Source organism: Orbicella franksi, chromosome 15 (genome assembly GCF_964199315.1).
Source record: "Orbicella franksi chromosome 15, jaOrbFran1.1, whole genome shotgun sequence".
NCBI lineage: Eukaryota > Metazoa > Cnidaria > Anthozoa > Scleractinia > Merulinidae > Orbicella > Orbicella franksi.
This window is the reverse complement of record NC_138159.1, coordinates 16,001,376-16,126,779: the sequence shown is the minus strand read 5'-3', so window position 1 is coordinate 16,126,779 and position 125,404 is coordinate 16,001,376. Positions and strand designations below refer to the sequence as shown.

At 38.8% G+C, this 125,404-nt stretch overlaps 10 protein-coding genes and 1 pseudogene across 16 annotated transcripts; 3 read left to right on the top strand and 8 right to left on the bottom strand.

Annotated features, from left to right (window-relative positions):
- Positions 1 to 3,878: 3,878 nt before the first annotated feature.
- Positions 3,879 to 15,891, bottom strand: LOC145470661 (uncharacterized). The gene is made up of 4 exons (XM_081454485.1): positions 15,487 to 15,891; positions 11,039 to 11,391; positions 8,090 to 8,338; positions 3,879 to 4,863 (listed from the first exon to the last, which is right to left on the bottom strand). Exons 1-4 carry the CDS (start codon positions 15,825 to 15,827, stop codon positions 4,544 to 4,546), a joined length of 1,263 nt encoding a protein of 420 aa, XP_081310611.1. The 5' UTR covers positions 15,828 to 15,891; the 3' UTR covers positions 3,879 to 4,543.
- Positions 15,892 to 15,922: 31 nt separating this feature from the next.
- Positions 15,923 to 19,660, bottom strand: LOC145469254 (uncharacterized). The gene is made up of 4 exons (XM_081452941.1): positions 18,642 to 19,660; positions 17,800 to 18,048; positions 16,757 to 17,092; positions 15,923 to 16,059 (listed from the first exon to the last, which is right to left on the bottom strand). The coding sequence occupies exons 1-4, from the start codon at positions 18,844 to 18,846 to the stop codon at positions 15,923 to 15,925; spliced, it is 927 nt and encodes a 308-aa protein (XP_081309067.1). The 5' UTR covers positions 18,847 to 19,660.
- A 141-nt stretch (positions 19,661 to 19,801) lies between these two features.
- LOC145470653 (uncharacterized) lies at positions 19,802 to 30,702 on the bottom strand. 2 transcript variants are annotated; one of them, XM_081454470.1, is made up of 8 exons: positions 30,415 to 30,702; positions 26,311 to 26,665; positions 25,059 to 25,208; positions 24,178 to 24,306; positions 23,309 to 23,437; positions 22,492 to 22,743; positions 21,652 to 21,978; positions 19,802 to 20,436 (listed from the first exon to the last, which is right to left on the bottom strand). In XM_081454470.1, the coding sequence occupies exons 2-8, from the start codon at positions 26,636 to 26,638 to the stop codon at positions 20,180 to 20,182; spliced, it is 1,572 nt and encodes a 523-aa protein (XP_081310596.1). In that variant the 5' UTR covers positions 26,639 to 26,665; positions 30,415 to 30,702; the 3' UTR covers positions 19,802 to 20,179. The 2 variants fall into 2 exon arrangements, with proteins under 2 accessions (XP_081310596.1, XP_081310597.1); XM_081454471.1 differs by lacking the exon at positions 30,415 to 30,702 and having other exon boundaries at positions 26,311 to 26,673.
- A 5,281-nt stretch (positions 30,703 to 35,983) lies between these two features.
- Positions 35,984 to 37,516, bottom strand: LOC145469253 (uncharacterized; annotated as a pseudogene). The gene is made up of 3 exons (XR_014042291.1): positions 37,510 to 37,516; positions 36,893 to 37,180; positions 35,984 to 36,362 (listed from the first exon to the last, which is right to left on the bottom strand). The product of XR_014042291.1 is annotated as an uncharacterized LOC145469253 (transcript).
- LOC145470675 (uncharacterized) lies at positions 37,157 to 40,982 on the bottom strand. Its single transcript, XM_081454497.1, has 4 exons — positions 40,581 to 40,982; positions 39,472 to 39,621; positions 38,579 to 38,707; positions 37,157 to 37,838 (listed from the first exon to the last, which is right to left on the bottom strand). The coding sequence occupies exons 1-4, from the start codon at positions 40,906 to 40,908 to the stop codon at positions 37,666 to 37,668; spliced, it is 780 nt and encodes a 259-aa protein (XP_081310623.1). The 5' UTR covers positions 40,909 to 40,982; the 3' UTR covers positions 37,157 to 37,665.
- A 5,096-nt stretch (positions 40,983 to 46,078) lies between these two features.
- On the top strand, positions 46,079 to 53,941 carry LOC145469521 (dnaJ homolog subfamily B member 11-like). Of its 2 annotated transcripts, XM_081453265.1 has the most exons (9): positions 46,081 to 46,199; positions 46,278 to 46,434; positions 48,721 to 48,827; positions 49,777 to 49,906; positions 50,098 to 50,323; positions 50,717 to 50,774; positions 50,856 to 50,967; positions 51,721 to 51,880; positions 52,469 to 53,941. In XM_081453265.1, the coding sequence occupies exons 1-9, from the start codon at positions 46,132 to 46,134 to the stop codon at positions 52,522 to 52,524; spliced, it is 1,074 nt and encodes a 357-aa protein (XP_081309391.1). In that variant the 5' UTR covers positions 46,081 to 46,131; the 3' UTR covers positions 52,525 to 53,941. The 2 variants fall into 2 exon arrangements, with proteins under 2 accessions (XP_081309390.1, XP_081309391.1); XM_081453264.1 differs by lacking the exon at positions 52,469 to 53,941 and having other exon boundaries at positions 46,079 to 46,199; positions 51,721 to 52,269.
- Positions 53,942 to 53,968: 27 nt separating this feature from the next.
- LOC145469520 (solute carrier family 52, riboflavin transporter, member 3-B-like) lies at positions 53,969 to 58,388 on the bottom strand. The gene is made up of 3 exons (XM_081453263.1): positions 56,933 to 58,388; positions 55,592 to 55,779; positions 53,969 to 55,331 (listed from the first exon to the last, which is right to left on the bottom strand). The coding sequence occupies exons 1-3, from the start codon at positions 57,957 to 57,959 to the stop codon at positions 55,137 to 55,139; spliced, it is 1,410 nt and encodes a 469-aa protein (XP_081309389.1). The 5' UTR covers positions 57,960 to 58,388; the 3' UTR covers positions 53,969 to 55,136.
- A 1,989-nt stretch (positions 58,389 to 60,377) lies between these two features.
- LOC145470878 (CLK4-associating serine/arginine rich protein-like) lies at positions 60,378 to 72,661 on the bottom strand. 2 transcript variants are annotated; one of them, XM_081454758.1, is made up of 22 exons: positions 72,419 to 72,661; positions 70,575 to 70,672; positions 70,076 to 70,114; positions 69,795 to 69,854; positions 69,620 to 69,702; positions 68,655 to 68,739; positions 68,219 to 68,343; positions 68,013 to 68,050; positions 67,825 to 67,883; positions 67,282 to 67,360; positions 66,746 to 66,828; positions 66,358 to 66,399; positions 65,609 to 65,752; positions 64,125 to 64,511; positions 63,586 to 63,631; positions 63,452 to 63,506; positions 62,559 to 62,617; positions 62,310 to 62,356; positions 62,060 to 62,109; positions 61,722 to 61,758; positions 61,192 to 61,232; positions 60,378 to 60,851 (listed from the first exon to the last, which is right to left on the bottom strand). In XM_081454758.1, the coding sequence occupies exons 1-22, from the start codon at positions 72,515 to 72,517 to the stop codon at positions 60,772 to 60,774; spliced, it is 1,836 nt and encodes a 611-aa protein (XP_081310884.1). In that variant the 5' UTR covers positions 72,518 to 72,661; the 3' UTR covers positions 60,378 to 60,771. The 2 variants fall into 2 exon arrangements, with proteins under 2 accessions (XP_081310884.1, XP_081310885.1); XM_081454759.1 differs by lacking the exon at positions 72,419 to 72,661 and adding an exon at positions 70,362 to 70,448 and having other exon boundaries at positions 60,383 to 60,851; positions 70,575 to 70,627.
- Positions 72,662 to 72,793: 132 nt separating this feature from the next.
- On the top strand, positions 72,794 to 88,348 carry LOC145470880 (uncharacterized). Of its 2 annotated transcripts, none has more exons than XM_081454760.1 (7): positions 72,794 to 73,191; positions 74,186 to 74,306; positions 76,994 to 77,110; positions 79,049 to 79,195; positions 80,052 to 80,574; positions 81,457 to 81,702; positions 81,942 to 88,348. In XM_081454760.1, the coding sequence occupies exons 1-7, from the start codon at positions 73,109 to 73,111 to the stop codon at positions 82,358 to 82,360; spliced, it is 1,656 nt and encodes a 551-aa protein (XP_081310886.1). In that variant the 5' UTR covers positions 72,794 to 73,108; the 3' UTR covers positions 82,361 to 88,348. The 2 variants fall into 2 exon arrangements, with proteins under 2 accessions (XP_081310886.1, XP_081310887.1); XM_081454761.1 differs by lacking the exon at positions 72,794 to 73,191 and adding an exon at positions 73,860 to 74,004.
- Positions 88,349 to 90,190: 1,842 nt separating this feature from the next.
- On the top strand, positions 90,191 to 100,109 carry LOC145469646 (endonuclease 8-like 1). Of its 2 annotated transcripts, none has more exons than XM_081453404.1 (12): positions 90,191 to 91,229; positions 92,642 to 92,839; positions 93,510 to 93,588; positions 94,416 to 94,500; positions 95,512 to 95,639; positions 96,208 to 96,235; positions 96,661 to 96,752; positions 96,845 to 96,905; positions 97,249 to 97,337; positions 97,459 to 97,519; positions 98,167 to 98,225; positions 98,811 to 100,109. In XM_081453404.1, exons 1-12 carry the CDS (start codon positions 90,706 to 90,708, stop codon positions 98,862 to 98,864), a joined length of 1,458 nt encoding a protein of 485 aa, XP_081309530.1. In that variant the 5' UTR covers positions 90,191 to 90,705; the 3' UTR covers positions 98,865 to 100,109. The 2 variants fall into 2 exon arrangements, with proteins under 2 accessions (XP_081309530.1, XP_081309531.1); XM_081453405.1 differs by having other exon boundaries at positions 90,192 to 91,229; positions 98,814 to 100,109.
- A 22,013-nt stretch (positions 100,110 to 122,122) lies between these two features.
- LOC145470103 (suppressor of cytokine signaling 3-like) lies at positions 122,123 to 124,542 on the bottom strand. The gene has a single exon (XM_081453934.1). It carries the CDS (start codon positions 123,844 to 123,846, stop codon positions 123,274 to 123,276), a length of 573 nt encoding a protein of 190 aa, XP_081310060.1. The 5' UTR covers positions 123,847 to 124,542; the 3' UTR covers positions 122,123 to 123,273.
- Positions 124,543 to 125,404: the final 862 nt, after the last annotated feature.

The window sequence follows — 125,404 nt, the reverse complement described above, 5'->3', positions numbered from 1 at the left end:
AACGTTCTGTCTGCATTTACTGAACTATTAGACTTAGGAAGGGAGATGTAACGATTATACGAACACGAATTACAAGTCCAGTTCCCGCCTCGTGGACCACGTGACAGCGGGCTCATGTGGTCGGCCATGTTGTAGTTTTCGTCGTTGCTGCTTAGTGCATTAAATAAGTTGTTTTGCGGACACTGTTTGTCTATCCACTTGTCGTTACAATGCCCTTTACGCCTAAGTGGCATGTAGGGCCCTGTCGTCCCTTGCCATAAACTTGATGCCTTCCCAGGTCTTCCCCATCTCCTTGATTTCCTTCTTCACCGTCCGCCGCCATGTGATCTTAGGGCGGCCCCTCTTGCGTTTTCCTTCTGGCGTCCAATGCAAAGCAGTTTTCGCAATTGAGGCTTCTTGGCGAGCGACGTGGCCAATCCACCTCCAACGTCTCCTCATCAGGATGGTAGCCATTGGTTTAGTTCCACACCGTTCAAAGAGATCATTATTTGAGATGACATTAGGCCAAAAGATGCGTAGGATACGCCGAAGGCTCTTGGTGTGAAATGTAGAGAGTTTTGATAAATCCTTCTCCGTTAAGCGCCAACATTCTGAACCATACAGGAGAGTTGTGAGGACGCAGCTGTGATAGAGATTCAGCTTGGTACGAAAACTGTAAGTGGAGGAGCGCCATACCTTATTCATCATGTTGAGCGAGTTTCTGGCCTTCTTGAGACGGCTCTGAATATCCAGATCAGTTTCTCCATCTCTACTGATGATGCTGCCGAGATAGGTAAATCTGTCTGTCTAAGGAAGTTCTTCATTATCAATCTGGACTGGTCGTGTGTTGGTAGTATTCAGTGCCATAATTTCGGTCTTTTTGCTGCTGATGTTAAGGCCAACTTGCTTTGCAAAGCTGTTAAGGCGTTGCGTCTTCTCTTGAATGTGCTTGTGGGTGTGTGATAGTAAGGCAAGATCATCAGCATAATCCAGGTCTTCTAAGTAGGAAAAAGGTGTCCATCTAATGCCCCTGATCTGATCCTCAGTGGTACGCCGCATGATTCAGTCCACAACAAGGTTGAAAAGTAATGTGGACATGACACACCCCTGCCTGACACCAGTGTGGACTTCAAATAAGATGTCACCATCGCCAACACAGCAGGTAAAGTTGTCATAGAAACTTTTGATAATCTCAGCAAGGTGGGAGGGGATTCCATACGCTCGTAATATCTTCCAGAGGCTGTGTCGATGCACACTATCGAAGACTTTGGCAATATCTACAAAGTTCACATAGAGAGTTCGCTGCCATTCGGTACTCTGTTCAATAATATTTCTCAGCGTGAAAATATGATCGATACATCCCCTTCCTCTCCTGAAACCTGCCTGTTCCTTGCAGCGTTTAAGGTCCACAGCCAGTGATAGGCGCTTCATGATGACTTTCGCTAGGATCTTACTAGTAGTGGATAATAGTGTAATGCCACGCCAGCTGCTGCATTCAGAGAGAGCTCCTTTCTTTGGTATCTTGATGATGATACCCTCATTCCAGTCATCAGGGATTTTCCTTCTGTCCCATATGGTGTTGAAAAGTGGCTGCAAGATGTTTGCGGTGGTCACAGCGTCTGCCTTGAACAGCTCAGCATTGGGGCGGTCTTTGCCAGGTGCCTTGTGGTTTTTTAGAGAATTAATGGCTGCAATGATCTTTTCTTTCTTTGGTGGTCCGATGTCAACACTTAGGTCCTCCTCAGCTTCTGGTATATCAGGCTCCTCTTCTGGTGCTGGTCTGTTGAGGACTTCCTTGAAATGTTCTACCCAACGTGTTTCTTGGTCTTTCTCAGTGGTGAGGAGCTGTCCTTGTTTATCTCGTATGGGGGCATTTCTGCTGCCATTATATTTTCCACAGATCAATTTAGTGACTTTATAGACATTCCTCTGCTCTCCCTTTTTTGCCGCTTCCTCTGCTTCCTTTGCCAGCTCTTCCATATATGCCCTTTTGTCGGTTCGGATCTTCCTCTTGACATGCCTGTTGGTTTCTGTGTACGCCGCTATATACCTCTCTCGGAGTCTGGCTGATCTGCTGTCATTTATCTTCTTCTTCAGCTGGCGTCTTTCCTCAATAACCTTCCACGTGTCTGGTGTAATCCATTCTTTCTTTTTTTAGTCTTCTGCATCCCCAGACAGGTTTTTCTTGCTTCATCAAAGATGTTTCCCACTTGCTTCCACCGTTGATTTACAGCGTCTTCTTCTTCATTGTCTTGCTCGTCAATGTTACTCAGGGCTTGGAACCTGTTCCTCAGCTGTAGGACAAAGGCTTTCTTAGTCCTAGGGTCTTGTAGTCTGCTGATGTCATATCTAGGGGTAGTGTATTTGTTTGGTCCAGCTGCTCTGAGTTTCAGTCTCACCTTTGCAGTCACAAGATGGTGATCGCTGCTTACATCAGCCCCTCTTTTTACACTTACGTCAAGCAGGGCGCGGCGCCACATGCTGTTAACCATGAGATGGTCTATTTGGTTTTGATCCCTCCCATTTGGGGATGTCCAGGTGAGTTTGTGAATGTTGCGATGCGGGAATAAAGTTCCACCAATGATCATGTTATTGAATGCACACCATTCTACCAGCCTCTCTCCATTGTCATTCTGCAGTCCACATCCTTCTCTTCCCATTACCCTTTCAAAATTCATGTCGTCTGAGCCGACCTTAGCATTAAGGTCACCCATCACCAGCAGGAGGTCCCTACGATGGACGTTCTCAAGTGTCGCTTGCAGCTGCTCATAGAAGGCTTCTTTATCTCTGTCGTTGCTGTCATTAGTAGGTGCATAGCATTGTATGATGGACAAGTTAGTCTGCCTACCTTTTAATCGTGCTTAAATAATCCTGCTGTTAACTGGCTTCCACTCCATTAAATACTTTTCCATTCCTTTCTTCATGATGATTGCAACTCCCTCGTGATGTAGATCATCTTCCCTCCCAGAGTAGAGAACTGTCTCCCCGGTTGTTGTCTTCATTCTCCCAGATTTTGTCCATCTACTCTCACTTATGCCTAAGATATCAAGTTTGTAACGCTTCATTTCAGCAATGACCTGCGCCATCCTACCTAGCTCATACATTGTTCGCACATTCCAAAAGCCAATTAGTGTTGTTGTTTTAGCGCTGACGGCTCCCGTTGTCATGACAGTGGCTTCCTTTCGGCTTTGGCCATTGTCAGTCATTCGAATCCTATTACCTGCAGAGTTTCTGGTGTTTTCACTCTCGGCATTCACTGCTGCCCATGGCATGGATTCCGGAGGCTCGTGCTGCACAGATGATTCACGTAAGTTACGCGTTGCTGTTTCCGTAACAAAAGCTTTTTACATGACAGGGTTGTTAGCCCTGTGCAAAACCCCCAATCCTGGAGGACCAGTAGATTGCTCTTTGTCTGGCCCCTAACCTTTGACCTGTCTGGCATGGGTGGCCCTACCAGGACCTCGAGAGGTCCAGCCAGCATAGCTCTCAGGCTCACTGAAGCACGCAAGCCCCCCCCCCCCCCCGCCGCCGCCCTCCCCCCCACCACAACAAGGTGGCAACCTAATTCGGGGGAGTACTTTCAATACAATCTAAGCCAATTCAGGCCAAATTAAAAGTCTTAGCAATAGTGAAGAAAAAACACAATATAGGCTATTCCGTAGGATCAAGAGTCTTATTTATGTCCTATTTAGACGCATTCAATACGAAACTTACCGTATTTGCCTATAAACTGGTCATTTAAAGAAGCGACAATGCTGCATCATAGCTAATAGAAGGAAATAGTTAGGAAGGCCGGTAAACACCAAAAGAGGGTAGGGTCCTTGACCCTAGACATCTGGTTTTTTTTTATGTTCATTGACTATGCATAAATTATATAATCGCAATGCTTCTATTGGTTAATTGTATGAGCACACATATGCACGTTTTGTATTTTGGCAAGTTTTGTGCAGGGTCAACCACAAAGAACTTTGCCAGGTTTCCCAGCCATTTTCCCTCCATTAACTATGGCTGCATGTAAGATGAAAAAGGGAGATGATCAAATGCCCCAGGGTAATTGTGCGAGGCTGATGCCCGATCCCCGGGATTGACATTGTGGCAAAATGCCTCACTACTGCTCGGGGGGATGGCCACACATGGAATTGACTGATACATTATTTACTTGTCTACCGAGTCTTTACTATCATCTCTTCGATGTCAATGTCTTCAATGTCACTTTGACGCAATGAGGGCGCCTGTTGTAAGCCCTGGGGAGGGGAGGAGACTCCTTTATATGGGCTAGATAGGTATGTGCGGCCTGAAAGGGTAGGGTCTTCAGCCGTTTTGGTCATAAATAGGGTATGGCGTTTGCACTCTAGTCTTGAACTGGGTATTCTTTTTAGAAGAGGCTACTTTTTCAGGTCATAAATAGGGTAGGAAAAATCGCGGATTTTGGTCATAAATAGGGTAAAGTTTAGGGAAGCGCGCCACACACCCCCACCCAATTTTTCTCCTTCGGGGGTTGTAAGGTAAGGCTTATTGGAAACGAATCATTACCGCATTAAAAGAGAGTTAGCATGTTCTGTTTTTAATCACCTATTTCGTAGAACACTTCAATGTCAGAAGGAGTGAAATATAAGGCTCCAGTGAAAAACCCACAGTTACCAGTTGAATATCCTGAAGGAACGGAGTATGTATAGCCGCACTGTGTATAGGAATTTGAGTTGCTCAAAGCGTTGTCCGATATGTAGATGCCTCTGCCATAACCAAAAGTGGGTCCATAGTAGGAGCAGTGATACATTACGTGTTGTTGATTTTGATTCTGAGTCAGCTTGACAGGATTATATCCATCATTGTTGTAAAGCGAGAACAGGAAAGCTTTACTGGCTGTGGACCAACTGCAAGTACCTGAAATGAAAACAAAAGTTTAACAATTCTAAGCATTTCGGTTGAAAAGAAAAACAGAAATAATGCTATCATATATTGTAAAGTAATCTTTAGAAGAGAAGAAACAACAACAACAAAAACAGCAAAATAAATAGGCAGCGAGAGAATTGGATCTGTTGGCAAGGACATTAAGCTTGATATGCCTTGGTGACGACTGAATTTTCAAATCGGTGAAATGAGATCGCGACATTCCAGGTGGAAACTCTTTCTATAGCCGAGAAAGTGTTTTAGTTGGAGCAAGAAGACAAGCAAGGGAGAAGTCTGAAGACCGACAGAGAGAGAGATCGTCTTTCTGGAAGCTTTCGGTGGTTTACAACAGGACTTCTTATGGAAAATACACCTAACTCTGATTCACGACTCAGACTTAGTAGAATATGATGCAACTAAGTTTTGTTCTGTCAGCGTCATTAATAAACATGTCACGATTGGAAGATTGAAACAACAACGTGAAATGCTATACCTCCCAACCGGAATACATTTTCCGATTGGAGGAAAAGGTGCCACGTGCGGTGGGTCAAAACTCACTATCTCCCCTGGGGCGAACAGAATTTAGTAACTCCCCAGGGCGAGCAAAACTCACTGACTCCCTAGGGAAGCAACAGCTTTAACTTTCGACTCGCACATGATCAGGCTGTGCTCCTTGTAACCCCGGCAAATTTATGTGCCAGCCGACGTCAGGAAAACAATTTTTTCGTTGTTTCTTTTTTCTTTTTTTTGAGTTGGGAGGTATACAAAACACTTCATGACTGGCCCCGCGGGAAACAGTGAGTTCTGTTTCCCCTCGACCTCAATGTTCTCCTCGGCTTCGCCTCAGGGAACATTGAGTGTCTTGGGGATACAAAACTCACTGTTTCTCTTGGGGTCAGTCATTAAATGCTTAATGACCAAGTTCAGCGTGGTCTGGAAAACGAACCGCACAGCCACATGATTTTCAAACTTAACGCTGGCTAGCATAATTATTGACAGTACGAGACAAACATACATGAAACTGGATTAACCAGAAACTTCATTTTTCAATCGACGTTCGAGGCCGTACTGTTGTGGTTGCCAAACCAGAGTGGATATGCAATCGTAGTATAAGTCGTCAGCACTTTCATAACGTAAGTCCAAATAAATTTGGTTTCCCTTATTAGGAGAGTGTTCTCCGTATGCTTAATGCTTTCAGACACTTAAATAAAGTTTTTTCGTTCATTCGTTTGGTCTATTGCTCATTCGCTTAATTTGTGCACATGTTCGTACGTCCGTTCGCCCGTTCGTCCTTTCGTCTCTTCGTGTCTTCGTCCGTTCGTCCGTCTGTCTATCCGTTCGTCCATCCGTCTGTCCGTTTGTTCGTACGTTTATTCGCTCCCCCGTTCTTTCGTTCGTTCGTTCGTTCGTTCGTTCGTTCGTTCATTCATACGTTCCTATGTGCGTACAGTTCGTTCGCTCAGTCAGTCCTAGGGATGCGTACGACCAAAGTGGACTGGTAAGATAGTTCCTTATTTTCACTTCTTTTGTATCTCAATATCAAATGACTTTCCGCACTACAAGGAAGTCTGTTTGTCGGCAGTACATGAAGTGCATTGCTGCGAGCGATTTACTCATTCTGAATTGAGGGTGGCAAAAGGGGAGGGAGGGGGGATGGGGAGGTACCAATCACGCATCACGATGAATTTTTCTTTTAAATCACGCATCATGGAGATTTTTTTTCACCAATCACGCGTCACGTAAAAAGGTAAGTACATCGCCAATTTTGCGGTGTGGGATTTTTCCCTCTCCAGACAGGCGGTCTAACTCCACCCGCCTGTTTCATTCCTTCCTCTATAACACCATCGGGAGCCTGTCCTCAGAGAAAGAGACCTTGAATACGAATTGAGAAGACGTCTACGCCATCTTTGCCATGCTTTTGATATACAGGTGATATTTGTGTCAAAGCTTTACCCCTGTAAATCCTCTTCCGTACGGCAACGTTTTTGTCTATGGATGACATAACATGGCTTTTGAATTCAGTTAGGTCTTTATGGCGACCTTCATTAAGTGGTTCACAAACTTTTTCCTTGCATAGCCTCTCACTGTCTTCTCGAGCGGCATAAAATGACACCAAACTCTAACGTCTCTTATCTTTTCAGCCGTTTGGGATTCCCCGGGTTTGAGGAGACATTCTTTCAGACCTTTCATACGATGATTGATTGATTGATTGCTTGATTGATTGATTGAGTGAGTGATTGCTTGATTGATTGATTGATTGATTGATAGGCGGTTTCCGATATGGGCTGATGCACCGCCAAAAATGATCGGTCGAGAAAATGGACAAAAATAACTCTGAAGCTCATAGTCCTGGTGCAAAGTTTAACTGTTTTCAATTGACTTATTCCTATTCTGTCACAATTGTTTGGACCTATAGTACCATGAAGATCCACAAAGATCAAAGACATCAGAGGCCCACGATTTATTGATCTCTTTTAAGATTCTATTTACTGTTTACTTTGAATGAATGGTATCGGTTGTAGTTGAAAGAACGTTCACTTATCACGGAAATCTAGTTGGCAAATCACGCGTCACTTGCTTGTAAAATAGCAAATCACCCATCATGTTATGATGTGTTGTCCAGCGTCACGAGGCTAATTTGGTCCAATTTACGGGTCACGCTGATAATTTTTGGGCGATCATGCGTCACGCAAAAACCCTTTGCCACCCTCTGAATTGAGCCACTCTAGCTTGTGAACTCCTCGTCGCCTAATTGAAACCGATAAAGTTTAGGTTTTTTTGAAAAAAAAAGTTTGCTCAAGACGAAAGCTAGTCTGCTTTATGCGAGTCGGCGCCGCTAGATTAAGTTCTCGCAGTCCTACGCGGGTGTTTGGACAACCAGTCACAATACTTTTAGCTGCGAATAAGATCGGAGCGACTCTGCTCGCAGGGTAGCTTGGAAAGATCTTCAGAGAAATTGAGGATTTTTCTTATGAATTAAGCCAACGGATGCAATTTGAGGTCGATTATGCGAAACAGGAAGATCGCGTAACATCAAAAACCGTGTTAATATCGGTTCCAAACCTGAAATAAGTACTTGTATTTCTTAAACAAGAAAAGAGTAAGACCAATGGTTAAACAAAAGAACAAAAATTGAGTTTTTTTGTTCTTTTATTGAGATAACAAAGAAAGTTTTCATGAAGCTCTGCTCCTGGTGATAGTTTGGTCTTAAGATACTTACTGTGCCAAGACACGTCGGTGTATCCACCAAATATGTATTGGCCAACTCTAATGATGGTCACTGTGGGTCCCTTTCCATCACAGTTGCTGTGGAATGTGGACGCAGCTGAGCCGTCTGTCCTTGCATGCCAGCACCGCACAAAGTAACTCCGCGATACGCTCGGTAGAGCCGAGTCTAAGTAAGTTATCAGCTTCCCCAAGTATTTGTTGTGATCAAGGTTGCCAAGAATTGCAGATGTTGCGAGGCCGCCTGGGTACGAGAGACAAAAAGTCAAAGCAACTGCAGTCGTACTACTGGTTTTCATTGTCATGCCATCAACAATCAAGATTTTAACCATTGAATAAATTAAGTCAAGAATCTGAGATATGATAGGTTATTGATTTATATACAACCTCGCAAAGATTTAGGTCTCTCTGTTTCTTCATACCTGTGTTATTCGAGAAATGCTTCTCTCAAATTTGTAGGTAGAGCTTTGTATGGAGACGCCATGTTGGTGTCGCCAATAAAGTAACTATCAATTTTTATTTCTGAGTATGAAAACGTCACATAAAAATCGGCAATCTCTTCAACTGTGAATCGAGCTTATCTGTTAATCGTTTTCATGATAATTTCGATTTTACTAAAAATACATCATGGCAAACTATCACCCCAAACCACTAAATGATGTAAATTTTTCATCCATCTGACCAAGGAAAGTAATGGTCGGCAAAAAATTGATTCAAAACCGGTTAAAGCCAAGCCAATCGACCTTCACAGTCCTTGAGGAAGATAGCACCATCTTGCCCGCTCGAGTAACCAATCAGAGCGCAGGAATTTGTTCATCTTGCCCGCTCAAGGAGCTAGCCATATAATAAAAAGTATTAAAGTCGTGTTTTTTGGTTTGCTTGAAAACTCCTTTATATCCCGAGAGTGATCAAGATCTAATTTCTCACCAGAATGCCAGTACATTATCAAGCAAGCAGGTTATACGAAAAGAGAAAATCATCAGCCAATTGAAACTGCCCTGATCTACCTTCAAACTCTCAGAATTGGCATTAAAAAAACTGTGTGGCTCTCAGTAAGAAGAATTAACATTTTGAACTGAAAAGGTTAACAGCGATATGTTCTTTTTCATATCGTTCATGAATTAAACGATTGATTATTCGCATAACAGCAAAAATTTAACTATAAAAGACTTCGACAATATGGAAAAACTTAAAACCATTTTGGTTTAAAAACAACAACGACGTTTCGACGTTCGCTTAACGTCATTATCAAGTCAACTGAGTGAATAAAATGGGTACAAATGTAAATATAAACTATGAATTCCTAAGAGACACGAATGCAAACAAAACATGATAAAAAAATTCTAAAAAGTGCTAAAATATATATAATATAATCTCTTCTTCTACGAAGTAAATAATTCATGCTTCGATTTTAGTGACCCGGGCGCTTATTTCATAATTTTGGTAACTCAAGGGAGGGTGCTAATTGGAGAGCGGGCGCTTATTAGGGACGGCGCGCTTATTTCTTTCTTTTTCTCTTCAACATAAACATGGAAATGTGATAAGGCATTTCAATGGACAATAACAGTTATTTTTTCACTTGAGAATTGTAACAATAGAGGCTCGATAATCATAACACCATTTGCCTGTTTAGACCAAGTCGATGCGTTAAATCATACGCTCAAGAAAGAAATGCATTAGTCAATTCCAGATGTGCCCATGCTGCCCCCCTCCCCCGCCCCTCCAACGGGCCTACCCCTGGGAACTAGGTTATTTTGTAAACAACCTGGAAATGCCGTACGGCTGGAACAAACCAGTTGTTCAAATGCTCCGGGGTTATGGCTCAATTATTATTTTTTTCGTTTCTCATGTTACTTTCAATACAATCAAAGCCAATTCAGGCCAAATTAAAAGTCCTAGCAAGGTTTTTTTTTAAAAACTTTAATAGTGAAGAAAAACCACAATATAGGTTATTCCGTAGGATCAAGAGTCTCATTTATGTCCTATCTAGACGCATTCAATACGAAACTTACTGTATTTGCCGATAAACTGGTCATTGAAAGGAGCGACAATGCTGCATCACAGCCAATAGGAGGAAATGGTCATGAAGGCCGGTAAACATCGAAAAAGCGAAAAAAAAAAACCAAACAAACAAAACAAAACAAAACAACAGGCTAAGATTTATGTTTGAACGTCCTTGACCCAGGACATCTGTTGTTTCATGCTCATTGACTATGCTTGAATTATGTAATCGCAATGCTGCTATTGGTTAATTGTATGAGCACACATAACCACCTTTTGTATTTTGGCAGGTTTTGTGCTGGGTCAGCTCCCAAAGAACTTTGCCAGGTTTCCTAACCATTTTCCGTTCATCAACTATGGCTGCATGTAAAATGTAAAAGCGAGATGGTAAAATGCCCCAGGCTAATTGTGTAAGGCTGATACCCGACTCCCAGGATTGACATTGTGGAAAAATGCCCCACTATTGCGAGGGGATGGGCACACATGGAATTAACTGATACATTGTTTTCTTGTCTAATCAGTCTTTACTACCATCTCTTCGATGTCAAAGTCTTCACTGTCACTTTCGCAATGAGGGCACTTGTTGTACGCCCGCGGGATCTGGATGCGAGGAGACTCCCTTATATGGGGTATATAGGTATGCCCGGACCGAAAGGTAGCGTTTTCAGCCGTTTTGGTCATAAATAGGGTATGGTGTTTGCACTTGAACTGGGTATGCTTTTTAGAAGAAGCTACTTTTTCAGGTCATAAATAGGATGGGCAAATCGCGGATTTTGGTCATAAATAGGGTAAGGGTTTTGGGAAGCGGAGCGCGCACACCCCCATCCAATTTTTCTGGGAGTAACCCCCGGGGGCTGCAAGGCGGCGCTTATTGAAAGAGAGCGCTAAATCGAATCCTGATTACGGCATTAAAAGAGAGTTAGCATGTTCTGTTTTAAATCACCTATTTCGTAGAACACTTCAATGTCAGTAGGAGTGAAACGAAGAATGCCCCCAGTGAAAAAGCTACAATGTCCAGCTGAATATCCTGAAGGAACGGAGTATGTATAGCCGCAAGTGGTATACGATCCTGAGTTGTTTGTAGAGTTGTCCGATATGCGGATGTCGTGATACCCACCAGCACCAAAAGTGGGTCCGTGGTTGGAGCAGTGATACATTGCGTATTGTTGATTTTGATACTGAGTCAGTTTGACAGGATTATATCCATCATTGTTGTAAAGCGAGAACAGGAAAGCTTTACTGGCAGAAGTATAACCGCAACTAGAACCTGAATTGGAAACAAAAGTTTTACACTTTCTAAGCATTTCGGTTGAAAAGAAAAACAGAAATAAAGCTACCATATATTGTAAAGTAATCTTTAGAAGAAAAGAAACAACAACAAAAAAACAAAATAAATAGGCAACGAGAGGATCGGATCTGTTGGCAAGGGCGTTAAGCGTCATATGGCTTGGTAACGACTGAATTTTCAGATGGGTGAAATGAGATCGCGACGTTCTAGGTGGAAACTCTTTCTATAGTCGAAAAAGTGTTTTAGTTGGAGCAAGAAGATAAGCAAGGGAGAAGTCTGGAGACTGACACAGAGAGATCGTCTTTCTGGAAGCTTTCGGTGGTTTACAACAGGATTTCTTATGGAAAATACACCTAATTCAGATTCACGACTCATACTTAGTAGAATATGATGCAACTAAGTTTTGTTCTGTCAGCGTCATTGATAAGCATGTTATTGGAAGATTGAAACAACAACGTGAAATGCTATACCTCCCAACCGGAATACGTTTTCCGATTGGAGGAAAAGGTGTCACGTGCGGTGGGTCAAAACTCACTAACTCCCCGGGGCGAACAAAACTTACTAACTCCCAAGGGCGAGCAAAACTCACTAACTCCCTAGGGAAACAACAACTTAAACTTTCGACTCGCACATGATCAGGTTGTGCTCCTTTTAACCCCACCAAATTTATGTGCCAGCCGACGTCAGGCAAACATTTTTTTTGCCGTTTCTTTTTTCTTTTTTGAGTTGGGAGGTATACAAAACACTTCATGACTGGCCCAGCGGGAAATAGTGAGTTCTGTTTCCCCTCGACCTCAACGTTCTCCTCGACTTCGCCAACCTCGTTCCCAGGGTCTCTCATCTTACCACCCCCTAGAGCGAACGATTCGCTCCAGGGGGCGGTAAGATGACAGACCCTGGGAACGAGGTTGCGGCTTCGCCTGAGGGAACATTGAGGGTCTCAGGGATACAAAACTCACTGTTTCTCTTGGGGTCAGTCATTAAATGCTTAATGACCAAGTTCAGCGTATTCTGGAAAACGAACCGCACAGCCACATGATTTTCGAACTTAACGCTGGCTAGCATAATTATTGACAGTACGAGACAGACATACATGAAACTGGATTAACCAGAAACTTCATTTTTCAATCGACGTTCGAGGCCGTACTGTTGTGGTTGCCAAACCAGAATGGATATGCAATGGTAATATAAGTCGTCAGCACTTTCATAACGTAAGTCCAAATAAATTAGGTTTTCCTTGTTAGTAGAGCGTTCTCCATCTGCCAAATGCTTTCAGACACTTAAATAAAGTTTTTTCGTTCGTTCGTTTGTTCTATTGGTCATTCGTTTAATTTGTGCGCACGTTCGTACGTCCGTTCGCCCGTTCGTCCTTTCGTCTCTTCGTGCCTTCGTCCGTTCGTCCCTTTGTCCCTTCGTCCGTCTGTCCATCCGTTCGTCTATTCGTCTGTCCTTTTGTTCGTTCGTTCGTTCGTTCATACCTTCCTATGTTCGTACAGTTCGTTCGCTCAGTCAGTCCTCCGGATGCGTACGACCAAAGTGGACTGGTAAGATAGTTCCTTATTTTCACTTCTTTTGTATCTCATTCTCAAATGACCTTCCGCACTACAAGGAAGTCTCTTTGTCGGCAGTACATGAAGTGCATTGCTGCGAGCGATTTACTTATTCTGAAATGCGGGTGGCAAAGTGGGTGGGGGGGGGGGGGGGGTTACCAATCACGCATCACGATGAATTTTTCTATTAAATCACGCATCACGGAGTTTTTTTTTCACCAATCACGCGTCACGTAAAAAGAGTAAGTACATCGCCAATTTTGTGGTGTGGGATTTTCCCCTCTCCAGACAGGCGGTCTAACTCCGCCCGCCTGTTTCTTTCCTTCCTCTATGACACAATCGGGAGCCTGTTCACAGGCTAAGTTGACAGAGATCTTATACGAATTGAGAAGACGTCTACGCTACCTTTGCCAAGCTTTGATGTACAGGCAATATTTGTGTCAAAGCTTTACCCCTGTAAATCCTTTTCTGATGTGAAGTTTATATAAAATAATTCATATATGAACTGCGGTTGTAGATGAAAGTGAAGAATATAAACTTCACATCATTTCACTCCTCACGGGAAGATATGAACTCAATTAACTGGCCTCGCTCCCAATGTGTGGCTTCATAGCTCAGTTGGTAGAGCATCGCACCGGTATCGCGGAAGTCACGGGTTCGAATCCCGTTGAAGCCCTGATTTTTTCAGGCTTCTTCTTTCCAATTGTTTAAATTGGAAAATTAACTGCGATTATCATTCTGCACTTTCATCTACAACCGCAGTTCATATATGAATTATTTCATATAAACTTCACATCATTTCACTCCTCACGGGAAGATATGAACTCAAGTAACTGGCCTCGCTCCCAATGTGTGGCTTCATAGCTCAGTTGGTAGAGCATCGCACCGGTATCGCGGAGGTCACGGGTTCGAATCCCGTTGAAGCCCTGATTTTTTTCAGGCTTCTTCTTTCCAATTGCTTAAATTGGAAAATTAACTACGATGATCATTCTTCACTTAAATCCTCTTCTGTTCGGCAACGCTTTTATGTCTGTGGATGACATAACGTGGCTTTTGAATTCAGTTAGGTCTTTATGACGACCTTCATTAAGTGGTTCACAAACTTTTTCCTTGTGTAGCCTCTCTCTGTCTTCTGGAGCGGCATAAAATGACACTTAACTCTAACGTCTCTTATCTTTTCAGCCGTTTGGAACCCTCCGGTTTTGAGACGACATTCTTTCAGACCTTAAATACGATGATTGATTGATTGATTGAGTGAGTGATTGCTTGATTGATTGATTGATTGATTGATTGACTGACTGATTGATTGATAGCCGGTTTCGGATATGGTCTGATGCATTGCCAAAAATGATCGGTCGAGAAAATGGACAAAAATAACTCTGAAGCTCATAGTCCTGGTGCAAAGCTTGACTGTTTTCAATTGACTTATTCCTATTCTGTCACAATTGTTTGGACCTATAGTACCGTGAAGATCCACGAAGATCAAAGACATCAGAAGCCCACGATTTATTGATCTCTTTTAAGATTCTATTTACTGTTTACTTTGAATGAATGGTATCGGTTGTAGTTGAAAGAACGTTCACTTATCACGGAAATCTAATTGGCAAATCACGCATCACTTGCTTGTAAAATAACAAATCATGCATGACGTTATGATGTCTTGTCAAGCGTCACGAGGCTAATTTGGTCCAATTCACGCGTCACGCAAGAACCCTTTGCCACCCTCTGAATTGAGCCCTCTAGCTTGTGAACTCCTCGTAGCCTGATTGAAACCGATTAAGTTAAGTTTTTTTTTTAAAAAGTTTGCTCAAGACGAAAGCTAGTCTGCTTAATGCGAGTCGGCGCCGCTAGATTAAGTTCTCGCAGTCCTACGCGGGTGTTTGGACAACCAGTCACAATATTTTTAGCCTGCGAACGCAGACGTATTTCCGGCTGTCGCTTGGTTCCGCCGAAAAATAACGTCTTCGAACCCGAGCCAGGAAACGATTTCTGTGACGTAATGACTTTTGTTTCTTCTTGGCCAATCAGATTCCATGATAGAATGAAACTCGAGTGCTCCTCGCAGCGAATACCTCGCGCAGTGGTTCTGGGGTTATTTGAGCTAAATTGTGATTGGCTTAGAATTCCTACGTCACAGAAATCGTTTTCTGGCTCGGGTTCGCAGACGTTATTTTTCGGCGGAACCAAGTGACAGCCGGAAATACGTCTGTGTTCACAGGCTACAATACTTTGAGCTGCGAATGAGATCGAAGCGAATCTGCTCTCAGGGTAGCTACGAAAGATCTTTATAGAAATCGAGGATTTTTCTTATGAGTTAAGCCCGCCATCGAATGCGATTTGAGGTCGATTATGCGAAACTGCAAGGCCGCGCAACATCAAAAAGCGTGTTAATATCGGTTTTAAACCTGAAATAAGTACTTGTATTTCTTAAACAAGAAAAGAGTAAGACCAATGGTTAAACAAAAGAACAAAAATGGAGTTTTTTTGTTCTTTTACTGAGATAATTAAGCACGTTTTTATCAAGCTCGTGGTGATAGTTAGATCTTATGATACTTACTGCGCCAAGACACGTCAGTGTATCCACCAAATATGTATTGGCCAACTCTAATGATGGTCACTGTGGGTCCCTTTCCATCACAGTTGCTGTGGAATGTGGACGCAGCTGAGCCGTCCGTCCTTGCATGCCAGCACCGCACAAAGTAACTCTGCGATACGCTCGGGAGAGCTGGGTCTAAGTAAGTTATCAGCTTCCCCAAGTATTTGTTGTGATCGAGGTTGCCAAGAATTGCAGATGTTGCAAGGCCGCCTGGGTACGAGAGACAAAAGTTCAAAGCAACTGCAGTCGTACTGCTGGTTTTCACTGTCATGCCATCAACAATCAAGATTTTAATCATTCAATAAATTGAGTCAAGAATGTGAGATATAACAGATTATTGATTTATATACAACTTCGCAAAGATTTAGGGCTGCCTGTTTCTTCATACCTGTGTTATTCGAGAAATGCTTCTCTCAAATTTGTAGATAGAGCTTTGTATGGAGGCGCCGTGTTGGTGTCGCCAATAAAGTAACCATCAATTTTTATTTCTAAGTATGACAACGTCTCATAAAAATCGGCAATCTCTTCAACTGTCAATCGAGTTTATCTGTTAATCGTTTTCATGATAATATCGATTTTACTTAAAATACATCACGGCAAACTATCACCCTAAACCACTACATGATGTAAATTTTTCATCCATTTGACCAAGGAAAGTAATGGTCATAAAAAAAAAACTGATTCAAAGCACGTTTCAGCCTACGCCAAGCCAATCGAACTTCACAGTCGTTGAGGTCCAAGGCGGACTCTCATGTGGAAGGGTCTGGGATGCTCGTAATGTCTGAAACTGCTCTTTGTTCCGTTTCTGGATTTATTAAAAGCAGTCATTGTTTCAAGTTGTTTCACAACGAATGATTTCCATCACTTCTCATGAAAATTATTTCTCCATGAAACAATCGCAAACGTTGTTTTGTCATTTTAACGGACTCCGATTGAAAATTCAACAACAACTTTATTATTTATTATGACTCGCATATTTACAATTTTACAGAAATATATACACATTGAGTTAAAAAAAAAGCTTGACAATAGCAACAGCGCGAACCCGCAAGTAGCCTGGGCTCATCTAGGCAGGCCACATCTATATTTATATTAGACAATTCACCTTGCCTGTGATAAGAAACAAGGCTGAAACACCGAAAATAATTCAGAAATATTTACAGCAGTTACGGTTGAATGGGTTACTCGGTGATATTGACTAAAGAATGATGTCATATATTCAATTACCTATTTCGTAGAACACTTCAATGTCGGAGGGAGTGAAATATAAAGCTCCAGTGAAAAACCCACAGTCGCCAGCTAAATATCCGTGGGGTACAGAATATGTAGAGCCACACCTGGTATAAGAATTGGTAGGTTGGTTGATGGTAGGGTTGTTTGATATGTAGATATCATGTACATGTCCTGCACCATAACCAAAAGTGGGTCCATAAGAGGAACACCTGTAGATTGCTTCGGTCTTTTTTTGATACTGAGTCAGCTTGACAGGATTATATCCATCTTTGTTGTAGAGCGAGAACAGGAAAGCTTTACTGGCTGAGGAGTAACTGCAAGAACCTGAAACTGATGAAGAAAAGCGGATTGTGGCATTTAGAAATAAAAACGAAAAGAAGGTAATAAAATAAAAATGCTTCAGAACAGAGAAACAACTGCAACAACAAGGAAAAAGTGTTTGACCACTGAAGTGGCTGGCAAAGACGTTATGTGAAAACTTTATCCTGAGGTCCTTACTGACTACAGGGGTAAATCGACAAACCATGCGAAAACAACGCTCATTTAACACAACAACAACCACAAGGGAACGAACTAATATCGATCAAATTAAAAGCATAATGTTTCTCCACAGCAACACCAACAGAAGCAAGAATACTTATTCATAAGGCCCAGAGAAAATAATGAAAAATTATTGGACGAGATTGAGCAAAATATGGTGATTTGTCAGTGGCGAGAAGATCAATAATTGATCTTCGAGACACGAATCACGATATTTTGCGATATCGGAGATCAATAATTGCTTTTTTATTCGCTCACCAAGTTTGTTTTCATTTTTAAATCACTCTTCGTCTGATCGCTCAGGAAAGCGACCTGCCGTTTCCCACTTTAGAGTGTGGTTACAATTACACATGAGTAGAACTATTATTTGCATTTACACGGTATTACGCATGAGCAGACCATTATTTGCAGGCAGTTATTTGAAGGTCACTTGGTGGGCTCTCGGCCAATGAAAAGGAAGCAAATACATCGAATGATAATGATAAGTATATACGTACTTAGCCAAGACGTATCGGTATATCCACCAAATATGTATTGGCCAACTTTAATAATGGTCACAGTGGGTCCCTTTCCATCACAGTTGCTGTGGAATGTTGACGCATCCCAGCCGTCTGTCTTAGCATGCCAACATCGCTCAAAGTAAGTACGGGATGCACTCAGGAGAGCTGGGTCTAAGTAAGTTATCAGCTTCCCCAAGTATTTGTTGTGATCGAGATCGCCAAGAATAACAGATGCACCGAGGCCGCCTGGGTACGAGGAACAAGAGGTTAGCTGTGACATTGATTTTAGCCAAATTTAGGCGAACGAAAATGACCGCTGAATTGGGGGAAATATAAAACCTAACCACTGAAAACAGTGAGGGAATATTTCAGTAACACAACTTATACAAAACAAGGCACGGATGGACAGAAATTGAAGAAGATTTAAACGGATGGCGAAATGAGTTTTTGAAACATGTTATAGGCTGAACAGTTTTCAAAGTCTGTATCGTCTGCTTGCATTGTCATCTTTAATTATAACGCCTGGGAGAAGCATTTGTTTGTAATAAAGCTATGGCTTTGTTATTTAGATCCATAGAAGTAATGTCTTCGCTAACATTTAGTTTTATAGCGAGTATTTGACAAAACTAAATAAAATACACCAAACTCAGCTGGGCACAATCCTTGTAATACAGCCGTTTCGCAGTAGCAAAACAGTCAGATTTTGAGGTCTTCTGTTCATCCGTTGTAATAGCCACATGTAGCTTCACAAGACTGAATGCAAATGTCAAACTCCTATCTAAAACCAATAACTGTCGCAAGTATTACATCAACCCAACAAAGAAACACGAATTTATTACCTATTTCGTAAAACACTTCAATGTCAGTTGGCGTGAAATGACTGGTTCCAGTGAAAAATTCACAGCCAGCATTTGAATATCCGGAGGGGAAGGAGTAGGTTCCGCCACACTGGGTAGAAGAATTTTGGTGTGCCGTAGCGTTGTCCGATATGTAGATATCAGGCCCGTAACCGAAGCTGGGGCCGTAATTGGGCTCCTTGTACATTGCATACTGCTGATTTTGATACTGAGTCAGCTTCACAGGATTATATCCTTTGACATTGTAGAGCGAGAAGATGAAAGCTTTACTAGCTGAAGTATAACCGCCAGAATCTAAGATGAAAATAAGCGTCTAAACATTCTGACAATCAACTAGACTACGTGTAGTCTCTCTTTCGCTTAGTCCGTCGAGCGTGACCGTAAATAAACCTCGAGGAAAAAAAGGCCGCGCGAAATCCCACGGGCCATTTTTTACGCGGTGTTCTACCCGCATCCCCGGGGGTACTCCCAAATGATAAGGTCGTGGACGCTCGTTGTTTTGCTGAAGGATTCTGGTCTCACTCACGTCGTTTACGACGAAACGCCACTATTTTTAGCTGCCAAAGTATTTTTTTACTGTTAACTCGAAGAAACAATAATAAGAACAATAGTTTTTAGGGTCGATTTTCGCCGATCTCTCGAGTCAAGTCTACTAGCGCGGGCTCCTTGCCTGATCAGCGGCTGGTAATCGAGCCTATTCCGTTTTAAGTGGTATCTTTTAGGCATCCAATAAAAGCTCGAGCCACGCCCAAAGTGGTTTCCTGTTTTAAGATTCAATTTTTCGACGAACATCCCCGACCTTCTCAAATGGGAGTTTCACCGGGCTCGCTCACGCACGAAGGACTAACGATCAACTGAAACAAATAGCACAGTAAAAGAAATCTTGTTAATGGATATATTTTTATATAACAAAAATACCTTATTACATGAAATTTTCGCGACACGTTAATTTCGCGAATTTCGCGATTTAAAAGAATCGCGAGATTAAAGTGACGCGGACAATGAGTGTCGCGAAAATAAAGAGACTTACTTTTGAGATATAGGATCGCCGTTGCGTTTTTGTCAATTTTGACCTTTGATAAAGTCGGTTTTTTAAATTCAAGGACATGTTGAAGTAAAATTGCCAAGGAAATAAATTGTGTGTTACTCAAAACCGCGAAGTTAAAGTGATTCAAAATACAAAATTCTTGCAAAATCGCAAAATTTAAGTGTCGCGAAATGTGCGCACCTCAAACTCGCGAAATAAACGTGTCGCGAAAATTTCATGTAATAAGTAAGGTAGACCAGAAAAATGCAGTCATAGCGCAACAAAGGCGCAAGTCGAGAGGATTTCAAAGGTGTTTCGCATGATGCTTGAAAGAGTTATAAGATTATATTGGTGTTAAGCGATAACTTGTCGTTGCATGAATGACATCGACATGTTCTGGCTGAGGAAGAAAACTGATAACAATGACAAGGTTTCACATTTGTCCAGAAGGCCTAAGAAACGAAGACAGTTCAGACTGAAAACTTTCTCAAAATTACTCACTTTGCCAAGAAAGATCAGTATATCCACCAAATATGTAGCTGCCGGACTTAATGATCGTCACAGTCGGTCCCTTTCCGTCACAGTTGTTGTGGAATGTAGATGCAGCCGAGCCGTCAGTCTTTGCATGCCAGCACCGCACAAACTCACTGCGGAATGCATCCGGGACGACTGGGTCTAAATAAGAAATAAGCTTTCCCAAGTATTTGCCGAAATCGAGGCTTCCAAGAATGGCCGATGCACCAAGGCCCCCTGTAGAATAAAACAAAATTTGTGGTATTTTGAAGTGAGATAAAGGCAAATGAATTCGTAGTTCTTAGCTGTTTACCAAAAATGCCCGCTGGTAAGTTCCGTTCCGATTGACGATTTACCATTTACTCAAGAAAAACCAATTTACCAAAAGATGCCAGGACAAGTTCAACTTGATTATATTCCAAGATGGCGGTGAAAGATTGCCAATGGTAATAAGCACATTTTCCAGTCGGAAATTTCTGTTGAGAATTATGAAATTTCCCGTTCGGTTGAGCCAAAATTGTCTTACCATTTACATTCTGACCGAAATTTCCGGAATTTTTTAGTAAATGGTCGTTTAATGTCTTTTAATGAAATTTGACATACTGATTCGGCAAAATGAGTTTCAAATAAGATGTGTTTACGATATGATAAAAAACACTTTGCATCTTTCCTGGAAACATTCTCACGTCTTTTACAAACTACGGCAGACATGCTCATGTTCCGAAATGATAAAGACCTTGGGATAATATCTGAAAGTTTAGAAAGTCTCACGAAACTAGTCAAAAATCTTTGCAACATAGTCGAAAATCTACGGCTTCACTCTATAAGATAAGGTAAAGTCTGCATACGAGCCAAGTGGCCCATCAGGCCGGAGCTAATCCCAGTTTCTGTAGTATGAAACGACTAGGAGTATTTCTACTCCTCCCTGGATTGGATGCTAGTCCATAGCAGGGTTATCCCCAGCTTTAAGTTCGCCGGTACCCATTTGTACACCTGGGTGGAGAGGGGCACTGTGGGAGTAAAGTGTCTTGCCCAAGAATACAACACAACGTCCCCGGCCAGGGCTCAAACCCGAACCGCTCAATCCGGAGACGAACGCACTAACCATGAGGCCACCGCGCCTCCCACAGCTATGAAGTATACTGCAATTGATTGTACTGACAGAGGCAGGCATCTGAAAGAAATTGTAGCGTTTATGCTGAAAAACAGGTTACACGAGGAATTATCAAGTGAACCAATCAAACCAGAACCAAATACATGTAGCTGAGCGCGCAGAAGCAGAAGCAGAAGAGCGGGAAAAGGTGTGCGAGAGCTGTGTACGAGCGAGTTGCGATTGGTTCTGATCTTAGATTACTTCTGATTGGACGACAGCGTGGTGCGAGCATCGTCAGCCAGTCGCTTATTGTAGTGATTACTTTGGTTGAAGCCGCTTTATTTGCGAATATTTATTACCTATTTCGTAGAACACTTCAACGTCAGTAGGAGTGAAATATCGGCCTCCAGTGAAAAATCCACAGTAACCAGTTGAATATCCGGGGGGAACGGAGTACGTAGAGCCACATCGGGTGTAAGAATGTTGGTTGCTCAAAGCGTTGTCCGATATGAAGATGTCATGGCCATAACTAACTTGAACATGACCAAAAATGGGTCCGTAATTGGAACAACCATACATTGCTTTTTCCTGATTTTGATACTGGGTCAGCTTGACAGGATTATATCCTTTGCTGTTGTAAAGCGAGAAGATGAAAGCTTTACTGGCTGTAGAGTAGTCGCAAGGAGCTGAAATGAAGAGAAACGTTTGAAACATTCTAAATACCTCGGCTGTAAACAAACACTGATGAAAGGAAATTGTATTGCCCGGACGGGGAGGGGGGTTACTTCCTTATATGGGCTATACAGGTATGTGCGGCTCCACAGGGTATGGCTTTTTAGCAGTTTTTGTCGTAAATAGAGTATAGATTTTGGCCATTTAGGTCCCAAATAGGGTATGGTTTTTGAACTCTAGTCTTGGATCGGGTATGTCTTATAGAAAAAGCTATCCTTCCACTAAAAGCATATAAACATTACCTTTAACCTTGGTGTGAACTAGGGAACTAATTATAAGGCAGGTCTGAAACAAGGTATTGATTCAAGGGTCTGGTCTTAAATGAGGTATCGGACTTTTGGTCATGTCGTAAATAGGGTAGGGAAAATGGCAGATTTTGGTCATAAATAGGGTATGGGTTTTGTGAAGCGGGTCGCACACCCCCACCAAATTTAAAAAAAGAAAACAACTGTCTAATTGCTACTTACTGCTATGCCAGGACACGTCGGTATATGCACCAAATATGAAGTTGCCGGACTTAATGATGGTCAAGGTGGGTCCCTTTCCATCACAGTTGTCGTGGAATATCGATGCAGCCGAGCCGTCAGTCTTGGCATGCCAGCACCGCACAAACCCACTACGCTGTGAGCTCAGGAGGACTGGGTCCAAAAAGAAAATCAGCTTCTCGGTGTAATTTTTGCGATCGAGACCAGCAAGAATAACGGATGAACCGAGGCCGCCTGGGTAAGCGAGAATAGCAAAGTGAGGCTTAAGTACTTTGAGTCAAAAGAAAAAGCAGGAGCCCTCTTAAATAAATTAGCAAATTATGGTAAAAAGGTTAAGTGGGAATACGGGCCAATTGGCCCATCAGGCCAGAGCTTATCCTGGTTTTTGTGGCATGAAGCAACTAGTAGTATTTCTACTCCCCCCTGGATGGAATGCTGGTCCATCGCAGGGTTACCCCCAGCATTAAGTTCGCCGGTACCCATTTATACACCTGGGTGGAGTGAGGCACTGTGAGAGTAAAGTGTCTTGCCCAAGAACACAACACAATGTCCTCGGCTGGGACTTAAACCAAGACCGGTCGATCCGGAGTCGAGCGCACTAACCATGAGGCCCCCGCGAACATGGCCCACCCACAAAAGCCTAGTTTTTGTATGAGACAAAAATATATCTTGATGTTTTGCTCACCCCCACACGGTGCACGTAGCAAACAAAAGTTATCCCAAGATTACAAAGCTAGGACAGAAGTGTTCGTTTATTAATTTATACTATCATTGCAAATATGACAGACGAAAAACTCACGGAAGCTTGTACAGTATTTTCCGTTTCCGAAATATGTTGGTTTGCACGAGCATGTGTAGGATCCCGCTGTATTGTTACAGTCGGCATTGACGTCACAATCATGTGACCCGTCGGCGCATTCATCAACATCTGTAAAGCAAAGGAAAAGAAGCGCCAAAGGTGACTTGTGGACGAAGATTTTCCACGATGATCCGAAGGGATAAAACGAATCTTTACGATTGTCTTCCGAGGTTTGCCGAAGATTATCAGATATAACGACCGTTGATAACTTTAATTCCGCTCTTTTCAAGCACTCATTTTCTTATCGAAAGGATTAAACTCGTTTTCCTGTTCAACTTTGCTACAGCACTTTGCTATAGCCTTGCCTTAGTGCGAAACCTCTGACGCAGCCTGTAGTTAGTTTGCTTTGTACAACAGGTGCAAAGATCAATAAACGAGTGGTAATCGAGGGATTGTCAGCTAGCACTTAAGTGAGCTACGTCACGGTTTGCGCATCTTGAAAAGTTTAGCCTAAATTTTTCAAGTTCGTCGTTTGTAATCCGTGTCAATCTTCTCCATCCTTAACCATCCTTGCTCCTTTATGGTTGATTATTATCTCTATTGTGTTTTTCTATCTTAGTAAATTTATATTTCCAGGTTTCCTTCAATTTAGATTCAATTTTGTACGTGGCCAAAATGACTCAAAATAACGTAACTGAGCTCCTTTAAATTCGAGCGAAGTAAAAAACTATAACACAAGATATGAGATTCTGAGACTGCTGTTTAGAGTTTGCCAAAACCGTGGACAAGAATTCATACCTACACACCTACTTTATTTGAAAAGGTGGAGTTCAGGCAGCACTAGGCTGACCAAGTCATGTTATACTTACCAACGCAACCTTTTCCATCCTGATAAATAAACCCAGTCCTGTTACATAAGCAGCGATAAGAACCAATGGTATTCTGACACGTGGCACTCTCGTGACAAACAGGAATTGAGGAATTGCATTCGTCCAGGTCTGAGGGAAGGATAGCAAAATACACTCATCTTTTTTAAGGTTTTGAAATGGATAGAATTCGTTAACAACACCTCTGATTTTGGAGTCTCATAGAGGTCCATATTATCAAGTCAAGCTACCATTTTAAGGGTAAAGACTACAAATGTTCCTGGTTAAAGGACCTACTTCACGGTTTGCTCATATTGAAAAGTTTAGCCTATTTTTTTGAAGTTCTTCTTTTGTAAACCGCGTCAGTCTTCTCCATTCTAGACCATCCTTGTTTCTTTATGGTTTATTTAATATCTCTATGTTAGAAAACTGTTACTTTCGGGTTTCCTTCAATTTGAAGTTAATTTTGTAGTCTTTACCAGTAGTGAATGTGCATAATAAGAGGTCTGAAGTCTAAACATTGAAATTTGAAAGTAGCCCACCTTGGAATCAAATTAATGTATTTTGCCTAAAGTTTCCCAGAGAGGTTGTTGTAAATGGTAATTACTATTTTAAGTCTAAAAGAACCCCGACCTTGAATATCCTTGACTCTAGCGCTACAAATAGACGATTTCCTCTTGTTAAATACTGGAAAAAATCTAGATATCTGTATAAGAGGTCAGGGTTAGAAAAAGACCTTGTCATAATCAAAAATACATTTTTTACTGTTACGTGTAAAAACCATGTATAATGTTTCATAACTTTTTTCCTCATTTTGCTGCAAAAGCTGTGGGCAACTGGACACCTCAAAACAGCGACAAAAAAAGGAAACTGGGTAAAGTTACCTTCAGTTTTCATGTCACAGTATGCAAGTGCAACGTTGTCTGGTACAATAGAATAAAACCAGTATGTTCCACTGACGGCTTGTCCTCCTTCACTCGCCTTGATTTCATGGCACGATTCAGCAGGCAGTCCAGGAATGGAACCGAGGGGGACTGGAAAGCAAATATTATTCATTAGCTCTTATTAAAGAAAAGCACAAATTTTCTCCAAAACTTTCTTTTTCGCCATAAATCGGTCCAATTGACCATTCTTAGTCTTTAACGAGCAAAATTTGGCTCGATGAAGGAATTCATACATTTTTGTTTAACCGAGCTTAGTCGGTCTGTATGGGAGAATCTTGACCAAGGTCGTGAGTACAGACCTCACTGCGTTCGGTCTGTATGCAAGACCGAGATCAAGATTCTCCCATACAGACCGACTAAGCTCGGTTAATAAGATGTTTATTATATGGCACAAAATAAAAATTTGATTCTTTTAATGTAACTGGTTTGTACTAGCTGGCATTTTCCTTGCGAACCGCGATGAGCTGAACTTAAATCGGCCAAAGTTTGCTCGTCCTCTTTAATATTTTTTTTCTCATCAGGCGTTTTGGCACTTCCACTAATATTTTCTTAAGGAAATAGTCAACATTTTTGTATTTTAGTTTACAGCTTTTTCACCGCAAAATGTAACCGATTTAGGTGCCGGTCTAAATGGGAAAATCTAGACCGCGGTCAATATCGATTTTAGCCGATCAAATTCGTAAATTCGGTAGTTCCCAGTCCTTGTGAAACACATGTACAACCGTATAATAATCCGTGATATTAACCAGGTGTGTTACAGTTCCCGTGTGATTCTTGAATCATACTGAGGATGTTGTCTATGTATCGACATCATTTCATATACGTTTAAAGCGTAGAGAGCAGAATAATTAATGCATTTTGATTGGTTTATTCGAAGGATTCCCAGAGATTTTTTGACAAGCTACAAAGATTCCAAAGTTTAACCGAAGACCTACAAAATTTCCAAAGATGACCCGACGAATTCCGACGGTTTCCCAAGGTGATGTAAAGGTTCGTCAAGATGTAGCGAATTTCTAACATTCATCCGAAGTGTCCGACAATTTCAATCGTTATTGCATATATTTTTTCATCATGATAATTTTGCAATTCGTATTAACAACGTATGCATGATGTGCCTCTTTTCTTAAATTGAGAAACGAGAAATTCACTAAACCGGGTAAGAAAGGAACTTGATAAAACTATGATTAGTTACCTCTACCAAAGTCTCGTCTAAAGTAATATCTGTCAGGGTCTGGAACAAAATCTTCAGGTCTCGCTTCCTTGGTACGATTGTTCAATTCACACATCTCTTTGGAAATAACGTAGTTGAAACTTTGGCACCGTAAGTCAAGGCGACACTCCTTAAGACAAACATACGAAGGCGCCGTCATCCGTTTGAAGATATGTCTCTGTAACATCATGCCAAACTGGGAAGCTTCTTTTTGACTTTGTTTGCTACATTGCTGTGCCTCCACTTTAGAAAACAGTTGCGACATTCCAAGCACAGCTGCCAGGTAAAATACCTTCTTGACAAAAGCCATTACGCTCGACTCCTTGGCAAGACAATCCTTAAAATCAACACATTTAAAATAATTGTGAGTGTGTCTTGAACTCATTTGGCAATTTAGCGAATAACAATTTTTTAACTTAAATAATATTCTCTAACAATTTTATTTGTTGAAATTTTAATTTTACCCAACAAACCTAGTATGTGGAAACCTTGCCTACACCTTATCAACAAGACTAGGTTCAATAAGACTGAACGAAATGAGAAAAATTACATAAAAAACTTTCATGGTAGTGACTTTCGGAGAAAAAATTTTGCTCTGGGTTATATAACTTCAATGAAAACTGGTACTTAACTAGAAAAAAAAAACAAAATAAATTAATGGACCTGTTCAGTTAAATTGACGTCAAACTGAAACTTGGAAAGAAACATAACTTCAAATATATTTATCGAGGTTTTGGCGAAATTGTACCACTTTCAGTGGTCTTATTTAACTTTACTTACGTTTCGTATGTCTAAAATTAGTTATACTGAACAATACAGTTAATTATTTCAGTTGGAATACTTCCTCTACCCAACATGGTTTGACAATGGTAAAAGACTTAAAAGTTTAGTTTTCTTCTGACACAAAATGGATGAAGCAATTGACGAAACACAACAAAATCTGCTAATAAGACTCCTTAATTATAAATCCGCTCACGGTTTATCAGTGAAATGAAGCTATTTACAGTTATACATATTTATGGCTTTTTCCAGTTGTAAAACGTCGTTCTATGTTAATGTCCGTTAATGTTAATGTCCGTTAAGTTCGTTTTAATATTCGTATTCACTTTTTCACTCATAAAAGAACGCTGTTTTGTAAAACAAAGTTTAAAAAGCAGATTTATAAGCGCTCAGAATTTTCTCGATTAAAAATCAATTATTGAAAGCGCTTGGACTTAACCACCTTAGATTCGCCTTGACAACAGAAGATATGATGGAAAGTCATTCTTGACGAAGGAGAACACATTAAAAACGCAACAACTCGAAGGGATATGACTGGCCCCAATCAAAAACTCAACAATCAACGGTCATTTTTCCATTTTGGATTTGTATTTGAAAAAACTCAGTCAGGGAAATCACATGACTATCTTGACGCCATCGTTTTCGGAAAGCTCTGTTTTCAAAATGTTTTCCGTCCACACGAAAACGAAAAGCCGGCGTTTTCAAATTCCTCTGGCTTGAAGAACGCTTTCGAAAAGCTCCATTTTCGTGACGGATTAGTGTGCACTGTAGACCTAACCGTAGAAATAAAGCTGCGTTTTCAAATTTATCCGGCCTGAGAAATACGCATGTTGGACTCTTGTCCAGCTCTTATCATAATAATAGGAGTGAATAGATTAAACTAATAACTCAGCATTTTTTTCGGCAAATTCACCTATTCAACTTTTTTTCCCCATAGCTGACAAAATTCATTAGTACTAGTTTAGGTCCTTCAAGTGATATTTATAACAAAAAGAGGCATACTCGGGAAAAAAATTGAAAAAGAGGATAGAATCTTTTGCTGAGTCAACAAATGTTAATAATTTAACGGCACCTTTTCCGTTTATGGCTTTAGCGACGGTGGAAAAGCGAATATATACTGTTTCTAGTTAATTCGCGAACTAACCTTACGTTGCTAAAAATCATATTTAGTGAAGTTCAAAATTGTGACTTGCGGCCGTGTTTTTCATGCGATTGCCTTCGCTAAAGGTTTGCAGTAAGTTTTTCTTTTGAATTATCAAAAATGAAAAAAGAAAACTTTGTAGGTTGAGTAAAATTAAAATTCATCAGGGATGTGTCATTTTGTGGTTTTATCTAATTTATCTTACTTCTCCTTCTTCAACGGTTTGGAACTGTTTTTCAGTAAACTACAAAAACACTGTTTGTCGTTTTCCAGTTCCAATGACCTAAAAAGTTCAGTTTTCTTTTTCCTGTGACAAAATATTGATCGAATTTACGAATCCAAAGAACACGATCAAATGTTGTGTTTCAACATAACTGATGAATTAAAATATTTGTGGCTTTTTGGTTCCATTTGTGAAGTTTTGGGGATGTATATTGAATTCAATATATTCTTTACCCGCGTGAAAAGGTAAACAATATAATATTTTTACTATGTAGTGACCGTTGATTTTGTTTTGCATGGGAAATATTGTATAACATTGCTCTACCTTTTTTTTTTTTGCAAAACATAGTTAAAAAGGGAAGTGTATTCAATGTTTTCCTTTATCGAAAAGCACCTGACAAGAAAAGGAGTCAGTTATGTAACGTAGTCCTTATAAATAAGTATAAATAGGTTGAAGCAGGCCTGAAATTCTCCGCTATCTTCAAGGCAACGAAGAATTAAAATCGTAGATTTAACATCATTGATTTAGAAAGAAGAAGCTTGAACACGCGCAAACTTCCAAATCGCTTTAGTTTAATTGATTCGCAATTCTATTTCCGGGCTGTGGAGAAATGGGAACTCGTATGTTGTCCAGTGTCCGCATTTATAAATTTTAATTCTTTTTTCAACGAATAAATATAATCCGTTAACTTACAATAATGGAAAAGAGTACAATTCTGTCCGCAGCCCTGGGTTCAAACTGGAGGGGGAAAAATACACTTTTTTTCAACACCTTTGTGCAGTTTTGAAGAATTGCTTGTTTACCGTGTCTCGCAGGGCTCAGTAACGAAACTGAACTGTCCAGTTAACATCAAAGTGCTGTGTCAATCCTAACCGGTCCTGCTATGTCTTGCAATAACTCAGAGAGCTAAAGATGTTGTCACTGCCGCCTTTTTTAGCGTGTCACAAACTATGCCACAGACTCGTTTTCGAAATATTTAATGTATTGGCCAAAACGGGCGATAAATATGCTTAAAAACAGCTGCTCCAACGTGAATGTTTTCTGTCATAATTTGGTCAAGAGCAAAATAAAGTCTCGCTGTTTTCTTTTTAAACAGAAGCTCTATCCCGAAGAGGGGTGACTCTCATATAAACGTCGGGAATACCCGTCAAAAAAATTGAATTTAACTAAAGCAGACAAATATGGGTGTGTCTCGAGCTTTATTTGACCTCTAAAAGATGCTACTTAAAACGAAGAAGAGTTGATTATATCAAAGTGTAGAAACCAGGGATTTCATGGAAGTACTGGAAATTTTTTCATCTGCTGTTCGGGAAAGGACCCCGGGCCAGTAGACCGCACTCGACAGCTGGCTAGAGAGTGGCGCAAATCGAGCCTAAAAACGGAAACGAGAGCGGTTTTTTAATTGTTATCTCTTCGAGTGCACCCTAAAAGATACATTGACTGCTAAAACTAGTGGAATTTCGTCCTGAACACTCCAAGTGAGACCAAAATTCTTGATTTACACCCCAAAGCGAAACGACGAACATCCACAACCATTTCCTATGGGAGTGTCCCGTAGCTCTATGTGTGTCCTTGACGGAAAAACAGCTGGAAAGTTTATGCTGCCTGTTTTGTTACTGCAACCATAAAGTCTAAATGCACGAAAATTCCAGTTTAACACTTGTGAGACTTATGAAACCATATAAAGTTTGTTCTTTTTTTTTCACCAAAAGCTTGTGCTATGTTACAGACAGTGAACGTTGTGTATCTCCGAAAAAAATGAAATTTTGTTGTTTTTGCTTTCGTGTATAAATTTAGGACATTTTCCGTGAGTAGTTAACTCAGCCTGCTATAAACGAAAAGATAATGGTTTTTAGGACGAGTAACTGCAAATCACTAGCTACTAAATCCCTTTTGGTTAATGCTAGGAGAGGCATACTCAGTAAAAAGCTGTTTTGCCTACCTTCTCTTCAGTTGTTCCTTTTGGCCATGAGCTCTTGTCAAAAGTCAAACACAGCTAAACGGAGAGAAGCTTTTGAATTTTCAGTGGACAGGTCCATCTACTTAATGGCAGGTGACTGCAATATGATGCTCTTGTTTACCTACTTTACAGACACAATATTTGTGATGGATATTGAATTCCATTGTTGCATGCTGGATAGCACGATCATCTATTGAAATTTCAATAGCAATAGCTAATATACCATATACTTGTGAAGTGTCTGGATGTTAAATTTACAGGTTTAATTTCTTGCCGGCTTCGATCCCGGGAAAGTTTTTTTTTTTAAATCAACGGTTTTTACATAAAAGGTCTAAAAATTAATATTTTTCACCTATAAACGATTTCAGCAATGACAGAAAGCTTATTTTCGAGAGAGAGCATTTGGTAAATAAATGGAGTGAAACAACAGAATTTTAAAAATGTTTGTATTGTTTTACAAGCGAAATAATTATATTATTCGGTTTAATAGAAGTTTAATTTCACAATTCTATGTTGGCAAAACGTCTTACTGGAATTTCTTAGCATTCCGGAAAAAAAAAAACTTCAAAGGGTCTTCTAAGACTTCTCAGAATCAAGTTTAGCTGAGATATACCGCGCCTCTGCTTAATTTTTTAACCCGAATCTTCAACCAGGCTCAACGGGTTCCTGCTTCAAGTAAATAAACAAAAGAAAAATACAAGTTCAAAACAAAAAATAAATAAATAAATAAACCCTTTGAGAAACCCTGGCCCGGTACACTGTAACCCAACATACATTACCTGCAAATAATTCGGACGATTTTAAATTCGGGCAAAAAAGTGTTCAAAATAAAACCGTGCGAATTGTTTATAGTGCAGTATACTACTTTTAAATAGCTCTAAAGCCACCAGTTTCAGTTATGGAGCGAACTATAGTTGAAACACTGCATAAGATACGTAACGGATTGATAGCATAAGCCAAAACTATCATTTTAACAGATATTTTTTCAGTCTAAAACGTGTTTGTAGCCGTAAATTTACGTCAGCTATGTTTCAGCAGAGTCCGAAATTTGTTTGGAAGGTGTAGGTTCGCAAGTATTCTTGGGATATGAGAATGGTATAATTCCCAAAATCCCTCGGTGTTTCAAGAAGACTTTGCCAACAAAATGGCGGAGTTACAAGTGTATTTTATTTCAGCTCTGGTTTTGTCTTGCTGTTTACAAATTTTAGCGGGTTGTGCGAGTTGTTTAGTTGCCCGTTGTTTGTTTAATCAGGAGGGTCTTTTATACCATCTTGGGCGTCCCTCGAGCCGCGAGCGAGAATTAGTATTAGTATTAGAATTGCAAGGAGAATTTTAGAAGTTGGGAACCTGCCTTCAGCTTGTTAACTCTTCATTCCTAGAGTTAAACCTTGAGTCAGTTTTTTAACCTAGAGTCGATTAATGTGGTGACAAGTCTGTAGATGAAACTCTAGTGAGACCAATTATTGAGCAGTTCTTTCATGTGGTACTGTTTATTATTCTGTACATGCACATGGTGGTTTTAACTTTTAAGTCTGTGAATGAAACCCTTGTGTGTGACCATTAATGTGAGCTATGGAACAGTACCTCCATGCAGTGCTGTTTGATTTTCAAAAAAAACAACGATTAAAGATAGATTTTTTTGAAAAAAAAAAAAAAAGAACCTTGGACTGTATTATGGTTAATACCAGTGCCATTCGATTCTCATCAAAGTAACACCCCATGACCACAAAGGACTCCGCCACACCTCACGTTTAGCTTCCCTGTGTAGGTCTCTAATTCAGGCTTTGACTTTAAAATTGTTTTGGCGATGTCCACGGGACAATTAGTTACAATGTAATGGGACTGAAGAAGTAGAAAACAACCTGTAAAAAGAATGAAATTGACAGGACGAAACAGCTTAGGTGAGGCTGGAGTCTTTCTAAAATGGAAAAGTAAATTGTTCTTAAGCAACAGACGAACGGCTGCACAAAGAACCTTTTGTTAGCACAGGGGAAAAAAATATTTTATTGGGAATTTATTTTAAATATATGTAAAAGAGAAAATCGTTCCTGAAACAAATCAGTGTGCATTTAGTTTGGCCTTTTTATTTATTTCTCAGCAACACGACCGTGGCGCATAAAAAATCAGACCTTCTGTCAAAGCGCTAAGACTGTGCGTCTTAACTCTCCTTGGCCAGTGGGTAATTTTTAGTGCACATAAACCATATTGAGAAAACAAATACGATATTTGATATGAAGTGCCCGACCTTACGTGTTACTAAAATCAACTGAAGAGGTGTAACCGTTTAATATAGTTTTATTTACTTTTAAGTTTTACAGCTAATTTACATTGACCTTACAAAGCTAACGACACTTTAAACAATCTTGGCGATCCCATCTAACGGTCTCCGCACTATCAAGGCAACCTTTCTACAACACCATGCAACTCATTCTGTCCTCAGGGTGACCGTTGTAAGGCCCGGGCCAAAAGACAACAAGTGAGTGCAAAGTCTCGCCTGGCTTGAAAGTCATACCGCCCTTACCGTTAAACTAAACTTCCAGTAAACGCATATCACACATTTCGTTTCCGAGGTTGTTTTGAGCTGGATGAAGATATTTTGTACCCAGCAGTATGCCCTCGTCATCGGGACCTATGGGAGATAAGGTGGCGTAGCAACAAAAAGCACTGTTCCTGTCCAGAGCAATGGATACAACATGAGACGAACCAGGAGGGGGATCGTGGGATAAATCTGGTTCAGTCGAGAAGACTCCATCCTTAGACGCAAATTTTGTTGCCTGTAGGCTCTCATAATAAAGTGTATTGTCGTTTGTCTCACGATGTAGTCACTTGAGATGTAGATCGCGACGTTTCGACTGCTTACTGCTAGTCTTCTTCAGGCGATAAGGTCTACTGATTCCACGGTATCATTTATATCACAAAGGTCGGCTGTGATTGGTGCATTTCGATCCTCCTATTGTTCCATTGTTCCGACGAGTAGCTGTTCCCTCAGTGGTTCGCTATTGTACTGTTCTCCTGTTGTTGTGTTTCTTGATCGTGGGCATCCATGCTTCAGGAATTTCAATTCCACTATCCCTGTTGATGTTATTAGGGTGAAGTCTTATGGGAATAGCTTCCTTGACCCTACGTGTGTACCAGTGAGGATCTCGATCAATAAACTTGACCTCATTCCAGATAGGATAGTGGCCAGTCTCGTGGGTGTGTTCAGAAACGGCGGAGGTCTGGGTACGGGTGAGTCGTATACACCTGTCGTTTTCTTTGATCCTCTTCTGCATAGATTTCCCTGTTTTCCCGATGTACACTCTGCCGCACTCACAGGGAATCCTGTAGACAACACCATCTTGTTTAGCCGGGTTGACGGTGTCCTTTGGTCGCACTAAGTGTGACCGAAGTGTCGTGTCCGACGTGAAGACGGTGCGAATGCCTTGTTGTTCTAGGCAGCGGCGGAGAGACTCCGAAACTCCTTGGACATAGGTAAAACGGCGTTGGATTTAAATTCCGCGTTGGGCTCTCTTCTTGGGGTTGTTCGTGCCTTTGTGATCTTCTGTACAAACGAGGAGGGATATCCGTTAGAAACAAGTACAGATACCAGACCTCAGCCGTTTCTGAACACACCTCGAATATCTTTGCCACATTATCCAATTTTAACAAATTGAACATGTGCGGGATTAGAAACCCTCGGACCGCACATGACGCACATGCCACCGACGATTTGAGAATAACTGCAGGTGGCCAGTTTTCAGTTGTCATTGTCATGTGATACCACACTTGAGGATCACACGACCGCGGCATAAAAATAGTAGATCCAGGTTCTTCATTTCACCGTAATGAGAGTTTCAAAATTTTGTAGACTTATTTCACAAGAGTCTTTATCAAGTAGTCTCAAAGCATTATAATGTCAAAAGATATAATAAATATATTTTGATGAATTCGATTTGCGAAAAGCGATTTGTCAATTATCGTCACGCCATCTCACCGCTATCACACCAGGTGTAACGCTGCTGAGCAAATCAAGCCATGCATGTGGACGGTAAGTCAAAAACTATATGTTGTTTTAAAATCTGACAAGAAAACCTTCTACTTGGCAATACCATTTTGTTTTAATGAGAACACGAAACGCCTTGCAGCACACGAAATAGAACTTAGATGGAATAAATTTGATATCCACAAATTTCCGCTTCAGTAAACAAATACGCACGTACTCATAAACAAGTTAGAACCCCTTTTCAGCGTAAAAAAAGTATTACTTTCGATAAAATTGCCCACAGAAGATAAAAAATAACTACAAATCATTTAAATGGGGGAAAGGGTCGCATTCAGGCTAAGATTTCAACTGTTGTTTAGGTTACCTCTTGTATTCATGAGGACAACTGTAAGTTCAAAGGTCATAAACTTCAAGCGAGTACCGTAAATATTTTCGGTCGTCTAAATTTGCAGTTTAAGTTGCCCAAAAATTTTATTTCACAGAACGATAGAGGAAACCTTACTCTTTCTATAGAATATCATCTTTACAGCGGAATCCATGTACCAGGTAGGGAGTTTTGCCGTTGAAATTTGCCAAAATCGAGCTTTCTGATAATGCTGTTTAGGAGGGTAAATTTGAATTCTTAAGAAAAATTCAGGTTTGAATTTTTTCCAATTCTAATAACGGTACTTTGTAAAGGAAGGGTCTTTGAATTGTGTATCATCGAAATAGATTTGATATTTGTTTTAGTTTTCTTACACGAGTCGCAAATACGAAGCACATTTCTCAGTGGTTCGAGGGCTTCTCCAAGGGTGAAAATTAAAAAATCGCTTTACTTAAAAAATATAAATCCAAATGAGCTACAAGTTGTATTTTCTTAAATAGTTTTCAGAGGGCTTTCTTATGAAAAAGTTTGAGGTAATTCAATTTTTGCTTTTTGCACACCTATCCGTAGTATTTACAGGAAGTCACTCTTACGAAAGTGGTCAAAAATCTTTGCAACATAGTCGAAAATCTACTGCTTCACTCTATAAGATAAGGTAAAGTCTGCATACGAGCCAAGTGGCCCATCAGGCCGGAGCTAATGCCAGTTTCTGTAGTATGAAACGACTAGGAGTATTTCTACTCCCCCCTGGATTGGATGCTAGTCCATAGAAGGGTTACCCCCTGCTTTAAGTTCGCCGGTACCCATTTGTACACCTGGGTGAAGAGAGGCACTGTGGGAGTAAAGTGTCTTGCCCAAGAATACGACACAATACCCCCAGCCAGGAATCGAACCCGAACCGCTCAATCCGGAGACGAACGCACTAACCATGAAGCCACCGCGCCTCCCACAACTATAAAGTATACTGCAATTGATTGTACTGACAGAGGCAGGCATCTGAAAGAAATTGTAGCGTTTATGCTGAAAAACAGGTTACACGAGGAATTATCAAGTGAACCAATCAAACCAGAACCAAATACATGTAGCTGAGCAGAAGCACGGGAAAAGGTGTGCGAGAGCTGTGTACGAGCGAGTTGCGATTGGTTCTGATCTTAGACTACTTCTGATTGGACGACAGCGTGGTGCGAGCATCGTCAGCGAGTCGCTTATTGTAGTGATTACTTTGGTTGAAACCGCTTTATTTGCTAATGTTTATTACCTATTTCGTAGAACACTTCAATGTCAGTAGGAGTGAAATATCGGCCTCCAGTGAAAAATCCACAGTAACCAGCTCAATATCCGGGGGCGGGGGGACGGAGTACGTAGAGCCACATCGGGTATAAGAATGTTGGTTGCTCAAAGCGTTGTCCGATATGTAGATGTCGTGATCTCCGCTATTAGAACCAAAAGTGGGTCCGTAATTGGAACAACCATACATTGCTTTTTCCTGATTTTGATACTGGGTCAGCTTAACAGGGTTATATCCTTTGTTGTTGTAAAGCGAGAAGATGAAAGCTTTACTGACTGTAGAGTAGTCGCAAGGAGCTGAAATGAAGAGAAACGTTTGAAACATTCTAAATACCTCGGCTGTAAACAAACACTGATGAAAGGAAATTGTATTGCCCGGACGGGGAGGGGGTTACTTCCTTATATGGGCTATACAGGTATGTGCGGCTCCACAGGGTATGGCTTTTTAGCAGTTTTTGTCGTAAATAGAGTATAGATTTTGGCCATTTAGGTCCCACATAGGGTATGGTTTTTGAACTCTAGTCTTGGATCGGGTATGTCTTATAGAAAAAGCTATCCTTCCACTAAAAGCATATAAACATTACCTTTAACCTTGGTCTGAACTAGGAACTAATTATAAGGCAGGTCTGAAACAAGGTATTGATTCAAGGGTCTGGTCTTAAATAAGGTATTGGACTTTTGGTCATGTCATAAATAGGGTAGGGAAAATGGCAGATTTTGGTCATAAATAGGGTATGGGTTTTGTGAAGCGGGTCGCACACCCCCACCGAATTTTTCTGGGAGTACCACCCCCGGAGAAAGAAAACAACTGTCTAATTGATACTTACTGCTATGCCAGGACACGTCGGTATATGCACCAAATATGTAGTTGCCGGACTTAATGATGGTCAAGGTGGGTCCCTTTCCATCACAGTTGTCGTGGAATATCGATGCAGCCGAGCCGTCAGTCTTGGCATGCCAGCACCGCACAAACCCACTACGCTGTGAGCTCAGGAGGACTGGGTCCAAAAAGGAAATCAGCTTCTCGGTGTAATTTTTGCGATCGAGACCAGCAAGAATAACGAATGAACCGAGGCCGCCTGGGTAAGAGAGAATAGCAAAGTGAGGCTAGAGTACTTTGAGTCAAAAGAAAAAGCAGGAGCCATCTTAAATAAATTAGCAAATTATGGTAAAAAGGTTAAGTGGGAATACGGGCCAATTGGCCCATCAGGCCGGAGCTTATCCCGGTTTTTGTGGCATGAAGCAACTAGTAGTATTTCTACTCCCCCCTGGATGGAATGCTGGTCCATCGCAGGGTTACCCCCAGCATTAAGTTCGCCGGTACCCATTTATACACCTGGGTGGAGTGAGGCACTGTGAGAGTAAAGTGTCTTGCCCAAGAACACAACACAATGTCCTCGGCTAGGACTTGAACCAAGACCGGTCGATCCGGAGTCGAGCGCACTAGCCATGAGGCCCCCGCGAACATGGCCCACCCACAAAGGCCTAGTTTTTGTATGAGACAAAAACATATCTTGATCTTTGGCTCACCCCCGCACGGCGCACGTAGCAAACAAAAGTTATCCCAAGATTACAAAGCTAGGACAGAAGTGTTCGTTTATTAATTTATAATATCATTGCAAATATGACAGACGAAAAACTCACGGAAGCTTGTACAGTATTTTCCGTTTCCGAAATATGTTGGTTTGCACGAGCATGTGTAGGATCCCGCAGTATTGTTACAGTCGGCATTGACGTCACAATCATGTGACCCGTCGGCACATTCATCAACATCTGTAAAGCAAAGGAAAAGAAGCGCCAAAGGTGACTTGTGGACGAAGATTTTCCACGATGATCCGAAGGGATAAAACAAATCTTTACGATTGTCCTCCGAAGTTTGCCGAGGATTATCAGTTGTAACGACTGTTGATAACTTTAATTCCGCTCTTTTAAAGCACTCATTTTCTTATCGAAATGATTAAACTCGTTTTCCTGTTCAACTTTGCTATAGCACTTTGCTATAGCCTTGCCTTAGTGCGAAACCTCTGACGTAGCCTGTAGTTAGTTTGCTTTGTACAACAGATGCAAAGATCAATAAACGAGTGGTAATCGAGGGATTGTCAGCTAGCGCTTAAATGAGCTACGTCACGGTTTGTACATCTTGAAAAGTTTAGCCTAAATTTTTCAAGTTCGTCGTTTGTGATCCGTGTCAATCTTCTCCATCCTTAACCATCCTTGCTCCTTTATGGTTGATTATTATCTCTTTAGTGTTTTTCTATCCTAGTAAATTTATATTTTCAGGTTTCCTTCAATTTAGATTCAATTTTGTACGTGGCCAAAATGACTCAAAATAACGTAACTGAGCTCCTTTAAATTCGAGCGAAGTAAAAAACTATAACACAAGATATGAGATTCTGAGACTGCTGTTTAGAGTTTGCCAAAACCGTGGACAAGAATTCATACCTACACACCTACTTTATTTGAAAAGGTGGAGTTCAGGCAGCACTAGGCTGACCAAGTCATGTTATACTTACCAACGCAACCTTTTCTATCCTGATAAATAAACCCAGTCCTGTTACATAAGCAGCGATAAGAACCAATGGTATTCTGACACGTGGCACTCTCGTGACAAACAGGAATTGAGGAATTGCATTCGTCCAGGTCTGAGGGAAGGATAGCAAAATACACTCATCTTTTTTAAGGTTTTGAAATGGATAGAATTCGTTAACAACACCTCTGATTTTGGAGTCTCATAGAGGTCCACAGTATCAAGTCAAGCTACCATTTTAAGGGTAAAGACTACGAATGTTCCTAGTTAAAGGACCTACTTCACGGTTTGCTCATATTGAAAAGTTTAGCCTATTTTTTTCAAGTTCTTCTTTTGTAAACCGTGTCAGTCTTCTCCATTCTAGACCATCCTTGTTTCTTTATGGTTTATTAATATCTCTTTAGTGTTTCTCTATCTTAGAAAACTATTACTTTCGGGTTTCCTTCAATTTGAAGTTAATTTTGTAGTCTTTACCAGTAGTGAATGTGCATAATGAGAGGTCTGAAATCTAAATATTGAAATTTGAAAGTAGCCCACCTTAGAATCAAATCAATGTATTTTGCCCAAAGTTTCCCAGAGAGGTTGTTGTAAATGGTAATTACTATTTTAAGACTAAACGAACCCCGAGCTTGAATTTCCTTGACTCTAGCGCTACAAATAGATGATTTCCTCTCGTTAAATACTGCAAAAAATCTAGATATCTGTATAAGACGTCAGGGTTAAAAAAAACCCTTGTCATAATCAAAAATACACTTTTTCTTGTTACGTGTAAAAACCACGTATAATGTTTCGTAACTTTTTTCCTAGTTCTGCTGCAAAAGCTGTGGGCAACTGGACACCTCAAAACAGCGACACGGAAAGGAAACTGGGTAAAGTTACCTTCGGTTTTCATGTCACAGTATGCAAGTGCAGCCTTGTCTGGTACAATAGAATAAAACCAGTATGTTCCACTGACGGCTTGTCCTCCTTCACTCGCCTTGATTTCAAGGCACGATTCAGCAGGCAGTTCAGGAATGGAACCGAGGGGGACTGGAAAGCAAATATTATTCATTAGCTCTTATTAACCGAGCAGGAGGTCTGTATGGGAGAATCTTGACCAAGGTCGTGAGTACAGACCTCACTGCGTTCGGTCTGTATACACGACCGAGATCAAGATTCTCCAATACAGATCGACTAAGCTCGGTTAATAAGATGTTTATTATATGGCACGCAAGAAAAATTTAATTCTTTTAATGTAACTGGTTTGTACTAGCTGGCATTTTCCTTGCGAACGGCGATGAGTTGAACTTAAATCGGCCAAAGTTTGCTCGTCCTCTTTAATATTTTTTCTCTCATCAGGCGTTTTGGCACTTCCACTAATATTTTTAGAAGGAAATAGTCAACATTTTTGTATTTTAGTTTACAGCTTTTTCACCGCAAAATGTAACCGATTTAGGTGCCGGTCTAAATGGGAAAATCTAGACCGCGGTCAATATCGATTTTAGCCGCTCAAATTCGTGAATTCGGTAGTTCCCAGTCCTTGTGAAACACATGTACAGCCGTATAATAATCCGTGATATTAACCAGGTGTGTTACAGTTCCCGTGTGATTCTTGAATCATAGCGTGTTATCTATATATCGTTTAAAGCATAGAGAGCAGAATAATTAAGGCATTTTGATCGGTTTATTCGAAGAATTCCCAGAGATTTTTTGACAAGCTACAAAGATTCCAAAGTTTAACCGAAGACCTACAAAATTTCCGAAGATGACCCGACGAATTCCGACGATTTCCCAAGGTGATGTAAAGGCTCGTCAAGATGTAGAGAATTTCCAACATTCATCCGAAGTGTCCGACAATTTCAATCGTTATTGCATATATTTTTTCATCATGATAATTTTGCAATTCGTATTAACAACGTATGCATGATGTGCCTCTTTTCTTAAATCGAGAAACGAGAAATTCACTAAACCGGGTAAGAAAGGAACTTGATAAAACTATGATTAGTTACCTCTACCAAAGTCTCGTCTAAAGTAATATCTGTCAGGGTCTGGAACAAAATCTTCAGGTCTCGCTTCCTTGGTGCGATTGTTCAATTCACACATCTCTTTGGAAATAACGTAGTTGAAACTTTGGCACCGTAAGTCAAGGCGACACTCCTTAAGACAAACATACGAAGGCGCCGTCATCCGTTTGAAGATGTGTCTCTGTAACATCATGCCAAACTGGGAAGCTTCTTTTTGACTTTGTCTGCTACATTGCTGTGCCTCCACTTTACAAAACAGTTGCGATACTCCAAGCGCAGCAGCTAGGTAAAAAAGCTTTTTGACAAAAGCCATTTCGCTTGACTCCTTGGCAAGACAATCCTTAAAATCAACACATTGAAAATAATTGTGAGTTCGCCTTGATAGTTTGAACTCATTTGGCAATTTAGCGCGTGTTATTTCTTTTTTTTTTAACCTAAGCAATATCCTATAAGAAACTTAGTTTTCGAAATTTTAATTTGATCCAACAAACGCAGTACGTGGAGACGTTGCCTAGAGTCTTTCAACAAGATTAATCACCTTTGAGAACCAATTAATAATTTATGTATTTCTTTTTTACTAACGATCTACTCATGGCACGACAACTTAATAGATACTATTTGAAACATCTCACTTTAATTCATTTTTCTTAGTGGCCCCACAGGTAAATTCTCAAGCTTTTTCCAGAAAGTTTATGTCAAACGATCTTGTTATGTCATTATTGTATTCAAAATATTGCCGTGTTATGAGGTTGTTTTGGTAACGTTATTGATGGCCATTATTGCTCGAATTTTACGAGGAAATCATCTTAACTTCTTTACTTCTTGGATGAAATCTGGAGAATTTAAGGTTATTCCCCGGTATTGCATTGCGCATCCCTACTGCGCATAATTTCACGCCTGATTGGTGCGCGCGCATTAAAAAATGGCGGCTTTTTCTTTACAGCTGGACCTCGCCATAGAGGTAAATCGTCATTTTCTCGCAAACGAGTATGGCGACCTATCATTTTTTTTTCTGTTGTTTTGAGTTGAGTAATAAATTTCTCTGTGTAAAATAAATATGGACCAATTCTCAGTGCAGAACAAAAAGCAGTCATCGGAAACGTGAATTTAGCAAGCAATCGTGACTACAATCATGGTGCTGTTATAAGGATTTATATGGGTATAAACAAGGTGCTTTTGCTCCTAAAATTTTTATTTCAAAATTTAAGTTCCTATAATATAAACAATCAATAGGCAAAGTTTCACAAAAATCTCAGTGCAGGTTCTATTTCAGTGGAATGACCTTAAAAGAAAACTAACAGGGGAGTGATTCTCGTGGAAAACATTTCTCCCTGGATTACAATATAAAGCTGCAATAAACACTGATATTGAACTTGAAAAACAAGAGCAAATTGAACAAACGGATCTGTTCAGTTACATCAATGTGGAAAACTTGGAGAGAAACATAACCACAAATATTTCTCGACGTTTCTGCGAAATAGTGCTACCTCCAGGAAAACAGACTTAAAGTCCAAAAAAGTCGCCCATTTGGGGACTTATTTCATTTCACTCAGGTTTCGTTTATTTAAAATTACTTATAAATAGTATAATAAAAATACAGTTAGTTATTTCAGTTTCAATATTTCTTCTTCCCAACACGTTTCGATAATGTTATAAAGCTGGTGTAGTTTTTTTCTGAAACAAAATGGTTGAAGCAATTAACCAAACACAACAAAATCTACTAATAACACTGCTAAACCTGCTGTTTATCAATAAGATGAAGCTATTTAGAATAATACATATTTGAGGCTTCTTCCATTTGCCAAAGTTCGATCTATATTAAAAATTGAGTACACTATACACTGGTACTGAAAGGTTTTTAATTGGTTCGTTAAGTCATGCCCGTTAAGTTCGTTTCGCCTGTAAAATATTCGTACTCACTTTTTCACTCATAAAAGAGGGCTGGTTTGTAAAACAAAGTTTATAAAGTAGATTTATAAATGCTCAGAATTTTCTCGATTAAAAATCAATTATTGAAAGCGCTTAGCGCTTCCTCTGGTTTGAAGAGCGTTTTCGAAAAGCTCCGTTTTCGTGACGTATTAGTGTGGACGGTAGGCCTAACCGTAAAAATAAAACTGCGTTTTCAAATTTATGCGGCCTGAAAAGAGCGTATGTTGGACTCTTGTCCAGCCTTTATCATAATAATATGTGTGAATAGATTAAATTTATAACTCAACAAATTTTTTTTCGACAAATTCACATCGGGCTAATTAATTCTTCAACCAAACTTCAACCACCCTTCTGCATAGCTGGCAAAATTCATTAGTACTGGGTCAGGTCCTTCAAGTGATATTTTATAACAAAAAGAGGCATACTCGGGCACAAGATTGAAAAAGAGGAAAGAATCTTTTGCTGTGTCGGCAAATATTAATAAGTGAAGTTCTAAATTGTGACTCAGGCTGTGTTTTTCATGCAATTGCCTTGATCGCTAAAGGTTTGCGGAAAGTTTTCTTTTGAATTATTAAAAATATAAAAATGGAAAACTGTTAGCGTCGTTGACAAGTAAAAACAAAGCTGAGTACTTCGTGTGTTGAGGAAAACTGAAATTCACCCAGAGATGTGTCATTTTGTGGTTTTAACTCATTTAGCTTATATTTCTTTCGATTGGAACTATTTCTCAGTAAATTACAATAACACTTGCTGTTGTCGTCTGCTACTTTCAGAGATCTGAAAAGCTGATTTTTTTTTTCCCTGGAACAAAATATTGATCGAATTGACGAGTCCAAAGAGCCCGATCGCCTGTTGTTTTTCAACATAACTGATAAATTTAAACATATATTTGTGCCTTTCGGCTCCATTTGTGAAGTTTCGATGTGCAGTAAATGCAATGCATTATTTACCAGCGTTAAAAGATAGATAATTGTTTTATAATGTAGTGACCGTTGAATTTGCTCGGGTTATATTGGTATTTACTGGTTTATTCCTTCATCTGAGGTCTGATAAGATAGCACTGGCTTTCTTTGCAAAACGTAGTTAAAAAGGGAAGCGTCAAGATTCAATGTTCTTCTTTATGGAAATAACACTTAAGTGGTTTTAACTAACTCGACAACAGAAGGAGTGTTTATATAACGTAGTTTTTATTAAATAAGTAGAAATACATGGAAGCAAGCCTGAAATTCTCTGCTTAAAGTCATAGTTTTTGGCATCAGTGATTTAGAAAGAAGCTTGCTCTAGCGTTCAGCTTTATAACAGATCTTTGGACCGCAAGCTTCCAATTCAAAGCAATTCGCTTCAGTTTAGTTGATTCTATTGGCGAGCTGTGGAGAAACAGGAAGTCCTGCATGGTTCACTTTCTTCATTTATACTCATGAATTCGTTTTCGACGAATAAATCTAATCCGTTGACGTCACGTTTAACAAACATGAACAGATGGAAAAGACTTCAATTCTGTCTGTAGCCTTATGTTCAAACTGGAAAAACAAATACACCTTTCTGTAACATTGACTTTTGTGCAGTTTTAAAAAATTATGTCGTGTTTCGCAGGCCTCAGTAACAAAACTGAACTGTCCAGTTAAGATCGTTCTGCAGTGTTTATCCTGACCAATCCTGCTAGGTCTTGCAATAACTCAGAGAGCTAAAGATTTTGTCACTGCCGCCTTTTTTTTAGCGTGTCTCAAACTATGCTATAGACTAATTGATATCTTTATGGCAATTCGAAATATTTCAGTGTATTGCCCCAAAATGGGCGATAAACATGCTTAAAAACAGCTGCTCCAACGTGAATGTTTCCTGCCATAATTTGGTCAAGGGAAAAATCAAGTCTTGCTGTTTTCGTTTTAAACAGAGGCTGTATCCCTGAAGCGGAGGGAGGGAGACTTCCATATGAAAAGGTTGGGGATACTCGTCAAAACATTTGAAGTAAGCTCCTAAAGGAGACCAATTTGGACGTGTCTCGAGCGGCTTTATTTGACCTCTAAAAGATGTTACTCAAAACGAAGAAGGGTTGATTGTATCAAATTTTAGAAACCAGGGATTTCACGGCCAGTTTTGGAAATTTATTTATCTGCTGTTCGGGAAGGAGCACGGACTAGTAGACCGAACTCGAAAGCTAGCTAGAGAGCGGCGCAAATCGAGCCTAAAAACGGAAATGAGAGCGTTTTTTAATTGTTTTCTTTACGAGCGCAGCCTAAAAGACACATGACAGTTAAAACTAGTGGCATTTCGCCCTGAACACTCCAAGTGAGACCAAAATCCTTGATTTACACCCCAAAGTGAGACGACGAACATCCACGACCATTTGCCATAGGAGTGCCCTGTAGCTCTATGTGTATCCTTGATGGAAATACAGCTGGAAAGTTTATGCGGCCCGTTTTGCTACTGCAGCTATGTATTCAACTCTGCACTTTGTAATTGAAACTGAAGATGACAGAAGATTCTGTTGAAACATGTTTTAAAAAAACGTTGTGTTGTTTCTAAAAATTTTCACTATAAAGTCTAAATGCACGAAAATTCTAGTTTAACACTTATAAGACTTCTAAAACCGTATCAAGTTTGTTCTTTTTCTTTCCACCAAAAGCTTGTGCTATGTTATAGACAGTGAACATTGTGTTTCTGCGAAAAAACATGAAAATTTTGTTGTCAGTTTTTGTTTTCCTATATAAATTTAGAGCATTTTCCGTGAGTAGTTACATCAGCATGTTATACACGAAAAGCTACTGGTTTTTAGGACGAGTAAGTGCAAATCTCTAGCTACTAAATCCCTTTTGGTTAATACTAGGAGAGGCATACTCAGTAAAAACCTGTTTTGCCCACCTTCTCTTCAGTTGTTCCTTTTGGCCATGAGCTCTTGTCAAAAGTCAAACACAGCTAAACGGAGAGAAGCTTTTGAATTTTCAGTGGACCAGTCCGTCTACTTAGTGGCAGGTGGCTGCAATATGATGCTCTTGGTTACCTATTTTACAGACACAATATTTCTGATGGATAATGGATTGTTGGATAGCATGATCATCTATTGAAATTTCAATAACAATAGCTAATGGTAAAATGTCTTGATGGTAAATTAACAGGTTTCTTGCTGGCTTCGATCCCCTTACATGTAACCCAACATACATTATATAATTACTTGCAAATAATTCGGACTGTTTTAATTTCGGACAAAAAAGTGTCCAAAAGTAAAACCGTCCAAAATTTTTACAGAACAGTTTAACACTTTTAAGTAGCTCTAAGGCCATCAGCTTCTTTTATGGAGCGAGCTCTGATCTAGTTGAGACACTACCTAGGGGACCGAAGATACATAACGGACTGATAGAATTTTTCTTATTTTCCCGTCGGTATATCTGTTAAGCCAAAGCTATCATTTAAACAGATGTTGTTTCAGTCTAAAACGTGTTTTGTACCGTAAATTTACGGTAACTATGTTTCAGCAAAGACAGCGTCCGAAATTTTCATTTTTTCATAATTTTTTTTGTGTAGGTTCGCAAGTATTCTTGGGATATGACAATGGTATAATTCCCAGAGTCCTTTGGCGTTCTTCTGTCAAGAAGACTTTGCCGGCAAAATGGCGGAGTTACACGTGTATTTTATTTCAGCTCTGGTTTTGTCTTGCTGTTTACAAATTTTAGCGGGGTATGCGAGTCTCGCTTTTCTTTGGTTGCGATAATATTTAGTTCTTGCACCTGTAATATTTTTGTTTGTTTAATCCAGGAGGGATTTTTATACCATCTTGGGCGTCCCTCGAGACGCAAGCAAGAATCAGGTGAAGCGAGCGTACAGAAAGTTAGCGATGAAATGGCACCCGGATAAGAACAAGGACGATCCTAAAGCTCAAGAAAGATTTCAAGATTTGAGTGCTGCATACGAGGTGTGTTTATTCATAACAATTTCAAGGCAATACTGCGAGCAGACATGCTTTGAAATCCTTGAAATTATGAATAATTAAGCTAAACTTGAGGTTTCAAAACTTGCTTGTTCTGTGGCTGGTAGCTATAAGCTTAATTCAGCGTAAATTCGGTACTTAGAAAAATTAGGTGAACTTGCAGAAAATTTTCAAACTCCATTTTGTTGCTCTAAATTAGTCCTACGTCAAGCCCATTAATTTTTCTACATAAGCCATGTGCAGAATTAGAAAGTTTATGCACGCACGGAGTCAACTGAGCTAAGCTTACGTCTTCGACTTCAACTAAACTAATTACAGTCTCCCCTTGCAGAACTATTAACCCAGAACCGAGAGCTAAGGGCACTGTCTAATTTGACTACAGTTTTAAGACCGTCACATTTAATTGAGAACTTTCTTCCCATCGGAAAATTGTTTAGCACGGGATTTGTTCGATTCATCTTTCCTTTCGAACTTCACAATCTGTGTAACTTTTATTTCCGGACCAAATTAACAGTCATAAACTTTCTGTAGCGCGTTATTAATTTCGATTTGAAAGCAAATTTGTTTTAGTTGCGAGGCATTTGTCAGTTTTATGAGGACGTGTTTTTAAAACTAAGCTGAGTTTTGTGTATTATGTAAATCAGTCGTTGTGTCCGTTGGTGATTGGTTAGTTTCACTGCGTTATAAGTAAATACAGGCTTCAGAAACATATTTTCAAAACACGCACTATTTCTTCAAGTACCACATTGTGTTAAAAAGAGAAGTTCCAGATTTCAGATCAAATTTTCATTCTTGCTTCTCTTTTACACTGATGCAAGAACTGTAGAATTGCTAATTGAAGTGGATATCTTGTTTCTGGGTGCAACGAAAATGAAATTTAGATCTTACTTATCCCAAAGATGACTCTCATTAAAATTATATGAAGAAACTTTTTCCAAACATAAGCTTTGCTAGTGAAAAGCAGCAAGACCTGGGAACACAACGACATTAATAACTAAAAAAAATTGGCCAATTTTAATCTTGGACAGTGTTTGAAAAAAAGAACCATTTGCAATTTTTAAGCATCCAAAATTCTAAGAATTTGAAATATTTTCAGTACAGTAGAAAACGTTTAAGTAGCTGTAAAGTTCTTGGTTTCCTTTAACTCTAGTTGAAACACTTCTTGAGATACGCAATGGTTTGATAGAATTTGTGTTTTCTTCTCGTCGGTGTATCATAAAAACCTTGAGTGTGCCGTAAAAGTAAGATTTTCACAGATATCATTTCAGTCCAAAATTATTTGTGTTTTGCAGGTGAAATTTACATTAGAAATTTGTCTGAAATGAGATAAAACAAGTCTAAAAATTAAACGGTCGAAATAAAACCTCAGAAATTTTTTGCAAGTATTGTAGCCCTTGGCACAGACTGCAAATCTATTAAGAGTTCAAAACCAGCTGTCTACTCCAAACATAACACTACCTACTTTAAAACGTCTTGTCTGATGTTAATGGACTACCTGCCTGGGCTCTGCAAAAACATCGACCTCTGTACAGGGCTGTTATTGAGTCACCTGTTGTTACCTTGATCTTCACTCCCATCCTGTTGCTTTATGGGTGAATTGTATCAACAACATGCAAGTTCACCCATAATATCAAGGGCCTATGCAGCATAGTCGGCCTTAACAGGTTTAATGGGTTACAATCCTGTCCTTATGTGTTTTTTTTTTGTGTGTGACAGTACTGACAAAGTATTTTGAAGTATTGTGAAGTATTTTGCTCAGAGACCTTATTTACGCACAAAGCATGTGTTTATACGCATAACAAAAACTTCTGTAGGACATGCAAACATAGGGCCTGTTAACGTCGTTGGGATGTACAGAATTAAGTTTCAGTCTAACTCAAATGAAAAAAAAAATTAGTGGAAGAAAATATGAAAGAAAAGTTACCACATTGTATGAAAACAATCTTACCCTAAAGGGCATAACTTTAATCCAAGAAAAGGAAAGTCAGTGAGTAAAGATGCTGGATAGTAAAACTGAATAAACATATGAAGGATTCAACATGGTGGCCAAATTAGATCGCTACCAGACTACCTCTCTTTCTATTGTGCAAGGGTTACAATGTAAAAGCCTTTCAATGAATAATGGCACCAAAAAGGACTTATTTTCTCAAACAGTCAATTTATAAGGATGTTGTAAAAATTGTGTGGAATCCCTGCAATTTCGAAGCAGAGGGGCCCAGGACTTTTTTGCAAAACGTCCTATAAACACTGATTGTGCTTTTCCTCCTTAAGGTTTTAGCTGATGATGAGAAAAGAAAAGTATATGACAGACATGGTGAAGAAGGACTCAAGAACATGCACCAGGGTGGTGGTGGCGATCCTTTTGATCCATTTTCAAGGTACAATTTTTGTTATTATTTTAGTAGTTTGCTGTGTGAAAAATGAATCTGCATGATTCTGTGCCATTCTGCACTCAATTAACTGTTTGCCAGGTCCTGGGTTCAGGATGGAGAACAGCAGTCATGTAGTTATCTACATGTAGGATGACTGGAAATTCTCATGAGGAAAATATTATGAAAAACAGTCAGTGCTTTCAATATGATTTTATTCCCTACACCTGTCAGACAGCAATAACAACATGCCAATGTTTGAAAACTACTAACATCATAGTCGGCACCTCACAACTTACAGTGAACAGAACACTGCTATGACAGCTGACAATAATTTGTAACTAAAGATTCATTTCTGACAATACAATGCCCTTGTGTTCTCTTGACTTTTTTGTCACGATGTCAATTGTCACCACAGAAGCAAAAAAACAAACAAAAAAAAAGAATCTGTTTGAGTATTTTGCAAATTGAGAATTAGGAAATTCTGGAGGGCAAATTTAGGCCAGGCAAGATTATTATGGTATATGGTGACCTTGACCAGGAGACAAATTTAAATGAGAACAAAATAGATGTGAGTCTAGATCCCCTTTTGAATTAGAGTCCTGTTTGGAGAACTTGTAGTAGCTATATCAAATAGATTCCGTGTTGCCATGTCTGTTCAGTATTTGATTACAGATCCTGAATAGACCCATGGCAACATGGAACCTATCTGTTTTGTGTAATAAAAAAACTAAAAAACCAAATGCTAATCATGTCATCTATACATCTGCCCCCCAATTGATCATAAGTAAGAACCAGTCAAAATGTCAGTATAATTTGACTTGTTATATAATTACTGATTGACTAATATTGTTCTTGTGAATGATGATATTTATTTGCTCTGAAAACATGAACAGTGATATCAATACCAGTGATTAATAGCAAGTTGGTGATCTTCTCTTGTTTTTTTTTCTTTTAGTTTCTTTGGAGGGTTTGGATTTAATTTTGAATCAGGGCATTCACATCATAAAGAGGTTCCTCGTGGTAGTGATATTCAAATGGATCTAGAGGTCACATTAGAAGAACTTTATAATGGAAATTTCATAGAGGTGAGCTTGAATTACAAAAACAGCGTTGTTCCTTTAATTAGTTGGCAAACGGAGAGGTAAAGTGAACTGATAGTATTAGTGCCTTGGACTACAGATCAAGATTTCAAGATCAGTTGTTCATTGGTAATATTGACTAGAAAAGGATAACTCTATTTGTAGCTTGTGTGAAAATTTTTGGCTTGCATCCGCAGGTGCTACGCTTCAAACCAGTTGCTGAGACAGTTCCTGGCACAAGACAATGCAACTGTCGGCAAGAAATGAGAACAACACAGTTGGGTCCAGGCAGATTTCAGATGTCGCCTGTTGATGTCTGTGATGAGTGTCCTGCAGTCAATTATGTAACAAAGGAAAAACTTTTGGAGGTTGAAGTAGAACCTGGAATGAGAGACGGGCAAGAATATCCATTTATCGCGGAGGGTATGGAGATATTTTTATTTTTCATGAAAAAGTGTGCCTTAAGGAACTGTGTGAGAAATGCTGAATTGTTTGGTGAAAATTATTTTTACTCATCAGTTTTTAGATGTAATTTTGAGACCTACCTTTTCACGTCTATCTCATTTCCAATTACATGTACATCACATTTTCTGTTGAAAATATTTTCCTTCAATCTGCACAAAGTAATCGTTTTGTGAGGTAGTTTTGTACACATAAGCAAATTCATAAACGTTGGAGATCATGGGGTTGTTCTCAAGACATGCATCTGTCAAGATGAATTAAACCTTGTCAGGTATAGAACAGCGTTGTAAATTTATTCAATCTTTGTTTTCATTGTTATTTTGATCAGAATGGTTGTTGTTCCTTTTTTGATAGGTGAACCACACATTGACGGTGAACCTGGTGATTTGAAGTTCATTATCAAAGAATTGCGGTACTGTAGAGTCAACTTGAAAGTGACATTATTACCTCGGTAGTTTTAGCAACACTTATTATTGCTTCTTTGCTTCAACAGGCATGAGAGATTTCATAGAAGAGGAGATGACCTTTATACAAATGTGACTGTAGCTTTAGTTGATGCCTTGAATGGATTTGAAATGGATATAGATCACCTGGATGGGCACAAGGTTAGAAGTGGGGCTAGTTTTGCAGATGATGTGCTGGTAAAATGGTAATTGTGAATTACAGCTGTCTGAAAGAACTATTGGTTGACTGTCAGTCTCGGCTGACAGTACTGTTGTTGGTATTTAATGCTTACGAGTTTTTGCTGTCCATCTTTTGCCACACTGTACAACCAGGCCTGGCTTGCACAGTCAGTTCACCCATCATAAACGTGGCCATTTCCAAACTGTTTTTGAAGTATTATATCAATCACGAAAGACTGTGTTCAACCACATTTCTAACACCAAGAAGAGAGTTAAAAATTTCGAAGTGTTTTTGACAAACTTTGAAGTGTTTGATATATCTTCTCAAACAAAACTAAAACTAAAGAGAAAACAGAAAAAAGTATAAATGGGAGAAATCTATGCTAATTAAGACTGGATATCAAAACATCATCATGGTTATGGTTTCTTTGGTTCAAACTTGATGAATTATTAGAGTTTGAGACAGTGAACTCAAGACTGCTATGAATTATGGTCATCTAAATTCAAGGATTTCATCGATGTTTTCAGTAGAAGGGCAATTGGTTTTCACAGGTGGGCAAAACTTTTCAACTGGACATCTTTATAAGAAAAACTTTCCTCTAGATGGTCAAACCAGGCAGGTAAAATTGTCCTCACAGTTGGTCAATTTGCCTGCTGGTGCCTAGCCTTTTTTGAAACCCCCGCTAAATTACATTATGAAGTGGTTACACTAACAGAGCTGTTTTTCACCGTCAGGTTCATATAGTGCGGGAAAAAATCACTTGGCCAGGAGCCCGCATAAAAAAGAAAGAGGAGGGGATGCCAAATTATGACAACAATCATGTTAAAGGAGATCTTTATATTACATTTGATGTTGAATTTCCCCGAGGTGGCCTATCAGATAGTGAAAAAGATGGTAGGCTGTGGTTTGTTCTAAGAAACAAGCAAATGTTGTCTAATTCATTTACTCTATTAATGCGTATTAGAAAATAGTTCAAAGAAAATATGCACGCTGATTGGTTAAAAATTGTGTTTCTGTAACTCAATAGAAGCACAGAACTAGCACGAGTTGTTGACGTTTTGATGGCTTGCACAAAGAGAATATACATTTTGACAATCAAAGTAAACAAGTGGTTTCCTTTTTTCACTGCAGTATTTCTGTAAGAAATGGAAAACATGTTCTCAGTGTTTCTTTTGAGTTATTTCTCTCTCAGTGGTCCCATCAAGTTATAGAAACACTGACTCATGAAAGTTTGGGAGAACTTGAAAAAGCTGTGGAAACACTCGCCTGTCAGCTTGTTTTCCCACAGCATTTCTTGTTCAAACTTCCACTTGTGTTTTTATAACTCGATAGAAACATTGAGCATGTTTTCTGTTTTCTTAAATAATGCTTTTAATTTTTGTTTATTAATAAGTTGGATAATTAACTGAATGTAAATTCTAAATTTTGTGTGTACATTGGTAGATTTAGTACTAATAAATATTTTTTTCTCACCTTTTTCAGCTCTAAAAAATATCTTGAAGCAAGAGTCCCAACAGAAAGCTTACAATGGACTCTAGTTAATCATTTAAAGATATTTCAATTGTCTTTCAATTTAGGTAGTGTAATGTATTTTCCAGTTCTCTGATACCTTATAAAAAAGCTTTTAAATGTAAAAAAATATAAAATTTTCATTCCAATGTCACCTGGAATTTGACAGGATAGCAGTGATGCACAAGAAGGTGACAAGTTTGTTTGGCTCTTTTCTTTTTGTGGTTTTAGCTTCACTCATTTGTGATATCCTGCATACCTCATAAACTAACCTTCCCATGAACAGTTTCAGGGAAGAAAATTCTTCCATGTACTACAAGCAAACCACATAAAATTAATAATGTTTGAGGCACATGCGATGTCTGCATTTACAAGTAACTGGAGATGCTTGTTGTAGCTTGAGGTCTCCATATTTGGCTGATAGTTGTTGAGCTGACTATCAAAGTTGATAGAACGCTGGGGTGACTGTAGGGTTTTGCTATTCACCTGACTCTTTTGCAAAAGATGGCAAGATCAGCTACCTACACTAACAACAACAATGTCTACTGAGCACTTCAACACTCTGTGACAACCCCAAGTATTAAGGCAATATAAACTTGATGTGACCAAATTACTCACAAGCCAGTGGCTGGTTCATTAAAAGTAAACATTGAAGGCACACACACATACATTCAAAAACAAATCAAGGACACGATCTAGTCCTTCAGTCGATCAATGTCAAACATTTGCTGTGCCAATTACATTGAGATTACCGTTGGTCAGCAACTGGCTGATGTTAGGAGTGTTTAGTTTGTTGGACGTTTACAGAAGTTTATTGAAATGTTTTTATGGGACAAATTATTTGCAAAATTTGGACATACATGGGTGGGTACTGCTGCTGCGGCCCAAGAAAAGCACTGACAGCACCTGCCTTGTGATACCTGTAAATAAAGACAAATTTTAGAGGGAAAGCGTGTTTGAAAATAACTCATTTCTACTGTCAGTGCTGGTGTTCAGTTGTTAAAACAGTAATAAAAATATTTGCTGGCACTTTGCCCCCACTGTTGTGTTAAACAGTCTGCTTACAAGCCAAGTGGCACATTAAGCTGGCGCTTATTTCCAGTTTCTGTAGCATGAATCGACTAGGAGTATTTCTACTTCCCCTGGATGGGATGCTTGTCCGTCGCAGGGTTTCCTCCAGCATTAAATTTGCGGGTACCTATTTATACACCTGGGTGGAGAGTGGCGCTGTGAGACTAATGTGTCTTGCCCAAGGATACAACACAATGTCCCTGGCCAGGGCTCAAACCCAGACTGCTTGAATGATCCGGAGAAGAGTGCACTAACCATGAGGCCACTGCACCTCCATGCTGCTGTGTTAATTAAAAAATAAATAACCCTAAGCTGTGTATTACACTGTGATAAAACATGACAGGCATTTGAGAACACGAGGGAAATGTAGCAAACACGAGCCGCTGGGGGGGGGGGGGGGGAGGAGGGGTAATCAGCAGGATTGTGTACATTATACTTTTTTTCATTGACAGAGTACTTTATTGTATCAAATTTCAAAATTAAGCATTACAACAAGAATGTTTCTACAAAAGGGTACTTGATTATTACCTCTGAAATGACTACATTTATTTATCAAGAAATACAATTTGTTACCAACAAATCATGAGATATGTTACCGATAGACCATGCAGACGCCGATTATCTCTTGTATAAAACAAAATTAACTTACTAATGAAAAACTAAAAACAACTGAGCAGAGGCCATGCCATCCCCCAAAATAATTTACAAACATAATTTATAACTACCCAATGGTACATAATTTAACTTTGGGCTCCCAATTACTTTATCCAAATAATTTATCATGAATTATCCATAATTATTTGAAATAATTTTACAAGAACTTGTCTCTTCTATACAGAAAGCAAACTTTAACGCCTTTTAAAAGACAAGAACTTTTTTCCAGCAGAGCTCAGATCAGACTTCCAAACTATGTAGTATTCCCTATCATGTTTGCTCTTTTAATGATTAATAACATGATCACTTTGTCAAAAATTATCTTGAAATTTGATTTTGATCTTCACTACAAACTTCTGCTCTTCAAAGCATTACATGTGTATTATTTAAAGCAAATAGCTTTCTAAGACAGGTAACTGTTGATAATATCCATGAAATTTGCATGCTTTTGACTGCAAATGTCTTGCTAGATGGTGTGTTTTATTGTCAGTCTGTTTTCCACTTGCTTACAACAGAGGAACAACAGAGAAAAGGTGTTCTGGTGAAATAAGGAGGTTGAGAAGAGAAGATGGCAATTCCAATTTACTATCATTTACGTGATCAGAACAGCCACAAACCATAAAACCAATCATAGTTCTTAAAAACTGAGATTGTACTCTACCTTACAGATTGTTTTTGAAAACTAGAAGATTCAAACAAGAAATGCCACTCATTTTTAACCTGTGCAAAATGCTCCTTCCAAATTGTACTTCTCATTTCTAATTGTCTCTGCTATTAAAAAATAACTCTCCCTCTATAAAAATATTGCCTGAGAAAAGCCACCTTAAAAAACATTACTTAAACTGAAAGATCTGTTTTGTTTGTCCTTTTAAAACTTAACTGTGTTCGTTAACTGTTTATACTAATGAAATGTTCCTTAGCAGCTGTTTGGTTGACGGAACAGCTTTAGTATGTTTACAAGTGGAAACATGACCAAAGCCCCAATACATGATCCTGTCTGTATAAAGATTCCACACCAAAACAGGGCCTGTCTACCATGGTCACGCATTATGATTGAGATTATTAGTTTCGTGTAGTTCAGCAAAATGCTACTGACAACACTAACAGCAATCTGCAATCACAAAATAAAGAAACATCAATTTGGTTAATAAAAGTAGAAACAAGCTCCTCCATTCTTAAAGTCCTACAATTATAATACCACCCCTCCCCTTTTTAAAAGAGAGTGCCCCCTGGGACTTGAACTCCCTAGATCTAGTACAGAGAATGTCTCTCCTCAAAAAAAAGTCACTGTACCTAATATGAAATTATGATACTACGAGATTCCTTCTACTGCAAGGAAAAGAGAGATTCTTCTTACTAAGCTATACTTACTACTATGAAGCTTCCAAGTGCTGTACCATGTAGAGGTGGAGTAGGACTCATGGATGCGAGAGCAACGACATAACTGCTTAGAATTGTGAAAACACTGGTTAACACAATGACCACCTTGGTTGATGAGCATGGTAACCACAGTGCGACGAAACAGGTCAAAGCCCCTGCAATGTTGGATAGTGTGGCAACTGTGGATTAAATTTGATTGATAGGTGTCAGTACAAAAGTAAACTGCAGTGAACAACGTTTCCAAGGCATCAAAAATACAACACGAAACAGAGTGTTTTTGATAAATTTTAAGCAAATAGTTAATGGTAGACAATTTGCCCAGGGAAGTGCGTGGTTTAGTGGTCTGCATGCTGGGATATATATGGATCAAGTAGTCAAGGTTTGCACCCTGGTCTGCCATTGTGTTTTTGGCATAGATACTTTACTGTGCCATGGCCTCTCTCCACTCAGGTGTATAAATGGGTAATGACAAATTTGATGCTGGGGGGTGGGGGAACCCTATGACGGAACTGCATCCCATCCAGGGGGAAGTAGAAATACTAGTCTAGAGTCCCTTCATGTGATGGAACATTTATACCTTACACCATTTGTCCCCATAATTTGTGCTCCCCCACCCGTCCCCCCCCCAAAAAAGAGAAAATGTTGAGAAAATATGCCACTTGCTTTTAAGAAGCTTTGCCATTATCCCAGGATGCATCCTATGTACATCTTATACACACACACACTAAAGATACCTCAAAGTTTTCAAAATTTTTCTCCTCTGGACAAATTCCAAAAAGCAGCTTGTCACACATGCTGGACATTTCTTAAGCTGTGTAATTTTTTATTCCTTCACAAAAATACTCATTTTTCCCAGGGTATGCCAATTCTTCTGGATTATTCAGGAGAGTCTTAAATGGGAACTTTTTTGCAGCAATTTTTGATGTCTATAGAGTATATAATGTGTAGGTCCAGAAAATATCCACACCTCCCTCATGGAGGGGAATTTTTCTAAGTCCCCTCCACCCCTCTGGAAATTCCAATTGAGCTTCATACATTTCTTTAAATTTTTTGGTCTTACAGAACCCCGACCCCCCAGGAAATTCCAATCCCTTCTTTGAAGGGAGTTAGATATTTTCTGGAACTGAACAATCCAAAATTGCCACAACATATTATGCTGTAGGTCAATTTGGTCTTTAAGAGATTGGGCCTACAAGAACCCCTCTCCCTCCCTATTAGAATTTATAGTAACCCTCAGTAAGGCAACTGTGGGATATTCCTGAAGACACACATTTAAATTTTTTCCCCTTGGCATCAGGAAAACCCTCTAAAAGATTAAAAAGAGTCTTTTACCTAAATGATATGTCTTATCACCATAAGGCTCACTGGCATACGTTGCTATTGACGGCAGTACACCGTTGGACAAGCAGTTAATCCAACCTTGAATACACAACAGACATAAAATGTGAGCTTCACACCAGGAGAATTTCTGACTGCAATTTGGTGTATCCTTCATGTAAAAATCTTCAGGAGTACTGGTGCTTGTTGATGAAGAATATATGACGCTTCTTGAAGATTCATCCCAAAGTGGCCGAGTTACACTGTTACTTTCCTCCACAGTTGTACCGCTGCGCCTTTCTCTCACATGCTGTCTTCTAGCCAATGGTAAATAGTTCAATGCAAAAAAAGCCAACCCACAAGCAACCATCATTGCAAACAGAAAAAAGAAAAAATCCTCGGGGGAGAACCTTAATCCACTGTCATCATCCTTTGTGGTTTGATTGCCAGAAGAAGCGTCTGTCGCATTTGCGCTACAGTTAACACTTTTACTGTTAATTCCCTGACCCAAGGCTACAAAAGCTGGAAGCAATCCACTGCTTGTTTCACCCACAAACAAGGCACTCATGTAGAACGAAGGGAAGATAGACATGAAAGTAAGGAAAACAACAGACGATGTACAATCGACTATGGCCACGCAAAACGACAGTATAAAAAGAACTGTGCTGTGTTTCTCACCGCCAATGTTACTTGTTTCGTCCCAGAAAAATGCCAACAAGGCACAAGCCACGGCGCCTACAGTGACAACGAAAAAGATGGTACATTTTTCCTGGACTTTTTTAGGAGCAAAGTGGTTCCCCAGCGCGTAGATCACCGGGCCGATATTTGCCAGCTGGAATATAACGGTGAGGTAGGATGGGAGATTCCATTGTTCAGGCGCATATCTCACTATAACTGGCAATTCTACCCAAAGGCCATTGACAGCTATCCACGAACCCATACCAAACAAACAAATCAGCACGTAAGTTGGCCAGGAAATGTCGCTCGTTTGACAAAATGCCTTCCAGCGTGAGACTCGTGTAGAAGTTTCCGGAGTATCCATCTCGGAATCAAATCGAATTTTAACCTTAATTTGTCGGCCCAAAACGTTACATAATCAACAACCGAAGGACTTCACTCTCCATTGTTTTTTTTGTTTTTTTGATCGCACGAAAATACAGCGGTCTTACTGGTAAAGGATTATCCTGTTATGTTAGGTGCCCGAAATGACTCCCATGCATCATTGTACCCTGAAGGCGGACCACAGCAGTGCAAGTCCCATTTTTCTTCTCCCACATTCACTGTGAAAAAAAAAAAAAAAATACCTTTATTCAACGGACACCTCTATTAAGTGGATGCGGACACCTTAAACTTGACTTTTATGGTCATTTCTATTGTTAGAAATCTATTTCAAACGGACACTGCAAAAAGAGTGCATGACTTTTTTTGTCCACGTTTTAGTAGATCGGTCATTTAAGTTTGCCAACAAACTGAGCTGCCATAGAAATACAATATTTTGTTATTCCGTTTTGTTTTTACAGAACTTTTGTTCTTGTTTGATTTAGTAAGGGCCAAGTCGCACTGGAGGGCAATTTCAGATTTGTTCTGGACAAATCCGACTTGAAATCGGCCAGTGACAAAATATTTGTGCGGAAAGCTACAGTCGCACTTGAGAACAAAATCTGCGATCATTAAACATGTAAGGGCCTGGCAAAGGATAAATCCATCCTGGTGGATATTGTGGAAATTCGTAGGGGAAAAATTGGTCGCCAGCGCCGGGATTCATGCTGTTGCGAAATGAGAACGTGATTAATTTTACCGCGAAGTACATCGCATAGAGACTCTGCTACATATCACCTGTCAAATCATTTCCGAATCAAAACACCCTCGCTTTTGTTTTCTAAGATTTGTCTCAATTTGGCCTGCTCCAGAGGTAGTCGACGGCATCTTTGAAGTTTGTCCGTCTGCGACCAAATTTTGTCCTTTGGGGAACAAACCGGTCGCACTTGGTTTTTCATTGTGATGACGGATTTTTGACATAAGTAAACAGTTTTGTCCTCTTGTGCGACTTGGCCCTTAACCTTCACATGATTCGATCAATATTGATACTGTTACTGTATACTTAAATCCCTTCTTCGACCATCCACGAGAATGCTATTTGACCCTTTCAAGGTCTTGACAAATATTAATATGACCCTTTAAAGACGAATTCTGAGGGAACCTGTTTTCAACGGGCACCCTCTATTAACGGGACACTAGCACGGGTTCCGAGGGTGTCCGCCTAATACAGGTTTGGCGGTAAAACAAAAGACAAACAGCGGTGATAAACATCTTAAAAACATGCATTTTATGAACTTGACGTTTCGTGTGCTAGGCATGGGGACGAGAAGACATTACGTAACGTGCACTTTTGAGGAAAAATTCATCATTTTTTCGTCGAAAATCAAGATATCATTATACCTTGGTCTACCACCATTTTCTCAGACTAGTATTGAAAGAAATCAGGAGACTCGAACGAGTTAATGTTTAAGTCCTTAGAAACTACTCTTTCTGAAAGTAAGTCTAGGCTAGAATAGTAAACTACTAGCCTGTAAACAAGCTCTCACCCCATTGCCCCCTCGACCACTCCACTCTCAGCCAATTCCTTCTCGGCCCTTCCAGCCGCAGCCTGTTCAAAGGCTAATAGTGAACTTCTCTTAGATGCCGTGTACACCTGAATAACATTTGACTATCTTGACTGAGCGACGGCACAGTTCATCAAATCTTTTAACGAAACACTCATGCTGATCTTGTGTAAGAAACTAGTTGGGATGACGGTTAAACTGTGGCGAAGGTATTTCTTTTCCCAAAATGACCTCAAGCCAACCGAAAGAGACGGCGCCTCCCCTTATAGTTCGGTATCTAGATATTTATATTTCCCGTTGAGGAGAGCGGAAATTTCCGCCATTCCGTTCCAAACGGAAAAAGAGGAGTACCTTTGGAGAACAATTTTCCATTTGTCTTTAACCGAAGTTTCCATATTTTTGCCGTAATATAGTAAGCATACTTTATCTGAATTTCGTCTTTCTTTGCATCAAGTCTTTTCAAATCACAATAGATTTGTTTTACGACGACTGCCGTCAAAACAAAACCATAAGAAATTGTAATGACCAATCACAACAAACGCAAATTAAAGTCGGCTAATCGCATTTCAAAGAAAAACGAGTGCACGTTTGCACGTTGGCTTGCGCGGGAAAACATGTAACGCGTGCTAAGCGCGGGAAAAATGTAGCGCGTTGGAAAACATTAAACAGGAAAAAAAGAGCGAGCAAAAGCGCGAAAATGCAACAATCCACCGCGCGTTTGTTTTAACAGGCCATTTTACAATTGTGTGCTTAGTTACCTGGCCTATGACTGCAAGCGAGGCTGGAGGTGACCTTGCTTTGATACAGACCTCTCTGCTTTTCTCATGTAAATGCAAACTAGTTAGCATGAGAACAACTTGATTTACACAACAAAAACAGTAAGGTCTGAATCAAAACAAGGTCACGTCCAGCCTCGCTGCCATTCAAAGGCCAGGTCACTCAACTGACAAATGTAAAATGGTCTATTCGCTGAGCACAAAATAATTATTCAAAACTGATTAGAGTCAATCGAACAAAAAGAATACTCAATAAATTGACGGCTACTTCTGTTGTTTAATTTTCTTAGTACACATATAATTTTACACAGCCAGTCATCAAAATTCTTTAAAAACTAAACATAAATGCTTTCATCTCGCTATCTTCTGCTCTCTTTGTTTAGATTAAGGTGGAATCTCAGTTCTGTTCTGTTTTCGTACAGCCTCGTTTCCAAGGTCTACCTTCACGGAAACGAGGCTCTCTTTACTGGCGAAGTTACTTGTCATTTTTGACGGGATACACATACTCAACAACTTCCTCTCCCTTAGAATGCGCATCAATATCTACAATTGGAACTAAACAGGGAACAGTGAGTATTAAAATCTGCTAAACAACAGAGATTATAGTAGGAAAAAAAACTAACACTTGTGAAAGAAGATTCAAACTGCGAGGTGCAGCCAAATATAGACACCCCTAGCATGTTTATACGGGCACGGGGAATTACTGTTATATCTACGGAATTGCCCCCTCTCCCCGTAGAAGCGACCGGCCCTTAGGGGTCAAAGCCAGGCCGAAAACTCTTCAAAAAGCTAGATATGCCACTTCGGTCAGGAAGACAAGGCGATCCAAAATCAGATTCTCCCGAGGGGAATAGAGGAAAATGGTTTATCTTGAAGACTAACAAAGAAAACTTACTTTTCTGAGGCGATGTTGATCGGGACCTGCTTCTGTGCCGTCTGCATAATAAATGCAAGGAGTAGTTTGAATAAATTAGTCACAAAAATTAAATTAAAACGCAGCACACAATTCGACGGACGGGAATGGAAAGGAACCTTGAAAACGTGTCTGAACTATACAGGAAACTCAACAAAAGACAAACTTATAAACGCGAAACTCGCGTTTTCGAGTTTCGTTCGGACTTCGTTGAACGTTCGTCAAAAAATCTTGACGCCACAGGAATTCCTCAACAGAAATTGCTCCATTTAGATGGAGTACATTAAGCCTTAGTTCCAATAAATCGAGAACTATCTTGCGAAAAAGCCAGTCTATGAATACATCCTAGTATGTGACCATTCAAATAAAAGCAATTGAGTAGAAATTTCATGTGGCACTGTTTATTATGCTGCACAAGGTGGTTTTATCCTTTTTAACGCAACTTTTCAAACATTTCTTGAAGGCTTTGATTCCTGCGAAGGAGACTACAGGTCAGCACGAGAAATACTTACCGTCGCGGTGGGGATCGTGACACACTTCTACGTCTCCCTGTAAATAGAAAGAGTGTATATGTGAGGTCACACGACAATCAGACAGACCACAAGCTACCCATCTGTCTACTATGCTGTACAAGGTGGTTCTAATTTTGCCTCTGTGTACGAAACCCTAGTGTGTGACCATTCAAATGAAAGGTATTGCGCAGTAAATTCATGTGGTTCTGTTTATTACGCTGTACAAGGTGGTTCTAACGTTTGAGTTCGTGGATGAAACCCTACTGTGTGAGCATTCAAATGAAAGCTATTGAGCAGTACTTTAATCGTATTTGCCAACAGTTACTCTATTGATTTACCTCTCGGAGAAGACGAACGACTTCTGTCATATCTGTCTCTTTCCCTGTCCCTGAAAAAGACAAAAAAGAGTTTCTTGAGTTCAGTACTAGTCTGCCACCACTAGCGTGAAAGAAGCACTTCTTCTTCTGTGAGAATTCTCTTTCGAGAATTGACTGAGCCGGCGAGTTCAGATAAGAACTTTCGGATTAGAATGCTCGAGCTAAATAGCCCATAATGATCGGAACGCTTCGAAAAATCTTCGGCACTCACCTTTCACGCCATTTTCGCTGCATCTCCCGAAGATCGTCCTCTCGTTCCTTAAACATAAAGATAACTTGCGATAAAACGTTTCATTTTTGCAGCTCCACAGAAAAGTATAAAAACTGTTTGTACAGGCCTTAGCATGATTCAGTTTTCGTTTCACCACGGCTCATGTCAGACATTGAAAGTTCTCCCGGACATTCTTGTCCAAAAACACGACAACGACACAAAAATGGGCAATAAAATAATAAGTTGTACCCGTCTTTCTTGTTCTTTCATTTCTCGTTTTCTTCTGTCTTCCTTTCTGTCCGTCTTCACTGCGTTCAACAATGAAACAACAAACGCTGTTTCAAAATATAATTCTAGTTGTTTTATTGAGGTGAACAGTTTTTGTATTTTTTATTTAGTTAATTTAACTGACTACTTTTCCTATGCTGCTGTGTAACGCCCTGTCCACACCATGCCGGAGGAATTTGAAAACGGTGGTTTCACTCTGAAAACGCATCAAATGTTTACCGCCCACGCTACGCCGGAGGAATTTTAAAACGCAAAAATCAACGGTCATTTTGGATTTGTGTATGAGAAAAACTCGGTCAGGGAAATCACGTTTATCGTGATGCCAAAAAAGTTCCGTTTTCAAAATGTTTTATGTCCACACTAAAACGAAGAGCCGGCGTTTTCCTCCGGCTTGAAGAGCGTTTTCGAAAAGCTCGGTTTTCGTGACGGATTAGTGTGGACGGTAGGCCTAACCGTAGAAATAAAGCTGCGTTTTCAAATTTCTCCGCCGTAGTGTGGACCCCCCCCCCCCCCTTACTAACGAAGCGAAAGGAAAATTGGCAACAGGAAACTAAGAAAACCTAAAATATTCTGGTTATAGTCAAATGACGTCGTCGTGCATTGAAAACTTGTTGAACTTGTTTTCTTTCCCAGAGTCCGCGATCCTACTGATTAGCACCAAGACATTGAGACTTCTGGGAAAAATCGCAAGGTGAGCGAGCATAGCAGCGGTTACCCTCTCTACGCATGTTCAGAAACCGTCATTGAACTTGAACGCATGCACACAACATGTTTCCCGCGCTTGGCGCCTCGACTTTTAATCGGTTCCTTCCAATATTATTGTGATTGAATACACTACAGTCAACATGTCTTACGTTGTTTATTGAGCATCATCTGCATTCTCTTCTTCATCTTTTCTTGGGTAGACATCTGCGAAAACAAAATAATCAGGCAACTACGACAAGCAGAGAAGTTCACCTTCTTTTACAAACACAACAACAAAACCTACCTTATCTTTACCCCCTGACGAGGGTGTTGTTTTGTTTTTCAGCAGCCTAAGCGAGGGAAGGTAAAAAACACCAAATTACGTTCAAAACAAAACAATTTCTTTGAATCAGTTTTTTTTTTTAAAGAAAAATGACCACCAAAAACATTGCTTTATTCCACATCAGCTTGCAGCAAGAACTTAAGACTATTACAAGACTAATCTGCGGTCTAGAGAATGTAAGCAGGTTAACGACGAAGTAGTCTGTCCTTAGACCCTCTATTTTGTCTTCGCAAGCAAAAGTATTAACCGCAGGGGATTTGAAAAAACCCGAAGAAACGGGGTTGCTTTGCGACCGCTCTCGAAGAAAAATAAATCGTAGCAAAAGAAAAGCAAACGGCTCAGAAACATGTGATTCTGTTACATATCATCATTTACAACTCTTGTGTGCAACTAACAATTTCCGGACGTAGCATCCCCAAACATTTTAAAAACGCGCAACTCCTGCCGATATATAAGTTTGACAAAAAAGCCCCGACTATCGAAATTTGAAATAAACTTACCCCAGTCCCTTGGTAGGCATCCCCTTTCGCTCCTTTTTGTCGCCATCACGGTCAATGTCACGCTCTCGTCGGTCACGGTCACGGTCACGGTCGTGACTTCGGCTTCTGCTATGACTCCGGTGTCTGTGCCTGTCTCGTCCACGAGCATCGAGACGGTCTCTGTCACGTGATCTACTTCTTTCACGTGATCTACTTCTTTCACGTGATCGACTTCTCTCACGTGATCGACTTCTCTCGCGTGACCTACTTTTCTCGCGGGATCTTTCACGCGATCTGCCATGATAACGACGTCGCTCGCGATCGCGTGACCGTGAACGCGTTCTACTTCTGTGTTTCTTGTGTGACTGTGACCTGTCACGCTCCTTCGACTTCTTGCGTTCTGAAGGACTAGTGGTTTTAATTTATACAATATAACACAGTTACGCCACGAGACAGCGAGAGAAATACATTGTAAATTTCAAGTCAGTGCGACATTACGAGCAAAGGTTTTAACAACAGAGATAATTTTACATACCAAGGTTGGCGTCGGAAGAGAAACCGTTGAAGTGCACAGGAACCCCAGACAGCAAGCGGTTAAAGAAAAGAGAAAAGAACAAAATTAGCTTAAAGCAGACACAGTGACGGAAATCATTCCTTCCGTAATTTTTTTGTCTCAAATGTTCCAAGGAAAAGGAACTGAACATCTCTGATAAAACGGCAAAGCCACTCGCTATGATTTTTAGCCCGATCGCAGTGCAAGAACTTTTCCCAGTGTCCGTCGGTGGATGCGATCAGGGATATTGTTACTCTCCCTGGGGGTGGGATGTGAGTCAACCCCTGACCCCTCCCTAGCATTCTGTCAAGTTGCCTCTAACAGTTTGCCGGTAGCGATGTGTTCTTCTCAGTGGAGAGAGGCAGTGTAAGAGAATAAAATGTCTTTCAAAGAACACCATTCAATAACCCACGCTGCAAACAAACCGTTAACCGGCTGGCGTCAAATTTGTCAAGCTAAGCCCTAGATCAATCCCATTTATCTCAATTCAAAACTAAATTCTCACGGAAGAGTTATAAAACACATACCAGAAACAACAAGGAGAATTTTAAAGCTCATCATACGACAGAGAATTATCAAGTCAAATGCTCTTCTCATTGACAACATGCACACACATAAGAACGAAAACTGTTTTTTATCAAGTGAAACATAAGTCTCAATTTTTTTCATCCTTTCACTGTTACGTGAGCTACGGAGAAGTTTTTTTTTTCCAAATTGCTCAAAATTTTCATTCTAAAATTACTTTCAATTGCCTGCTTTCTAAAAAGCTATCAAAACCTTTTTACAATCAAGTTATCACAGTCGATAAACCGAAAGTGAAAGAAGTCGAAGTGGAAAAGACGGCGCAAACATTGACAACAGTATACCTAGCTAAGGACCACTTTGCATTCTTACAGTCAACTTAATGCTGGAAGCAACGGTTCTAGCAGATAACAAAGTAAAGCAAACCGACCGGGAGGAGGAGGAATGGGTATGAGAGTCACCGCCCGGTGTCTTGGTAGGCTGGTCAGCAGATGGATGGCTGAATTCAGTGATAAATTCCACTTTGCCGGCATTTTCTGGGGATTGTGAACGGGATGTTGAGCGGGACGAGGACCTGTAAGAAAGGAAAAGTGTATTTTTTTTAGTTAAAGACAGCAGATAAGACGGGTCCACAGCTGGAGACACTAATTAACCTTAAGTTATTGATTGAAAAGCACCATTTCTTAGTCCCCATCCACACTACATTGAAGGAATTTGAAAACGGAGGTTTCATTCTGAAAACGCATCAAATGTTTCTCGTCCACACTACGCCGGAGGAATTTGAAAACGGAGGTTTCACTCTGAAAACGCATCAAAAGTTTTCTGTCCACACTACGCCGGAGAAATGTGAAAACGTAACAATCACCGGTCATTTTGGATTTGTGTTTGAGGAAAACTCGGGCAGGAAAATCACTTGATTATCATAAGGTCATCGTTTTCGAAAAGCTCCCTTTTCAAAATGTTTTCCGCTCACACGAAAACGAAAAGCCTGCCAACCGAATTCCTTTGGTTTGAAGAGCGCTTTCAAAAAGCTCCATTTTCGTGACGGATTAGTGTGCACGGTAGGCCTAACCGTAGAAAATAAAGCTGCATTTTCAAATTTCTCCGTCGTAGTGTAGACTGATTTTATTTTTATACAAATGTATGTTACAGCTTTGGGGAATGTTTGTTTTAACTTACCTTCTGTAGGGTTCATAAGTAGGGCTTGCTTTTCTAGCATAGCTGTAGAAAGAAAGAGTGTAAACGAAAAGGAGCAGTGAGCTGTGTTACTTTGGGAGAGCTAGAACAGAAACAAAATTACAATAAAAACATAAAGAGCAACATCGTTCTAAAAGGAAGAATCAGATTTTAAAATTAAGTAACTAAAGCAAACGAAAGAACAGCATAGAGACAAAGAGTGGATCTATGGAAGGGTTCGTCATGCACTTTCTTCGGCTTCTTTGCTTTGAAGAGATGGGATGACGGAGAGAAGAAAGGAAGGGGGAAAGAAGCGGGGAGGAGTGAAGGGAGGGAGGGTGAGGGCAGAGGACGGAGGGGGAGGGAGGAAGGCAGGGAGGGAGGACGATACCTTGGTGGTGACTGTTCGGTGTCATGTAATTTCCTCCTCTGTTTTTCTCGCAGTGAGCGTCTCTCTCGTCTTGCACGCCGACCCTGAAAATTCAATCGTACATAAAATCATCATATTACTATTTGTGATTGCGAGGTTGTGTTTCTTCCATGCCAAACTCAACTAGTTTGTAGTTATATGATTATATTCTTATCAAACACGGTCTGTCTCCAGTCTAAAGTGTGTAACATGTGAAGATTACATAGTAGAAACCTACCACTTACAGCAGATGAAAATAAAGTATGATAAAATTAAAAATAAAGTATGTAGGTACACTGTAGATAAAATTAACTACATGACTACATCAAATGTTTTTCCTTGGCAATATCTCTTCTTGTCGTAAAAGCATTTTTGTATTGTACCGAAGATCTTTGGTGTGTGATCAACTTAAGCACTGTACTTCTTGTATGATGTCAGACAACCGGTCTTTTGCGTTTGACATACAATTTTGAAAACCTTTTTTTGTTGTTCAGAACACATTTTTTAAAGAAACTTACAGTAACAAGAGACCGTTCTTCCTCTTCTTGACGAAGTCTCCTTTGTTCTTCGATCTCTTCTTTATCTTCTTTCAACTTTCTGCATAAAAACACGAAAACCAAATTAAAGTTCAGCAAGTGTTTATGAGTGCTGGATCTTAGAAAAGCAGCCTTGAGAAGGTTCAAACGCTCATTGAAGCCTTTGGTTTCATCTACAGACTCAGGCTCAATAACTTTCATTTGAAAAGTCACACACTAGGGTTTCATCCACAGACTTGAAAGTTAGAAGCATCTTGTACAGCATAATAAACAGTACCACGTGAAAAAACTGCTCAACAGCTTTCATTTGAATGGTCACACACTAGGGTTTTGTCCACAAGCATTTTATCCACAAATGTTAGCACCACTATGTTGATAAAAAATAACATCATAATTATGAAGGTACTGTTAGAACTGACTGGTCAAACAGTGGGATTTCCTCAACACAAAGAATTTGATGAAAAGCTTTGTACCTGATAATAATATTATTAGTACTTCTAAAGTCATACAGACTTTTTAACAAACCTGCAAAACTGTGCTGGAGCCATACCGTAATGGAGTCCTTGAGTGTTCAACGTTTCTTGCTGTCAACAAAAGGGAAAGATATTTGTTAGAAGCCTTGAAATCAAAAACTCATAAATTAAAGAATTATTCTTTCATCACTCAATCAGCACTTCATCGTTAAACATCATTAACTGATTGAGGGGTTTTACCTGGTTTTTATCAATTTCGTCAACATCCACTGTGACATCTGTTGAATTAGAAGTTACATACTTTTCTTAGTCAGACTTCAATGTTTAGTTGCTAAATCAGACTGTCATTTCAAATAAGTTCTCAAAACTAAAGTAAATCTATTCCACAACATAAAATCTTTTGATATCTTTCAACTGTGATCAGCACGATGTGGGTGCCCACTTACCTATGTCACTAAGAATGCTGTCACTATCACTGTCGCTGCTGTCATCGTCATCATCATCCTTGTCTGAATCACCGACACTTTTGCTGTTGTCATATGTGAAACCTATGGTGGCCTTTGCTTGACTTCTGGAAGTCAATAACAGAATGAAATACTTTCTAGTGTGTGTGATATATCTCTGGCACATTTTACAGTCACTGAATATTTTTGTATTGTGCTATGATCCAATTTTTACCTCAGTGTCTACTTTAAATTTTTTCAATCCTTAACCATCCTTGTTCCTTTTTAATTATGGTTTATAAAGGTCCCTTTAGTGTTTATCTTTCTTAGTAATTTAAAGGTAATTTTGTACGTGGCCAAAATGACTCAAAATGCTGTGACTGAGCTCCTTTAAAACTTTGTGTCGTTTTTTGAACTGTTATTAACACAAAGTGCTTACTTTTCCTTGCTTTTCTTGTCATCATCTTTCTTTACTCCATACATTTCTTCTATTTCTAACTGCCGCAGGTAAGATTCCTCAGTTCCTAAAGAATTTTGTAACATAAAATGACAAACATTGTACATTCATGAAAACTATTCAGACAAGCTACCAAGCGTTGGCCCCATAAATCATATAATTTGTTAGTAAAAACTTGAGATAGCATTCCAACGTTTCCAGTAATCCCAGTTTAAGCAAAGACAAGCACTTCCCCTTCACCCTGGATAGGATGCTAGTCCGTTACAGGGTTATCCCCAGCATTAAATTCACCGGTACCCATTTATACACCTGGGTGGAAAGAGCCACTGTGAGAGTAAAGTGTCTTGCCCAGGGAAAAAAGTAATATAATGATGACCCCACCACAAGCTATTAGCCAGGATTTGAAGTAGGCATCTGAAATGTGCTATAGGGCCTGCTCAATTGAACAATTTATAACTAAAGGAATATGTACATGAAATGATTTTCTTTAATAAGTGGCCATTAACAGGACACCTGGATGCCCATCTGGCTTAAAGCTTGCCCCACCAGGGCTCAATCCTGGACCCCTTTGTCTTCCCAAAGGTAACCATACCTTCCTCAGTCAAAAAGACCACATAGTAGTTTTACTGTTATGTGCATTTTGACTCACCCCACGATATTGTAAATATATTCATAATGATAAATTTAACTTACTCTAAGTAATCGCAAAAACCCACTCAAATATTTGTTGCTTTATAGTCAACCATCAAGCCCAGATTTCTTGAAATATAAGTTGGACTTTTTCCAATGTAGGTGATGTTTGAACAAACAAACATTTCATACTCAGTTCACACTGAGTCCGCATGAAAACCAGATTTCAAGTTTTCTGACAGTTTGTCTCCTGGCTATTGTTTATTAAATGCCATTATGGCCTATTGATAAGGGCAATAGGTAACTTCTCGACTGACCTCCACTGTAGTCTATCATTACCAATGTTCTGTATCTCTCATAATTTAATCTGTGTTCCTCAGGATCAGTTTCCATTAAAGCTCTGGCAAGAGATGAACATGGTTATTGAAAATTCTTGCATCACTGGTAAGAGTAGTTTTCATTTGAGTGTTGAGTGTTTTTTGGAACACTTACCCTATTGTACTTGATGGAGATTTCTCTGGAATAATATCCAGATGGGCTCTGACATCAAACCTGAAATAAATATAAGATGTCATAATTTTTAACAAATGGGTTAACATTTGTTCATAGTTTAATCAATTAACTTGTTGGCCTTCATTATTTGCTATCTCTTTGGAGAAATGTTGAATTATCACATTTACTTACTAATTGTCAGGTCCATCAAACATATAATTTAATTATTATTTAGTCATTTGCTTAGCAATAAAGTAATTAAAAGAACAGAAACAATTTACCTGTCAATCATATTGTTTGAATCTCCCTGCCAGGGCATCCTAAAAACGTTGAAAAAAACCTAATGGTGAGTGTTCTGGACTCTACAAATAGCTTTTTTTGAGCAGCAACTTTTTCAAGGTTTTCCCGCTTTTCCCTTAGATTAGCCTGAATTTCAGCCATCTTTAGGGGAGAGATGGCTGAAACTCAGACTGCCCTCAGATCTTAGTGGATCTCTTCACCCTGGAGTATGATATAAATGATTGCTGGCAAACTGTTACTATCATCTGCCAAAATCCTGGAAACCACCTGTGATAGAGTAGCATTGAATCCAAGAGGGAAAGCAGTACTTCTAGTACTTTATGTAAGGATAAGCTTCAGCCAGTTCACTGCTCCCTGCAGTCAAGAATTTATTGAAAATCTGAATGTTTTGATCCATACCAGGGCTAGGGATTGGAGAACTCTGCACAAATCCAACCCAAAATTCCAGTAAGCCCTTAATCAGGCTGACATTGTACTCACATTACAGATTTTCCATCTCCTGCAGCTGAAAGCTGTGGATCGATGTGAATTTTACATTTCTGTCCATAAATTCTAAGGAATTGAGTAGGATCTAGTCTCTACAAAAAAAATACAAATTAGGGGAAAAGAAACTTGATATTAAATATTTGCAAGACTTAACACTACATATGATTTACAGTTAGGACACTCAAACTGTGAAAACCTGTTAATTTTTTTGTTCATTTTTTTAATGACCATAGAATGCGGGCTCTTCCTTTTAACAAGACTCAGTATTTAGTGTTTTTCACTTTAAAAAGGTTAATATTGCACATTACATGAAGGGCTTTTATTCTATAGTCATCAAATAAAATGTACAAAAAATGTCCAGTGTTCATGGTTAAGTGTCCTTTGTGTCACGACCAATGTAGAAAATTTATTATGAGTTTTGATCAGTGTTTTGTTTGCCACACAAAAGAAACGTCGTCACCATAATATTAACACCTGTTGAACATGACCTGTTGTATACTGACAACAGTTATGAGTAAAATGTCAAAATAATGACGCCTAAAGTTAATAAAGTGAACACCATTAAATCAAAAAAAACTACCAGTCATAACCTTCTGCCATAATATTTTAATCTGGTGAAAGTAAACTTATAAATTCGTTTTCTGAGACATGTACTAAGATTTACAAGAAAAGACTTGAGTGTACAATACAGCAACTAAGGCATTGTTTGAGTTTTACGCTTCAGAGTTTACAAATGACTGAAAACTGATTTTTCTTGCTACAATTGCTGCAAATACAGCTTTATTATATGTAGCTTTCCTTTATCTGAGTGTCAAACCAAGCCATTTTTCACATTAGACTGAGCTTGCATAAAGTTAATATCAGTTTTAAACTTACCTCTAATATTATCATTATTGATAATACTTTTATTATTAGAGGTTGGCATGACTAAGATGAAATAACTGACTTACATTTTAGATTACTTACTTACTCAATACTCCTACGTTCTAAAATACAGCATAATAATAAATGTTACTGTGCAACTCTGACATGTGCAAATACCGTTAACTGACTTTTACAAGTTAATTGTCCTGTGACCACTCAGATGTTAGGGAAAAATTAATGCTCGGATTTGGAATATTTGCTGACCAGTTTCCCCTTGCAAGACTGTTATAATCTAGTCACGTGCGTAGTCATGTGGTCAGTAATTGGATATCCTTGTTGTGTATTGTAAGATTGCAGTTTAGTTCTTCATGATTATTAAAAAGCATGCAAATTTTAACTTACATCACTTCAATTTATTACAAAGACAATATCATTTGCACAGATAATTTAGGTGTTCAAGCATTTGCGATTCACTATTTTAATAAGCAAATTATTTTTGTGGTACAATACTTTTTTGGAATCAAACTGTTTTAGATATAGGAACATTCCATTTTGTACCCCCATCATGTGCTGACATGTTACCCCCTACAAAAATAGGAAGATTCGTCTTCACCCACTCTTGGGCAAGCCACTTTTCCTCCAAACCACTTCACCAAACTTCAGAGGATCAAACAATGGTGACGGTGCAAATCGATCAGAAATGACTTTTACAGCCCCCTTAGAACATTTTTTGTCAAAGGGATGGAGGTAGGGGTGTGTGGATGTTAAATGGAATGGCCATATAATTTCAAAACATCTGAAAACATGAATCTGATTATAAATGAGCTTTTATGACTTCTACGATAGTGCAAAGAAACTGTTTTGATTTGATTTCAGGATCTGCATGGCTCCTTCACTAGGCTGCTTTGTTACCTTCCTTGCCTCAAAATCCTTGATCTATGATAAAAAATATAAAAATGAAAATGAAATCCAACCATCCTTTCGTAGAACGCCCTTCTCCGTTCCGCTCTCTTACGATAGTCAACCATCATCCCTCTCAACTTCTTCTCTTGCTTTCTCGCCTCGTGCCACATCTTCGATTCTCTTCGAACGTCACCCAGATAACTCTCAAAGCTATGCAGGGTCGTTCTGAAGAACTTTCGCCTTGAGATCTCTCATTTTGTTCCCAAAAAGTAGCTTAAAAAAATCAAATGAATTGCTCTTACAACTTGTTTGCGAAGTCTGCGAAGATACGAAGATTATTCTCGTCCCCAGGCCCAGAGCCTATCTCGTTTCTGGAGGCCGTGTCGAGGCCGCGATCCTTTTCCTTTGATCAGCGCAGCTTCTCCCAGGCGCATATTCATGGTGTGTTATGACAACTTGCATACCAGGGATGGGACCGTAAAGTGGTAGCAATGCTTTCAAAACTACCTGTCGCATTCTTTACCAAATTATTTGAAGGCTTAAAACCATTTTTACGAGCAGATTTTCTTTTCCAGAAATTAAAAAATAATGCTATTTACGTCATAAAATTTGGAGAAAACCGTGTATACAAAGTTACTTATTTGAGGGTACCCTGCTGATATGAGCGGCCACAGTGATCACGCATAGCGCGCGTGATCGATCTCGGAGATCACGCGGTCGTCCTTGTGTGATGGCGATTGAGTGCGGGACGACATTGTTTGATGGAAGCTTGGCGTTATAGTGCGTTAAATACGCACTTTCTAAACTTGCAGCAGAAGCTATTGTCAACGATGCAAACTTCAAAGTAAGTGCTCATTTCTAACTCGGAAAGTAGGCGAAAAAGCTGAAAAATGGACGCGTAATTTTCTTGGTAGTACTCTCGTTTCTCGGTTTCGCACGACCCCACGTAACGGCTTCTGTTTATTACACGCATAGACACGCTTAGTTGTTTCGGAAGGCACACATAACTTGTAGTTTAAGATGAGTGTATGCTATCTTGCGATTATGTATGTATGAAGATTTTTATTAGTTTCTTTACTTTTGAGACTTTCCGTTGTGGCTAGCCCGTTGCAGTTGCCGTATCGTTCCGCGCTTTTCTCGTTGTAAACACACGCTCAGCCATGTATCGCGAAACCGCGCGCGATTTAGCATGAGTTTTGGGGTCTTCTACCCTTAAACCGTCCCACCGGGTGCCGTGAATTATAGCATAGGCTAGTTTGATAGATGAAGGTTGAAACTATGTAGTGAAAGTGAAATTTGACACTCGCTATCAAAATAGGGGTACTGTAAGTTATATCCACCCTCCCAGCACCCCCGCCCACCCCCCACCCCCACCCCCGACACAGCTAAGCAAGGAATACCTGAGCAATTTGCTCTGTCGGCGTCATCTGATCTTCTGAATATTTCTAAGGCAGTTTGGAATGAATTTCACAATAGCACTTTGATCTTTCAGTTTGGTGGGGGGGGGGGGGGTGGGAGGGTAAAGTGGGGTGGATGTATTGGGATGGCACATCAATATTTAGGAAACAGAAAACATATTCCGTGTTGCTATCAAGTTATAGAGACACAAGTGGAAGTTTGGGAGAATGAGAAATGCCATGGGAACATGAGCTGATAGGTGAGTGTTTCCACAGTTTTTTCAAATTCTCCCAAACTTTCACAGCCTTTGGGCAAGCCAGATAGAAAATTTGTTTGGTTTTGAAACAAGATAAAATGGCTTTAAAGCGTGCAGAACAAGTGCATCATTTATAGCCATACATCATTCATGCTAATGAAATGTTTTTATCTCTATATCACAGAGCTAAAACTTCAGTTAGTATTGAACCAATGGATGATGATTTCTACAATAACAATATAACCAATACAAAGACTGGCGTTAAGCGAAGAGCAGCAGGTGATCTACAAAGTGGAATATCTGAGGTAAATGTTAAACTTATGATCAGCAGCAGCTGGTCATGTAATAGATAAGCTTAAATTTGAATTTGATGCTGAAGGATTTAGATCATCAAGCTAGTCTGCAAGTTGTGTTGTCAGGAGTTAGGGTCAAGGGATCTTGATTTTGACGATGTCTAATTAGCCAGCCCTCTTCTTAGGGTTCTCTTGAAAATCTGAAGTGGTTGGAGAAAAATTTCAAGTAGCTGGCAACAACAATCTCTTTCCTTGCTGAGCCAACCCCAAAAAATGTATCTGTATTTTCCCTGAGTAGCTGGTGTCCCCAGGTCAAGTAGACGGTGATTTTCGCCGGTCACCAGGGGTTCTGGAGAACCCTGTCTTCTGTATATTAATCCAGGCATGGAATGATAAATAAGCCATGGTTGTCTCAATTGCCCCTGTTCAACCCAACCACCCTCTTTCCCCCCTTCAGAAATCTTTAAAATATTTTAAGCTGTGGAAAGTTTGCATTTATTGTGCTTTCTACTCCAAGCACCAAACTCTGACATGGAAAAATTGAAATGAGTATTAAGCCTTTCCCCTATGCAGTGTCTTCCTCAATTATACAATCATGTAAACTTCATGTGCCCCCATGTGGCCAAAATTTACAAAGGTGGAGAAAAGGTGGCAAAATGCATGTCATCTTTAATATAAAGGGTTTTGTTCTGTAGGAAAATTACATTGTGTCCTCCGGCCAAGAATTAGAAGGAAAGGCTAAATAACTGTTTATTAATGAAGATATTCTTTAACCTCCTTTTCTAAGTTATTTTTGCTGGGGCCTTAACTTACATAAATTCTAAATAAATTAAAAATAAAATTTGTTAAACTATTTTGGACTATAAAAGGTGAAAAAGTGAACCAAGATATATCAAACACAAAAGACTGTGTTTAACCACATTTCTAAACACGGCAATAAGAGTTGCAAATATGACGTGTAGCAGAGTATTTTTTGACGAACTTTGAGGTGTTTGTAAATGTCGTGAAACACTGTCTTGTGTGCTTGATAATAATAATAATATCTTCTCAGCTGAAGCTTAAACTAAACTAAAACTTAACTATGAGCTTGTGTAGGTGAGGTAATAAATTCTGTTGTGATCTTTTCTTAAACCAACTTGTCCTAATACAAACCAATACTTTTTCTTTTTGCTGGCTGGCTTCTTGACAAGTTCTCGCTCTTACAAGATCTTGATTCCTTTTCTGAGATACTGAATATCTCAAGTGGCAGATTTTGTAGAACTTGGCATAACTGGTGGTTAGGCTGTCCACTTATTGAGCTAATAAAATCTTGTACAACTCTTAAAATTGCAGAAGAAACAAGCCATGACCATGATGAACTGAAGTAGATGTCACAGTTTGTATAGCAAACCATGAATCACGAACATTCGGAAACAAAGCATTTTTTAAACTGGACTTAATAACAAAAGCCAATTGTGATGATAAACATGAATTAGATTTGTAAAAACGTGTAAAAGTGTGATTAATGTAAACTTAAGTTAGACAGATCTTTAATATATAAAATGTGTTTATTCAACTGTAAAAAAAATTTAAACTTTTTTGGAAAATCATTATCCAAGATAACATTTTCCTACACAGTTAGTACAAAATGTTATGCATTTAAATTTTTGTACACATCAAAATTAATATTACTGAGTAATGATGATTGAAAACATGTTACAGTCAACCTTGAGTCACTTTGTTGCTCGAAACCCTAAGTTTATATATAGACAAGAAAAAGTCTTTATTTTGAAAAAGTGAGTTTCTTATAATGTACATGTATCTTGAACTTTAAGACGGTTTTTGTAAATTTTATTTTTGTGGACAAACTTGTCAGTGAGATAATATATTAAATTATTTTTCACCATTTGATATTCAAGAGATTTATGAAAGTGCACAAAAAGTTGTTGTATTACAGTGAAAGACTCTTTTATAAGTCAATGTAGTAGACACTTTTTTGTACCGATTCCCAAGTTCACTGAGAGTATTATTTTTGCACCTTGAAAAGGAAAAAGAGGACTTAAATTAAAAGGTTATGCCAAGAAAAAGTAGACAGTGTGTTTCTGTTAATTTGTCTTAAGTTTCGTTAACTGTAAACCTGGTGTTTTAAAATCAATGAAATGGAAATAAAAATTGAAGCAAAATGAAAACATGTAGTCTCGCAATACATGTGTAAATCAATCTTAAGATGTACCGACTACAGACTGATTAAAGCTCAGAGAAAATTCATAGACAATCAGTGAACAGTATTAATAGTGACCAGAGTTTGTTGCAACTTCCCCCTTTCTACTTATCTCTACAAGCATTGTTTTTGAGCTTGGACTGGGAAATACTTGAAATGTCTTCAGTGATCTTCAGAACATGCTTGGATTTGGGTCATCTGTGAAACATTCCTGGCACAAAACTACTAGCAACTGTGATCTGTAATCTGGTGATGTATAAAAAAAACTTGGTCCTTGTTTTATATTGTTGAGTTGTTCAAGCATTTGGAATTTTCAAGAACACTAACCTTATTTCTTGAGAAGTGCAATCAAGGACTTGGCTGCAGTGCCTGTTGATCCTCTGTACACTTCTCTTACATTCTTAAAATTTCCCACGTGCTGACTATATACATTGTTAATAACTCTGTTACTGTCTATATGAGATCACAACTGGACAGAGCTGCTTTCCGTTGATTTCAGGGTAAGTGTGTAAAAAATGACAGGACACTCCCATGGTCCACGGACTCTTGTTTGAAACTAGATGTGTATACACAGACAGATTCTTCATTTGTTGCAGACAACTACACAAAATCCATGGTAAGGCAAATCGACAGGGACTGGAGAGACCATTTTAAAGTGGGGGGCCTAAAAAATCTGGTCAAGTCAAACAATTACAGTAAAAACCTGCGTATAAGAACCTAAAAGTTAAGAACCACTCTAGGTTAAAATCTCAATACAGGTTCTTATTTTCAAAATATAGAGTTTTTTCAAATATAGCACAGTTCATAACATGTGATACAAAAAAGGTAACAAAAACTAGCCAGAACACTGGCAGTGTAGCCTCTTCCAGGCATTCAGTTAGTTGGGGTGCAGCACGGAAAATAGCGCGCAAAAATACAAAAAAAGCGTGGTGAGAGGAAGCGAAAGAACTGCTGTGGGCAAACTTAACAAAAAGTATACCAGGATCTGGTATACCCTCTGATTGGGCTATTTTGACAAATTTTGTCAGCACTCAAGCATTACTGACACTAATGAGATACTCGATATGGCGGCAGTCAGGGACGTTTCAACGAGTGATGCGGTGTTCAAATCTGTGATAAACAACACGCTCTCCCCTAAGCGTCTCTACGATCATGGTGGTTTGTCTAGCTCACCAGGCCATAATCAAAGACCAAGTTGAACAGTTGAACAAAATTGGAGTTTCAATAAGTATTGGCTTTCTAGGGACAAAGTTTGAACTATTCCATGAACATGTTTCAAAATAAGGTTGACAACTGAAAACCGCAAGCTGGCGGTCATGTTACGGGTCCCTGTAGGCAGTCTATAAGTAGGCGGAAAGACCTTTTGTTAAGTTTGCCCACAGGTGTTCTTTCGCTTCCTCTCGCCGTGCTTTTTTTATTTTTTCACGCAATGTTTTTCGTGCTGCACCCCCACTAAATGAATGCCTGGAAGAGACCACTGGCAGTGTTATAAGGCCACATTACTCTACTGTGAATGATTCAATATAAAGGTCACCCATGAGTACAAGTTGTTTTTTTTTTTGACAAAAGTTTAAAACCTGATTAAGAACCTAGGTAGCCTAATTTCACAGTAAACACCATGTATATAAGAACCTATGGAAGCTAACTTGAAAAAACCTAGGTTCTTATACGTGGGTTTTTTCTGTATTTGGGGTCACTGTTCTGACATTTCCAAGTGGTGAAATTCATACATTATCCATGTCCTAAAAATTAACCCAACCAAAGAGTGGAAGAGCTATAGCCCTACCAACTCCTCCCCTTCCACAGTCCCTGCGGTAAATGTACATGTTTCTTTTTAGTACGTATTAGATGACAGATTGTAAAAACAAAAACAAAAAACTTGTTCAAGTGATGTACAGAAGTGGTAGAAATATGGCAGAAAAGGGATGCCAGGGAAGGAATTAACATATATTGTTGGTAAGTTTTCAAAGGAAAAGTGCTGATATTGTTCAGAGTTTTCATTGAATAAAAGTTCAAATCCACACCAACTTGCATAACGCTCCATACAAACTCTTATAGTAAACTTTGGTCACCTGTGCAGGGCAGGCCACTTTCATGAGGGGTGGGGGGAGGGGTTACTCCCATATAAAGATAATGAGGATGCTCATCAGAAATTTTGAAAAGAACCCCTAAAAGGTACCAAGATCTTTTTTTGTGCGCGTGGCTAGAAACTATTTTCACCCTTAAGAAGTACCAATTCTGAGAAATTAATAATCAGTTAATTATCAAATTCTTCTCCTGTCATAGTTTTTTCTGGTTCAGTACCCTAAAAGGTTCAGTGAAAGCTCCCACCATGGACCGTTTGGGGCTGAAAATCCTTAGGGGCCTAAGATATACCAAAAACACTTTTTAAAATTCCTTAAAGGTACGACAAGCACCCTTATTTTTTTTATATGAGAATTTCCCCTGCACCTCCTAAGCCCAGTAATAACTATTGTAGGCTTTACATCCTAATATCTTTAGCTTTTAAAAAGTGTTACGTTATCAGTGACTGTCATGTCTTTTGCTTTATTAGTGCTATCTCAGTGATATGGTCCAAGCAAACAACAAAAAACTGGAGAATATTGAAAAGTTTCTAGACAACCTTGGTTGCAAGATTGAAAGCTTTCTGGCCAGTGACTTGGGCACACTGACCAAAACAAAAAAGAGGAAAGCAGATGTGGTAAGAGAGATTTCACCCAAGGAAAGATTCAGATGTGTGTGTCCGAGATGATTGTTTCGATCAGTGGAGCTACAGTACACTCCCTGCATAATGCTGGTTTTGTCACTTCAATTAACTTACATTCGTTACTAGCATGCATTTCATTGTGTTACACATTAATTGCAAAAAAATTCCAGACAACTTTATTTTCGGACAAGAAAGTGTCTGAGAATAAAACCATCCGAAATTTTTAAGCGGCCTTGAACACATGTTACACCATAATATGTGTTCAAGGCCAGTACACATGATAGAGCTAGAACTCGGATTAGGATTTGCTCGCTCGTTTTATCACTGGAAAGGAAAATTTTTGTTTCCTAACTTTTATGAAAATATGATGCAGGTAAATTCCATTTTTGGTCTAATTCGAGTTTCCTAGGCGAAAATTTACTTAAACTTTTTTTCAGCAAACTTTCCGAAATTTTTGTCCGAAATTTGTCCGAAATGAGATAAAAAGTGACCGAAGACGAAACCTCCGAAATAAAATGTCCGAAATTTTAACGTCAAAATTTTTTTGCAAGTAATGTTCGTCATCTTCCCTTGTCTTTAATTTGTCTTGTTTAAGATTTCATTTGCGCACTATATACACACAAAAAAGTTAATTTCCAACAGTAATTTTTGGAAAAACAAATTAGCAAAAAAAAAAAACTGAAAAAGCCGCCATAGCTCTCTGTACGGGTTGCGTGCCTATGGATTTCATGCAACGCAAGGATTATGACCGGTCTTTTCTTATGCTGTGGATCACAAGCCAGTGTGCTTAATTAACATGTGTTCACAACACTGTTCAGTTCAATACTCATGTTACCGTGTTCTTTAACAGATGTCGCTAAGTCACCCAATAACACCTGAGGCAGACAGTGGGATGCCTGTGCCCACAGCCGCCAACAGGTCACCTAACAACGTTGAAGGAAACCCCAGGGATACCAACACACCAGCTCTAGCAGACAGCACTAAGTCTCCTAGTATGTGCTTGTCACCTGGGTTGAGTCCACATGCTTCTCGGACGGAGGGTCCAGTAAGCATGTACAATTCCGTGGGGTGGAGCCAAGGTTTTCAGCAGGGGCTTGATGCCATATCAAGACAAATTCCACAGTCGGGTCAACAAGAGCTGCAACCCAGATTGGGGGCAGCTTTAGGACAGGAAGCCGAATCGGCGTCCAGGTCTGCTACACAAGAAACAAAGCTGGAACCACTGTCCAAGGGTGCAGAAAGAGACGAACTGGAAGGTGACGTGGAGGTGCTTGTTCCAGTTATTGTGTCGTTGGGCGATAAAGAAAGGAGAAGCATTACTACAGAAGTTCAGCTAAAAGATATTCTTAATGGAGCTTCCTGTGCATTGGAAGGTACGAAAAATGGTGATTTCTTTCAAGTAACTCTTGAACAAATACGCAAAATTTTATCTTGCAGATGAATAGCCCAGGTAGACTGTCTCCTGACTGTATGCGCAAGGTTTTTCTCCCGCTTGAGAGGGGACTGAGTTCCATACTGATAACTTAGCTCTCCCAAAATTATTGTTGTCTTTGATTGGTCTTTACTTACACGTGACAAATTCAACACCGGGGATAAGCCAATCAGACGCCCTATACAGCTTGCTGAAGTATTGCATCGTTTGTATGCAATTTTTTAGGGACGCGCGCGGGAATTTCAACACTTAAAGCTTTAGCGATTTATCGGTTAAAATTTCACCCCATTTCTCTGAACTATCAGTGAATTTTGCAGACTTCGAATCTCAGCTATCTGTTTAAAAAAATGCACCATTTATCAGATGATAAGTGTAATTTTGACCCATTCCCAGCTACCTGTTCAAGGAGCTCAGTCACGCACAAAGATACCTTTAAATTACAGGAAACCTCAAAATGGTAGTTTACCAAAGTAAAAAAAAACAAACAAACAAAGAGCAGGAGCCGATTATGGCTTCTGCCAAAGAAATAATAAAAATCCATTTAGGAGCAAGGATGGTTGAGGAAGAAGGAGATTACCAGGATTACAAACGACGAACTTGAGGCTAAACCTTTCAAAATGCGCAAACCGTGATGTAGCTCATTTAACCCTGTCCAGGCCCTGTCAGATATCTCCCGAGTGATGGTAAACGGGGGCTGCGGGGTAAGGAGGGAAAGGGGGAGGGAGAGGAATAAATTTATTGTCACCAAAATCTTTTGACACCACGACCGTCATTTCGTTTCACCTTGTTATCATCGTCTCGGATTCTTTCCTTTTTCTGTCAGGCCTAGAGCACGTGTCTTATTCGCGTGGCAGCTGGCTTGGCGACAAGACCAACCCTCTGTCGCGTGTGTGGTACTGTGGCAATCCTAAGATACTGAGCCGTTCAGAAGCGTCAGGCTCCAATCCCGCCAAACTCTCCCTCAATTTGCTGGAGGCGTTTTTCGTCAGGGAAGAAATGGCAGCGTCCAACATCAATGGAGCGCGTGGGAGAGAACTGCTTGATCCAATCAAAATAAAGGGCATTCAAGGTAAGTTTTATGGTTAGTCACACAAGCGACATAACGGTTAGGTCACGCAACATAATGATATAACTACCAGGTCACGCAAGATAACGGTACAACGACAAGGGCGCGCGAAATTTAATTTTTAGCCACCGGTGAGAACAACACAACATGTGTAACAGTATAAGCAGGAACGGAATGGCCCAGTATAAAGACATCAGTAAAAAAACGATAACTGATTCGTGTTCTTTTTTTCTGATCTCCAGTTCATATAAATTACAAGTTTCCAATCGATCCCGACAAAGAAGAGCTACGTTGGCAGTTTCTAAAACCCCGAATTGACAGCAAATGCCGTGCGCAGCGCCGGCTGCAACGGGAAGCACAAGCGAGACTAGACAGCTCTCCACGCGGGGCGGGGCCCCCGTTACGGACACCACGCTCCCGCATGCCTCGGGTCGACCCCAGGGAGAAAGATCAGTTGTTGTATGGATACAGTAGAACCACTGACCTTGGGCTTACGTCTCCTCGGCCGCAATTAGCCGGGGATGATTGTCAAGAGACTGGGACGGACGTTGGTGAAAAACATTTAAGTGGTGCTATTAGTGGTTTGGACCAATTACAAGCCAATGAAGCTATCGTGGAGGTAGCTGGGATCTCTGTGACTGTAGGTGAAATGACGGGATGATAGCAACAAACGTTCACCAAGTTGGAGGACAATTTGTACCAGGAAGGTAAACGAAAGCATTAGCGATAACTAACGGCTTGATCACGCGTATGCAACAAATCAGTGTAAAGCGATCGAGGCGAAAGGAATCAATTTTGAGAAGTTCATAATCGTTCCTATATACAAATGATAGCAAGGCAAGCCTCAAGTGCATTTGTTCAGCTGTGAAAAACAGAACTCGATAAATAACATGAACATGTTGGGAAGTCAAAAGTTACGAAATGATAGCAAGGACGATGATTTGCAGTGTGGAAGAACTTGAGTTCCAGTTAAGAAGTGTTCTGAAATGAAACGTACCGAAGGTTATCTTCGTTGTTTTAGTTTGACGTATTGCCTCTCTCTGCTCATTATTGATCCTAGATACCTTAATTATTCCATGTTAGTTACTGCCTGGCGAGTCCGTCTTTGGAGAATACCGTTGACTAAATAAATTGTTTATCAATTGAGGAGTTAATATAATTTGTGATAATCCTGAATTAGCCTAGAATACTATTTTGGCGGCATGGAGCAGAGGGTTGGGCCGTGGGGCGGGTTCGAGGAGCGCAGTGTATAGTGGGATTAGAGTTTAAAATTAGTTGCCGTGAGACTATTGAAGATCAATGTACAGAGGCTTGATTTCCGCCGCTCAGTCGAGTCCGGTTTCCGTTTCTTCCCGAGAGAGCTCAGGTTCGGAGGAGGAGCGCGGGGTCCTTTCTCGAACAGCGGCAGCGGCTGGTATCTGATCGAGACTCATCGAGCCTAAGATCAATGCAACCCTGGCGAGTTATGAAAAGTCACCAGAAACATGTTTATTCCATAAATTTGACGCTATTTTACTGTCATATTATTTTAACCTCGTTCTAGGGACCTCTTGTCCTGGGAACGAGGCTAAAAAGATGGTGGAAGGAGAGAAATCATTCTTGACGTCACAGTGAGTTTGTGTATACATAATGAGATCAGAATCATTCTCGTGCCCAGAGCCTCCGTTTCTTTTGGTCACATGGTCGGCGAAATGAAGGACGTTTTAAAACGAGTAGCACTGGAGACGAAAATAAATCAGATCTTGTACGCGACTCGAAAATTAATGAGTTACCCCCGACACCAATATCCGGCTTCATTAGCAGCCCTTACTTCCGTTTTAGAGATTTGTCAAAGAATTCTAAAGACACTCAGTCGTGTAAAAAGGTTTAACAAGGTATTGTTAATAAAAAGCGGCATGACTGTGCATATCACGATTGAATAATGGCACTTCGTTTTCCGGTATATTGCTAGCCAACTTAACAATCAGTGCAGGAGTTATTAAACAGTTTTCAGTAGGAGCCTGTACGAGATTTAAGCACAGTTAAGCAGTTATCAGGCGGCGAAAAACCGTTTCACTGCTTGCGTGCATTCCTTAGTCCCTCTTGTTCAAACTGCCTAGCAACCAAGAGGCCAGACTACCGGTGGTCAAAATCATAATATCACTTTTGAATTGTTCCGTAAATGTTTGCACAATTTTCGTGCTAACCTCGGCCGAAGGGTCACGGCAAAGATAGCTGCAAATGAGGAAGCTCTTTATCAATTCAGCCAGTTATTAAATTAGTTCGATTACACAGGGAAATTGTAATGTTAAATTGTAATCGGTGCAATTTGTTTGCCGTGCAAATGGCTGTTGCTTGTTGTTCTGTCTTCTTTTTAAAGGCGCATTTTTTTTTTTTTCTTGCAGCTTCGTTTCTCGTGATCCACTACCAGTTGTTTGGTTGTTTTTCAACTCTTTTTATATTAAAACAGTCATTATTTCGGAAACAGGTGGCGGTTTACAAGAAAACAACTCTTTGCCGCTCAACATCATTATACTCGCCACACGCCAAGCGTTCGACGGACTCTTAGAACTAACGGAAAAACTACCAGTTGCAAAAGCGAGTCTTAAATTAACCGCTGCAAGATCGTTACAAACCGAACCCATTTGAAATCACATAAGGGAGCACCACAAGGGTTTTCTTTTCTAATTCCCCTGGGCCCTTTAACATTTCATTAAGTAATTAAATGCTAAGCAGAAATGTCACTGTCGACACAGCGAAATTCCTGAAGGAATTAATTTGCTTTAAAAAGCTAAGCTCAAACAAATAATGGACTCTTATCAAGCCTGATTTTCCCACGCTTTCTGTTTACAGTCTCCTCAATTTGCGCTAAGGATGCACGTGTTTTAGGTACCCCTGCTGACAGCTACACAAGCTTTCGTTCCTGTCCTAACCTCTACCCGCAATCAACCAACACTGGCTTTTAGAAAAACAGGCTGGTTAGGGTTTAATCTGCTTTCGGTTTCTTGGCCCGCTGATATGCATTGCTATACACGGTAGCGCTGTATGCGTCGGTCCTTGTAAACATTCCTTAATGAAGTGCGCATAAGTTTTCGAGTCTCGCCGCGCACAAGACCTGCAGCCAGATGTTTTCGCCCCTAATGTTTCGCGTCCGATAGGAACATAAAATACCTTAACATGGCTTTTTTATTCTCTTTTTTAGTGCGCGTGATTCCCGCTCGCTTTTCGTGTTTTGCTGTTACCTTGACGATTTCAAAAATAGCTTGGTTGTAAATGAATTTTTCACAACTTCAAATGATATCGGACACGAAATATTGTCAAAGTTCCCACGATCCATTGTGCACATACGGCCTTATTACAGCGAACAATGCACCAACGGCGCCTTGTGTTGTTGTTGACGATGTCTTGAACAATAGCAGGAGCAAATTTCACTGCACACCTGTGTTCATAAAAGATATCTAAGTAACGCTTCAGTGCTGTCATTATGTCCAAGTGAAAGATAGTAAGTGACTTTGGCGCCTCGGACAGAATTGTTCATTTGTTATCCATCAAAGCGGAGCGACAACATTTTGACAACTTTAAACGTTCCGTTACTGCGCTTCAGTCAGTTGTGCAAAGAAACGTTCTGGAAGCCAAACGTACGGGAACGCGCGCGTTCAAATGGCTTGGTCTAACAAATTTTTTTATGGGAAGGTCAGCGTTGCGGAAATACTTCAGTGATGTCATCAGCAAACTCATGTTTATAGATAAGTTTGGAGGAGTGACTCAAGATGCAAAGAATACAATGGGCGTAATATCTTCGTTGGCAGAAAACAATAAACAAATCGTGCTATTAAATCTTCGCGTCGGTCCGACCCGGCCAGTACGAGTTTAGCCTCAGCTGTTAACACAACAATATTCTAAGAGCAGAAGTTCTTTACTTTCCTGACGAAAGCGCTAACAAGAAATGGCTATCAAAATGCAAGACAGTGTGAAGTACATCACAGAGATCAATTCCAATGTTGGGGAGCGCATGGACACTGATGGATATGAAAGTTTGGAGCCGGTGGAATGCGCTTTCAAGGCGCTCAGAGAGATCTTACCACAGAACGAAAGCCGTGAGAATCTCTCGGAACTTGAAGTGCTGAAGCTTGCCATGGAGTATATCCACGACCTGGAACAAATTCTACATTTCGAAAGTACCAACAACTTTCAGTGAAGCACGGATACGCGAGGGAATCGAGCCTCTAAACAAATTCTTCTTGTGCGCGGGGTTTAGATTTGCCCAACAAACTCAAGAACTTTCTGGAGAGCGCCTTTCTTGATAGAGTTCGTGTTGATACGAACGAAGTTTGTCGACGATGGTTCAGGAATAGTTTACCATTAGGATAAGAACCATCTTGGGATGTCAAGTGCCTCTTTCCGAAGAAAGTGAACAAGTTTAAATACTTTAACACAGTTTTCGAACGTTGCTGTAGCTACTGAATTACTAGAACGAGAATTATATTAATTATTTTAGAACACCTTATGAGAACACTAAAACAATTTTCCCCACATCCACAATTATAGTTATATCCAGTTTTATGGAAGAGCAAGCTAAGACGTTAGAGTTTTATTATATACTGTGTATATTTTTGTAAAGCGTAGCGCAAATCATGTATATATTAGAGCGTGCCCCAGTTACACATGCAAAGAGAGAAATCGTCGCTAGAATTTGTACAGAAAGTTTGAGAATCTCAACATGTTATGTGCATAGATATTTTGATTGAAGTGAAATACAGAAAGATTGAAGTTTTGCTGCAGTTGATTGTGTATCTTTTTGTTTTAATTGTTAATTATTAGACATAAACATTCAGAGTTATTTAACTGAATTGTTGAGAGAAGTAATAGATGCTTTATTTTGAGTAATCCGTGAAAGTCTTTCTGTATTCTATACCAGCGGGACTGAATAACATCCCTGTACCGTAATTCGTTGTTAAGACAAAAACAGTTATGTATCTAAAATCCTTAACGACGCAATTTTGTTGCCTGGGCAAAAACCGAGTACATATTTTTGCTGATTTAGTGAATAGAATTATGCCTTTTTGCGGTCGCTCTGTTTAAAAATAACGTGATCTTTGAAATTTCCCCTGTGCATTTGCATACACTAATTTTTGATTCTATTTAAAAACCTTGTTTTGTAACGGAGAAATGAGTCTAGGCGAAAATGTTGTCACATGTTCGATTGTAACAGGCGTGTTGAATAACATGGTAATTAAGCGCAGCTGGTCCATAAGTATAGCGAGACGTAAGGCGGGAAAACGGTGCAATCAGAACGCTAATACGCCTGCTGTAAACAAGTCTGTCAAAACGCCATATGGTAACCTCACTTGTCCCTTTAGCTAGAGGAATAATTTATTAGGAAGCGAACACGCTCACGGCGGTCAAGTTCAGCTTACACAAATGAAGGGCGCATTTGAAGTCTTTCAGAAAGCCATATGGTCACATGCTTGTCAGTTATGCCACCGGAATTGTAATTTTTTAATGCCGCCTGTAATTGGGCGTATTGAAGTACCGGAGCCGGATTTGCGGTTTTGGCATATTTCACTGCTATTTTTGCCAACCGCCGAAATGAATTCCAATTTTCAGTGTGTTTTAGATCATCGTAGCTAGATAATAAAACTACTTTTATGTCTAAGTACAATTTCCTTCATTGCAAATATGCTGTGTAGGATTTGAAGCGTATCCAATTCCAAACGCCATTTTTGCCGGATGTCGTCACAGATGAAGTTGTTGCATATTCTGGTCACGATCGTTATGAAACATTTCAAGTTGAGTTAAACTTTTGGACCCTTTTGGAGTTCTGTACGGTCAAATCGATGTGCTTAATTCGTCACAAACTTATTCAGTGTGCATTGTTGATGATTTCATAGCGTCTCTTAATGATAAGTTAAATTCCAGAGTTATTACAGACGGGGCCACGAATCCAGCATGTTCCGACTCGTTAATCTATTCGAACTCGTGCGGCTCCACAACAGCCAGGTGTTTTCCGACGTAAAATAAAAAAAAACCTGCCCTCGCTCCTGTTTCCAAAAATGCATTATTCCATTCTGCAGTGAATTAAAATGTTCCAAATACTGGTGTGACAAGCATGGGCGAAAGAATTGCGGCAATGTTTACACTCGTAGACGTCTTTCGAGGGCACAGGTAGTAATGTGCAGGCTTGCATTAGTTTAGATTTGTTTAGTTTCCCACACCACAATTTTCGGAATCTCATGCCGTTGGGAAAGGATACGCAAGTATTTGAGATATGTAAAATAAACATGATTTAACATCACAATTGAAATGAAGAGCGAAGTATTTCGAATCACGCACAAGTTGTAATTGGTACTTTCTTTACGGTCCGTGGATATCGAACAAGGGACATTAATTATTACAATAAGAAATGTACATAATACGCACTAGTTTCTTTCGGTCTCATCTTGACTTGTGTGTAGTTATGGAAGTAAACTTCAGTTAACTTAGACACTGATTTGGTCGGTGAAAGAACTTAAATAAAACTCGAGCGGCAGAAACTACAGAGAAAAAGCGAGGTGATGGGCTAATTTCCTTTTACAGATCTGCGTGTTGCTATTTAAAAAAGTATGTTTTATGCTTTATGTTAAAACAGCGGTCTCAAAACTGGGTCATTTCACAAGTAATAAACGACGGGTTAGACTGGTTAGTAATGAATCAATCTAATTTGTTAATGAAAAGTGGCTGTCATTTACAAGCGATTCAAGATGAGTGATAATAATGACTTAGATTCTAATAGAACTAATCACCTTTACATTGTTAAAGAAAACGTGTTCGTCAATACAAACCAACTGTTAGAAAGCAAATGGTTACACGATTAATGATACACCGTTATCTTCGAAAAGAGCAGGTAGTTTGTAAACAACTGATTTATTTTACGTTATTTTATTTAGTAACAGTCTTCTCCGCGAACATGTTCTCTTTTCTTTTCAATGTTAAAATTCTCATTAAATTTTCTCTAGCTAGCTAGCGGCAAAGGTTCGTGAAATTGCTGTAAGCTGTGCTGTACTAAAGAAAACAATTGCACCTGTTAAAACTTAGATATACAGAGAGAATCTTGGACAGTCAGATGTTTTGCCGAATTGCAGACATTCTTTCACTTGATCACAATGGAATCGGGCCAATGAAATCTTAATAGAACAGCTCGCCCGCGTGGTGTGAGTTCTGGTGGCCATATTCAGTGTTTGCCTTTCTGTGCAGGATTCCACGCCTTACTGTTTTAATTACCCAGGTAACATTCGCAATTCTTTGTTGTACAAGGTTGTAGCACGCTACACGAGGAACTAATTGGTAAAGAAACCTGTTAAAGTTTGAAGTTGAAATCACACAGCACGTGACAAGGTTTCGCTTAGCACGTGGCATATCCGGAACGACATCTGACCTACGTTACTTCACAGCAGTGTTACATCTCAAGTGCTTTATAATTGGTAATTGAGAACTTTATGACGCCTTTCTGTCGAGTTCCCAAATCTGTCAACCAATCGAAGAACAAACAACCACACGTGTAACTTTTTGACATCTTTTTGTTGGTTTTCCAAGCTTCTTAACCAATCAGGGAGTGAAGGCCCGCATACTCAACTTTTCGAACGTCTATACGTCTATATGGTTTACAAATGCCTCTCGGCCATGCAATTAAGAGCAAACAACCGCATGCACATCTTTTTACATCTTTTTGTTGGTTTTCCAAGCTTCTCAGCTGATCAAAGAGTGAAAATCCGCATGTGCAACTTTTTGGGCACTTTTTTATGGTTTGCAAACCTCTCGGCCAATTAATAGCAAAAAACTGCAAGTCGGCAATTTTTTGGCATACTTTGCTCAATTTTCTTTGTAGACTAAATTCTCAGTCAAAAAGAAAAGTAAATGAACACGCTCTGATGTTTTGATACAGAATGAGATGGTTTCATTTCATGACCAGCGTAAAGAATGAGAAACGATATCCTTACAAGAGGGTATTTCATTTCAGTAGTAATACTGACTACGCCGGAGGAATTTGAAAAAGGAGCTTTATTTCTCCGGTTAGGCTTACCGTCCATACCAATCCGTCACCAAAACGGAACTTTTCGAAACCCTATCGAAACCGGAGGAATTTGAAAACGCCGGCTTTACGTTTTAGTGCGGACGGAAAACAAAGCTTTTCGAAAACGATGACCTTACGATAATCACGTGATTTCCCTGCCTGTTTCACTCAAACACAAATGCAAAATGACCGGTGATTGTTGCGTTTTCAAATTCCTCCCGCGAAGTGTGGACGCTGCTTCAGTGAGGAAATTTTTTCAACAACATTTGAGTCATCATGAGCGCTTCAGTCTCCGAGTTACAAAAATATCATCTTCGAATAATTGAAAGGACCTAGCCTGGCGCGATTAACTGCCCCAAGAAAAGTGAGACCAAAAAACTCAAAATTTTACAAATGTTCCCATGAACGCTTCTGCCACCCAAACGTTTTGCAGCTTTTGAAAGCCACTATCTTTAAATAACTTAAAATGTCTGGAATCATTGTTTATCTGACATGAAAATATTTCTCTAACCAAAGTCGTGTCATACGAGATAAAACGTGAGCGATGACGTCAGCAGATCTACAAACGTTATTTCTTTTTCTTCGCGAGGGCGAGCAATGCGAGCGCGCGTGGACGAGCGTGGATCGCGTGGAATGTCTTTTCACAGGGCCTCCCCGTTGCTTTCGGCCTTTTTTTAATCCCCTGCTGCGATTAATACTTTTGCTTGCGATCTCGACGAATTCACGACAAAATATAGAGGGTCTAGTGGTTAGTGATTCTTTCGAATTCTTCACCCAGGGGCTGGTCAAACATGGTATAAAAGCGGCCCTCACTTTGAAAATTGCCCTGTTTTTAACACCGCTGATGTTTGGAACCGGCTGTCAGCAAATCAAGAAAGAATTTAAAAGGAAGACGAGGCGCCGGCGATGGTTGTGGCTTGTCGTAGAAAAGAGAAAACGTATCCATGGCCGATAGAGGCCTGTAAACTACTGTTCCTATGGAGAGGAAACTGGACACGATTGTTTGTAACGCCTGGGGGTTTTCTTCTTTAATAGATCCCGGGCATAGATACAAGAAACTCCTCTTATGTAATACCTGTGATTTCTGCACTATTTTCGAGCATCTAGCAATGCCAGAAGGACCAGAACTATACAAAAACAGCCAATTCGTTAACAGGGTTTGCAAAGGACTCATTTTCAGCGGAAAGATCGTGAAATCAGCTGTAAGCGTCAAGAATCCCGATGTTGAGTTTCCCGCGTGTGATTATTCCATTCACTCTGAATCAAGAGGGAAAGAAATGGCGCTTATTTTAACGTCACTGAACTCGGGCAGCAAAGGAAAGAAAATCAAAAAGGAGAATGGCAGTGAATGTGAACAGAAAAGGATAAGGATTCTCTTTCGATTTGGAATGTCTGGAAAGTTTACATTTGGCCCGATCAAAGACTTGCATAAGCATGCTCATTTGAACTTTTACACAAAGGAGAAGCCAGTGATGGTGTTGAGTTTTGTGGACGTTAGAAGGTTTGTCTACCTTACAGTCATTTTTTGTCAATGTTATGTTTTGTTAATTAGTAGTGATGTCTTTCATTTGGATGGTGACACATTGTCATTAAGGTGGGCAAACACGAGGGGACCAGTCCCCGCGACTAGTCCCCGCGACTAGTCCCCGTGACTAGTCCCCGTGACTAGTCCCCGCAACTAGTCCCCTGAAGAGTTTACACGAAGGGACTGGCCGCTATGGCAAGCCGTTTGTAGCAAAATTCAATCCTTGCAATATATGTTGAATCCTTTAAATAATGGTTTTATTTAAACATATAAAAAGGCATTCAATCCAATGGCAAATAAAATGTTTGGTTCGATTCAATCTTTTAATTTTCATGATTCAATCCAATACCTGGAATATTGATTCAATCCAATACCTGAAATATTGATTCAATCCAATTCCTTGAATATTGATTCAATCCAATACCTTGAATATTGATGCAATCCAATAACTCGAATATTGATGCAATCCAATATCTCGAATATTGATTCAATCCAATACCTCGAATAATGATTCAATCCAATACCTCGAATATTGATGCAATCCACCTTGAATATTGATGCAATCTTCCTGGGCCAAGCGCAGCCAACAAGAACGAGAGTAACTGAGCGCTAGAGAGCACTGAAAACATGGCGGGCGAAGGAGAACTAGATTTAGAAGTCGAGTTTCCTAAGTTTCTTGCAGACGTCTTGGATAAAACAGAAATAATTTTTGAGAATTTTGACTCAGAAGTTGCAGTTGCAGTTGCAGTTGCAGTTGCAGTTGCAGTTCCCAAAAATTCAAACTGGTTTGAATTTGTGGGACTAGTCACAGGGACCAAAGTTGGTCCCTGTGACTAGATTTTGAAGCAAAAATGGCCAGTTCACACGATGGGACTTTTCCCCGCGACTTGTCGCAGGGGCTAGTCCCCTTGTGTGTGCTGACCTTTAAGGTATCAACTTCAAACTTATTACTCAATCAAAACCACATAAATATATTGGAAGTCTAAACAGTAGCCTCAGGTCAAAGACAGTCAGTGTAAAATGCAGACTGTGGACTGCAAACTGCAGACCGGTATAAAAATGCAGACTGCAGACTTTGTAAGTGTGTCATGTTACCATTTCCATCATTGAGAGCTAACAGTAAACAGGCTAACCAGAGTGTTATTCAGGCTAACCTGAGTGATATTCAGTCTAACCAGAGTGATATTCAGGCTAACCGAAAGTGCAGCCTTTCACTACGATTAGCCTGAATAACCCTGCTTATGGTTAGCAGGCATTAATGGAAAAACATGATATACACTTAAAAAGTCTGCAGTCTGCAGTCCACAGTCTGCATTTTACACTGATCGGGTCAAAGTCAACTCTAAGTGAAAGGTAAGGTTATTGATTTTTTCTTTCATATTGTTCAGATTTGGTCGATGGGAGTTGACAGATATGTGGTCTAAAGACCGAGCACCTGATCCAATGTTTGAGTATGAGGAATTCAGATCAAACATTCTTGATAATCTTGGGGACAGGATATTTGACAAACCTCTTTGCGAAGTTATGCACAACCAGAAGTACTTTAATGGAATAGGAAACTACCTCAGAGCTGAGATAATATTCAGGTTAGTACCCAATTAAACTCATCGCCAGGAGGGAGGCGAGGGAGCAAAAGCAAGCTGCAAGCATGAATGGCTCACAAAGTAAACTGCATACTTGTACGCAGCTAGCAAGCAAAACACGTAAGCCTTGGAAACCCCATATGAGACCCCACAGAGCATGGCTGCCCTAAAAGGCTGCTGACCAGCATTGGCTCAAGTCAAACTTTGCCTAAATTACATTTAGCCACACTAAACTACATTCCCTCGCTTTAGCTTCAAGGCTTATTTCAAGTTTGAGCTTTCCCTTGTCAAATTCCACCATTAAACAAACTTTATGTTTAATATATAATTTTAATGTTTGACAAGAAACCTGAAGGACATCCACTTTCTCTTGCGTGATATCCTTTCTGAGTGTGCTTTCTTTGTTCCATTCAACCAGGGAGGTGGAGGGAGGCAGAAGGCTTTTTGACAAGAGTTGCCTGAGTGATACAGTAATAGCTTTTAACTAGTTAACACTTTGTTTATTATCAAATACTGCACTATAGGTGCCTTTTTGATTGGGCTTTGTTCTTAACTTTATTCCTTTCCCTTCCTTTCCTTTCCTTGCTTTGTTTTTTTTTTTATCCCTGGAGTTACCTTAATCTACAAAGTATTATTATTTTAACTTCTGAACTTCTAAAACATTTTTCCTCAGAGCTGGAATTCCCCCTTTTACTTGTGCCCGATCTGTGTTTGAAAAACTGAAAATTAAACAGGAGGAAGGCATTACCAAGGTAGTCACATGTATTTGTTCACATTTAGACCGACAAATCTGTTTGTTATTACAACAAACTCAAGGCCCATAGGTTTGGGTTTGAGTATTGACTGTGGTCATTGTGTTATGTTCTTGGGCTAAACACTTTACTCAACTTGTACATGTACATGTAGTATCTCCCTCCACCCTGGAGAGTATATTAAATTGGTACTGTTAATTATTCAGGCAATCTGATCTGACACAATTCTGTAGGATAATAAACTAGTGGTGGATTGACATGTCACTCATCCAGGAAAATTCCCAGTTGCTCCCAGTTGCTTGCTTCATGCTGTAGAAACTGGAATAAAGTGTCAGTGCCCCCTTAAATGTAGAAACTGGAATGAAGTGTCAGTGCTCCCTTAAATATAGAAATTGGAATAAAGTGTGAGTGCTCCCTTAAATGTAGAAACTTGAATTAAGTGTCAGTGCTCCCTTAAATGTAGAAATTGGAATAAGGGTCAGTGCTCCCTTAAGTGTAGAAACTGGAATTAAGTGTCAGTACTCTCTTAAGTATTAAGTTAACAGAATTATTAAACTAAATAAATCAGAATAATTTATGTTAAGGACACTCAAATCAAGTACATCTGACATTTTTGGCATGTTTTTTGGTGATTATCCAATGAGAGGTCTTCATGCAAGTATATGTAGGCAGTAAAAACTATTAGAATTATTAATATAGTATTATTAAATTAAGGTGATATCTATCTCAATGCAAAACTGTTTAGTACAAATAAATAACTATTAATTACCCAACCAAGAATATTGTTACATGTAAACTTGTGTTTACTTAATATTTTTTTTTGCTAGATGTCAAAAGGAAAGAAATGCAAACTTGAACATCCTGACATCCTTGAGCTTTGTAATGTTGTCCCCAAAGAAGTGATAAATCTGCGTGAGTTTATTATTGGTTTATGTTCATGTCTTGTCCTTGACTGATTCTAAACCTGATGGCAAATTACTTGAGAGTCACCATGCACAAAATCATGAGACAGTGGAATACCAAGTTTTCAAACCCTTGATTTTTCTAATCAAAAGTCATCTCAACCCTCTGACCCCCCCCCCCCCCCCTAGTAGCTAGGATGCTGTAATTTTGCTCCTGATTTCTCAAACTGGCTTTTTCAAACCTACAAGTATTTTTGTTTCTCTTGGAGGTTGAAAAATTGATTTTCCACTGTAGTGTCATAAAACCAAATCAAGCACAATAAATTATATACCCAGTAACATAACAGAGTAAATCAGTTGTTGAAATTAGCATGAAAATTCAAGTTGTTATTGGGATATGGGTTTTCTTGATCCCATTTCTTCTTAGTTATATAATCCAAAGGCAAGTCTTGTAAAATGACAACATTTTAGCCAACTAAAGTAGTATGGGCCACTCTTCACTCTCAGTAGATGAAGCTTTTGGAACAATTCCAAAATATTTGGTTCCTCTTGGGGATAAAGCTGAACTACATTTGAACCCTGCTATCTTGAACTCTTGCGGAAACAAAAAAAATTGAAATAGTTTGAAATAGCTGGTTGTAAATGACTGAAAAAGCATATCAAAGGGGAAATGATTTGAGGTCAAGATAGCAGATTTTCACACAAAAGTTTGAGACAGTACAGGGCTCGGAAAATGTGCCAATGATCCGTCCTGGTGCCGTCCTGCTGGGCAATTAAATTTTAATTCTCACTTGCCTGCTGGACAAGGAATTAGGCAAGCTGTCTGCCAAATAAATCATTAAAAGCACAAGACTTGTGCAGGACAAGCAAACATTGAGAAGCTACTTGCGCTAAGGGCAAGCTGGAATTCAAGTTTTTTTCAAGCCCTGCAGTAGGGTTCAACTGTAGCCTATACCACAAAAAATGAATTCTGGATTGTATTGTTAACACCCACATGCATTATTCACTTTATTTTTCTTAGCTGGCAAAGGCTATGATCCAGCAGGAAATCACCCTGATTACTCAGCATTCTGTGATTGGCTTCAGTGTTACTATAACCCTGAAATGAGGAACATTGTGGATCATGATGGAAGAACCATGTGGTTTAAGGTAGCTTAAAATATCAACTTGTTATTTGAAAATGTCATTGTGTTATTTGAGATCATTTCTCTGAAGTACAAATTTACATGTACTTTCAAACTGAAGTAAACTTGAATATTTTAGGGTTAGCTCATTCAAGCAATGGCCTGTCACCATGCCTACTTGTAAAATATGTTGCAAACTGTATTTTCAAAAGATTGGGCTGAATTTTATCCGTGAGTACACACATGTTTCTTAGAAACTTTGGTCAAACCAGGCCATCAATGACTAGTAGCATGTAAATTAGATCCTTTAGGGAAAAAAAAACATTGAAAGAAGAATTATTGAGTAAACCAAAACTTAACAACAAAATATAGATAAAAAAAATTATGACCTACAAACTTGAACAAATTGGCTATTCTTTTAAACATGGGCCACGGTGTAGTATCTTTGATAGTGAAGGTCTCCTCCGTATATTGAACATTAAGTGGCAGAAGTTGAAAAATAGATTTTGGTCAAAAATAAACAACTTTATTTAGCAGCTACAGTGTTTACATTTGTCTCAATCAGTTGTTAATAAATATTATTTTTCTGTCAGGGTGAGGCTGGTCCAATGGTTCCTAAAGGCAAGTGGGCAGGCAGCAAAAATGCAGCTAAACACATTTTGTTAAAGATAATGTTAAAATGTTATAAAATTAGGGCTGGTTTTCTACTGGTTGAAATATTAAATTTAAGAATTGTCTTTATAAAATAACTGAGCTATTATGTGCGCTCTCATTGGTCGATAGGTGTGTTTAGACAAGATTATGTAAACACGGTTATGACATTTTAGCTTCTTGCTTATTTCTGAGAATTATTTTATGACAGCAGTTGAGCACTTTTTCCGTGTTTTCATAGCCTCATCTAAATACTCAAAGGGTTTTGGAGAATTCTCAAATTCTCCCAACCCTCCTTGTGTTTAGATGAGGCTATGTAAACACAGTAAAAGTTCACTATTGCTTAAATGGTGTTAGGATTACTGGTATATAAACAATTATTCTTTATCTTTTAGAAGCAAAATCTAGAGGTATGCAAAAATCTAGAAAGAGAAAGCAAGGAAAAGAAACAAACACAGAAGTTAATGGACAGGTCGAAATCAAAATGGTAGGCTAACATGTTGACGTGTGCATTAAAAGTCAAAAGTCATTTTCATTTGAATATTAAGAAATAATTTTTAAACATTTATTATTTCTCAGGAACCGACTCCTCCTAAGAAGACTAAAACAAAAGCACGACCAAAAGTGACAAATAAAACAGGTTAGTTTAATTGTACTCTTATACAGTTTTATTTTGTCCATCTCAGAATTTACTCACTTTTAACCTTGTTCCCCTAGTAGACATAAACTCTACATTGACAAATTAAAACTGTAAATTCTATCTACATGTAGAATCTGATAGAACATTTATGTGGGTTTTATCATTCATGCCACATTAGTTTTCATGGTGATCTTTTGAAAGGAAGTGGCTTGTTCTCATACGTTGAACAGTGATAAAAACAATGATACAATAATATAGTTATAAAGTAGTCATAAAAAGGTTGAAATGTTGAAGAAACATTTCCATGATTTAAATTATTATTGTAAGTTTCTCTTTCTTGCAGAAGCCAAATCTGGAAGGATGCAAAAATCTAGAAAACGAAAACCAGAAAAAGAAAAGAAAGAGGTTAATGGATATGTAGAAGTCAAAATGGTAGGTTAAAATAGTTGGATTGCATGCATTTGATATGCATTTTCAATTAAAAGTCTTATCAAGTAATTTAATTTAGAAGTTATTCTCAGATTCTATTGCCGATATATTATTTCACAAACAGGAACCTTCTCCTCCAAAGAAGACTAAAACAAAAGCAAAACCAAAAGTGACAAATAAATCAGGTTGGTCTTCTACTCTTTTACAGTTTTATTTTTTCCATCTCAAAATTTACTCACCTTGTACATGCATTTGTGCATTTGGGTATTCAAGTGCATGATCAATGTATGTAGCATACATGTATTACACATGCTTTACACACATGCTACAATCCCTTTGACCTGTACTGTAGATTTGCCATGACAGCATTCATTCTCACTTTACCCAGCCCTGTAAATGGGCAAGTATTTGAAAGAGCAAGCATACAGACAAGAGTAATTTATTCATTTGCCTTTTGCACAGTAAAGCCTTTAAAGCATGGTTAGTAGGTCTTGGTGCTTTTCTTTTGTTTCTGTAGCGAGAAGTGGCTAGAGGTATTTTTACTCCTCCCTGGATGGGATTTGTCAGTTTATACCAACAATTTGCCTGTACCCATTTATACTCCAGGATGGATAGAGGCACTGTGAGAGTAGTGTGTTGTCCACAGACAAGTTACTGTAAGCCCACCAGGTCTCAAATCTGGACTCCGACGCATAACCATTTTGCAACAGTGCTCTTTACAATGACTTAATATTCACCTGAAATATTCTTGGTCGTAGAACCCAAAGTGAGAACTCAGTGGCCTGGCCAAAATGTAGTGAACCAATTTTTTGCCTTCTTTCCCTCTCTATAGAAGTCAGCAAGAAGAAAGTTGTTCAGAAACAAAGCAGAGTCAAAACACCCAAAGTGAAGGTAACTGACTCAAATCCTCTAGACAACACAATGAGCTTGTCATGTCATTTTTCCTTTAAAAAATGACAAGATGTCAGCTAAACAAGTGATGAGACTATAAGGAAATCTTCAACACAGGGAATTAGGACTTATTATCTTCTTGTACAATTTTAACAACATGCTCGAGTTACCTTTTCCTCATAATTCAGAGTACGTTTTGCACCATCACACCACCTTGTGCTCTTTGTGCCAAGCTGTCAGGCTAATATTTCGAGATATTTTGTTGCAGTCTGATCGCCAAATATACAAGTTTCCTCCTATCCACACACTTTTTGGGCTTGTCATGCAATCTTTCCTTATCTCTGTATGTCACGCAAACTCTCCTCCCACGTTTATGTCATGCAATATTTCTTTCCCAATGTGCATGTATGTCACGCAATCTTTCCTCCCCTCGTGGAAAGGAAAGATTTTTATGACAAGCCTTAAGGGGTCTGTGGTACCTAATGTCCATTTGAGAGGCCCTTGGCTGGTGTTAGGGTGAGGTTGAAAAAGTCCAATGATATTTCATTTTTTTGCTTATGTTATTGGTGTGTTTCTTTCATTCAGCAGAATGCACCTGTCAGGAGAAGTCTACGTATTAAAAAAGAGAGTGACAAGTAGATATGGAACAGTCTGTTTAACTATATGTAACTTTTAACTATAACATATATAATAGTGTGTTTTTAAACTTCTAGAGTGACACAATGTTACAATTCATAGTCTGGGACGGATCTATGGGGGTTCGGGGGGTTTGGTTGAAAGCCCTAAAGTAGACAAAATGAGACATTATAACGCGCTAACTTGGCCCGAGAAAGCGGAAATTTTCTGGGGGAAGATGCCCCCAGACTCCCCCACTGGCAACAGCCTTTGGTAAATGCATGTGGAGAAAAAGTAGAACAATGATGGTTATAATGCGGTCCATAACGTTAACAAAACCCAAAGAAACAATTAGGTGTACAGACGCGACGTGTCTGTCAACCTAACACTGGCTCGTGTGCTGTACAAATAAACTAAAACGCTAGGAGACTTTGTTTTGTGATTGTTTTAATTAAATACTGCTGAAAATGTGTATTTACAGTATTCCACATTGTCATTCTTTTACCTTCATCTGGCTAAAAATGTCCAACTTCAAATCTTCCTTGCCGTTTAACAGAGATATAAAACAAAAAATGTCACCCTTGGGACGGCAAGAAGCTGGCCGCGTCCGCTTAATAACGGTGGCCATTGAATAGAGGTTTTTATTACAGTGTATAGCTGACAATTTTTCTGGGACTTTGGCCACTGGCCGCCAAATAAAGGTTGGCCGCTTAATAGGGGGCTGCTGAATAGAGGTTCGACTGTATAACCTATTCATGTTAATTTTATGAATTATTAGTAATTCCCTTATGTAATAGATGCCCATATATTGTTGCACCACTACTATCTATCATACTGATCCAAAGTTACAAAATCTTCCCTTAACCTGGTCCTTACCTAAAAACAATTTAATTTTAGAAGAATTTTATATTAATTTGGACAATTTTGCTCTTCCATTTATTCTAACATAAGTTCCATTTATGTAGCATACACGACAACTCCAGCATTTAATTTTCTATGGTCAAGGTGCAATAGAAGCTATATACCGATTTTCCTTGTTGCATTTGCTTGAGATACATTAGCAATAGTGTGAATAGTTAGCCTTGTATCTTATCAGTCCAAAATATCTCAGTATTTCTTGAAAGCTCTGTACTGCTTCGTATATGTCGTGGGTGCAATTTTGCTTTGATATCAACAGTTTATTAACTGACTATAATCTTGTATTTATTTTTTTACTCAAAACTTGATGTTGATGGAAAATGTGTAAATAAACTTGGTGGGTATCTTAAATCAGTATAATTTTACTTGTATACTAAGGCAAATACTGTAATCTGATTGGCTGAGCTATCGTACACTATCAGCCATTAGTCTGCGGTGGCTGTAGGTCGTTTACGAAATGGCGACGTTTTCTCGTTTTCCCGAAGTTTCGGAAGAACAGGTGTCTTGACTTTAAAAAGTCGGAATTGTTAAAAAAAAAAAAATGATGCGCGCGCGTACAGGATTGCAAATTTCAAATGACAGTATTCAGTCCGAGTAATTTTCTTAAAGTGTGAGGTTTAATTCTACGTACAGAAATAATTTGAAATTTCGGCCTCATCAAATATCTCGAGCTCATAGGAGAGACATAATTCCATTTTTCCCTAACGATGATACAACTACCATCCGTCTTGTGAAACGGTGTGAATCATAAATGCTTCAGAATTTTAGTTCAAGCTCTTGTTGGAGTGGGTTTCAAGAGAGTGTTTATATAAGTAGCACCAAATTAATCCCATTAGTCAATCACAGCGAACGTAAACGACACAATGAACCAGTAAAAACACAAAGCACCAGACCAGCAGCATTAAATGACCCTTGTCAGCCTCCGCCATTTTCGATACTATCGAAACTTTTAATACTGCATGGTGAAGCGAAACCTTATTGCTTTACTGTAAGTTGTGTTTCAGAAAGTATGTTTAATTGTCTTTAGTAGTTTCACAGTAAGTTTATACAATAGCCAAACTCTCGCATTTAAACAAAAACAAAGGCGTAGCTGACTATGGCCCTTTAAGCGCGAAAAAACACCCGACTAAGCAGTCATTGATTTTGGTTTGGTCGAGAAAGTGGTGCGAGTTTCCTTTTTCCCAAGAAGTTCAAAGGGACTGGAACGAGCTCCCAACTGATGTACATCTCCATCGCTGGCAACGTTCAAAAAGACGCGCGCCTACACCTCACCTTTGGCGCGACTTTTTTCTCTGGCGCGAATTTTTCAGGTCGAGAAACATTAATTAGGCACGCTTAATCGATTGCTTGTTTTGTTTTTAGATACCTTGCTAGAGACAACACAAACGGCTTTGTGGATGGTAGCCAAAAAACACTCAGTTTTCCAAGCTATACGTAAAATGCAAATTGCCATTCAAGAAAATTCCTCTTCTGCTCGGGACTGGACAATGCGAATAATGCGCCAATTATATTCAAAAAAATTCAACAAAAGCGCCTTGGAAAGCGTGAAAATGCTGCTCGCGGCAAATGCTGTGACGTACTCGTCCGCTATTGGGTTCGATTTTTAATTAATCTATATTCATGACAAATTGTAGTTTGCTTCATTTCAAACAGTTCGCGGCCGTATTAAGACGTAAACGGAGTGCTGGAGTTTCTGATGGCAATCGTTTTGACCAGGGACCGAAGAAACCACAGATGTACTTCATCAGACTTCATCAAATGTAAAGCAAAGGTAAGCAACAACAACTTATCACGATTTTGCTCTAAATTAAGTTTCTAAGATAGAAGAAACGAGTTTTAAAATACCGTTACAGCTTCCACGTGGCTTCGATGTTTCGCCTTAGGAGTTGACTTATTCTCACCACGATTTCTTTGCCCCCAAAAAATACCAAAAGAAAGAGAGAATTAACTCTAAATGTGTATCTGTTGAGAACGTTTTAAATGTTATTTTCGTTTCGTCCTTAAACGTGAACACGAATTATTTCCAAAACATCCACACCTTGAGTTCAATAGCCACTTTACTGAACGGTCTTTGAACTAGGACATAAACAGAAATGAAAGCGCAGTGTTAGATGCTAAACAAGAACTTTGAAAATAATTTTCTCTGTCCGGCCGTTATCCACATTTCAAAGTTGTTTTCCCTTATCGAGGGACTGCAAGTGTGGAAGTTTATACACCATAGCGGAACCAAAATATTTATTTTTATTTTCTCAAATGCCAGTGCGTGCTGTATACCACACATTTTTTTGTCCTTATATTGTGCAATTTCCTAGCCCTGTAGCTAAATTTCTGCTTTTTTTTAATTTACAGACTGAAATCTTCAAGGAGTGGACAATAAAGGATCAATAGATGATCAAGCACTGTAGGAGCGTGGTAAAGATAAGTCGACTGTATACTAAAAACACTAAGATATTCCGACAAAAATGGTGGTTAACATTTAGGGCGCATGAGGCAGATATACTTGTGGCCAAAATTACTAATTAAGTTATTTGAGTGGTGTCATGGAATTTCTCTGTTGTCAAAAAAATTGAAACTAGCTGAACGAAATCTAGCGAAGGTTAAGAATAATCAAATTTTGTTTCAAATTTCGCGCAAGTCGCTGTACAATGAGAGATTTGAAATTTCACCCCCACAATCTTTGTCAGAATGATTTAACTTTGAGTCGTCCAAATTCACTCTCAATTTCACAAACACGAACTTTTCACTTTTCTTTGTATTGATATTTATTTTCTACTGGTCGAAACAAGGGGAGGTGTAAAAGATTCCGAAAACTTCCAAAAATTGGAGAGTGATGTGGTTTGACCCAAAGTTCAATGCTGTTTTAAAGTGGCACTACAAATTGGTCCAAATTGAAAAACAAGATGCTCGCAAATACGGGATTGAATTTTCCCTCCTAGCTTATTTCGCCTCGTCGATTGGCCCAACAAATTAATCAAAATACTGGCATTTGTTCTCGCCAGACTTTCTCTTTAGTGCTACTTTGAAGCTGTATTTCTATGCGTCATTTAGCTATTGAGAACAGAACATTGGTTTATTTAACGGAGTCTAGCACAATTTACCTAAGGAACTTTTTTCCAACGAAAAGTGTTTACCCTAATTGTCTTGGAAGAGGCCAAAATTGGGCTGGTTGGGCGATGCTAAAAATTTAGTTTTTCTTCCTAAAATTAGTCTGTTTTGAAGTAACATAAAAAGCAAATTTTCAGAAAACTGTCTTGTAATTGTCATGGAAGAGGCCAAGATGGGACCGGGATTGGATGATGCTGCATATTAATAATTTTTCTTTTCAGTATTAGAAGGTTTTTGAGATAACACAAATAGCAAATTTTCAGAAACCATGTTCTGTTCTCGTAATTATTTTAAGTTTAGTACTCAAAGCAATGCCTGGTTCAATCGTTTTCGAGTTTGTTCGTCAAATTCTCGCTGCAATCAACATTTCATTGTAAGCACAGTCTGACCAAAAAATTAAACAGACTACGTACACAAAACATCATTTTTGATTTCGAAGTTTTAGTTAATCTTAAACAAGATGGTAGCGCACTATAAACGCAGAAGGCTAATCTGAGTTGCAATTGATCAATCTTCCAAATTTGCGTTTTGTTTTGACAGATTTCCACTCAAATTAAAGGAAACATTGACACAATTTGATATACATTTTATTCATCCATACAAAATTCTGGTTTCGTATCAAATTTTTTCGCGGTCTAAATGTTTGGACAATTATTAAGAGCTTTCTCTACAAGTTGAGAATGAAGTTGGTATTGTATGACAAAAATTCGGTCGTAAAATATATCGAAGTTTGGGTAAATTCGAATTTGGCGCCAACAACGCAAACTACTGTCGGTGATAATTGTCAATCGAAACTCTATGTTCTATTCCTTGTAAATAAACCAAACATTTTTTGTGAACTTGTCGAAGAACTGACAAGTGGAAATATAAAAAACACAAATACAAATTGGAAGAAAGGAGCAAACTTAAAATTGTATCATAAAATGTTAGTTGGTCTCAACAGTGATGAAACTTCATGTGCGCCTTCTGTTTAAGATATTTCAATTTTATTTTTAACTCGTAAAATTTCACGAGCAAGTTTCGGCGTTTGTTAGACAAGTTGAAGGTTTGCAAATTTTGAAACTTTTGGCCATTTAACAAGCTTTTCACGTGTTTTTCACACAATGTATTGGGGTGCTGTTATTCTGTTTCAAATTTTCGTTTGATGTAAAAAGTTATTGAAGAGTTGTATGATTTCCAAATTCCAATTCGACCAGGATAGAAGACCCGCGTGAAAACCAGTTAAGGCTGATGTGCTTCCTCTCTGAATATTGTAATTTATTATTTTCATTTACAGCTTTTTCTTTTCAATTTTCTGGAAGACTTAACACGAATTTAGTAATTGACTATGTAGTTTCCAAAACAACATTTGAATTTTGAATTGTCGGTTGGCAATACTCCGTTTTAAAGAAATTCGAACAATTTTGGATATTTTGAGCTGATTACTTTTTTTATTTGCCAAATCAAACACACGTATTTATGTTCGCTGTTTACATAAGAGGGAATTTTCCAAGTTGGACCGACCTAAGAACCAGGCATTGTATTTTTGAGTACTGTATATTGCTACACAGTGGAAGAGAAAGGAGCGATACGTCTTTTTGAATCGAAACCATTTCATTTTGGCATTCGCGGACTAAATATTAGGAATTTGCCTTTGGGGCTTAAACTTAAAGTCGAGTATTTGTAGACTGCCTTTGTACGGACTAATTCTCGCAAATTTGCATGCAGTAAAGGTATTTTAATTTGAACACGAAAGATGTTTCGCTCCTTTCACTCGTAGCGTGTAGCTTTTTAGCTACTCCTGGACAACATGGCGAGCTTTACACAGTCGAAGGTTAATACTAAATCAAAAATAATCTGTTTGGAGAGTTTTCCCTGAAAAAGTACCGGATATTACATAAATTGGCGTAGTTTTAGATAATCTTCATTCTTTTTCGTTGAATTTGTAGCTTGCCATGTTGTCTAAGAGTTAGTTCAGTTCGCGTAATTTTTTCTGTCATTTTGATCGAGTTACAAACGTGGCACGAAATACAGTGTTTGTCTGTGGAATCTGATCTCGAATAATTTCTGTAAAATTTCATTTCTGAAATATAAACGATCTGTATTCTTATGATTACTGGCAAAAGATGTTACTGGTGAAGTTTGACGGTTGTAGGTTTGTTGGAAGTTTGCCGTAGTGTTTCAGTTGCCGTTTGTCTATGAATTTCTCGTGAATTTTGATTTGGGTTAAGTAAAGACAAATGAATCAATTACTGGCAACAGAACTGTGCACTTTAAAGCAAAGCTACATCGTTCAAACTTGATCAGTGAAATCTTATGTCAGTTGTCTTGAGTTTACAGTCTGTAGATATTTCAGAAATGAAATTTTACAGCAATGATTTGATATCATATTCTCGTACAATCTCTGTATTTCCTGCCATGTTTGTTCCTCGTACAAAATGGCCGAAGAATTCGCGAACTGGTTTACTTGACATAACCTCGTTCAAAAAGACAAAATATACTTGGTAGAAATTGGCCAAAGATTTTTATTAGAAAATTTGTCGTGATTTAAACTTGGACTTGCACTCAATTTTTTTCTGATATTTTTTGTACGAGGCTATGTTTAAAATATTTTTGGCGGGAAATTTTCAGGGAAGCCATTTTGAATTTTTTGCCAAAATGTTGTCAGGGGAAACGCTGTGCAAATTTTTCCTGATTTTCCCGCCAAAAGTCTTAGTATATATAGGGCAAATTTTTTGATGACACCTTTGTAATTAATTTAATTGAATTTCTATTAACTAATTAAAGAATATTAGAGATGAATAAAGTTAATTAAGAGACAAAAGCACTTGTCTGTTTATTGTTGTTGAATATACAATTAAAGATTACTAAAAAAGATGAGAAAGGAAACAGTAATGGTTGTAGTTATTTTGACTTATATTAATTACAATACTGAATAAGTAAAGCAGTAGACAACAAGCGAATTCAATTCTATTAAGGATATATAATCCACTACAAAGTACACAAGGCTTAGAATGTTGACTTTACTTTAATTTTTTTTTTTTTTTTTTTTAAAAATCGGCGCATGCGTATTTTGAGCGCCCGTATTTTTTCTAAGTTTTTTGGCGGGAAAATTCAAAAACTTTGAACAGCGTTTTAGAAGACAATAATTTTGAAAAAGATTTTCAAAAAACTTTATTTATTAAATATTCTTAAAAAATAAAATTTTATGCTTCAAGAAATTTGGTAGTCTTATAAAAGTCTTACAATTAGTTTCCACTATATAGATATTGCCAGTCTTCAACGAAAAAAGTAAAATAAAAAATTGGCTGATGAACTTTCTGAAAGTAGTTCAATTTTGTTATGAAACCCGTGAAAAAAATCAAGGACAATTAGAATCTTGCTGGTTTTCCTTTATTAAACTTTCACAACTGAATACCGACTAGCATTAAATTTTGCTTCACGGGTTTTCTCCGTAGTTCCTAGCCTAAACGAAATATTGTCAAAGCTAAAACTATATCTTTCACTCTGCGCGAAGGTGCACTATAAACATTGCTACTAAATTCTAACCATAGAGCTTTGTAATTGTAAAATAGTAAACACAAGCGAAGTCTTAATAAGTTTTTACTTCATGCGAAATCGTCAAAGTAGCGTGTATATGTCCGAATATCCTAGTACAAAATGTCTCCTACTTATTTCCAAAAACATTACACCAAAATCGAACATCATCTCAATGATTTTGCACCAAAAACTACAATTTCTGACCAGAAATCTTTCGTTAAATTCTATCGACCATAATTACAAGCAAGGACACGGTTTACGAATTTGCATTTGTTTCACAGCAAACAATATTTGCATTTCCCTCTGGGACAAATTCCTTCGTGAGACAAGATAAACGCGTGAAAAATTTCTTTCTGAATATAAACACCAATTGAATAATGAAAATGTTTGTTTTGAACGTTATTTACATGACACAGTCTAAAGATTTTACCCTTACAAGCTTGAAATATGAAGAAGCGGACAAACACTTTGTAACAAGATTATTTGCATCAAATAGCAAACTTCTGTGCGACTGTTTTAAATTTGTCCTCAAAATAAATCACTTCTAACAACACCAAATGTCGAAAAAATGCTGAAGCCCATATGAAACACTTGAAAGTACAGTGGTGAAATGAAACTGATGATGAAAATTTACCTGTGTGCGCACAATTTCTATGAACTTTGAAATTTATTTTCTCGAGTTCCTAAGGGAAATTGTTTTTGGTGTTATTTAAGGCAATTACTTATAGCTTTAGCGTTTAGAAAATCCAAGAAGGTTTTAATTTACTTAACATTATTCTGGTACAAGACTTTTGTCCACTAAAAACTGAAATTGGTCAATTTCCTATCGGATTTCGTCTTAATTCTCATTTCTGATTGCCATATATGAATTTTGTTCTTAGTTGTGAGAATCTGCTGTTGATCAAGACAATATCCATGAATAATAGCCGATTTTTTATGTATCTTGATCGGTAAGAGAGAAGTTTGATTTTAATCACTCTCGATTAGAACAGAAAACAGTACAAACATAGCACAAAATAGTGTTTGGATGAGAATGTGATCTCCAATGAAAACTCCATTTTAAAAAAATAATCACAGCTTGGTAGCTCAAGATACACAACAAAAAGATCTAATAAATTTTATTAGTTTAGATCGAAAGTGAGCTGTCGTGTTTTAGTTTCTAATGATATTGTTTGTAACACTGCGCGAGTCCAAATTACACGGAAAAGGTTTTGAAAGTCACATGAAACCGTGCGTCTCCAGAATATCTACATCCCTGAACTGTTTATGTCTTGAAGTATCTTATATTTACTGACACACTGTGAATCAAATACTGCTGCAATGATTTGACATACAACTTAACATTGTTCTGATTTTTGCGTCATAATTGAAACCTTTGAAAGGGATTTTTTGAAATGTTACTATTTTTCTTAAAAGAAAAATCGCCTTGTCTGAATAAGGATTATGTAAGAAATTGATCGCGCATGATTTCAAAACTGGAAACAAATGAAAACTGAAATAAAAGCTGTCTGGATAATAGCAGTGATGATACAAATTTAAAGAAAAACACGACATACTTAAATAAATGAAATGAAAGCATAGATTTGTAGATGTTGAAACTGCCAATCATTTTCATCAAAGGAAAAAAGTCAGAAAAAAAAACTTTTTTACTAACTGCACGCCCTGTCCGCTCAACTATTTTAATTTGGGAATGCAAAACTAAAATTGAAGTTAATCTTTGTTTGCTCTCCTGTTATTGAACAGATAATTAATCTGCGCCTTAACACTGTCAAAACTGAATGTTTTCTCCGAGCGTTATTCCTATGTTTATAGTGCACCTTCAAAAATGCCAATTCGTCTTTTAAAGTTATTTATTCTACCTTTACAACGAGTAAGTTTGATTTCGATCCTTTTGCTTGTCTTCTTGGCTTGCCAGATGGATAATGAGTTGACCACTGACCAAGGCATCAGTCCTGAGAAAGGAAAAAATGAACTGATTAGATAATAGCATCGGGCAGTGTATGTAGCTGTTCTTCTAAAAACGCAGCGTTTTTGTATTTCCACTTGACTCGGAAGATGACTTTCTTTGCTTTGATTTTGAATAAGAAAGTGTTCATGGATCGATAATCCCTACAGTTGCTAATTCAACTGCCATTGTCGGCAATTGAAATCCTCGTTAATAATATGAAGAGTTTTGGATTAATATTGCGCGATCAGAAAAAGTAAATAGAACATTTAAATCAATTCTGCCGTACAGACCGAAAGACTTCCCCAGTGAGTTCCCAAGATCCCCAAGGTCCCAGGACTTTTAAAGTCCGGTCAGTTGAAGAAAGATTCATTCAAGGTAATTAAAAAGAGACCATTTTGGAGTTCTTCTTAACTCTTGTCTCATAACAAAACAAACCCTTATTAAATGAAACGAAAGTTACTTTGAACGGTCCATGCAGGAATAAACATTAGAACTGAACACCGCTTCTCACTCACCTCTTACTGAAGCCTTCTTGAGCTTACATTCCTTGTTCCTTTTCTTCTTTAGAAAAGATTCTAATGAAAACAATTAAAACATGACCAGATTAGTTTACTGTTTACTCAATAACCATGATATCATTTAAAACATTAGTGATAAGACTAAAACTTGAGTTCATAGGATGTCAATATAACCACTAAATCTGTTAATAATCAACTGATTTCAAGAACAGCCCCTCTTTCCAAACACGCAAAGATATTTTGGCGGCACCGTTTGAAATTATTCAATGAACACTTATTATTTTAAAACTACATTGGATGAAAACTCATCATGTTCATACAACAGGATCATGTCCGGTAAACGATTTCTACAGTGAAAATTGTGCACAACATAGCGACAGTTTTAGCTTACTTCAACAAGCCAGTTAAGTTAACATTCAGTGCTGCTCGCATTTCTGTTCGATACAGTCTCGAAATTTAGCCTGAGAAAGTATCAGGAGATTCTTGAATAGCGTCTTAGGGAACGAGACTACTTTAAGAGCAAACTACTTTCCATAACAGTGAAATATTGATAATTACCTTCGCAAGCAGTACAGAATTCACACCATCCGCCATCACGATTGTGGACTAAGTCAACACGTGCTGCAAACTCCTCTTCAGAGCAAAGCTTTTGGACGAGCGGCCACTGCTGAATTCCGAGGGAAAACCTCACGGAATCGATGGTGTTTTGACAAACTGGTTTAAACTTGAAAAGAGAGAAGAAAAAATCTTAAAATTGGAAAGAAAGAAGAAAAAGTTCCCGTTGTATAAAACGATTAACTCGCTTCGCCATCTTTCAGCACGTGTAGGTGATGGTAAAACATGAATAATGAGATGAGAAAATTTGCAATTCAGATCGAAAACCATCGATCAATGTCTTAAAGTGTCTCGATACTGTTTTTCTGGACCATACCAAGCATTTTCAATCAGCTTTTTAACAGTCTTCCCTTAATCGGATCGATATGAAAATTACTGGATTGAAGTTTGGCATGATGTATTTTTGAAGGCAATCAATATTTCCGTGGGAACGATAAACAAAAAAAATGAAAGTCGTTAAAACATGAATTTTGCGCGAACTAGATGTGATATAAAAAAGCTACAACCAGTGCCTTAAACTATGGTGTATGACAAGTGGACTGTACAAGAATAAAAAAGATCCGTACGTTTGATCTCGAGTAAATCGCAAAGACATTTCAAATTATACTTTTTGCATCATAGTGATAAATAAACATATAGTTGAACACTATTTTGATGACGTTGCTTCAAATAATACCAAAATGCGTCTTGAAGTTATATTCTGAAGCCATGAAAGTTGTGTTGGTTTTCTGTGTCGCGATCTCAAGAACGAGACTTTTTCTTAAGGTCACTCCCACTATCATTTTCGGGTAATTTTAACTTCTCTCAAACCACCGGTGAACGACCGCGGAAAACACTGTTTCCCCCATAAATCATGACACAAAATTTCTCGTTAACCTGCAGCAAAACGGCGTTACGAGACAATTTACAGAGAGTTTTATTGTTTAAGGCCTGAGTTCTCCCATTTGGTTCAAAAAAGACGACGCCAGAGATGAAGATAACAGAGCTGAGGATCAATTTAATGATACAGTTTCAAATAATGCCTCCTCATTTTTGAAATTATGGGCCCTTCTTTGAAATTCTACGCAAAGGTCTTTTTGCTCAAGAGCGCCCCACGGTAGTTGTATTTAATAATGCAACTACCATGATTCCCTACGGATGCGTCTCAGAGAGGGGACTGGACATTCCAAGAAATAGCTGATCCTTTACTGGAAGCTTCAGGAAATTAAATAGTTCAAGCCCTGCCCAAACTATCGCAACATTCGCAACATTGTTGGTCGCAACATGTTGCACGCGTTTGCCCACCCTGTTGCGACGTCCTGTGACATGTTGGGTGTTGTTGGCTCAAGTTTTCATGTCGCAAAAGGATGCCCAAACTCGCACAACATGTTGCGCCCAACACTGAATGTTACGAAGTGTTGCGTTGAAATTTTCCAATAGTTTGGTCGGGGTTTTTTTTTTCTGAGGAAAAAACAAGTAACCTTAAGTAAGACCGAACCAACCACAAAAGCGCATAGAGTGTTGTGTAATACCCGCGGAAAAGACGAAGTATGTCACATACGCGTTTTGAGCAAGTTGTAAATGATTTAGGAATAAATTCCAAACCAGGGCAAAACTGATTCAATATCACTAGGTGTTGTTATCACAACATATTCAGTGGTTAAGGTCCTTTTCTCATCAACAAGGACACTAAAACGGCCGTGTGTCAACTTAAAAATCATCAACAACAACTTCAAATAAGTAGGCTACGAGCAGTCCCTCTTCCGCTTAGTCCGTCGTGCGTGACGCGAAAAAAAACCGCGAGAAAAAAATGGCCGCGCGAACCCCTGGCCAGGAGTTCGCGCGGCCATTTTTTCCTTGCTGTTTGTTTACGGTCTCGCTCGACGGACTAAGCGAAAGAGGGACTACTCGTAGTCTATCAAATAACTAACAGTATGCTTAATGAGAGGGTGATCTCCATATGTCTATAGGACTTCCTCATCAGCGTATAGCTGATTCAGTGTCACTAAATATGTCAATACTTTTCTGTTTACCAGTTGACACCCGGAGCTTTTTGGCAAAAACGCCTTTCTTGAACATTTTGGACATTTTCAGCCTGGATATGAGCCAGATTAGCTCCAATCTACTTAACAAGGCATTTGCAACATGACAGAATGGTTTTCTTTCCACTAGCATCGCGTTTTATGACATTTTTGCTCGGGCATACGCAGAAATCAAAAGTGACCTACGAGAAAGTGACTACGTCTTTAGGCCTTTCGGAGTTTTTTAATATATATATATATATATATATATATATATATATATATATATATATATATATATATATATATATATATATATATATATTCTATTTCCTTGTGGTGAATGGATTTCAAAAAGCGCTCAACTCTTAGAGGAGCATAGTATATTCATTATGGAAACTGAAAGACGCCAAGAAACCATTCAATATAGCATGGAAAGTCCTCAGAAAATCCAAGCCTTACAACAACGTAACTAAAAAATGCAGTTTATGTCTTTACGAAAAATTTCTAATAATCTGCAGGAAAGACCTATGTAGCCTCAACAAACGTAATGAATTAGCAACTTCGTGCCCTCACAGAAACAGATATGTACTCAAAAACCTTAAGATAACGTAACGAAATAATCAGCACCATAGCAACTATTTGAATTTGTATTTAACCGCCAGCATTTAAATTAACCGGTCATTCGTTGATGTTGCCTGATGAGTGTGGTCACTTGTTGACCATACGAAACAGGTCTGTAGCAATAAAACGATGAATCACTCCTGAAGTCCTGAACTACATTTAATGAATATATATATATATATATATATATTTTTTTTTTTTTTTTTTTTTTTTTTTTTTTTTTTGGCCTTTCCTTTTAATCTTTTGGTCTTTTTTTCGCTGCAGTGGTTGTCCTTCTTCTGGGCTTGCTTCCAGTTCAAGAATTTCCGAGAAAACATCATCGAGACGGAAAATTCTTACCGCGGAGTAGTCAAGTGTAGTAGTCAAGTGTAATTTTGCTTCGAGTTTTTGACTCAAATTTCTGAGCATTTTCGTGCATATTTCAGGCTCAATTGACCCAGTCACTTTGATCTGGGTGTCATTGGAAAGATCTTTTCCTTCTGCAGAACTTGAGTATAAGTGATGGCAATTTTGGGTTAATTGGTTAAATCATAACCATGGTTAAATACGTAACAATTTTATATCACTTAAATTGCCAGGGTGAAGAATTTATTTAATGTAGACTCACCATATCTGTGTAAAGCACGGTTTTATCCTCTGTTTGGTTTGTTATCTTTCTTGTGATGATGTGTCTGTCCTCTTCATGTCAGGAATAAAGGTCCTTGAAGATAAATCACAAAGCCTTAGGTCTACTTCAACCATATTTATTATAAATAATATACGAGAGTGGCTTAATGGTTTGTCTAGGTAATATGTATGTTCAAGCCTTGCCACAGACATAACAGGTTACACTTCATTATTTTTCAAACTGTGTTTTTATTGGATTATGCTGGACAGCTTGCCATCCGGCATTAAGTTCTTAATACAGTGGAACCATGTTAATATGGTCACCAACGGGCCATGAAAATTTGACCATAATGAAGGGGTGGCCGTGTTAATGGGGCAGGGTCAAATTTTATGACTGGCCTATTTTAAGAACACCTATGACTATGTGTTTTATTTTCAAGGACCTTTATTCCTGACATGAAAAAATAGTTTGTAAGGCTTGTAATAAACATTTTCGTAAATCTTTGTCTGAGTAGTTGAATAGCAAGCTTATTGTATCTTAATGGTATAATATAAATATAGATGTGGCCCACCTAGATTAGCCTAGGCTACCTGCGGGTTCGTGCTGTTGTTATATTTAAGTTTCTAACTTAATTATTTTTAATATAAATAAAGTGTAGATGTAAGATACGGAAACAACACATTAACCTGAAATTCTTGGCTGCAAATTGATGAAAAAGGAATAAAAGTTTTGTTACTAAAGTTTTGTTGCCTTGACGGACATTACAATTGCACTTGTAAACAACCGTTCTTTAATGAGCATTCGAAATGCAGGTGTAATTTTAAAAAAGGCGAAACGTTAATCAGTACATGTATACAATATATTAACACTGGAAAGATGAACATAACTGTTTTGAGTGGCAGCATTAATGGGGTAAAATTATAGAGGATTATACAGGTTGCGATTTCAGAATGTGGCCGTTAGCCGTATTAACGGGATGGCCACATAAACGGGTTTACTTACAAGAACATGTATGGTGTTTTCCCAGGAGAAAAAAGACGAACGGTAATAACGAAGGTGTCTGTATTAACGAGGTGACCATTAGGTGGGGTGCCAGTGTATGTGATATCCATACACACAACCAATAACTCTTAGGGCAAGCTACACTAACAGCATGCAAAGCAAGTCAAGTCCAAGGATAGTGCTTTTCGTTCTAAGGCTAGTGGATTCTGTCCTTTGCTTGTCAACTGCTGCGTGATATTTTTTGTTAAACTTTTCTGTGGAAATTGAAATTACAAACTGAAGTATTGTTAAGAGATGACCTGATCCTGTTAATTGAACTTACAATAAATTTAACACGCTATTAAAAACATTTTGGAAGGAGGCGCGGTGGCCTCATGGTTAGTGTGCTCCACTCCAGAGCGAGCATTCTGAGTTTGAGCCCATCCTGGGGACATTGTGTTGTGTTCTTGGGCAAGACACTTTACTCTCACAGTGCCTCACTCCACCCAGATGTATAAATGGGTACCGGTGAATTTAATGCTTGGGGGTAACCCTGCCATGGACTAGCATCCCATCCAGGGTGGAGTAGAAATACTCCTGGTCACTTCATGCTACTGAAACCAGGATAAGCTCCGGCCTAAGGAGCCACTTGGCTCGTATGCAGATTTTACCTTACCTACCTATTAAAACATTTTGAGCGTGCTAGTGGGAATGACTTTAGTGTTAGTACATCATAGTTACAGTTAGCCCTAAGCACAAGCTCAAATTGAGTTTTCTTTACACCCTCCATTGCCTCCTTGGTTAACCTGGTTCATCACATAATGGGTTCACTTGGCTGGTTAATTTGGTTAACCTGATGCACTTGGCTTCTTTAGTAAACCAGGTGAACCAATTGAACCAGCCAAGTGAACCAGGTGAACCAGGGGAACCGCCAACTGAACCAAGTGAAACCAGCCAAGTGAACCAGATGAACCAGGTGAACTAGGCAAGTGAATCAGGTGAACAAAGTAAACAAGCCAAGTGAACCAGCCAGGTGAACCAAGTGAACCAAATGAATTGAGTGAGCCAGCTAAATGAACCAACTGAACCAAGTTGTACTGTGTCGTGTTTTGTTTTGTTGCATTACATTGCATTGCATTACGTGGCATGGTGTGGCTTAGTGTGGTGCAACAGTGCAGCATGGCAATTCATTTCATTTTGGTTTGGTGTGGAAAATACAGTAAACCTATACAGGTTTTTACAAGAATCATCCCCTAGATCTTACATGGTTACATATACACTGCACGTAACTTATTTCACAATATTTCATTTTCTTCAGAAGTTGACCTTACTATGCCTAAAGGAATACCTCATCAGCTAACTGATATCAAACTAAGCTTGTGAGCACTTTTCCGTTGATCAACAAGTGTAACATGCTATATCACTATAACTGTGGCTAGCTAATACTGTAAAAAGGATAAAATTAAATGCTAACTCGCCATTGTCTGTCTAAAGCTTGGCTAGGTTTTGATCTCTTTGTGGAGATGTGTCTGTGTCCTAATACAGTGTACTGGCATGTAAAATCTGTGAGATGATAATGATAAGACAAACTTATAGTTAAAGATGGAACTGCAAACAGAACAAAGCTAAAATTAAGTCTAAGTAGCTCTGGGTAATAATTCAATAGGTCAATTGTAAGTGTAAAATACTGGAAATGCTGATGGTAAAATCTGGGACTGGGCCCATCAGACACAGAAACTGTTATTGTTTATACACTGAGACCTAGGGCCTGTTTCTTAAAAGCCCCAGAAGCTTTTCAGGCCTGCAAAGTGATTTTTAGTTCATCTGTATCTAAAAACAGAGAGGTGTATACGCCTGAAACTTCTTGTATGAAGAGAGCCTCTGTTCATACTAAGAATATGTGCATAAAACAGCTCTGTAGTCATATTAGGTTTGAGATTCTGTTGCAGTTTTTTGGGACCTTTAAGAAACATGCCCCAGGACCTTAATCTTGACCTGATAACCTTCAGATTCAAACCCATGTTCAACTTGTACTTGAATTTTTAAGGGAGTTTTGATGTAGGCATATTTAACCTCTTAAAAACTTGCTGTTCTAAGTGCATCTATTTTTCTTAACTTTTAGTTTTTACTTCTACATTTAGTCTGCATCTTAAATAAATAAATAAATTTTAAAGTATACATGTAAACAATTTAAGAAAATCTGAGCCTGAGACCTATCGATAATCAAGTTCTTTTGGTAGCTTGAAATTGGATTTCATATCCCACAGTAACTTAATATATTTTTTTATTCAAACCAATTTATATTTGTAGTCATATGTAAATGCTAGCTAGTAACTGAATTATAAATGTACATTTAGACCTTTCTACAGCCTCTGAGACTCCCCGACAGAAAGAAATACACACAAGCGAGACTTTGGAATTTTGAGACCAGGGCAAATGTTAATACTTAGTAAGTTGGAAACTAATTACTATTAGTTAAAAATAATTGAAAAAAATTATGTCCTCTATCAATAAAAAAACAATCGCTGTTCAAGAACAATGATTTAGGTCACAACTGCCACAGACTTTTGAAAATATTGGTGCTTACATTCCATCATATATTTTTGCTTGCACATGACAGGTCTAAATGTGCCTAGCGATTCAAAATTTCCCCATATAAAACTGGGGAATATTCCCGATTTTCTCCTAAATATTTGAAGGATAATAAACTGGTCAGTACAAAATGCAGACTGCAGACTAGGTACAAGATGCAGACTGAGAATAGAGACTGTTGTTTTCATCTGATAATTAAAAATTAGACCCTTAGCCCTCAAGGGCCACGGGTCAATAGCCCATGAGGCGAATAAAACGAAAGAAAGCATCACGCTTGATTGTGCAAATTTTGCTACTCGAGGACTATTACTAATAGTCCTCTAGTAGCATAACCAATTAAAATGCAGGATTTGCATTAGTCCACTAGTTGGGTGATACTAATTGATATTATTATATGGCTTGTGTTTGTAGCTGATATAACGCACTCTCTGATTGGCCAATAATATTGTAGGGCATTGTTCTCCCGTAATTCCCATGGCCCGATTGTAAACGGGCCCGCAAAACCAAAACAAAAAGCCATAAAATAAACTTTAATTGACCTTGAATGTTTGGTCTTTACGAGAAAATCTCAAACCTCGGTCTTGCCAATACAGTACGGTCTCGGTTTGAGATTTTCCTGTAAAGACCTCACTGTCAGTTAATTAATTTTAAGTAGTTAACATGCTGTAACAAGTCATTTTATAACTTGCCAAGTGTTTTCTGCGGTCATCTTCCAGATTGGGGATTATTCTCAGCCATATTCTCTCTTAAATATAATTTCTAAAAAGCCGTCATTACTCTTCACATTTCATGCACAAGATTTTAGTATCAAATAACAACACGTATAAATATGATGGAAACATTATCTAAGAACGAGTGATTAAGAGTCTTGCAACAAATTAAAGAATATTGAAGAATGTCAAAGTTTCCTACACGTGCAATGTGCAATCGGTGAATTCTTATGGGAAAAAGCAAAGTGCCATTTTCATGACTGGTCATTTATTAACGTTTCTTGTCGCTGTTTGGCAACTAGTAAGCTACACAATCATTAAATAATATGTAACAATCAGTGTGTGTTCACCCTTAAAACACTGAACACGTATCAAGATGAAGGAACAGTTTGGCTTTACAGTGTAAGTCTTCTTCCCTTTTTCCTTTCCTAATTTCTTGACCCCCGTGCTACAAAATGAACACTGATCGATCATTGTTTCTTGAAGATTGCACATTATTTGGGTTAACTACTGACCTTGTGTGCAGTGTGAGAAGACTATGACAGCTTCAAATTAGATTTAAAAACTAACACAACCTTGATGCTAAAACTGTTTAAAAACAAAGTATATGAAGAAACAGGCCAAGGATAATGACCGCGGAAAGTGATTGCGTGACACTTGGTAAGTTATAAACTGATATGTTATCAAGTATTTGACAACAAAAAGTCTTTATTCTCAGTCTACATCTTATATCTAGTCTGCAGTCTGCAGTATGCAGCCTGCATTTTGTACCCAGTCTGCAGTCTGCAATCTGCAATTTGTACTGACTGGGTAATAATAATAAAAAAAGCCCCCATTTGACTTTAAAAATTTTCCTGGACTTTATTGTCCCTGGACATTATCTGTTCCTCGAAGCTAACAGTTTTCTTTGAGCGTCACTCTTAGGAAACTGTTTGCGAACAAATATCCAGGCATATTTTTGCGCCAAATGGAGGCTATTGTTTATATAGCACATGCACTATGTAAATTATAACATAATGCGAACTTATTATTGAGTTTTACATCTATTAAGTTCTCTATGTTTATATGTCATGCATGCATGAACACCTTGATGGCAAAGACGTCCGCTAGAGCTTATGCAACGTTATGCATTATTCAGTGTTTTAAGAATTTATTATTGCTAAATTGCTACACAAGATTTTAAGATGAATAATTTACTCACCACTTGCTCTTGCCACATTTTCATCATCTTCTGCCTTCTTCTCATCTGATCTGAACTCTGCAACCTTAACCTGCAGGTCAAACAGGTCGGTTCTCCTTTCAGTAAGTTGAATGCAAGTTTTAACATACTACATATTATCTGAATGCTTTACCTGCGGTTAAGCATAAGTCTTCGAGAGTTCGGTTATTTCTCGACAAGAGGCGAACATTCTTAGAGCAGCCTCTGCAAATCTTCCGCCATCTTTGTTCTCAAGCTCACCCCAAGCTCACTCGGTCACAATGTTCCCGGCCAATTGCGCGTGATCCCGCGTGCGATCCCTGGAACCACTGTAACCTTGCACGATCTGCAAAGGAGTGATATTCCCACTATTTCTTTTGATATTAGATGGGCAATTGAATTTCATGCAGAAGGCGGCTTCTGCAGATTACTGTAAAGTAAATCTTATTCAGAAAAGCTAACTAAACAAAGTGCCGAGCAACAAGAACCATTTCATTTCATATCTCGAAACTTTATTTCAAAAGTAAGACGTTTTATTACTGACTGCTTTTTCCAAAAAAGAGCAACTACGCAATACAGGGTCCCCTTTTGAAGGTGCACAACTTTAGTGGCTTGTTTGGCTCGTCTAGTTCGGCAGTGAATGAAAGGACGAGGAAAAATCTATATATGCATTAAGTCTTAGACGTGGCTCGCCTAGATTAGCCAGGACTACCTGCGGGTTCATCTGTCATTATTTTTAAGTTTCTAACTTAATTAGTTTTAATAATAAAGTGTAGACGTAACGCAACTCATTAACCTAAAACTCATGTAAATTATTGAAAAAGAAATAAAGTTTTGTTGTTGTTGTTGTTGCTGTTGTCGTGGTCTTAGGTCTATATATTTCGTGGTTCGTTTAGCTCGGAAGTGGATGACAAAGAAGTAAACGAGCCAAACGAGTAAAAATGATGTAAAAATTTTAAGGTTGTCTGGTAGGCGGAGTTAAATGCTGGAAGATTGCCTAGGGAGATCCAAAACTTAAATGCTTTCAACATAGCACTGATATAGTGTATAAAATAGAAGAACCATAATCTTAGAAGTTTAAAGGTCTTCACAATATCTTTACACGTACAGTAACAAAATGCTTGAATGTTCTTGACAGTTTTCTATCTTACAAAGCAGGAATAGTAGATCATTATCAGGACTTCAAGACTGGTCAAGACTGCCTAGGTCTTCCCAGTTGGTACTGACCAAAAAGATCGCTGGCCCTACAGACGACGCTGAGGCTTAGGTAGTCATGTGGTCCGAATCACAGGCTAAGATCAAGAAACTATATATAAAAAATGACGTGGGTTAATATTTTTGTGCCTGTTGAAAGAAAATCAAAACTATAACGATTTTGACGTATAAAATTAGGAACTTGGAGTAATCTGGAAATCAGAGTTCAATGATATACAGTCAAACCTGTATTAGGCGGCCCTTGCTGGTGTCCGCTTAATACAGGATGTCCGCTGAAAACAGGTTCCCTCAGAATTCGTCTTAAAAGGGTCATATCAACATTGATCAGTATTAAAAGAACTTGAAACAGACAAATAGCATTCTCGTGAACGATCGATAACTCTGAAATATCGTATTTCCATAAACAGTATGGCAAGTCCACAAAATCAAACAAAAACAAAAGTTCTCTAAAAACAAAACCGAATAACAAAATATTGCATTTCTGTGGCAGCTCAGTTTGTTGGCAAACTTTTAAAAATGACCGATCTACTAAAATGTTGACAAAAAAATCATCATTCTTTTTGCAGTGTCCGTTGGATACAGGTTTCTGACAATAGAAATGACCATAAAAGTCAAGTTTAAGCACGGTGTCCGCGTCCGCTTAATAGAGGTGTCCGTTGAATACAGGTATTTTTTACAGTGCATGTGGAAAAAGGAAAATGTGACTTGCACTGCTGTCCGCTTAATAGAGGGTGTCCGCTTAATACAGGTTCGACTGTAGTAAATTTCCTGTCAAAGTCATTGAGGAAAGAACTTTATTCAGTGTTGAAGACTGTGTTATTTCATTTTTAAAATTAACGTCATTTTTAAATACAGTGACACCCGGTTTCTGTGAGTACTGGACGCAAGTAAACTGATGGCATTGCTTTTCTTAACAATTTCTAGCTCTTTCTAGCAGTCCTACTTTGACGGGTCAATACTACCACTCTTTATTTTAAGGACTGTTACAATAATGGTGTCAAATAAATGCCCAATCTTTATACGGCCTCTTAAAAACATCCTTAACTTTAGCTTTAAGAGCTTGTAATTCAAAAAAAGCTCGGTGAAACCTTTTTTATTATTGAATCGTGATAAGCATGATAAGCTACAACTTTCTGCAAAGTTAAAAAAAATTCTATGGGTAGAGTTTAGAGGCACCTTGAATTTTCGAAAAATTGAAGGTGGCAAAATTAAGGGTTTTTTTAATAGATCGTATTGTCGCTATGGTAAGCTATTATGTCATAAAGGGGACCGCAATTTGTTCGCCAACAACTGGACGTTTATGTGATACCCGTACTGGGTCTTATTGCAGCAATTCACTTGATATAGACACGTCAAAGCATTGCTGTTAGAAAGAGCTGGAAACTATTACTAGCCACCTAAAATATGCAAAAAGCTTGCACCTGGATTTTTTAAGCGCAATTCGTAACAAAAGGGGAGGGAAAAATTCTAACTGCCCGGCGCTTTGAAAGAGCTTTCCAAAGAGATCTTTTTCGCTTTAATCCTTTCAGTACTTTTCGAGAATCGAAGCAACTTTTCTGAAGAAACAACTTTACTATGCAGCAGCCATGGCGCCTCAAGAAAACTGTGGATAAGCACATCGAAGATAATTTTCCTGTCCAGCGCTTAGAAAATGCTTTCCAAAGAGACCTCTCTTGATCCAAACGGTTCGGTAGTTCCGCGGTAGTTCCAGTTTTTTCGCCTTGGACATGCAAACTCTAATTCAATGTACAACACTTTTGAAGCCAAATTTTTAACAAACGGCAAACAAATATTTTAGCTGTCCTGCGCTTTGAAAAACCTTTCGAAGGAGATGTTTTTCGCTTCAATCTATTCAGAACTTTTCGAGAAACGACTTTCGAGCGGGTTAAAATAGAAGTCTCCAGGGAGTGACACGACTTCTATTTTCGAAGTTAACTTCGAAGAGCACGTAGAAAATAATTTTCCTGTCCAGCGCTTTGAAAATGACTTTTATATAGTATGTAGTGCAAAACAAACTGATCATCTTTTCTCTTAACCCGATTGATTTTCAGTTCAATTTTGGCTGCGCAATCATGGGACCAAGACTATAAATAACGTTCTCGGCTTGACACGAAGCTTAAAATAGATTGAAAATATTGTCATGGGGCACAGGAATGTGTTCTCTTAGATCACCGTCTCTTGAGAAAACTGATATGATTAGGTGACGGGTCCAAAACAATGAGCTTATCTCAGTTCAATGAGCTCCTAGATAAGCTAGCATCAAAATTCGCACGATCGTTGCTTACTACTACTTAGTCTGCTTACATGCTATCTTCTGTCTACTTCTATTGTTTTAGAAATAAGATTCTATAAAGGGTAGTAGTTCATATTTTGACACAAGTCTGACCGAACAACATGAAGACTGATTGCGAACTAAATAACTTGACATCGAAGAGTATATAATTATCTTTGTTTACAGTATTTGCCTCGATTATTAGCATAAGCGATACAGTTTCTGATAGAGCCACAAAAATATTAGTTCTGAAGATTGAAAGGGCACAGCACGACCCCAAGGAATTTGAGTTCGATGTATTGAGTACTTTTTGAGCGACGCGAGTTTTAAACTTAAAATTTTACAAAGAATGTATGAGTTCATTAGTGCTTTTACCAACCAGAAATTTCCCAGTTTTTGAAAGCCAATTTAACACCCAGAGTAAAAAAATACACCAATTATTAAGTTTCACAAGCTGTTCAAATGTTTGTAGTCAATTCGTGTCTAGCGTGATATGCTTTCTCTGCGCAAAGGAGGAAAAATGTAATAAACGTCCTGTCGATTTTCTAATATCGACGAATTCCAATTAAAGAGGCCGACAGGATCCCCCTTTTTTGTCTGTCAGGCCTTTACGTCAAGACCTGACCTACGTATTTGGTTAAGGGTAGAATGCTAATCATAATTCTATGTACATTGAACATGTTGATTGGTTCTTCAGTGCAGCTATAGTGTTCGTGATATCTTATCTGATACTTCCTCTTCTTTGTTTTAGCTTGCCGTTTTGTCTGGGCATGCGAAGCTTTCCCAGGCCTTTGTTTATGAACAATTAATTAAGTTTACACCATCTTACAACTCCGCTAAAACAGTCAAAACAAGTTCGTGCAGTAAAGGCCTTTCTCTGTAAACGTAGGCTGCATACTTCTACATCTTAATCTTTATTTACAATTACATTGAGTTGTTACACCAAGTTTCTTGTAAGTAACACATCGTTTCAAGGCAGATTTCTACGAACTAAAATTACGTTTTTGTGTGCTTGAACAGAAACGAAACCGGTAGCAGGTGGCATTTTCTAGGAAGCTGCGGGGTCAGTACTCAGCTGAGACGAAAACAAAGCATAAAATTCCAGTTTAGGGAAGTGAAACCGAAACAGCTTGTAACAAGAAGAGACGGAAGTCCAATTGAATTCTTCGTCGATGGAAAGAAACGATTGAAACAGCCAGTCCTTGGTTTTATATATATACCTTACTGGAAAACTTTTTATATAAATTATATCTACACAGTTGGAATAAAATACATATTTTTACTGCTCAAAATATTGTTGCCTTTGAGAGATTTTTCACTAATTCTAGCCTGTCTATTCCTAGAACACAACACACAGACTATGGGATGTTACCTTTTTACAAAATGAACGATTTTGTCTTATATACACTGGAAAATTATTATTATAATCAGTGATTTATTCATGAAAGATCATAAACAAAATTAATTCACACAAGCCGCTCGATACTTCACACAAGCCACTCAGAACATTCTTTCCTATAACTCTTTCTTCGTTTTTCGCGAAGGGTCAAGAACTACGGTGTTAAATTTAGACATTTGAAACACGTATAACGATGTAAAATTTGCGTTATTTTAAATTGGGTATGGGTATTGTGATAAATACAGCTTTACTGTGTTTGGAACAGCTGGTAAATCTTTGATTCCTTTGGCGAGGAGTTGGTTGTTCAAAGCTTTACGGCACAAGTGCTGTAAACTTGAAACTTCCTTATAAAGTGGACTCCACAAGAGAAATTTCGCCGTTCGTGTGTTCTCCAAAGTTTCCGAAGGATCCCCTTGTAAGAGCTTTCTTGTAACGAGCATATAGTAGAATACCATTTTCACCACACAGTCAAATCTGGGAGTAGAACGATGCTGGAGTTCCTCGCAGTTCCTTTTTGTCGTGTAAGTGTCTTTTTTATCCAGAGAGTAAAGTCCTTCGCACAGAACAATTCGAACGTTTGTGATCCCGGTCGCGGTTACCAAGGTTATTGTGAATAAATGTCTCGCGTCCGAACTATCGCGGACGAGAAATTTTCCAGTAGGCTGGTCTCGCAGTAAAGCTTTCGCTTTTAAGGCACTGATTGCGCCCCAATAAAATCCACTTTTCTCCAACTTTTTGATAGTCGCGTCTAAACTCGAAACTGTTGTGTTAATAACAGCACACATCGATTCGTACACTGTAGAATGGAAGTCAGTTCTCCACTAGTTAGCACGCCATCGTTTGTACCTCGTATTTTTTTTTATGCATGGCTGTCTTTTAGCTAATCGCTTGAAAATTATCGCGAGTTGTTTCTTTCTCAAAACCTGCCAACTTTGCTTCGTTGATACCATGTCGTAATCGTATTTATGTCAGAACTATCGAACGTTTTCCGGGAAATGCTTCTTCCTGGAGGTAAGCTGTTTCAAGGAAAACCGGAAGTGACAATTGCCCTGCAAGCATATTGCATATTACAGAACATTTCTAGGAAAGGCAAAGGCACTTGATATCAAATCTGCAGAGTTAAACGTTCAAACTAAACAAAAGTAGCTCATTTTGGGGGCTTACTTTTAGAGAGAACAGCTCTAGCTCCTTAAATTTTCACAGATTGTCATGGAGAACCGAAAATTGCGACGACATCAATTAGACGTCCACGGCCGGCTGCACAGGAACACGAAAAAAGTTGCATCAGCTTTTTGTGTCGATAATTATTTTGATTTCAATTCGCTTTTTTCAAAGAAACTGCAACGAATCTAAGAGGTATAAATGACTGCTTGAACTTAGAATAGGATTAAATTTGTTAGTTTAAGGTTGTTCCCCGAAAAATCCTGATGTTAAAAATTGCCATGAATTGCTTATTGCATTAAATGGTGCTTATCGCGTTGCGACAGTAAAGAGCTAGTCTCCCCTACATTAACACTTGTATTAGTACAGTGTTATTTAAAAATTGTAATACTTCTTGAATTTTTTGTCTTGGATTTTCTGCCCTCCCTTTCTCCAGGCGAAAATCCAGAATAAAGACACGTAAATATAAAACGTGTTTTACATCACAGTTTCTAAGCGAGCGATTTCGAAACACCGGAAACACACCCTGCAGCACGTACACAAACTGAACAAAGAGAGTGAAAAACGTTTCCAATTTCATGTCTTTCTAGAGGTTTCGTCCATTTGGTAGGTAGTTCTTCGCCAAATAAAAACAGAAATTACCATCGAAACCATGGGCTCAAATCAAGCATGAGATATTGAATAGGAAATGATGAATTCGTTTTTCCTAGAAAAAAAAAAGGTGATTAGAGACAATAACTTGATCCAAGGTTCTGAGTTTCCGAGAAATCGTCACGAACTCCTTGCTAGGCAGGCAACGGAACGGAGAATCAAACCCAGTCTACCTCGTATAAGCCTGACAAAATTCACAACAAATAACAGCCTTAAAAAAATTCGATATGTTGTTTAATTCCTTTTGTTGTTATGTACAAAATCACCCTTTATAATAAAACGCCAAAGGATGATGAGAAATCTAAAACGAACCTGAGAAAGACTGAAATGGTTCAATAATAATTTTCACTGAAAAAGGTTGTGCTAAATTCTTACAGACTACCTAGAACACAGCATGACTTATCTTTTTTTCCATATTTTTCCGAGAATTTTCTGCTAAATTCAAACAGTGTCATCCAGTCGATTATTTTCCTAATTCTCATCATAGTTCACAGAGGAGCATGGTTATGAAGCACGGCAGATTTCAAAGGA

Excerpts from the sequence above, each read along its gene's own strand:
- LOC145470661 (XM_081454485.1), bottom strand. The coding sequence starts at position 15,827 with ATGATTAAAATCTTGATTGTTGATGGCATGACAGTGAAAACCAGCAGT. Across the intron at positions 11,392-15,486 it reads GACGTGTCTTGGCGCAGTAA|AAAGTGTAAAACTTTTGTTT; the intron begins GTATCATAAGAT and ends CGAAATGCTTAG. Across the intron at positions 8,339-11,038 it reads TGAAGTGTTCTACGAAATAG|GCGGCCTCGCAACATCTGCA; the intron begins GTGATTTAAAAC and ends TCTCGTACCCAG.
- LOC145469254 (XM_081452941.1), bottom strand. The coding sequence starts at position 18,846 with ATGTACAAGGAGCCCAATTACGGCCCCAGCTTCGGTTACGGGCCTGAT. Across the intron at positions 17,093-17,799 it reads TACCGATACGTCTTGGCTAA|TTTCAGGTTCTTGCAGTTAC; the intron begins GTACGTATATAC and ends TTTCTTCATCAG. Across the intron at positions 16,060-16,756 it reads TGAAGTGTTCTACGAAATAG|TTGAAGAGATTGCCGATTTT; the intron begins GTAATTGAATAT and ends CTCGATTGACAG.
- LOC145470653 (XM_081454470.1), bottom strand. The coding sequence starts at position 26,638 with ATGGCTTTTGTCAAGAAGGTATTTTACCTGGCAGCTGTGCTTGGAATG. Across the intron at positions 25,209-26,310 it reads TAGACGAGACTTTGGTAGAG|TCCCCCTCGGTTCCATTCCT; the intron begins GTAACTAATCAT and ends TTTGCTTTCCAG. Across the intron at positions 24,307-25,058 it reads CTGTGACATGAAAACTGAAG|ACCTGGACGAATGCAATTCC; the intron begins GTAACTTTACCC and ends TCCTTCCCTCAG.
- LOC145470675 (XM_081454497.1), bottom strand. The coding sequence starts at position 40,908 with ATGGCTTTTGTCAAAAAGCTTTTTTACCTAGCTGCTGCGCTTGGAGTA. Across the intron at positions 38,708-39,471 it reads CTGTGACATGAAAACCGAAG|ACCTGGACGAATGCAATTCC; the intron begins GTAACTTTACCC and ends TCCTTCCCTCAG. Across the intron at positions 37,839-38,578 it reads GGATAGAAAAGGTTGCGTTG|ATGTTGATGAATGTGCCGAC; the intron begins GTAAGTATAACA and ends TTTGCTTTACAG.
- LOC145469521 (XM_081453264.1), top strand. The coding sequence starts at position 46,132 with ATGGCGGAGTTACACGTGTATTTTATTTCAGCTCTGGTTTTGTCTTGC. Across the intron at positions 46,200-46,277 it reads TGTTTACAAATTTTAGCGGG|GAGGGATTTTTATACCATCT; the intron begins GTATGCGAGTCT and ends TGTTTAATCCAG. Across the intron at positions 49,907-50,097 it reads ATAATGGAAATTTCATAGAG|GTGCTACGCTTCAAACCAGT; the intron begins GTGAGCTTGAAT and ends TTGCATCCGCAG.
- LOC145469520 (XM_081453263.1), bottom strand. The coding sequence starts at position 57,959 with ATGGATACTCCGGAAACTTCTACACGAGTCTCACGCTGGAAGGCATTT. Across the intron at positions 55,780-56,932 it reads TGATAAGACATATCATTTAG|TTGCCACACTATCCAACATT; the intron begins GTAAAAGACTCT and ends TTTAATCCACAG. Across the intron at positions 55,332-55,591 it reads CACTTGGAAGCTTCATAGTA|ATTGCTGTTAGTGTTGTCAG; the intron begins GTAAGTATAGCT and ends TTGTGATTGCAG.
- LOC145470878 (XM_081454758.1), bottom strand. The coding sequence starts at position 72,517 with ATGTGGCACGAGGCGAGAAAGCAAGAGAAGAAGTTGAGAGGGATGATG. Across the intron at positions 63,632-64,124 it reads ATGCCTACCAAGGGACTGGG|GCTGCTGAAAAACAAAACAA; the intron begins GTAAGTTTATTT and ends TCCCTCGCTTAG. Across the intron at positions 62,618-63,451 it reads GATGATGCTCAATAAACAAC|TGAAGACGGACAGAAAGGAA; the intron begins GTAAGACATGTT and ends TGTTGAACGCAG.
- LOC145470880 (XM_081454760.1), top strand. The coding sequence starts at position 73,109 with ATGGAAGCTTGGCGTTATAGTGCGTTAAATACGCACTTTCTAAACTTG. Across the intron at positions 73,192-74,185 it reads TCAACGATGCAAACTTCAAA|AGCTAAAACTTCAGTTAGTA; the intron begins GTAAGTGCTCAT and ends TCTATATCACAG. Across the intron at positions 81,703-81,941 it reads CAAAATAAAGGGCATTCAAG|TTCATATAAATTACAAGTTT; the intron begins GTAAGTTTTATG and ends TCTGATCTCCAG.
- LOC145469646 (XM_081453404.1), top strand. The coding sequence starts at position 90,706 with ATGGAGAGGAAACTGGACACGATTGTTTGTAACGCCTGGGGGTTTTCT. Across the intron at positions 92,840-93,509 it reads AGAGCTGAGATAATATTCAG|AGCTGGAATTCCCCCTTTTA; the intron begins GTTAGTACCCAA and ends ATTTTTCCTCAG. Across the intron at positions 94,501-95,511 it reads CAAAGAAGTGATAAATCTGC|CTGGCAAAGGCTATGATCCA; the intron begins GTGAGTTTATTA and ends TATTTTTCTTAG.
- LOC145470103 (XM_081453934.1), bottom strand. The coding sequence starts at position 123,846 with ATGTGTGCTGTTATTAACACAACAGTTTCGAGTTTAGACGCGACTATC.